The sequence below is a fragment of the Bubalus bubalis genome, chromosome 10, assembly GCF_019923935.1.
Source record: "Bubalus bubalis isolate 160015118507 breed Murrah chromosome 10, NDDB_SH_1, whole genome shotgun sequence".
NCBI classification, from domain to species: domain Eukaryota; kingdom Metazoa; phylum Chordata; class Mammalia; order Artiodactyla; family Bovidae; genus Bubalus; species Bubalus bubalis.
The window spans coordinates 97,508,105-97,652,283 of record NC_059166.1 but is presented as its reverse complement, the minus strand read 5'-3'; the positions used below and the strand labels follow the sequence as shown (position 1 = coordinate 97,652,283).

The window sequence follows — 144,179 nt, the reverse complement described above, 5'->3', positions numbered from 1 at the left end:
ATATGGAACCAATGTGTTTTTCCATGTCTAGTTCTAACTGTTGCTTCCTGACCTGCATATAGGTTTCTCAAGAGGCAGGTCAGGTGGTCTGGTATTTCCATCTCCTTCAGAATTTTCCACAGTTTACTGTGATCCACACAGTCAAAGGCTTTGGCATAGTCAATAAAGCAGAAATAGATCTTTTTCTGGAACTCTCTTGCTTTTTCCATGATCCAGCGGATGTTAGCAATTTGATCTCTGGTTCCTCTGCCTTTTCTAAAACCAGCTTGAACATCTGGAAGTTCACGGTTCATGTATTGCTGAAGCCTGGCTTGGAGAATTTTGAGTATTCCTTTACTGGCCTGTGAGATGAGTGCAATTGTGTGGTAGTTTGAGCATTCTTTGGCATTGCCTTTCTTTGGGATTGGGATGAAAATTGACCTTTTCCAGTCCTGTGGCCACTGCTGAGTTTTCCAAATTTGCTGGCATATTGAGTGCAGCACTTTTACACTGTCATCTTCAGGATTTGGAATAGCTCAACTGGAATTCCATCACCTCCACTAGCTTTGTTCATAGTGAGGCTTTCTAAGGCCCACTTGACCTCACATTCCAGGATGTCTGGCTCTAGGTCAGTGTTCACACCATCGTGATTATCCTGGTCATGAAAATCTTTTTTGCACAGTTCTTCTGTGTATTCTTGCCATCTCTTCTTAATATCTTCTGCTTCTGTTAGGTCCATACCATTTCTGTCTTTTATCGAGCCCCTCTTTGCATTAAATGTTCCCTTGGTATGTCTAATTTTCTTGAAGAGATCTCTGGTCTTTCCCATTCTGTTGTTTTCCTCTATTTCTTTGCATTGATCGCTGAGGAAGGCTTTCTTATCTCTCCTTGCTATTCTTTAGAACTCTGCATTCAGATGCTTATATCGTTCTTTTTCTTGACCCATAAAATATGAATCTTTGATATATTTATCTGAAATCAACTTTGACTTTTGAAATATACATTAGAACATGTCTGCTTATCTCAGCTATAGTCAGCAGCTGAATGTCACCTCACTTGATCACACCAAACCAGATTAATCAGAGAGGGTGTATTCCCATGTAAAGATTCCTAATTTATCAAAATTCCTCTAGGCAGAAATTCTTTTACCCCACAGTTTGCTGCAGGTATTATATAATATGTAATTCAGTCGCTGAGTTGTGTCTGACTCATTGCCATCCCCTAGATTGCAGCACACCAGGTTTCCCTGTCCCTTCCCTTCATGAATCGCTGCCTTGTCATGGCAAAGAGGCTTGTGTAATTCAATGAAGCTATGAATGATGCCATGCAGCGCACCCAAGACGGATGGCTCATAGTGGAGAGTTCTGACAAAATGTGATCCACTGGAAAAGGGAATGGCAAACTACCCCAGTATACTTGTTGTGAGAGCCCCATGAACTGTATAAAAAGCAAAAACATATAATAATATACCAACCTATGAAACAAGCAGCACAAACATCTGAAATTGCAGCAAGCTCTGAATATACTAACACAATTTCAATTAACAAATCAGCTTGTTTTGGGAAAGAAAAACTTTAATAATGAATGAATCTTATTGACTAGATGCAAATAAAAATCTCAGTGTATTTTTATACATTGCTGCCTACACATGACCATGGCTAACATACAAAAAATTATTTTTACTTTTTAAGAAGAAAATGCTTGGAAATATGTAAAAAATAATTGAGAAGTAAAAATTATTTTTTAAGATAAAATGGTGAAATAAATATCAGGTTACTTTGTTTAATTCTCCTGTTTTAGGAATAATTTCTCATACTGTGATATCTTGGTGTGTGTATATTATATACAATATTTGGCTCTGTACCCTACTTTAGACTTTTTAATTAATACAGTACTTTTAGAGAAATTTTATGTTTATTAAAAAAAAAAAAAGAATAGAGAGTACACAAAGTTCCAAAATAATCCCTCAATCTCACACACACACACAGTTTATCTTATTAATATTTTGTATTAGTGTAGTATGTCTGCTATAATTGGTGAGCTGATATTTATACAGTATTATTAACTAAAGCCCATAGTTTACATTAGCGTTCACTCTGTGTTTTACATTCTACTGGTTATAACTGAAGTGACTACAATGATATCTATTCATCCTTACAATATTATGTAAAATAGTTTCACCATCCTTAAAATATCCTGTTCTCTGCCAATTAATCTATACATCCTTTTCCCCAAGCTCTTGGAAACTGCTGCCTTTTTTTTTTTTTTTTTCCTCACTGTCTTGATAGTTTTGCCTTTTCAATATTCCACATAGCTGAATCAGATAGCATGTAGCCTTTACAGATTGGCTTTTTTCATTTAGCAAACTGCATTTTATTTTCCTTTCTGACTTTTTGTGGCTTGATAGATGGTTCACTTCTTTTTAGTTGAATAATATTTTATTACATCAAAGAAGGAAATGGCAACTCACTCCAGTATTCCTGCCTGGAGATCTTCATGGATAAAGGGGTCTGGTGGGCTACAATCCATGGGATCACAAAGAGTCTGACATGACTGAGCAACTAACACTTGCTTATTTTTTTATATGGATGTACCACAATTTATCCACTCAGCAATAAAGGACATCTTGGTGGCTTCCAAACTTTGGCAATTAGGAATAAAACTGCTACAAACACTTGTGTGCAGGTGTTTATGTAGGCATTTGCTTTCAACTTATTAGAGTAGATACCAGAAGCAAAACTGCTGGATCATATAGGTTTCAGTTCAGTTCAGTTCAGTCACTCAGTCGTGTCTGACTCTTTGCAACCCCATGAATTGCAGCATGCCAGTCCTCCCTGTCCATCACCAACTCCCGGAGTTCACACAGACTCATGTCCATTGAGTTGGTGATGCCATCCATCCATCTCATCCGCTCTTGTCCCCTTCTCCTCCTGCCCCCAATCCCTCCCAGCATCAGAGTCTTTTTCAATGAGTCAACTCTTCGCATGAGGTGGCCAAAGTACTGGAGTTTCAGCTTTAGCATCATTCCTTCCAAAGAACACCCAGGGCTAATCTCCTTCAGAATGGACTGGTTGGATCTCCTTGCAGTCCAAGGGACTCTCAAGAGTCTTCTCCAACAATAGGTTTAGTTTTGTAATATTATGTCTATCACTGACCCTGTTTTTGATGCCAGTTGTATTGCTGTTCACACTGTTCACACTGTTCACTGAACCTGGGGTAGGCAAAGCATGAGATAATAGTCTGGAGGAAGATGCAAGGAGCTGCAGGGCATGCAAATGCATTTATTCTCTCTTGACTGGTGCAACAGCTGTAGCAGTAGACATGCTGTAGTCTCTCCTCTCAAGGCTGACCCAGCAGACACAGCTGTGACACAGCAATGATGCTGGTACTTTTTAGGTGGGGCTTATATATCTCTACAGCACAAAGTAGCTCATGACCAAGCAAGTACATCATGATGCACTTGTGCAGTGCTATAAATGATCTCAGCAGTTACATAGTCATTATTTCAAAACGTGGGGCAAGAGGGAGAGGTTGTGGGGAGATAGCGTCTGACCATGCCATCTTGGCTAATTTGCTCTCTCCCCACACTCCACCACTTCAGGGTCTCTCAACTCACATTCTATGTGCAGGCCATCTTCTGAGATACTTCCTTGGTGAGTAACAGTGACCCTTAGATTTACATCTTGCAACAGCAGTAGCTACAACAAAAAGCAGTTACATCCCTAATACATAGAAAAACCCAATGTTGGGTGTCACCTGGAACTCATATTGCTGTCCTCGCCCTCATGGGGCTAGAAAAGCCACCCACTGCATGCAAAGTGTCTTTTTCTTCCATGGCCAAGTCCAGTCCACCATCTGTCCTTGTGAATTGCAGGAAAGCCTTCACAGGGGCAACTCCACCCCTGTGGGGCTTTTATTAAAGACCCACAAAACCCCACACAGGTGCCAAGGCCACACCTTCAAGGAGGGGACTTTTTTTGCAGCATTCACAGCCCACCCACATGATTACACTTTTTGAAGTCTGAGGGCACAGTTTTTACAGTACACTCATTAAATGGCTCAGCCTTTACCGTACAATGTTCTACATAGGACACAGCCTTTACAGTATACTCAACACAAATCAGCCCACATTTGCATCTGCCTAACCCGGATGGTACCCCTGCCAACTCGGGACCCCTTCAGGGTCTTCACACTTTACAGCTGGCATTTCACATGCTGTCCCTCTACTTCTCTCAGTAAGGACCTAAAAAAACTCCCAGAGGCACTGGGTCTACCCCTGTGTCCAAGAGTTGCAAAAGTCAATCTGCCCTTGCTTTTGCTGAAATTGCTTACCCCGACAAACTTCATCTGAATATATGGCGATATATTGTGGACTCAGTCACATTGGGGGCCCCTCTAGGATGTCCCTCCTGGGCCATAGGCTGCTCATGCTTCAGTTTCTGACGCACAACAGGCCTCACTGCCAAGTGGAGACCCACAGTCTCATAATGTTCAACATCACCATCACTGTCAGAGATGCTGAGTTCTTCAGGGCCACAGGATTCTTGTCAATATATGTTGTTGTAGTTCTTTCAAGTGTCACTGTACTTTGTGCGCTGGTGTGGCATTGTGTAGGGCACAATCCATATTTGCCTTCAAGACAGTCAGGAAAATCCACCCTTCCACCCACCCCCACACCTCCATGCCAGCAGCAGTCCATGCCACCTTGTTCAGCAAATGGGAACTCGCAGCCTACAATGCCTTTTCAATGTTATCCAGTGAACTGCCCATTGCCTCCCTGTCTTCCACCAGAGCCCATGCAAAGAGGACTGCAGCCATGTGGTACGACATGTTATATGGTGACCACTGGCTTTCTCCATCCAGTGAAGCCTCAGGCTCCCCTACCTGCAGGGTATCCTGCCAACTAAGCCAGTTGTATCCCTGGCCTTGTTTGTGATACCAGTTGTCTTGCTGTTCACACTATTTGCTGAATCCAGGGTAGGAAAGGCATGAGCTAAGAGGCTAGAAGAAGATGCAAGGAGCCATAGGGATGACAAAAGCATTTATTATCTCCTGGCTGGTTCAGCAGCCATAGCAGTAGATACGCTATATTCTCTCCTCTTGTGGCTGACCCAACAGACACAGCCGTGACACAAAAGTAATGCTGCTACTTTATAGGTGGAACTTATACATCTCTACAGCACAAAGTAGCTCATGACCAAATGAGTACCTCATGACATGCATGCACAGTGGTATAAATGAGCTCAACTGTTACACAGTCTTTACTTACAAAACATGAGGCAGAAGTGAGAGGCTGTGGGGTGAGAGAGACTGACCATGCCACCTTGACTAATTTTTTCTCTCCCCACTCTATGTAAGGCTATGTTCAACTTCGTGCTGCTGCTAAGTCACTTCAGTCGTGTCCGACTCTGTGGGACCCCATAGACGGCAGCCCACCAGGCTCAGCCGTCCCTGGGATTCCCCAGGCAAGAAAACTGGAGTGGGTTGCCATTTCCTTCTCCAATGCATGAAAGTAAAAAGTTAAAGTGAAGTCGCTCAGTCGTGTCCAACTCTTAGCGACCCCATGGACTGCAGCCCACCAGGCTCCTCCATCCATGGGATTTTCCAGGCAAGAGTACTGGAGTGGGGTGCCATCGCCTTCTCCGTCAACTTTGTAAGTAACTGTCTTCTAAAGTGACCGTCCTATTTTGCATTTCCATCAGCAATGAGTGAGAGATCCTGTTGTTCCATCCTTTTACCAGCATTTGGTATTGTCTGTGTTCTGGATTTTAGCCATTGTAATAGGTATATTATGGTATCTTCCTGTTTTAATTTGCATTTCCCCAGTGACATGTTGTGTTGAAAATTTCTTCAGACATATGTCAGCCATGTATATATGTACTTTGGTGAGATGTCTGTTGAGACCTTTGGCACATTTTAAATTCAAATGCTTGGTTTTTCATTGTTAAACTCTAGGAGTTCTTTTATATTTGGATGCATCCTTTATCAGCTCTGTATTTTGCAAATACTTTGTCACACTCTGGCCTGTCTTTGCATTCTCCTAACAGTATCTTTTGCAGAGCAAAAGTTTTTGTTTTTTTTTTTTTTAAGTCCAACTTACTATCCTCCCCCCCCTCCCATGGGTTATCCTTTTGGTATTATATCTAAGATGTTGCCAAATCTGAGATCACCAAGACCTTTTTCTATGTTATCTTCTAAGAGTTTTATAGCTTTGTGTTTTACACTTAAGTCTTTAAACCATTTTGAGTTCATTTTTGAGAGAAAGATGAAGTTTGCGTCTAGATTCATTTTCACAAGTCAGTATCCACTTGTTCCATCATCATTTGTTGAAGAGATTTTCTTTTCTTAGTTGTACTGGGTTTATTCCTTGTCAAAGATCAGTTGGCTATATTCATGCGGATCTGTTTTTGGAATATGTACTCTGTTTCATTGGCTGGTAGCATATTTTAATTGTCAATTTTTAAACTTTATAGTTCATGGTATAACACTGTACAATTTTTTAAATTATTTTTAGAATATTATATGTATTCATATATGACTAGTCATAAATCAAGAACCTTATTTTATTTCTTTTTAATGAAACATTAATGGGTTTCTTAGGCAAATAATTTTGCTAAACACAAATAGATTTTATAGAAAATCTTGGAACTTGTCTAGTTCAGTGACATGTCTATAGGTTAAGATATTTACTTACAGATACATAGACACTACATACTATAAAGCACTATAAAATAATTTATAAAGTACTATAAAAATAATTCCAAATAATGACATAAAATTTTACTTACTAATAGGGCATCCCCAGTGGCTCAGTGGTAGAAAATTCGCCTGAAATGCAGGAGACATAGGTTTGATTCCTGGGTCGAGTATCCCCTGGAGGAGGAAACGGCAACTCACTCCAGTATTCTTGCCTGAAGAATCTCATGAACAGAGGAGCCTGGCGGGCTAAAGTCCATAGGGTCACAAAGAGTTGGACACGACGGAAGCAACTCAGCATAGCACAGTAATAACAATAAAGTCTTCAAAATATTATTAGGCATACAAAACTATTCTAAGATTTTTTTAATCCCTTAATAATGTTTTTTAGTCAATGAGTTTTCAATATTTAGAGTCACAGACATTTGACAATAAATAAAAAATCTCTCTTCCTATAAAAAACATTGAAATTCATTCAAATTTCTGTATACAATTTGATGAATTGATACTTCTTTTGAAATATATCCATGGATTCTAGGATCAGTAACAATCAGACCAAGAACTCATAAAGTATATTGTCAAAATGCAACAAAATATTAATAAGCATAAGTGATTTCTGGTTTTGGTAATCAACTGTTTAAGATTACTAAAATTCACCAAAGTCAAGGTAGTGTTTCTCAGATTCTTAAATACATAACGCACATTGTGGTTATTCAAAGGGGAATAAAGTCCATAGTACTTAAAACTAAATTGAAAATGAAATCATTTCCCCCCTTTTCTTTCTCTCCTCAGAGCATCTTGCAGAAATAGTGTTGCCGGGAATACTCTAGAAAGGACTGAGCTAGCCTAATGTTCTGAAATGTCTCTGATGAAGGGATTATGCGCAATTAGCAATCACCCTATTGGTCTTTCTTCTTCCTATGGTCCTTCAGCATTTTTAGAACTACTTTAAGTTTTAATGTATATTAGGGCAATGTGGCACTTAAATTTGATATCCAGGGTCCAGCATACCCTAGAGCTGGTGACCTTAGGAATCAGAGAGATTTCAGTCTCGACACAATACCACTCAGGTGGTCTAAAGTGTGCCCAATACCTTAAAACATTTACTTAGTGAGCTTTCATTACATCCTCAATTAAGTCTTATCTTATATAGGAAATCTCCTGATTCCCCAAATTGTACCTCTTCCAACAATCTTTGATTAATTTGCAGGTAATTCATTTTTCTCCTGTCCTCTGTTGGACTTTTATTATCTCTCTTATGTTGTCCCTTATAGTGTATTTTTTTTCTGTTCTTCTGCATAATATCAATTTAGAGACAAAATTAAGTTTTCATTCATTCAATTGTTCCTTGACCTTATGTCATTCAACATCAGTGTTTCAGCTCTGAGATTTTGAGCTCCTATGCAGAAAGTGTCATATCAGTTTAGCATGATTTTTAGAGCAGTCAATATTTCAACACACATATTTAAATAATTTATTATGTAAATTATTTAAAAATCAATGATGCATGTCAACTACCCCCCAAATATTGCATAAGGTATTAAAATTATTTAGATATCATTCAATATTTATGGCTAGAAATTATGCTAAGATGATTTTTAAATTCATGGAGTAGGCACTGATAAGTCTTATTTTGAGATAATTTGGGGAGAGGTTAGTGTTACATAAGGAATTATTTGAAAGCTAAGAGATAGTCCAGCCTTTTATTCGGTGGTAAAACGAAAAGGTGGAAAAAAAGTTTGTGAAACGAGTTTGAGGCTACTAGGAGAAATAAAGACACATTTTTTTCTTCCTTCCCCATATTACATCATTAGGAATCCATCAGTGTAGCTTAACATGTTTATCTTTTAAAATATATAGTGCCCAAAAGATTGAGAGATTTGTTTTTCATGTATTTAATATCTATCACTGTAGGCTTACTTGCTTATCTTATCCAATAGCCATATATTTCTTGATGTGCCTTTTGAATCTCTGAGTATAAGTAACTCAAAGCATGCACTGAATAAATGTTTAAGTGAATGAATGAATCCTTGTCAGCTAGCTGAAAGGAAGATTATCTGAAAAGTAGGATAATTTTGACTTGGATGATATGCCCTATCACAGTAGCTTGAACTATTCAACCACTCAGTAAGCTCAATAAATGTCATCTAGGCTATTTTGAGTCAGTATGAAAATCTCAAGTTGCTCATGTTTTATTAGTAAAGATAATTATGGACAGACTAAAATGTAATATATATGAGGGTCCAAAGAAAATAATGGAAAATTTGTGGGGAAAATAATTTTAATTATGTGCTTTTGGAGATTTCTGACAGCCTGTCAGTACATGAGAAGAGCAGGTGTTTTCACTGATTCTCTAGCTCTTGCCTGTAGTCATCTATCAAAATTTTAAAGTGAATTACATCATTTTAAGGTGCATTAAGAAAAAAAACCTCCCACCTGAATAATGATTAAATAATTAGAAAGAAATATATAATTGGGCAGATCTTGAAAGATATACTCTGAAATAGCTCTTAAAATTGCTTAAATTGCACAAAATAATATCTTTAAATGATAAATACTTTAAAAATGTCTTCTATATGTAAGAAAGTTTTTGGTGATTCCACTAAGGCATCTTATCAGTTCTCTCAGTTTGAACATATTCCAAAAAACAGTTTGGAAATTTAAATCCAGTAGATGAAAAATCAGTATATGAACACAGTTATAAAGGAGCAAAGCAATGCCTGTCCACAAAGTTCATCACCCTAAAATTATTCCTTTGTTGAAATCACTCAAAACATTAAGCTGTGGGTTATTAAGTATATTCTATTGGGTACTATATAAAACACATTATTATGGTAAGAATAGCACTACCCACAACATGCTAGTCTATAAATTCCAACCAAGTTTGCAAACTATCATATGACTTGGGAAACATGAATTCATGCTGAATGACTTATCTCCTTTTTACACTTCTGCCTCTGAAGGAGCAAGTGAAATATTTGACCATAAGTAAGCAAGTTCTGGATGACTTCACTGAATGAGATGTGCCAGATTTTCTCAGGAATAGAAATATAAAGAGAGATGATAATGTAACAAGAAAATAAATTCCCTGTAGAGATGGTTGTATTTTTGTTCTTATAATTTAAGGACAGCATTTTCCTTATTGCAGACTTTTATTGTACCTAGAGCTTTCATTCGGGTAATAATTTTTAAAGTATAGGAAGTAACTTTGGGACTTCCCTGGCAGCCCTTAAAATTCCACTTTCCAGTACAAGGGTGAGGATTCTACCCTTAGTCAGTGAGCTAAGATCTCGTATGTCTCACGGTCAAAAAACCAAAATATAAAGCAGAAGCAGTATTGTAACAAATTCAATTCAGACTTTAAAAGTGGTCCACATAAAAAACCACATAAATTAAGACTAACACAAATATGTTTATTGTTCAGTTCAGTTCAGTTCAGTCTCTCACTCATGTCTGACTCTTTACGACCCCATGAATTATAGCAAGCCAGGCCTCCCTGTCCATCACCAACTCCCGGAGTTCACTCAGACTCAAGTCCATTGAGTCAGTGATGCCATCCAGCCATCTCATCCTCTGTCGTCCCCTTCTCCTCCTGTCCCCAATCCCTCCCAGCATCAGAGTCTTTTCCAATGAGTCAACTCTTCGCATGAGGTGGCCAAAGTACTCAAGTTTCAGCTTTAGCATCATTCCTTCCAAAGATATCCCAGGGCTGATCTCCTTCAGAATGGACTGGTTGGAACTCCTCACAGTCCAAGGGACTCTCAAGAGTCTTCTCCAACACCACAGTTCAAAAGCATCAATTCTTCAGCACTCAGCCTTCTTCACAGTCCAACTCTCACATCCATACATGACCACTGGAAAAACCGTAGCCTTGACTAGACGGACCTTTTTTGGCAAAGTAATGTCTCTGCTTTTCAAAATGCTATCTAGGTTGGTCATAACTTTTCTTCCAAGGAGTAAGCATCTTTTAATTTCATGGCTGCAATCACCATCTGCAGTGATTTTGGAGCCCCAAAAAATAAAGTCTGACACTGCTTCCACTGCTTCTCCATCTATTTCCCATGAAGTGGTGGGACAAGATGCCATGATCTTGTTTTTCTGAATGTTGGGTTTTAAGCCAACTTTTTCACTCTCCTCTTTCACCTTCATCAAGAGGCTTTTCAGTTCCTCTTCACTTTCTTCCATAAGGGTGCTGTCATCTGCATATCTGAGGTTATTGAGATTTCTCCCGGCAATCTTGATTCCAGCTAGTGCTTCTTCCAGCCCAGCGTTTCTCATAATGTACTCTGCGTATAAGTTAAATAAGCAAGGTGACAATATACAGCCTTGACGTACTCCTTTTCCTATTTGGAACCAGTCTGTTGTTCCATATCCAGTTCTAAATGTTGCTTCCTGACCTGAATATAGGTTTCTCAAGAGGCAGGTCAGGTGGTCTGGTATTCCCATCTCTTTCAGAATTTTCCACAGTTTATTGTGATCCACACAGTCAAAAGCTTTGGCATGGTTAATAATGCAGAAATAGATGTTTTTCTGGAACTCTCTTGCTTTTTCCATGAGCCAGAGGATGTTGGCAATTTGATCTCTGCTTCCTCTGCCTTTTCTAAAACCAGCTTGAACATCAGGAAGTTCACAGTTCACTTATTGCTGAAGCCTGGCTTTGAGAATTTTGAGCATTATTTTACTAGTGTGTGAGATGAGTGCAATTGTGTCGTTTTGAGCATTCTTTGGCATTGCCTTTCTTTGGGATTGGAATGAAAACTGACCTTTTCCAGTCCTGTGGCCATGCTGAGTTTTCCAAATTTGCTGGTATATTGAGTGCAGCACTTTCACAGCATCATCTTTCAGGATTTGAAAGAGCTCAACTGGAATTCCATCATCTCCACTAGCTTTGTTCAGAGTGATGCTTCCTAAGGCCCACTTGACTTCACATTCCAGGATGTCTGGCTCTAGGTGAGTGATCACACCATCGTGATTATTTGGTTCGTGAAGATCTTTTTTGTACAGTTCTTCTGTGTATTCTTGCCACTTCTTCTTAATATCTTCTGCTTCTGTTAGGTCCATACCATTTCTATCCTTTATCAAACCCATCTTTGCATGAAATGTTCCCTTGGTATCTCTAATTTTCTTGAAAAGATCTCTAGTCTTTCCCATTCTGTTGTTTTCCTCTATTTCTTTGCATTGATCGCTGAGGAAGTCTTTCTTTCATACCTGTATTCAAATGGGCCTGAATATTTCATATAAGCTCTTTTTTCCTTGTAATATAAAATATAATTTTTTATGGTTTGACTGCTTGTGTTAAACTTAATTACATGGTAAATATGTATAAAATTGATTCCAGAATCAACTGAATGGGCGTGTAAAGCACACCCTTGTTGCAGTGTTCATTTATGTCACAAATATTCACTAGTTTTTTAGCTCTTTTTTGTACCATCTTAATAGACATTTTGTAAAGGCTTTTTTTATTTTTTAATTTTCATTGTGCTGCGTTTTGCTTTATTTCATTTTTTTAAAAAAGTGTTCTTACAAAGCCTTACAAGCAGGAGTTAAAAAAAAAAAAAAAAAAATCCAGCCAAAATCATTGCCCATAAAAATCATTAGTAAAAAGTGGTACAATTCTGTATTTAACCTTTTTATAGCTTGTTTTAAGCTAAAAAAGTTAAAAAAAGCAACTCCCGCCCCCATTTTTCCTTTTCCTGTTTGTATCTTCTGCAACACCATCTGCTTTTTGCAATGTCCTAGCCGACCAAAAATTCACTGAGATTTTCTGTGTCACAGATTCCATATCTATAATGTCAGGTATATAGAAGACATTTAAGGCCAAGAAAACATTCATGTTCAGTACACATGTTCAGTCCAGGGTCATAAGCCTGGAACAATCTCTACTAAAGTCAAGGATGTAGTCATGTCTCAAAATATCTAGAGAACTTTACCTTTGGATTGCCTTCCAGATCATATTAAAAACACAAGAAACAGAATTTTATCACTTTAAATAGAATTTGTTTATAATTCTATTACATATTTTATATCACCTCAATATAAGAACTACTTTTGAAAAATGTTTGCTCGGTGGCAAAAAAAATAAATCCAGCCCCAAAGAAAGAGGAATTTCTGTCTAAAAGCAATTGATACATCTTTTTTTTTGTTGTTTTTTGTTTTTTTGTTTTTTAAAGCAATATCAGTGGCTTAAGTAGCTACATTGACAGTCTAATACCTTTCTTAATAAATAAATTCTAATTTATTTAAAGTAAATCACCTTAAAGATCACACTTAGATATTATATTTTGGAATGTAAAATAAAATCAAAGGGGAAAAGCCATATGTTTGGGAAATAAAAAAGGAAGTATAATAAATATGTAGTCAGATAATTTAGATTATTCTTTTGAAAAGTAATCTTTTGGAAAGATCTGGGAGGTAGCAGACTCTAGTGGCTGGGAGAATAGAGTGAGACCAGGATACCTGTGTTTTAATCTGGGCTCTGATAGATAGTAACTTTATAACTTTGGTCAAGTTACTCAATCAATATGCCCAGTTTCCTTATGTATACAATGGATATACCGATTTTGTTGTCAAAAAAATTAAATAAGTTAATAAGTAAAGTGTCTCTATGTTTTAATATAAGAGCAATTCCTAATATAAAAGTGATTCTTTTTATTTTCCATTATAGTTTACTGCAAGGTATTGAATACAGTCCTTTGTTGTTGTCGTTTAGTCGGTAAGTCGTGACCAACTCTTTGGCAGCCCAATGGACTGCAGCCAGCCAGGATCCTCTGCCCAGGATGTTTCCCTGGTGACAATACTGGAGTGAGTTGCTCTCTCCTTCCCCATTCAGGGATGGAAACCGTATCTCCTGAATTGCAGGAGGATTCTTTGTCACTGAGCCACCAGGGAAGCATGTTGTACAGTAAAACTTTGCTGTTGCTATATTTTATATATAGTAGTGTGCATCTGCTAATCCCATATTCCTAACTTATCTCTCCCTCCACTTCTCCTTTGGTAACTATAAGTTTGTTTTCTATGTCTGTGAATCTGTTTCTGCTTTGTAAATAAGTTCATTTGTACTTTTTTTCTAGATTCTACATATAAATGATATCATATAATATGTGTCTTTGTCTAACTTACTTCACTTAGTATAGTAATATCTAGATTCATCAAGACAGTTTTTACTACACTATAAGTAGTTAACAAATAAATAAAATAGACTGGAATTCCCAGTACGTAGGTCAGGAAGCAACACTTAGAACTGAACATGGAACAACAGACTGGTTCCAAATAGGAAAAGGAGTATGTCAAGGCTGTATATTGTCACCCTGCTTATTTAAATTATATACAGAGTATATCATGAGAAATGCTGGGCTGGAGGAAGCACAAGCTGGAATCAAGACTGGCGGAGAAATATTAATAACCTCAGATATGCAGATGACGCCACCCTTATGGCAGAAAGTGAAGAGGAAATAAAAAGCCTCTTGATGAAAGTGAAACAGGAGAATGAAAAAGTTGGCTTAAAGTTCAACATTCAGAAAACGAAGATCATGACATCTGGTCTCATCACTTCATGGCAAATAGAAGGGGAAACAGTGGAAACAGTGGCTGACTTTATTTTGGGGGGCTCCAAAATCACTGCAGATGGTGACTGCAGCCATGAAATTAAAAGACGCTTACTCCCTGAAAGGAAAGTTATGACTGAAAGGTTGTTGCTGAAAGAAAAGACGCCGGAATTCTTGGCCTCTGGAGGAGAATTCAATCCGGGGCCAGAGACGAGGCTTGATCGCTCAGAGCTTTTGCGTAATAAAGTTTTAGTAAAGTATAAAGGAGACAGAGAAAGCTTCTGACATAGGCATCAGAAGGGGGCAGAAAGAATACCCTCCTGCTAGTCTTCAGCTGGATGTTGTATAGTCACTAGCAGTCTCTTAATGAAAGGAATGTCAATACTCAGAATGGCACCAGGTCCCTCACCCTACGATGCATTTTGGGAAAATCTTGGCACCAGATGATTCATCCCGGGCCATAAAAAGACTAACCTGAATCTTGTAGAAGAACAGATTACCATACAAATAGTTTCATTTACATAGATTAGGGAAACAATTTCTGAGTATAATATACTGGTTTGTCAAATAGGCTCTGAGCCATTAGGTGGAACCAACTTGAAGACAGAGCTTGGGGTAAATGCATAGTACATTAACATAGCTTAAGACAAACATTTCCATAAGAAAAATGCATTGGTTATCTCAAGGTTTGAGAATAGTTAACTTCAGGTGAAAACAGGTGTCATTATGGCAACACAGAATTTTAAGAGAAACCTCCTTTTAAATTTGTATAGAGAATAAAAAAATATCCCTAGTTTGTTTCCTCCTGCTGTTTAAAAAAGATAAAAATGTCTGACCCTTGCAGGCTATTTTCTCCATTTGGAGATCCGTAGCCTTCCTGCCTGTTATCCTCTCATGAACAAACTAGACAACATATTAAAAAGCAGAGACATTACTTTGCCAACAAAGGTCCATCTTGTCAAGGCTATGGTTTTTCCAGTAGTCATGAATGGCTGAGAGTTGGAGTATAAAAAAAGCTGAGTGCCAAAGAATTGATGTTTTTGAACTGTGGTGTTGGAGAAGACTCTTGAGAGTCCCTTGGACTGCAAGGAGATCCAACCAGTCCATCCTAAAGGAAATCAGTCCTGGATGTCTATTGGAAAGACTGATGTTGAAGCTGAAACTCCAATGCTTTGGGCACCTGATGCGAAGAGCTGACTCATTGGAAAAGACCCTGATGCTGGGAAAGATTGAGGATGGGAGGAGAAGGGGGCAACAGAGGATGAGATGGTTGGATGGCATCACCAACTCAATGGGCATGGGTTTGGGTGGACTCCAGCAGTTGGTAATGGACAGGGAGGCCTGGGGTGCTGCGGTTCATGGGATCATGAAGAGTCAGACATGACTCAGCAACTGAACTGAACATAGCTCAGAAGCTGATGCTCATAGATAGATACATAGCTCCTCCATCTATCTACATGCCTGTTTATGAGAAGATTTGATTTGTTGAATCCTGTTCAAATAAACCATCTTAAAATTCTTAAAATGCTCCCTGAACTGAAATTAAAAAGCAAGGAATCAGGACACAGAAAATGAGGATTTTTTTTTTTTTTAATGTAAGAATTTCAGAAAGAGAATGAAGCCCATTATTCAGGAAAAGTATTTCTTACCACTCCTGAATAAATACAGGTGAACAACACCTAAAAAGAGAAAATAGATTAGGGCTTTATTTTTAGATTATAGATGAGAACTATAAAAAGTTCACAGGAAGACAACTGTATGAATTACCTTGAGTAAATGTGCATTGGTATCTTGAATGTTCAGTTCAGTTGCTCAGTCGTGTCCAACTCTTTGTGACCCCATGAATCGCAGCACCCCAGGCCTCCCTGTCCAACACCAACTACTGCAGTTCACTCAAACTCACGTCCATCAAGTCAGTGATGCCATCCAGAACTATCATCCTCTGTCGTCCACTTCTCCTCTTGCCTCCAGTCCCTCCCAGCATCAGAATCTTTTCCAATGAGTCAACTCTTTGCATGAGGTGGCCAAAGTGCTGGAGTTTCAGCTTTAGCATCATTCCTTCCAAGGAACACCCAAACTAATGTCCTTTAGAAAGGACTGGTTGGAACTCCTTGCAGTCCAAGGGACTCTCAAGTGTCTTCTCCAACACCACAGTTCAAAAGCATCAATTCTTCGGCACTCAGCTTTTTTCACAGTCCAACTCTCACATCCATACATGACCACTTCAAAAACCATAGCCTTAACTAGATGGACCTTTTTTGGCAAAGTAATGTCTCTGCTTTTTAATATGCTATCTAGGTTGGTCATAACTTTCCTTCAAAGGAGTAAGTGTCTTTTAATTTCATGGCTGCAATCACCATCTACAGTGATTTTTTAGGTCCAAAAAATATAGCCTGACATTGTTTCCACTGTTTCCCTATCTATTTCCCATGAAGTGATGGGACCAGATGCCATGATCTTCATTTTCTGAATGTTGAGCTTTAAGCCAACTTTTGCACTCTCCTCTTTCACTTTCATCAAGAGGCTTTTTAGTTCCTCTTCACTTTCCTCTTCACTTCACTATGTCATCTGCATACCTGAGGTTATTGGTATTTCTCCCGGAAATCCTGATTCCAGCTTGTGCTTCTTCCAGCCCAGCATTTCTCATGATGTACTCTGCATATAAGTTAAATAAGCAGGGTGGCAATAGACAGCCTTGACGTACTCCTTTTCCTATTTGGAGCCAGTCTGTTGTTCCATGTCCAGTTCTAACTGTTGCTTCCTGACCTGCATACAGGTTTCTCAAGAGGCAGGTCAGGTGCTCTGGTACTCTGATATCTTGAAAAATTTTCCACAGTTTATTGTGATCCACACAGTCAAAGGCTTTGGCATAGTCAATAATGCAAAAATAGATGTTTTTCTGGAACTCTCTTGCTTTTTCTATAATCCAGAGGATGTTGGCAATTTGATCTCTGGTTCCTCTTCCTTTTCTAAAACCAGCTTGAACATCTCGAAGTTCACTGTTCCCATATTGCTGAAGCCTGGTTTGGAGAATTTTGAGCATTACTTTAGTAGCATGTGAGATGAGTGCAATTGTGCAGTAGTTTGAGCATTCTTTGGCATTGCCTTTCTTTAGGATTGGAATGAAAACTGACCTTTTCATTCCACTGCTGAGTTTTCCAAATTTTCTGGCATACTGAGTGCAACACATTCACAGCATCATCTTTCAGGATTTGAAATAGCTCAACTGGAATTCCATCACCTCCACTAGCTTTGTTTGTAGTGATGCTTTCTAAAGCGCACTTGAATTCACATTCCAGGATGTCTGGCTCTAGGTGAGTGATCACACCATCGTGATTATCTGGGTCATGAAGATGTTTTTTGTACAGTCCTTCTCTGTATTCTTGCCACCTCTTCTTAATATATTCTGCTTCTGTTAGGTCCATACCATTTCTGTCCTTTATCAAGCCCATCTTTGCATGAAATATTCCCTTGGTATCTCTAATTTTCTTGAAGAGATCTCTGGTTTTTCCCATTCTGTTGTTTTCCTCTATTTCCTTGCAGTGATCACTGAGGAAGGCTTTCTTATCTCTTCTTGCTGTTCTTTGGAACTCTGCATTCAGATGCTTATATCTTTCCTTTTCTCCTTTGATTTTCACTTCTCTTCTTCTCACAGCTACTGTAAGGCCTCCCCAGACAACCATTTTGCTTTTTTGCATTTCTTTTCCTTGGGGATGGTCATAATCCCTGTCTCCTGTACAATGTCATGAACCTCAGTCCATTCTATCTATCAGATCTAGTCCCTTAAATCTATTTCTCACTTCCACTGTATAATCATAAGGAATTTGATTTAGGTCATACCTGAATCATCTAGTAATTTTCCCTACTTTCTTCAATTTAAGTCTGAATTTGGCTATAAAGACAGCTACACTAAAATTTGTAGGCATAAATACATTCAGGAAAATGAATCTTAATATAAATTTTAAGTTATAACACCTTGTATCATTTTCCTGTTAACTGTATCAGTATATTAAATGTTATGGCCATTAGGAATTGAGGTAATAATATCATTTATATTTATTATTATAAATTTTATTTATAATTGGCAATAACCACTAAACATCTGATTTATTATCTCTTATATTAATCCACACTTTTGGTTGCAAAATATGAGTCAATCCTGACTAACATAAGCAGAAGAGAAATTCGAAGATTGCATTATTGCATTTTGTGTAGCCCACAAAGTGACGGGGGAGCAAGTAGAAAACAGCTTACTCAACCAGACACTGAAGAATCAGAGTAGTGAAGGGAGGTGGGAAGCAGAAGGAGGGATGCTCACTGCCCCTGCTGCTCAATGGCTGTCATAAGACTTGCCAACCCTAGGTGGCACTGCCACTGCCAGAGATAAATTCTGAACCCCCTTTGCTTCTCGTGACATCTAATGAAGATTCAATGCCATATCTTGATCATGGACCCTGATCTAAATGTCAAGGTTTATGGAGAGCAAGTATCTGATCCCAAGAGCACCCATTGTGGAAGACAGAAAACAATACTTTATTCCATAAGCATATGTTTAAATTCAAGGTGACCCAAACCAGTAGTAGATCTCTACTACACCTGTCATACTGAGGTGGACTAAAGAGTATGTACTCTAAAGATAGATTGGGTTTGCATTCCAAATGGGGAATTCCTACCTGTGTGATACTTCACAGTGTACTAATATCTTAGGGCTATTATATTTGCACATTTAGACCTTCCCCCCCCCCGACCCCCATAAATGATACTGACACCATTTGGAAGTTTGTTGTGAGAATTAAATGAGATAATTTATCTAAAAGTGAGAGACTCATAGAAGCTACATAATGTATACTATTTAACACCCCTGATCCAAACTTTCTTTTGTTTTTACAAAAAAAAACAAAAACTTGATATTGAGATTTCTACATCTGCAACTGGTACAGAAACTTTCTGTACCAGTTTGGATGACATTAATAAGCCACATCAAGCTGATGTGGGTGGATATTCCTTCCTATTGGATAGAGAACAAAACCTTCAACAGGGAGCAGCTGGAGACCAACACTGGAGAGAGGAAAAGCAGAAAACTCTTTCAAGGCTTAGTCATTTAAATCACAGATGAAGTCAACATAATAGCTGAAAAAATGCAGAGAATTCAAAATGTGTAACTACAGAGGCAAGCTCACAGGGACTTTTCATTGTGATCAACAGAGGAAACAAACTAAATGAACACAATTTCATATATCCTGAAGAAAGAATAAAGAAAAGGATTTATAAGCAAATGGTTTATTTTACAGTATAAATTTATTAAAATTTTCTTTACATGTGAAGCCCTTATACAATAGAATACAAACATTAACTGCATGAAAAAGCAATAATAAGCAATAAAAACTATTAACTAGTAAATTTTCTTGAGATTTTACCATGGACACATTCAAATTAATCCAATTTAAAAAGACCTTTTTCCCCCCTGCCACTGAAAAGCTAAAGTAGAAAGCAAAGGGTAAAATCTTTAAAGAAGGTAATATTTTCCTCAAAAATTAAAATACTGGGCAAGAAAGAGTCATATGTCATATTATGTATGATAGAACTGGAAAATGAATTGAGACAACTTTTTGAGACTGTTTTTCAAATACCACTGATTCTAATGTACCAAAAATACAGTAAATTAAATTCTCAGCTGGTGCTACCATAGGCTAATACTGCTTTAAAGTTTTCATTTTAATGGTTCAAAGGATCACAAACTCTTCATCTGTCAACATAAAGTCAAGCTGCACACAGTGATGAATATCTGATATCTCACTGATATAAAAGTTTCATCTGAGGTTCTTTCTCCCTGGTTAATCAATGTGGTAGGGAATGGAGAGGACTCTGGAGGGAAACCTTCACTGTACATTACAGGAGGGGGTCATCTGTACTTCAGATAAATCAGACCCTGAGTGTTTTAAATTTTTTATTTATGAATATATGAATTTATGCATTTATTAATTCTTTATTTCCTCCTTTTTCTAGGAATAACATATTAGCCTTGCCTTATGGGGCAATGTGATTGATGATTTCATGGAAGACAGTCCGTTCTGCAACTGTGAAGATGTTTTAAAGATCAAATGGTTATCAGTTTCATATCTAAGACAGGTTTCATGGAAGTTCCAAGAAATAGATCATTTTATGTTTCAACTTGGGATAGGATGGAGGTTGTTTTTGTTTCTGTTTTTTCACACTTTAATTGAAGCAAAACTTCAAAATACTCAGACTTATAGAAGATTAGAGTTTGTGGCACATTTGAAACACCAGGAGTAATATTCCTAAGAGCATGATCAACCCCATTATTTGGTTTGAATGGAAACTTACACACTACATCTTAAAGGAGAATTTAACTGTGTGGTTATGTCTGTGCCTCTTAGACACCAAATTTGTCAGAAGAATGCTCAATAAATAGCGCCCAAACATATCAGTAGATTATTTTGTACTTCAAATCAGATACTTAATGATTCCCAAATTACATTCCAGGTTTCATTTTGTTGGAACTGAAAGTCAATGACATAGTTCACCTGACTTTCTATCACTTCTTCTCTGCAGCATCCTAAAGCTATCCAAATAGGATAAAAAATGACAAACACATGGATCTTGGAAACAGAGCTGCATATATATATCACTTTTTAGATATTTACCATCTTGAGCAGATATTAACTGAAACTTCATCAGATAAGATCTTATATAATGGAAGTAGATAAATCATGGAGAAGTTTAACAAAGGTAACATTTAGTAACAACATTTTCTATCAACTTCCTCTATATTTTCATCTTTATTGAAGTTAAACTTCAGCAAGAACATTTTCAATAACATTTTATGAAGCAATTTTAACATCGATGGCAAACATTATAATTGTGTGCAAAAAAATAATACAGATAAATCTCACTTATGAAAATAACACATCATGAGCAAGATTTATTTAAAGAAGGCATGTGAGGTGTATTAAAAATCATATGGACACTAATAAAATATATCATATTAGTAGAACAAAGGAAAAATTGCAAGAAATGTTCCCTTGATATCTCTAATTTTCTTGAACAGATCTCTAGTTTTTCCCATTCTATTGTTTTCCTCTATTTTGTTGCATTGATCACTGAGGAAGGCTTTCTTATCTCTCCTTACTATTCTTTGGAACTCTGCATTCAGATGGGTATATCTTTCATTTTCTCCTTTGCCTTTTGCTTCCTTTTTCTCAACTATTTGCAAGGCCTCCTCAGACAGCCATTTTGCCTTTGTACGTTTCTTTCTCTTGGAGATGATCTTGATGACTGCCTTCTGTACAATGTCACAAACCTCCATCCATAGTTCTTCAGGCATTCTGCCTATCAGATCTAATCTCTTGAATCTATTTGACACTTCCACTGCATAATGGTAAGGGATTTGATTTAGGTCATACCTGAATGGTCTAGTGGTTTTCCCTACTTTCTTCAATTAAAGTTGAATTTTGTTATAAGGAGTTCATGATCTGAGCCACAGTCAGCTCCCACTCTTGTTTCTGCTGACTGCATAGAGCTTCTCCATCTTTGGCTGCAAAGCATATAATCAATCTGATTTTGGTATTCACCATCTTCTGATGTCCATGGTTGTGTTGTTGTAAGAGGGTGTTTGCTAAGACCAGTGTGTTCTCTTGGCAAAACTCTTCTAGCTTTTGCACTGCTTCATTTGGTACTCCAAGGCCAAACTTGCCTGTTACTCCAGGTATTTCTTGACTTCCTACTTTTGCATTCCAATCACCTATGATGAAAAGAACATTTGTTGTTGTTGTTGTTGTTTCTAGAAGGTCTTGTAAGTCTTCATAGAACTGTTCAACTTCAGCTTTTTGGCATTAGTGGTTGGGGAATAGACTTGGATTACTGTGATATCGAATGGTTTGCCTTGGAAATGAACAGAGATCATCCTGTCATTTTTGACATTGCACCCAAGTACTGCATTTCAGACTCTTTTGTTGACTATGAGGGATACTACATTTCTTCCAAGGGATGCTTGCCCACAGTATTAGGTATAAAGTTCATCTGAATTAAACTGACCTATTCCAGTCCATTTTATTTCATTGATTCCTAGAATGTCGATGTTCACTCTTGCCATCTCCTGTTTGACCACTTCCAATTTACTTTGATTCATGGACCTAACATTTCAGGTTCCTATGCAATATTGTTCTTTATAGCATCAGACTTTACTTCCATCACTAGTCAAGTCCACAACTGGGTGTTGTTTTGACTTTGGCTCTATCACTTCATTCTTTCTTGTTATTTCTCCACTTTTCTCCAGTAGCATATTGGGCACCTACCACCCTGCGGAGTTCATCTTTCAGTGTCATATCTTTTTGCCTTTTCATACTGTTTATGAGATTCTCAAGCCAGAATACTGAAATGGTTTGCCATTCCCTTCTCCAGTGGACCACAGTTTGTCAGAACTCTCCACCAGTGACAGATTTTATTTCCCTGGGTTCCCAAATCACTGCCAATGGTGACTGCAGCCATGAAATTAAAAGATGCTTGCTCCTTGGAAGAAAAGCTATGACCAACCTAGACAGCATATTAAAAAGCAAAGACATTACTTTGCTGACAAAGGTCTGTATGAATGTGAGATTTGGACCATCAATAAAGCTGAGCACTGAAGAACTGATGCTTTTGAACTGTGGTGTTGGAGAAGGTGTTGGTGTTGAGAGTCCCTTGGACAGCAAGGATATCCAACCAGTCCATCCTAAAGGAAATCACCCATCATTATTCATTGGAAGGACTGATGCTGAGGCTGAAGCTCCAATATTTTGGCCACCTGATGCAAAGAACTGACTCATTATAAAAGACCCTGATGCTGAGAAAGATTGAAGACAGGACGAGAAGGGGACGAAAGAGGATGAGATGGTTGGATGACATCACTGACTCAGTGGATGTGAGTTTGAGTAAGCTCCAGAAAGCTTACTGGACTAGAAGATAAAGCTTCCCTGATGGACGGGTAAGCCTGGTGTGCTGCAGTCCATGGCATTGAAAAGAGTCGGACAATACTCAATGACTGAACTGAACTGAAGGAAAAATTGTATGACTATATTCAAAAGTACTCAAAAACATCTGAAAAAATTATCAGATCTTGATTTAAAAAAATACACATTAATGGATATTAAGATAACATGAAAAATAGATATATGTGCTTGTCTATAGAATATATTACACATGAGAATTTTTAAGGTCATTTCCACCAATACTATGAAAAACATAAGATAATTAGATAATTATAACTAGCCACATACTGGACATATCTGCATATGTGTTTAGATAAAGCAAATAGAATCATAAAATGAGAAAAGAAGCTAGATTATTTCTAAGTAAAATTTAACACTGGCTTTAAATTAACACTATAATTTAATAATAGAATATAAAAATGCCACAAATACTACTAAGTCTTATAACAAATAATAACCAGCTAGACCATACCACAGATATAAAGACACTGTATAAATAGCACACAATATTTAAAAATTCTAATATATAAACCTAAAAAGAAATGTAAAGCTATTTCTGAAACATAACTAGAAAAAGTAGATCTGAGCAAATTGGAAGACACACCAATCTCATGGATAAAAAAAATAAATATCCAAAATCTTACAGTTTTTTTTTTTTTTTATTAGAATGTTGATTTACAATGTTGTGATAGTTTCAGGATACAACAAAGAAAATCTGTTATATATATGAATATACCCACTTGTTTTTTAGATTCTTTTTCCATATAGATCTTTGTATTTAGTTGAGTTCCCTCTGCTCTGTAGTGATTGTCATACTGAGTTACATAAGCCAGACAAAGAAGGACAAATATCATATGATATTGCTTGTATTTGGAATCTAAAAAATGCCAAGTTAATTAAAAATTCAATACAATTTCTTTAAAAATAATATTTTTATTCATTAAGTAGAAAATGTTATTTAAAATTTTCTATGGAATAAAAGAATAAAAAGCAAAATATTTCTCAGTAGACATTGGTCCTAAGGAAAACAACATGTGTGTGTTTACGTGTATGTGGTAAACCAGTGACAGTGGAGCTAGTGTGTCAAATATTTAGACGGTTAGATGACACCACCAACTCAACGGACAGGAGTTTGAACAAGCTCCAGGGGATGGTGAATGACAGGGAAGCCTGGTGTGTTGCAGTCCATGGGATCTCAAAGAGTCGGACATGACTGAGTCACTGAACAAAAACCACAAAAGCTTCCATAATTAAATGAACATGGTACTGATATGTGCATGTGTACACAGACCAGTAAAACTGAATAGAAATTACAGAAATAAATGAATGTCTATAATGAAATTCAGTATATGATGAAAATGAAATCGTAAATCTGTAGAGAAAAAATAGACTAGCTATCAAATAATATATTTTAATAAAAAGATAAAATCAGATTTGTATTTACGGAAAATATATACATCCCTATATAAAAATAGTACTAATTGAAATAATAACAAGATAAGAAAAAAAAAAAAGACCCTATTGACTGTAGCCCACCAGGCTTCTCTGTCCATGTATATTCCCAGTCATTAAATTTGAGATGGTCAAATGTCAGATGTGTGTGGTACAATACTCATTTCACAGCAATATTGGTAAGATTCCTGCACAAGCAACCCCTCACAAACAAATTATATTTAAGCAGTCAGTGCTTATTTCCATAATAGAATAATACAAACAAGAACACAGTGCAAGAAGCCAACAGCTTAATAAGGTAGGACATTCTGTACAACAGCTAGCCTAACTTTTTCAGTGTCATGAAAACAAGTGAGAACAGACTGCCCTAGATTGAAACAAATTTTAGAGACAAGATAACAAAATTCAGTGAGTAAATCTTATTTCAATTCTGATTCAAATGGCCTATAATAAAAGACATTTTTGAAATAAGGGGTGCCTTAGTCTGTTTCAAATGCTATAAAAAACATGCCACAGACTGGCTAGTTTATAAACAACAGAAACTTATTTCTCACAGTTCTGTCTGACAATACAAGCAATGCTTCTCTTCAAAGAACTTGTATGTGACCAAAATAATAAGAATTTCAAGGAATTGTAAGTGCTAAGAAATAAATTGAATAAATATTATATAAAGCAAATAACATGGTGTAGGAAGCTAGTAGATTTCATCCAGGCTTGATCACTATAAGGAAGTTTAAGTTGAAGAAGATCTTAGAAGTGATAAGACAGTCAAGAGACAATTTGGTGAGAAAATATTCAAGAGACATCAACTAAAAAGAAAAAGGAAAGTTTATGAAATAGAAGTAAGTTTAGTCTTTTCTAGAACTATGCTGTCCGCTGGAAATAATAGAATATTCAAATAACAGAAATAATATGATGCATAATTTTAAATTTTCAAAAAGCCACATTTAAAAAGTAAAAATGAAGTTGTTAATTACATTATTTATTTCTGTTTCAGTTTATCTAATATAATCAAAATAATAGCATTATGAATATTAACAATGACAGAATTAATGAGATCTTTTACATTCATTTTTAAACCCCTTTTGAAATGTGCTGTGTATTTTACAGTTAGAGAATAAACACACATAGATTAGAATATGGAAAATATGGTATCCCATTTTAAGTGATCAATAGTCACATGTAACTAGTATCTGTCATACTGGATAATGCAGTTCTAGCGACTGAAGGGAGACCACTCTCTCTGAAGGCATCTGAGGGAAAGAACAGATCAAGGTGAACTGGAGGGAGAGACAATATACAGATCAAACAGTGCTTTCTAGACAGTGGCAGGGATTGTAGACTATATTTTAACTACAGTGGGAGTCACTGGAGGGTTTTTACTATATTGAGATGATGTGATCAGTGTTTGCTCTAGTCTTTTTGGGTTGCTATAGCAAAACACCACAAATTGGGTGGCTTCTAAACAAGAGAAATTTATTCTCACAGCCTGAGGCTGGGAGCCCACAAACATGATGACAGCAAGCTCGGGTGAGGTTCTCTTTCTGGTCTCAGATCTCGTTGCGTCCTCATGTGAAGGGAGATGGTGGGGGATCTGTGGGATCACTGGTTAGAAGAGCACTAATGACATCATAAGGCTCCACCCTCATGACCTAGTGACCTCCCAAATGCCCCACCTGCTACCATTGCCTTTGGGGGTTAGTATTTAACTTATGAAATTCGTGGGCATAAAAACATTCAAACCACAGCAGAGAATAAATTTGAGTAAGATCTAGACATTGTTTAGTAGGTTTACCAGCATTGTGGTTATACAAGAAAATGGTCATAGGCTTTTAAGACGTTGAAATGTCCATATGTCTCAAAGATATATTCTGAAATTAATAAAGTATAAGTACTGTGTCTTAGAAAAGTTTCCAAATACTTCAACAAAGAAAAGTGATTTATAAAATGAGTTTTGTATTAGAATGAGAATGCAATAGGTAGGTTGGTAGCCAGAGTGAGGAAAAAAGGACAAAATAGCATTGAAACATGTATATTACTATATGTGAAATAGATAACAAGTCCAAGTTTGATGCATGAGACAGGGCACTCAAAGCTGGTGCACTGGGACAACCCAGAAGGATGGGATGGGGAGGGCATATGGGAGAGGGGTTCAGGATGGGGGACACATGTACACCCATGGCTGATTCATGTCAATGTATAGCAAAAACCACCACAATATTGTAAAGTAATTAGCTTCCAATTAAAATAAATATTTTTTAATGTTAAAAACATGATAGTAATAACCACTTCATAGTATATAGAACATTGAGGACTGTAGTGAAAGTGAAAGTCGCTCAGTCATGTCCTACTGTTTATGACCCCATGGACTATACAGTCCGTGGAATTCTCCAGGCCAGACCACTGGAGTGGATAGCCTTTCTCTTCTCCAGGCGATCTTCCCAACACAGGGATTGAACCCAGGTCTCCTTCGTGGCATAAGGATTCTTTACCAACTGAGCCACGAGGGAAGCCCAAGAATACTGGAGCGGGTAGCCCATCCCTTCTCCAGCGGATCTCCCCCACCCAGGTATCAAACCAGGGTCTCCTGTATTGCAGGCGGATTCTTTTCCAACTGAACTATCAGGGAAGTCTTAAATTCTAAAAAAATATGCTAATATATAAATTCTATTAAATATGCCATAAAACATCTCTGTTTTATATATCTATGTTGTGTGTTTGGATGTGTGTGTGTGTGTGTGTGTGCATGCAGTCATGCCTAACTCTTTGTGGCCCCATGAACTGTAGGCTGCCAGGCTCCTTTGTCCATGCAATTTTCCAGGCATGAATGCCAGGAGCCAGCATATTGCATATTGAGTGCATATTGCATATTGAGTGCAGCACTTTCCACAGCATCATCTTTCAGGATCTGGAATAGCTGAACTGGAATTCTATCAGTGCTGGGAGCCAGCGTGAGGAGCTCCACCCATGACAAAGGTCATGAGGAAGGAGGCTCGGCATATTCAAAGGCGGGATCGAGCCTCAGGAGTCCCCCTGGAAATTCTCGAGCATCTACCCCCAAAACCAGAGTCTGCCTACTTTCTGCTTTGTGCTCTCACCTACACCTCTGACTTTATGGGGGGCTGTCCCCCACTACCTCTCTCTGAAAAAAAGAGTTAACTTACAGCTCCAATTAATAAAGTTCCTGGGTGTGATAGTGTGTCAACCTAAAAACTCCTTTGGAAGTCCTCTAGCCTGCCTGAATAGGTTTTTCCGGCCACATGTGATTGCTCAGAGCCTCCCAAATGTGAGAGGCAGGAGATGTTCTAAACTGTCTAAACACAGATTCCTTTGAGCAGTTAAAAGATTGATTAGAAATTGTATTGGTGAAGGGATTTTCACTTGTTGGCCAATGTTTGCTGCTAAGTTTCCATATCCCTTACCTGCTGTGTCCCTGGCAGTGTATTGATTAATATAATTGGTGTAAGTAGTAGCTTTAATGTTTGTAACCTGGGACCCTTGAGTTAATTCTTTTTCTCGTTGTAGCCCACCACACCTTTGCCCTATAGGAATGCAACTTTAATGCTTTTGGAGGGTGGCACCTGACTAATCACCTTTAGAGAAAAATAAGTTTTCTGAAGAAAGGGTCTTAAAATGTTAACAGGCCTCCGGGCCAGAAGATGATGCAAATCACCTAAACTTTTGCATATGATAAGTTTGCAGGAAGAAAGCCTGGCTTACTGTATGACTCTACCCCTTCCCCCATGCATAACTTAAGGTATAGAAACTACTTTGGAAAATAAAGTGCGGGCCTTGTTCACTGAAACTTGGTCTCCCCATGTCGTTCTTTCTCTTACCTTCTGGCTGAATTATTCAGCCTCTTTTCTTCACTGAATTTTCCTACTGAGTTATCCTTATTTCACCCCTCTTTATATCCTTAATTAACGTTTAATTAAGCAGTTGTTTCCTGATCCTCGCTGACGCCGTCCCTGCTTCAAATTCCCTGGATCCACCGGGGCTGGACCCCGGCACATGAATACTGGAGTTGGATCCCATTTCCTACTCCAAGGGATCTTCCCAACCAAGCCAGGGACTGAACATACAACTCTTGAGTCTACTGCATTTGCAGGCAGATTCTTTACTACTGTGCCTCCTAGAAAGCCCATATATCTATGCTGTGTGTGTGTGTGTGTGTGTGTGTGTGTGTGTGTGTGTGTGTATATATATATATATATATATATGTTGTTCAGTTGCTAGGTCATGTCCTACTCTTTGGCAACCCCGTGGACTGCAGCACACCAGGCCTTCTTGTCCTTCACCATCTCCCAAAGCTTGCTCAAAGTCATGTCGTTGAGTCAGTGTTGCTATCCAACTATATTGTTCTCGGTTGTCCCCTTCTCCTCCTGTCTTCAGTCTTTCCTGGCACCAGGGTCTTTTTTAATGAGTCAGCTCTTTGCATCAGGTGGCCAAAGTATTAGAGCTTCAGCTATAGCATCAGTACTTCAAATGAATATTCAGGACTGATTTCCTTAGGAATGACTGGTTTGATCTCCTTGAAATCAAAAGGACTCTCAAGAGTCTTCAACATCACAGTCTGAAAGCATCAATTCTTCAGTGTTCAGTCTTCTTTATGGTCCAACTCTCACATCCATACATGACTACTGACAAAAGCAAGCTTTGACTATACAGACCTTTGTCAACAAAGTGATGTCTCTGCCTTTAATACACTGTCTAGGTAAGTCATGCTTCCCTTATGGCTCAGACAGTAAGGCATCTGCCTGTAATGCAAGAGACCCAGGTTCAATTGCTGGGTCAGGAAGATCCCTTGGAGAAGGAAATGGCAACCCACTCCAGTATTCTTGCTTGGAAAAGTCCATGGATGGAGAAGCCTGGTAGGATAGAGTAGTCCATGGAGTTGCAAAGAGTCAGACATGACTGAGCCACTTCACTTTCTAGGTAAGGCATAGCTTTTCTTCCAGGGAGCAACTGTCTTTTAATTTCATGGCTGCAGTCATCATCTGCAGTGACTTTGGAGCACAATAGTTTAAAGTCTGTAATTGTATCCCCAATCTATTTGCGATTAAGTGATGGGATGAGATGCCATGATCTTAGTTTTTTAAATGTTGAGTTTTAAGCCAACTTTTTCACTCTCCTCTTTCACCTTTATCAGGAGGCTTTTTAGTTCCTCTTGGCTTTCTGCCACGAGAGTGATATCATATGCATATTTGAGGTTATTGATGTTTCTCCCGGCAATCTTGATTCCAGTTTTGTGCTTCATCCAGCCCAGCTTTTGCATGATATACTCTGCACATAAGTTAAATAATAAGGGTGACAACATACAGTCTTGACACACTCCTTTCCCAATTTGGAACCAGTCTGTTGTTCCACATTCAGTTCTAATTGCTCCTTCTTGTCCTGCATACAGGTTTCTCAGGAGGCAGGTCAGGTATTTCCATCTCTTTAAGAAGTGTCCACAGTTTCTTGTGATACACACAGTCGAAGATTTAGCATAGTCAATGAAGCAGAAGTAGAAGTTTTTCTGGACTCTTGATTTTTCTATGATCCCAATGGATTTTGGCAATTTGATTTCTGATTCCTCTGCCTTTTCTAAATCTGGCTTGAACATTTGGAAGTTCACAGTTCACATACTGTTGAAGCCTGGCTTGGAGAATTTTGAGAATTACTTTAATTGCATGTGAAATGAGTCCAATTGGGTGGTAGTTTGAACATTCTTTGGCATTGCCCTTCTTTGGGATTGGAATGAAAACTGACCTTTTCTAGTCCTGTGGCCACTGCTGAGTTTTCCAAATTTGCTGGCACATTAAGTGCAGCACTTTCACAGCATCATCTTTTAGGATTTGAAATAGCTCAACTGGAATTCTATCATCTCCACTAGCTTTGTTCTTAGTGATGCTTCCTAAGGCCCACTTGATTTCACATTCCAAGATGTCTGGTTCTAGGAAAATGATCACACCTCTGTGGTTATCTGGGTCATAATACTTTTTTTTTTTTTTTTTTTTGTATAGTTCTTCTGTGTATTCTTGCTACCTCTTCTTCATATCTTCTGCTTATGTTAGGTCAATACCATTTCTGTCCTTTATTGTGTCCATCTTTGCATGAGATGTTTCCTTGATATTGCTAATTGTCTTGAAGAGACATCTAGTCTTTCCCATTCTATTGTTTTTCTCTATTTCTTTGCCTTGTTCACCAGAAGGACAATGCAAGAAATCTCTATATACTAACCTGTATTTACATACATATAATATATTTATGATTCTATATACATTATATATCTATGTTATAAATATTTTGAGAAAATTTATTTATCCTTCCAGTAAATCTTAGTTTTCTGAATATTGAGTTTTAAGCCAACTTTTCAATCTCCTCTTTCACTTTCATCAAGAGACTCTTTAGTTCTTCTTCACTTTCTGCTATAAGGATGGTGTCATCTGCATATCTGAGGTTATTGATATTTCTCCTGTAATTCTTGATTCCAGCTTGTGTTTCATCCAGCCATCAGGAGAGAATATATGGGAATTTTATGTGCTAGTTTTGCAACTTTACGGTAAGACAGATTTTAGTTAAAAATAAAAAGTTTTCAAATGTTGTAGAAAAATATATAATAATATGTTAATATGCTCATGATATAAATTTTAAGTGAATTATACAGATTATAGAATATATGCGTATTTGTATGTATAGATTATACTGCTGTATATGCTTAAATAAGCAAATATGCATGTTATAAATCTAGAAATACACAAATCAATAAGTTTACAATGTATCTCTTGCTGGAATGGGAGTGTGAGTGATTATTTAAATCCTACCTTTGTCTGTATTTTCTAAGTTTTCTACAATAATTTTTCTTTTTAATAAGTAAAATTGTGACTGAAAAGTGAAATATCCCATTCATGAATTTAGTATAATCATTTGCTTTCAGCTCTGTTGCATTCCAAGTACATTTGTTTATATGCATAGTATTGAGAGCTAATACTAAAATCTACTAAATAGAGCTTTGTAATTTCACTTCAACTCACGTTTTATTTTTAAAAATTGAATAATTTCTTAAAATGATGAAAAATTTAAAAACATATGGATGTCTAAAGAAGATACAAGATTTGGTGTTCATTGAGATCTAAGAAATAGAAAAAGATCAAGATTCATGTTATTTTAATATTAATATAAAGTTATATAGTTGATTTTGCTCTAAAACTTGAAAGTCTAAATAATTCCCTTAATGATAACAATATGTTTTGAATCAAAGACTGATAAACAATAACATTTTTATACTACACATTCTTCTAAAATTAATTACTCAAAAATGAATAAAATTTATTCCCATTTACAAAGAACTCTAATAAAATATATTTGCATGTAAATGAAGAATTATAAATTAAGCAAGTGGTAGTAGGAAATGATTCATATTCTCAATGCTTTTGGGGAATCAGAGAGAATTTCACACAGACTATGACAACTGAGTACAGATGAAAGTTCTTAGGAAAGACAAATAGAATTGCATTCTAGGCAGAAAGCATTACATCCACAAGTTTACAGACAAAATCAAGTATAAGTCATTTAGGAATTCTTTCAGCTACAATAACTGAAAGCTTGACTAAAAGAAATTTAAATCATGCAGTCACACACTGTTTATATAAAGAAATATAAGCAGTTTTACAGTTGGTTCAGCAACTCCACAAATTTAGAGTGTTTAATTGGTATATTTCCTATGGTTTTCATGTTCCTCTCATGGTTGTAAGATGGTGATTCTAGCCCCAGACATCATACCCAGTTCTTCCTGTGAACCTTCATCTCTAAACTGGAAGAAAACATCTTTCCTATAAGTCTCAGTAAAGTTCCAATTAGGTATAAGGTGAATAAGGTGGATATTGTTATTTTTAGGTACAAAAGGAATATAAGAATAAATGTTCTTTTTCAATATCTAAGTAATGATAAGAGAAAGGAGAAAACAATCCATATCATTTCAGATAATATCCCAACAGTGCATTAAGGAAAATTAAATAAATTGGTATTGCTGGGCAATAAATTATGAAGAGGAAACTTTCAGAGGCTGATGCTGGAGAGTTCAATGAATTTCAGTGTTTGAGAAAAGTCTGGGATTTGCTAGACTACCCAGGTATAACACAGAGGAACTTAAAATTATATCATCCTGCCTCCTGAGATATCTGTATGCAGGTCATGAAGCAACAGTTAGAACTGGACATGAAACAACAGACTGGTTCCAAATCAGGAAAGGAGTATGTCAAGGCTGTATATGGTCACCCTGCTTATTTTAACTTATATGCAGAGTACACCATGCAAAATGCCAGGCTGGCTGAAGCACAAGCTGGAACCAAGATTGCTGGGAGAAATATCAATAACCTCAGATACACAAATGACATTATCCATATGGCAGAAAGCGAAGAAGAACTGAAGAGTCTCTTGATGAAAGTGAAAGAGGAGAGTGAACAAGTTGGCTTAAAACTCAACATTCAAAAAACTAAGATCATGGCATCCAGTCCCATCACTTCATGACAAATAGATGGGGAAACTATGGAAACAGTTAGAGACTTTATTTGGGGGGCTCCAAAATCACTGCAGAGCGTGGCTGCAGCCATGAAATTAAAAGACGCTTGCTCCTTGGAAAAAAATCTATGACCAATCTAGACAGCATATTAAAAAGCAGACATTACTTTGCCAACAAAGGTCCATCCAGCCAAATCTACAGTTTTTCCAGTAGTCATGTACAGATGTGAGAGTTGGATTCTAAAGAAACCTGGGTGTCAAAGAATTGATGCATTTGAACTGTGGTGTTGGAGAAAACTCTTGAGAGTCCCTTGGACTGCAAGGAGATTTAACCAGTCCATCCTAAAGGAAATCAGTCCTGAATATTCATTGGAAGGACTGATGCTGAAGTTGAAACTCCAATACTTTTGCCACCTGATGCAAAGAACTGACTCATTAGAAAAGACCCTGATGCTGAGAAAGATTGAAGGCAGGAGGAGAAGGGGGTGACAGAGAATAAGATGTTTGGATGGCATCACCAACTGGATGGACATGAGTTTGAGGAGGCTCTGGGAGTTGGCGATGGACAGGGAAGCCTGGTGTGCTGCAGTCCATGGGATTGCAAAGAGTCACACACAACTGAGTGACTGAACTGAACTGATATAAATACTGAAGTACTAGCATGAAGATTGAAAAGTCAGCAAACTTGTAGATACTTTAAATAATGGAGAGCTATTCTATGCTCATGTATAGGAAGACTTCACAATATCATTAAGACATCAATTCTTCCCAACTTGATTTAGAAATTCAGTACTATCTAAATCAAAATCCTGACAAATTTGTTCTGAAGTTAATATGGAAAGGCAGAAGGTCCAAAATAGCCAACATGATACTAAAGTACAGAAGTCTGATACTACCAGATTCCAAGACAATATAAAGCTACAGTAATGCAGACAATCACTGTGGTTATTAATGAAAGAACAAGCAAGTAGACCTATGGAACCCAATAGAGAGCCCAGAAATAGACCCGTACAAATGTGACCAACTGATTTTTGACAAGCAAAAGTAATGAAATAGAGAATGATAATCGTTTCAACAAATGTTGCTGGAAAAATTGGGCATCCACATGTAAAACATCAAGACACTGACCATATGTCTTTCATGATAACTCCAAATGGATCATAAAATCTACTGTAAAATGTGAAACTATAAACTTCTAGAAGATAACAGCTTTGCAACAGTGGCTTTGGCAATTGTTTTTAAACACACCAATAGCAAGATCCATAAAAGAAAGGTTTGATAAATGAAACTTCACTAAAACAAAAAATTCTACTCAGTAAAAGATACTGTTAAGAGAATGAAAAGACTAGTCACAAACTGCAAGTAAATAATTTGGAACATTTGGTTTATCTGATAAAGATCTTGTATCCAAATATTCAAAGAACAATTAAAACTCAACAATAAGGAAATAAACAAAAAGTGAAAAAATCTTACCAAAGAAGGTATACAGATAGTCAATTAACATATGAAATGATACTCAATATCATATCTCATTAGGGAATTGCAAATTAAAGCAACAAGGAGATATTAATCTATTAAAATGGTTATATGCAAAGCACTGACAACACCAGATGCTGATGAGGGTGTAGTATATTCATTGCTGGTGGACATTCAAAATGCGACAGCTACTTTAGAAGAGAGCTTGGTACTTTCTTAACAAACCAAACTTACTATTGCCATAGGATCTAAAAATCACTCTAAGTATTTGCTCAAACTAGTTGAAAACTTGAATTCACTTAAAGTTTGCACTCAAACATTTATAGCAGCTTCATTCATAATTGCCAAAACTTGGAAGCAACCAATACATCCTTCATTTGTGGATGGACAAACAAATAGTGGTACATCTGTAAAATGGAATATTATTCAGTAGTTTAAAAAAAAAAAAAAAAGAATGCAGTTATCAAGTTACAAAAATCTGTGCAGGAGCCTTAAAATGTGAATTGAAGAGTCAAAGGAGCCCATCTTATAAACCTACATACTGTATGATTTCAGCTCTATAGCATTCTAGAAAAAAATAAAACAATAAAGATAGAAAAAAAAAAAATCAGTGTTTGCCAGGAGCTGGGAGGGTAGGGAGGAAGGGGTAAATAGATAGCAAACAGAGGATTATTTAGGGCAGTGAAAATACTCATTAGGACACTGTAATGGATCAGATCAGTTCAGTCGCTCAGTAGTGTCAGACTCTTTGCGACCCCATGAATAGCAGCACTCCAGGCCTCCCTGTCCATCACCAACTCCTGGAGTTCACTCAGACTCACATCCACCGAGTCAGTGATGCCATCCAGCCATCTCATCCTCTGTCATCCACTTCTCCTCCTACCCCCAATCCCTCCCAGCATCCGAGTCTTTGCCAATGAGTCAACTCTTCGCATGAGGTGGCCAAAGTATTGGAGTTTCAGCTTTAGCATCATTCCTTCCAAAGAAATCCCAGGGCTGATCTCCTTTAGAATGGACTGGTTGTATCTCCTTGAAGTCCAAGGGACTCTCAAGAGTCTTCTCCAACACCACAGTTCAAAAGCATCAATTCTTCGGCGCTCAGCCTTCTTCACAGTCCAACTCTCACATCCATACATGACACAGGAAAAACCATAGCCTTGACTAGATGGACCTTTGTTGGCAAAGTAATGTCTCTGCTTTAGAATATGCTATCTAGGTTGGTCATAACTTTCCTTACAAGGAGTAAGCGTCTTTTAATTTCATGGCTTCAGTCACCATCTGCAGTGATTTTGGAGCCCCCAAAAATAAAGTCTGACACTCTTTCTACTGTTTCCCCATCTATTTCCCATGAAGTGATGGAACCGGATGCCATGATCTTCGTTTTCTGAATGTTGAGCTTTAAGCCAACTTTTTCACTCTTCACTTTCACCTTCATCAAGAGGCTTTTGAGTTCCTCTTCACTTTCTGCCATAAGGGTGGTGTCATCTGCATATCTGAGGTTATTGATATTTCTCCCAGCAATCTTGATTCCAGCTTGTGTTTCTTCCAGTCCAGCGTTTCTCATGATGTACTCTGCATATAAGTTAAATAAGTATGGTGACAATATACAGCCTTGATGTACTCCTTTTCCTATTTGGAAACAGTCTTCTGTTCCATGTCCAGTTCCAATTGTTGCTTCCTGAACTTCATACAAATTTCTCAAGAGGCTGATCAGGTGGTCTGATATTCCCATCTCTTTCAGAATTTTCCACGGTTTATTGTGATCCATACAGTCAAAGGCTTTGGCATAGTCAGTAAAGCAGAAATAGATGTTTTTCTGGAACTCTCTTGTTTTTTCCATGATCCAGCAGATGTTGGCAATTTGATCTCTGGTTCCTCTGCCTTTTCTAAAACCAGCTTGAACATCAGTGTAATGGATTCATTATGTAATCATGACATTTTTCATTTGTCAAAACCCAAGAAACTTTTCAACACAAAGAGTGTGCAGTAATGTAAACTATGGTGTTTAGTTAATAATTATATGTTAGTATTGGTTTATCAATTGTGCCAAATGTGCCACAACAAAGCAAGATGTAACCAAAAGAGGAAAATGAGACCTGGAGGACTATATGGGAACTCTGTACATTTTGCTCATTTTCTTTTGTGAATCTACTCCCTCCCACCCCAAAACAAAGCTTATTTGTTGAAAAAAGCAAGAACTTTGTCAAGGTTGAAGAACATGACAACAGTTGGGAACACTAATGTAAATATTAAATAATGTTCAGACTAGGATACAGGTAATAAAATTGGAAAAGGGGGAATGACTTGGGAGATTTTAAATCGGGAGTCAATGTCACTTAGGGTTAGACTGGATCATAGGTTTTGGGGAAAGCGTGGGAAAGGGAAGAATCTAGGGTAACTTTCACAATTTTGACTTGGGTGACTGGGAGATGTCAATCATTGTAGAGAAGAGTGGGTTATTGTACAGATGAATTTCTCATTTCATCTTTGACTTCTTGAGTTTTAATGACAGTGGCAATTTATAGTTTTCCTATAAAAATAATATGACTGAAAATTTTAAAATTAAAGACACTCTCTTGTTAAAACTTCGGAGATGCTATATTTTTAGAATAGACTTTCTTTCTTCACTAATCTATACTCTGTAAGTCAGTTTTAGAGTGGAGTGAGAAAAGATTTTAAAAGCAGCTTAGACCAAGCTAATGAAAGCAAAAGTTAGAGGGGACTGAATAAAAAGAGTCACATACTGTGAAAAATCAAGTACTAAGAATTATTTCCAAATTAATAGGCAGTATTATTTTGCATAACACCTACAGCAGAAGGAAGCTGACTTAGTTATGAAAACACTACAAATCCCTTAGCATGAGATGCTTCAATTGTTTCTGAAAAATATTTTGATTTCTTTGTGTAAGTGCTACTGCATATCATTGCCTCTAACTATAAACTTACAACACTCTGAAAATTGAGCTGGTAATTTAGATAGCATATCACAACAGGTACAGCAAAGCAGAAGAATATTAAATAGTTATGCAAATTGCTTATGAATATGAATAGCGTTTGAAGTTACAGATACTGTCATAACATCATAAAATTAAAAATAGGATTTTATTATAAAGACTCAAGTTCTGTAGAATAAATTAAAGGTGTCTCACTTTCTATAGGATTCTTAGTTTGATAAAAGACAGTATTCTCCTATGGAATTTTTTTTTTTTTTTTTTTAATGAGAAAATGAAGTATATGCTAAACATTGATAGGGTTGTCTGAGGTAGAATATAAAATACTTGTTTGGCTTAGTAGCAATAATATCTAACATTTTAATAATTATGTGTGTTTTCTCAGCAATAACTTTCATAGAAATGTGTCATAAGCTACTCAAATGGTAAGCCGAAATGTTAGTAACCTGTGGCTCAGAGAATTTAAGAAAATTGTTCTAATCCAAAACTACATTGAGTTCCAAGGCTGATGAGCAAAATCTAAGACATTGTACACCAGATAAGTTTCTTAGAGTTTTAAAGAGTTAACACATGCAGTGGTTATTTCGGCTTTCTTTATTTTTGTTTAACTCGATGCCAGGAAATCTCTCTAGTCATCTGGAAAAGGGCAAACCACTTTTGAGTCCCTAAATTTCCTTCTTTCTGAAGGGGGAGAATGGTCATCTTTGTGACTGAGAAGAGTTTCCCTAAGGATATAGATGGGGAAACAGTGTCACACTTTATTTTGGGGGGCTCCAAAATCACTGCAGATGGTGATTACAGCCATGAAATTAAAAGACACTTACTCCATTGAAGGAAAGTTATGACCAACTTAGATAGCATATTAAAAAGCAGAAACATTACTATGCCAATAAAGGTCCATCTAGTCAAGGTTATGGTTTTTCCAGTGATCATGTATGGATGTGAGAGTTGGACTGTGAAGAAAACTGAGTGCTAAAGAATTGAGGTTTTTGAACTGTGATGTTGGAGAATACTCTTGAGAGTCCCTTGGACTCCAAGGAGATCCAACCAGTCCATCCTAAAGGAGATTGGTCCTGGGTGTTCATTGGAAGGACTGATGCTGAAGCTGAAACTCCGGTACTTTGGCCACCTCATGCCAAGAGTTGACTCATTGGAAAAGACCCTGATGCTGGGAGGGATCGGGGCCAGGAGGAGAAGGGGAAAACAAAGGATGAGATGGCTGGATGGCATCACTGACTTGATGGACATGAGTCTGAGTGAACTCTGAGAGTTGGTGATGGACAGGGAGGCCTGGCATGCTGTGATTCACGGGGTCACAAAAGTCGGACACAACTGAGTGACTGAACTGAACTGAACTGAAGGATAAGTAAGTAGATCTGAAATCATGGGTTATGATACATTTTGATTGCAGAAAATGTCAAAGGAGAAGTGAGTACAGTTTTCAGAACATGCTGTGAATGAAATCTGGGCAGAGCATGCTAGAGATAGTCCACATCAAGCAGGATTATACAAATAAGACAAAGTTCTGTTTTTATAGGAATGTTTAGTGGTGTCAGCCTAGGATACCTCTGTCCCTTCACAAAAATAGGATTTTCAGCCAGCAAGTGATCAAAGGATCATATCATTCTTTAAGGTATTTGAGGTATTTAAAATGATTCATGATTATTTTATGAATTTATTGCTTTGCTATTAGGAAAATAATATATTCATAATCACATGTAATTCTAATTTAAATAGATGTGAATAGTTATGCAAACATCATTCAGCTAATCTCAGCATTATCCCCTTGAGCATTAATTAGATAAACCTTTGATGGTTCAGTTTTTCACTTTTTCTGATCTCACTTTATGTGTCTTCTATATATAGATTTTCCATTATTTTTATTGGAATTGCTACCTATATGGTAAAGAACCATAAATTGTCTTCCTCATGTTGAGACATTAAGCACTAGTGTCCACAGGTTTATTCACCATGTCATACCAGCTACACTCCTGGGATCATCCAACTCCTTTTGTGTCATCCTTTCTCAGGGCCATCACTCATCATGGCACTGTCAGGGTAGTGTGCTTCTTAAAGGAAATAAGTTGAGGCCGATTCACTACCAAAGTCTATTGTAGTTTCACAAGGCCTACAGAAAACAAAAATAACAGTAATGACAATAAAACTCCCTAAACACTTCAGAGCAATCAAGGCTCCGTGATCCTGTGACTTCTCCCACCTTCTGGGTTCCTGGCCAAAATATCAGACCCACAGTCTCACTGAGTCCACCAACCTTAGCTGCCTACAGTTCCAGGAGTATGTTTTGTTCTCTTGCTTCCTTGTGTTTTTGTTGTGTGTGTGGTTTGTGTTTGATTTTCCTCCAAAAAATTTTTCCTCTAATAAGAATGGCCTTTTATCCTTCATTCACAAACAAATTTTCTACTCAACTTTTGAGATTGAGGGCAACTGTCACTTTCTGTTGAAGTGTTTTACTCACCCCTTCCTTGTGCAATAGTTGCCTAGTAGTACTGCTTCCTCTGTTTATTAGCCTAAACATGCCTGGTTTCACCGGCTGGTCACAATGAAAACAGTAACAAAATAGAGCTTCATTCCTTGAGGTCACAGGATCTTGACATAGCTATTTTCAGGAAAAGACATTTTAAATCAGTATCAATACAAATTATTTATTATTTTGCTTTTATACTGGCAAGATGTATACAAAAGGCAGTTTAAAGCCACTTCTGCCAACCTGGTGTCCATGTGGGAGATGGTCAGATGCATGAATATGGCTAAGTTCAACAGGTCACAACAAAATGTCTTGCTTGAAAAGCAAAATGGCATGACAAATAAATTAAGGATATTTTTGTAGAAGTCAGATATTAGAGCCTATATAACTATACCTAAATAACTATAATGATAACCAGGACTTTTCAAGTATATCCCTGATGTGCTTTCTGATAATCTTAAATATTTTCCACACAAACAAGGACAAATTAGAATCACCAAAATTTATCAGGATGAAATAAAAGTAACCAAAACCTCGGAATAGTTAACTGAAAACAGGATACCATAGACACTGTTTCTCAAACATTTTTTTCAACATTATCACCCTCCTAAGGAGGTTTGTTAGACATTTTATTTAAATCCCCCTTACAAAATTTTAATATCACATATATACTGTATATCAGTTTATGCATTTTCTGTATATCTGTGCTTTATCCCTAAAAAGAATAAGGCATTTTTGCTTTCTCTAAGGGGGGTGGTATTACCTCCATTGAGAATGTAAGTTTAAGAAAAAGGTCATAAAGAATACTCAGCTTGTAACTTTGACCTAAGCATGAGTACCTTGTAAGTTTTTCCCCTTGTTCCCTTTAGCATAATGAAACAAACTGAAATTTTGTCCAATGTACAAAATTGCTCTACTGCAGGGTAGATACAAGCTCTAGATATGTTTCCCTGGAGAGTTTTTCTATATTGCTCTTTGATGAAAAAGAAGACTTCTCTGGAAAAAAAATGGACCAATGTGGGGCATGAGGCTTTCCACTAAACTCAAAAGGAAAGCTAGCTTAAGTGCCTGTTTCTTCATATATTTATATATATTGCAGGGGCTTTAGGGGTTTTCTTGGTGTCTCAGATGGTAAAGAATCAACCTACAATATGGGAGACCAGGGTTTGGTTCCTGGGTTGGGAAGATCCCCTGGAGAAGGGAATGGCTACCTACTCCAATTTCTTGCTTGTAGAATTTCATGGACAGAGGAGCCTGGCAGGCTACAGTCCATGGGGTCTCAAAGAGGAGGAAATGATTGAGTGACTTTCACTTTCAGGAGATTTAGACTCTTAATGGTGCCCCTTCAAAGTGATGCCTCACATTTGTCTGTCTTCAGGCAGGGAGATAAAGACAACATGGAATGAATATCCATGCCTACACTAGAAATATATAAAGGGAAGACATCCACACCAAACATTATATTGTTTGTATTTTTTTTTGTTGTTGTTGTTCAGTTGCTCAGTCATGTCCAACTCTTTGTGAACCCATGGACTACAGCATGCCAGGTATCCCTGTCCTTCATTATCTCCAAGATTGTTCAAACTCAAGTCCATTGAGTCGAGGATGCCACCAAGCCATCTCATCCTCTATTGTCCCATTGTCCTCCTGCCCTCAATCTTTCACAGCATCAGGGTCTTTTCCAATTAGTTGGCTCTTTGTATCAGGTGGCCAAATGATTTAGTGCCAACTAAAATTTGGCATTTGTCAACTGCCTCCACAATAATGAAATCACTGGCCACTCTAGTCACTGACCTTCAATACATCCTGAAAGAAATTCAGGTTGGCACTCAGGAGTGAAGCCCTCTGTGTTCTGGGATAAACAGGAAGAACAGACTTTCAGATAGGTATATATTTTTCCAGAGAAGATTTTATGAGCCAAATTTTCACATCTCTTTCTATCTAGAAAAGTGGTAAAATCATTAATGATGACACATGCTCCCCATGACTAGCAGCAAGCCTCTGCCAAAATGTGTGCTTGACTGCAAGTGCCCCCTTCACTAAAATCATATGTAGTATTGACCTTCTTCCTACATCTTCTGAGCAGTTCCTCAGATGTACCTGAGAGACTGTCTCCTGTGCTATAGTCCTCATTTTGCTCCAAATAATTCACAACTCTCACGTGGTGCATTCCCCACCACCACTGCTCCACCCGCCCCCCCCCCCAACACTCCTCAGCAGCAGACAGTAGATATGCGAGAACTGGCTAGTCTCTTTTTTAAAAATGTCTTTTTAAGTTTTCCTCATATTTTTAGGAATTCTAACCCTACCCCACTCTTACTGGCAGACAAAATAAGCAAAAACGAATGAATCCACCACAAGGAATCTGTGATTCATTCAATAATAAATATTTATTGAGTGATGCTCTGGGGATTGAAAGAGCATCCTAGAAATGTTCTTGTAAAAATTGAAAATAAGAATACTAACAATTTAAAAGTACAATGCCTGTTCAAAGAACATTTCTCTATCCAGGTACTGCCATTTCAATCACAAGGAGTCTTAATACCTCATTGCCAGTCTCCCAATAAGCAATTTATGTAATCCTTTGTAGATTGAGGTGAAATTATCATAGGTATATTTGAATGCTAATGATGATTATTCTATTGAATCATACAGAACTCAAAGGTGATTTTAGCTCCAGATCATGCTATGTATTTTGAACTAGAAACAAGTCACAAAAATTCGATAACTTTATTTTCCTTGAATTTTATTTTTTTTTCCATACATAAACTGGAGATCATCTTACCTATTGCATAATAACAATTTAAATAGCTGCTTATACTTGAAACAGCTTTTGAAATATTAACCATTTTGATAAGTCACCTAAGCAAATTTAGCAGTATTGTGCCTGCCAGTTGTGGTGGGACATATGAATAAAAATAACTAATCCCTATGTCAATTGTACTAAAACCTGCTAACTCTGAGAAGGATTGGAAAGGCAAATTCTATTAGAATATCTAGGGCATCTGCATTTCATGTCTGTGATTACTGGAAGGGATTTGGTTGATTTTTATGGAAAAAGTTATAATTAATTAACCAAAACTATTTCTCAAGAGCAATATTGAGAAGACTCATTAGATAAGACACTAGAGCAGGGAGAGATTGAAAGCAGGAGGAGAAGCAGACGACAAAAGATGAGATGATTGGATGGCATCACTGACTCAGTGGACATGAGTTTGAGCAGGCTTCAGGAGTTGGTGATGGACAGGGAAGCCTGGCGTGCTGCAGTCTATGGGGTCTCAAAGAGTTGAACATGACTGAGTGAGTGAGCTGAACTGAACTGATATTAAGAAGAGAGACACTTAAAATTTATTTATTAACATCTTAAAGAGGATGAATGTATTACTTTAGGTAGAAGACATATCATGACTGACCTGGCAAATATGGTGCAAAGAACCTGTTATGGTCAGTAACCCTTTCTAGCCAATGTGATGAGGTCATATCATCACAAGGCTGGGTCTTAGAGAATATTGTTCCTATACTTATGAACACAGTCATCAAACTGAACTTTTTTTTTTTTTTCCCCCCAGGATATTACTCAGTCTTGGGAGAAAGCTAAGATATGTGACTGAAAAGTTGCTAAAGTAGCAACTGCTAGAGTAACCTTGATAAAAGAACCTGAAAGCTGCTTGTAAATTATTAGGCACTTACTGAAGCCTGGAGAGGAAGAATAGTCTTATACACTGAAGGGAAGACTTCCCTAGGGCACACATGGGCAGAGTCCTCAGACTCCAGAAAATGTGCTCAAATACAATTTGGATAAGGCTGAGCTTTTTTAAGTGGAACACCACTCAAAGTTTAGTCCAGAGTATGATTTTCCCCAACTGCTTTTAGTTATTAAAAAATAAAGAGAATTTAGAAAGAAAGTAAGAGAATTTTGAGAGAGTAGAGAATTATAACCAGGATGGGGAGGCTATGCCTGCAATAGTTCTTCTAGCTAATATAAATTAAAATTAATGAAAAATAGCAACAACTTTACAACAAGATGTTTTGAAAGCACAGTAGTAGTATTCTGTAAAGATTTAAGAACCTGCTATTATGGATATGATACCATGATAGCACAGAAAATGGGGCTCTAAGTATAAATGCCATGATTCTGGAAGGTTTAGGGTGCATGTAGATGAATAGTAATCCGGGAGAATCATTCCAGTCTAAGTTTTATAGAGCTGAGAAAACCATTGAAACTATGGTAAATTGCAAAAGGAGCGATTCTTTATGCTTTGCTCAGAACTCACCAGGGTAAGCTCATGTCTATTTCTATGTCCAAAGTGAAGGCAGATGTAAACATGAAAGAATCCTGGAGAGTAGCTTGCAAGAGTTTCAGGGGAATAGTGATCAAATACATCAGAACAAAATATCAGAGTCACCTCCCTATACAGATCCTACATGCATCATGTCTATGGTTTTCATTTCAGAACCTGTTCCTATCTGGGTTGTGTGGTTTTCAAATTGAAATTTCCTTAAATGCTTGGGATGGCAAATAATAAGAGAAATCTTTGAGTTATAAGGATTGAATTTTACAAATCTTTGATGACTTAAACTCGCAGAGAAACAATTCCTGGTTTCTAAATATCAGTCAAAGGGAGATACCTCATATCTGGTTACCCTAATTATCCCTGTGTTCATTGGTTTCTTTGGGTAACCAGTGACTAGAGACACTAGTGGTCACTCTTCACTTATTATTTAGAGGGGAACCTACCAATCTCAAGTTAAATGTTTGCTGCAGGATCTCTACATCAAATCTCTGATCTTGGCTTATGATAAGCAAGCCTACAAAGAAAACTCCAAGCTGGGAGTAATTCTCTTTTCCTTTTTGAGGAAAAACATCCCAAGCAATCCAGAGATTTCTTCATTGTGTGTGTGTGTGTGTGTGTGTGTGTGTACGCACACATGTCCGTGTGTGTGCGTGTTTTTGGTTTTGGTTTTCTTGTTTGTTTGTAGCATCCTTTTCCTTCACTCTTTAATTAACAATACTTAGCATTGAAAATCCATATCCATATTAGAAACACTGAGTAAGACTTTCAACTTTCCTCTGTTTAGTACAGACATCATACCGCAAAGAGAGGTAATACATCCTTGTGTGTAGAACACAAACATAGAATTTCACACAAGTTCACACATCTTGAAAAACTATTCTAGTACACCCTTGTAACTAACTTATTGAAGTGTGGAATTTTATTTTTCAAGTTTACTAGGATACAGGGAACTAGTGAAGGTATTCTCAATGGAAGTCTTATATGGGACTCCAGATATGGTCTTATTTTTGCTCTGCAGATCTGACCTAAGTGAAATTACTCAGTTCCTAGGCCGCAGCTGCCATCTGTACACCAATCCTTGAAGATCTTTTTTCTCAATCCTGCGTGTAAATCTAGGACTCCAGGGTCATGTTTCCAACTACCCCCACATAGTTACATGCATACATACAAACCAAAGATATCTACAAATTGGCCTCAATTCCCTTATTTCTGTCTAGAAAAAAAAAAAAAAATGACTGTCGTACAGTTGACACTAATCAACATTTCTTGAACTCAACTGAATGAAACTACCAAAATATATCTTCAAAAACCTAAAGTACCACAGCTTACTAACTAAAGTGTAGCTTGTTGTTCAATCACTAAGTTGGTTCCAACTCTTTGTGACTCTGTGGACTGTAGCACACCAGGCTCTTCTGTCTTCCACTATGTCCCAGAGATTGCTTAAACTCATGTCCATTGAGTTTGTGAGGCTATCCACCCATCTCATTCTCTGTTGCTTCATTCTCCTTTTGCCTTCAGTCTTTCCCAGCATCAGGGTCTTTTCCAAAAAGTCTGCTCTTCATACGATGTGACCAAAGTATTGGAGCTTCAGTTCAGCAACAGTCCTTTCAGTGAGCATTCAGGGTTGATTTCCTTTAGGATTGACTGGCTTGGTCTCCTTACAGTCCTAGGGACTCTCAAGAGTCTTCTCTATCACCACCATTCAAAAGCATCAGTTCTTTAGTGCTCAACCTTCTTTGTGGTCCAACTCTCATGTCCATACATGACTATTGGAAAAACCGTAGCTTTGACTATATCGACCTTTGTTGGAAGTGTAACTAATGCAACTCAATTTATCTAGGATTCCATAATGTGAATTTGTTAGCAATAGTATTAGTCAAGAATAAGTAGGTATTGCTTTATTAAAGATTTCTATTTCAATAGTGCTTGCTGCTCTTATCTCTCAGCATCCTTCTACTCTCCTTTCTGGAATATTCCTTCCTTCTGGATCTTGGAACTTCCTAATGTCAATGCCTTTCTCCTTTTGCCTCACTGCCCAAATAAATTACATTATCAAGGTTATTATTATTATTATTTTACTAATGCTTCAGTAGGAGTATATGTTTAGAAAGACTTATATGAGTATCCTAGAAGAACAACTCAGGTAAGTATTTAGCCTCTAATGTAGTCTTGGAAATATGCCAGGAAAAATGCTCCTCCAGAAAAATAAACTGCAAATGTTTGTTATAAATTTTAATATTACTAAATATTGATATAAATGATATATTTCCACATGTTAGAGAAAAGTACACATCTTTACTAGCTATGATGAAATTTTAAGACTAGGTATCTATTTCATTATTTATAGGAAAATTATTTTTTGAGAAGCTTGGGATCCACAAATTAAAAGAATGATAGATGCAAAGAATAAAGATTTTCTTTATATTTTTAAAATATTCTTCTCATAAAACACTTTTTCTACTTACACTGGAGAAACCCCAACATTCTTTTTTTTTTTTTTTTCCTGATTATTGTGTGTGTGTTTTTTAATTATATTGGTTTTGCCATACATTGACATTAATCTGCCATGGCTGTACATGTGTTCCCCATCCTGAACCCCCCGCCCACCTCCCTCCCCATCCCATCCCTCTGGGTCATCCCAGTGCATCAGCCCCAAGCACCCTGTAATCATGCATCGAACCTGGACTGACGATTTGTTTCACATATGATAATATACATGTTTCAGTGCCATTCTCCCAAATCATCCCACCCTCGCCCTCTCCCAGAGTCCAAAAGACTGTTCTAAACATCTGTGTCTATTTTGCTGTCTCGTATACAGGATTATCATTACCATCTTTCTAAATTCTATATATATGTGGCATTATACTGTATTGGTGTTTTTCTTTCTGGCTTACTTCACTCTGTATAATAGGCTCCAGTTTCATTCACCTCATTAGAACTGATTCAAATGTATTCTTTTTAATGGCTCAGTAATATTGCATTGTGTATATGTACCACAGCTTTCTTATCCATTCATCTGCTGATGGTCATCTAGGTTGCTTCCATGTCCTGGCTATTATAAAGAGTGCTGTGATGAACACTGGGGTATGCATGTCTCTTTCAATTCTGGTTTCCTTGGTGTGTATGCCCGGAAGTGGGGTTGCTCGGTCGTATGGCAGTTCTGAAGTGAAGTGAACTCACTCAGTCATGTCCGACTCTTTGCAACCGCGTGGACTGTAGCCAGCCAGGCTCCTCTGTCCATGGGATTCTCCAGGCAAGAATACTGGAGTGGGTTGCCATTTCCTCCTCCAGGGGATCTTCGCAACCCAGGGATTGAACACTGGTCTCCCGCATGGCAGGCAGATGCTTTATCCTATGAGCCACCAGGGAATTCATGGCAGTTCTATTTCCAGTTTTTTAAGGAATCTCCACACTGTTCTCCATAGTGGCTGTACTAGTTTGCATTTCCACCAACAGCGTAAGAGGATTCCCTTTTATCCACACCCTCTCCAGCATTTATTTCTTGTAGACTTTTAGATAGCTGCCATTCTGACTGCTACCATTCTGAAATGGTACCTCAATAGCTAACACCTATCCTACTTAAACTCTTCCAGAAAATTGCAGAGGAAGGTAAACTTCCAAACTCATTCTATGAGGCCACCATCACCCTGATACCAAAACCTGACAAACATGCCAAAAAAAAGAAAACTATAGGCCAATATCACTGATGAACATAGATGCAAACATCCTTAACAAAATTCTAGCAATCAGAATCCAACAACACATTAAAAAGATCATGCATCATGACCAAGTGGGCTTTATCCCAGGGATGCAAGGATTCTTCAATATCTGCAAATCAATCAATGCAATACACCACATTAACAAATTGAAAAATAAAGGCCATATGATTATCTCAATAGATGCAGAGAAAGCCTTTGACAAAATTCAACATCCATTTATGATAAAAACTCTCCAGAAAGCAGGAATAGAAGGAATATACCTCAACATAATAAAAGCTATATATGACAAACCCACAGCAAACATTATCCTCAATGGTGAAAAATCGAAAGCATTTCCCCTAAAGTCAGGAACAAGACAAGGGTGCCGACTTTCACAACTACTATTCAACATAGTTTTGGAAGTTTTGCCCACAGCAATCAGAGCAGAAAGAGAAATAAAAGTAATCCAGATTGGAAAAGAGGAAGTAAAACTCTCACTGTTTGAAGATGACATGATCCTCTACACAGAAAACCCTAAAGACTCCACCAGAAAATTACTAGAGCTAATCAATGAATATAGTAAAGTTGCAGGATATAAAATCAACACACAGTAATACCTTGCATTCCTATACACTAACAATGAGAAAACAGAAAGAGAAATTAAGGAAACAATTCCATTCACCATTGCAATGAAAGGAATAAAATACTTAGGAATATATCTACCTAAAGAAACAAAAGACCTATATATAGAAAACTATAAAACACTGGTGAAAGAAATCAAAGAGGACACTAATAGATGGAGAAATATACCATGTTCATGGATCAGAAGAATCAATATAGTGAAAATGAATATACTACCCAAAGCAATCTACAGATTCGATGCAATCCCTATCAAGCTACCAACATTCTTAAGACATAAAACTAACTCTTCTTTTCATCAGTGGTTAAGGGTGTGAAACAAATCATAATGTTGTTTTTGATTTGCTGACTTTGTGGATCGAAATAAGAAAGGAGCACATGAATTTCTAAATGAAAAGAGGTGTTAGAATGAGAAATCAGACCTGGGACAAGATTCTATGTACTCAAAGCACTTTCAGATTCTTGGCTACAACTCTTTGTATATAGAGCCCATTATTCAGTAATTACTGAGATCAGGCCCAAGCTCTATTCTGTACAGATACAAGGAGTTCAAGTTCACTGAAGTTCAGAGCCATTGCTTGTTGCCATGTTTTTTATGTAAGAAATACAAAGAAGATAGTTGAAATCCCAAACCAAGTCATTCCAGTAATGAGACAGAACATATAAAATCTCCTCTGTCTTTTAGAGTCTGTTCCTTCTACATTCTCCAAACTCACTCCAGGAATTTTATAACATTAAGCAACTTTTTTGTTAGGTGACTATGACAAACTGAAAAAAAAATGAATTAAAGACATTAGAAGAATGTCTTTTACCCCTTTTTACCACTGTTGAATATGTTATTCTGCACTAAATAATAAAAAGAGGGGAGAGGATTTTAAAAAGTATTATGTACCTTACATTGTCTACAACAAGAATATCAAGCATAAATTGTATAAATTAACCATTTTGTGATCTGTTTGGGGAAATGATGCCAATTGTTGACAATAGTGACTCAAACAGGCACTTAATAGTCACCATTGTATTCTCTTGTTCAAAACACAGTGACAAGAAAGAAAATTGCTGCATTCACACACTTTCTTTGTTTTCTTTATGCCAGAGTAAACTTAGACTTCTTTCTCAATTTTTGCCCATGAAAATGGGTAAGATTTACCTCAAGTAGTTTTTGAAATTGTTTTCAACTATATCAATAAGCTTGTTTCTCCAGACAGCTGAGAATTTGACTTTCTGGAGGCTTGTATTTGAAATGAATTGGCTTAACAATGCCTGAGCTGAAAGATAATACAACAAACCAGATTTTTTTTCAAGTTAATACAAGAAAAAAACGATTGCTTCATCAGTGGCAGACAATAAACTGGACAATAGACAAAACACCATTATTCAACCATACTAACTCAAAAGATATATACTGAATAAAAAAGAGCCAAACCCAGGCAGGCAGGTAATAGCAATACAAGGATTCTTGACATAGTAGCTGAACTTCAGTGAAAATACTGACGTTTTCTTCAGCAAGTATAGAATCCTTTATTCAAGTCTCATGGGGAGGACCCATTGATTTATACGGCTGAGTTCAGATACAATTAAAGAAAAAGTTTTGAACATACCTTGTGTTAACAGATACTATAATTGTAACAAAAGCAATAAAATGTATTCCATTATGCCCTGATGATGTCACTGAAATAGCTTTTGCAATTTGTGTTATTAAAGGTAATGTATAGTCTTATTTTCTTATGGTGTCAGATCTGCTTCAGCATATGATGTGTTTACCACTTTATGTAACTTGAAATATACTTTAACTTTCACACAATCAGTTCAGTTCAGTTCAGTCGCTCAATTGTGTCCGACTCTTTGCGACCCCATGTATCACAGCACGCCAAGCCTCCCTGTCCATCACCAATTCCCGGAGTTCACTCAGACTCACGTCCATTGAGTTAGTGATGCCATCCAGCCTTCTCATCCTCTGTCGTCCCCTTCTCCTCCTGCCCCCAATCCCTCCCATCATCAGAGTCTTTTCCAATGAGTCAACTCTTCACATGAGGTAGCCAAAGTACTGGAGTTTCAGCTTCAGCATCATTCCTTCCAAAGAAATCCCAGGGCTGATCTCCTTTAGAATGGATAGGTTGGATCTCCTTGCAGTCCAAGGGACTCTCAAGAGTCTTCTCCAACACCACAGTTCAAAAGCATCAATTCTTCAGCGCTCAGCCTTCTTCACAGTCCAACACTCACATCCATACATAAACACAGGAAAAACCATAGCCTTGACTAGACGGACCTTTGTTGGCAAAGTAATGTCTCTGCGTTTGAATATACTATCTAGGTTGGTCATAACTTTCCTTCCAAGGAGTAAGCGTCTTTTAATTTCATGGCTGCAGTCACCATCTGCAGTGATTTTGGAGCCCCCAAAATAAAGTCTGACACTGTTTCCACTGTTTCCCCATCTATTTCCATGAAGTGATGGGACCAGATGCCATGATCTTCGTTTTCTGAATGTTGAGCTTTAAGCCAACTTTTTCACTCTCCTCTTTCACTTTCATCAAGAGGCTTTTTAGTTCCTCTTCACTTTCTGCCATAAGGGTGGTGTCACCTGAATATCTGAGGTTATTGATATTTCTCCCAGCAATCTTGATTCCAGCTTGTGTTTCCTCCAGCCCAGCGTTTCTCATGATGTACTCTGCATATAAGTTAAATAAGCAGGGTGACAATACACAGCCTTGACGAACTCCTTTTCCTATTTGGAACCAGTCTTTTGTTCCATACCCAGTTCTAACTGTTGCTTCCTGACCTGCATACAAATTTCTCAAGAGGCAGATCAGGTGGTCTGGTATTCTCATCTCTTTCAGAATTTTCCACAGTTTATTGTGATCCACACAGTCAAAGGCTTTGGCATAGTCAATAAAGCAGAAATAGATGTTTTTCTGGAACTCTCTTGCTTTTTCCATGATCCAGCGGATTTTGGCAATTTGATCTCTGGTTCCTCTGCCTTTTCTAAAACCAGCTTGAACATCAGGAAGTTCATGGTTCACATATTGCTGAAGCCTGGCTTGGAGAATTTTGAGCATTCCTTTACTGGCGTGTGAGATGAGTGCAATTGTGTGGTAGTTTGAGCATTCCTTGGCATTGCGTTTCTTTGGGATTGGAATGAAAACTGACCTTTTCCAGTCCTGTGGCCACTGCTGAGTTTTCCAAATTTTCTCCCTTTACATTTCTCATTGTCCCCTCACAGCCTGTTAGTGGCTTCCCTTATTCTACCTAATACCTTGGAGAGCAGCATGTGGTTGTGTATTAAAAGTTCACAAGTTGACAGCCTAGAGTTGCACCCCTTAACACAAGGGGCGAGGGTGTAGAGGGAGAATGAAGAAATCAACAACACCATCTAGAAGAAGCCACAGCCTTCTTAAATACATCCCCATAAAGACTCTAGGCTAAGCCAAAGGATTTCAAGGACTTCTGTTTAGGAACCTTTCTCTCATGTATGGGTTATATTGCTATTGTTTTGAGAGGTGGCCAAGGAACAGCTGTTTGGGATAAAACATGATGAACAGGCCTCATCGTTGCAGCCACAGGTGAGAATCAACATCCACACACAAGAGAGCACCCTCTGGTACGAGAAGGAAGCAGGAGTGGGATGACAGAAGGATGACAGAAGAAGGGGAAGGATGGCTCATGGATTTTCCCTATCTGGATCCTTACCTGTGGAATGCAAAAGAAACTGGCAAAAATGGATATTTCTGAAGAGGTAAGTCTATTCACACACATTAAAATGTTAAATTGACAAATAAAGACAGATGATTTCAGTGGCAATTTATACCAAAATTTCAAGAAAAACATAAATCGTGTTTTATTATTTTTCCATAAATAATAAAGAGCAAATCATTTATTACTTATTGATTGACTTATTAAACCAAGTATTCTTTTAGGGCTATTTTACCTTGGTACTAAAATAAATCATTGAAAATGGAGAAAAATGTTATAGGCTATTTTCCTTTGTGACAAAAGCTGAAAGCTAATACAAGTAATTTGAAACAGCCCTATTTTAAAAAATTTATTTATTTTGCTGGGCTGGAAGACTCACAAGCTAGAATCAATATTTGCAGGAGAAATATCAACAGTCTTAGACATGCTGATTATAATACCCTAATGGCAGAAAGTGAAGAGGAACTAAAGAGCCTCTTGATGAAGTTGAAATAGGAAAGTGAAAAAGCTGGTTTAAAATGCAACATTCAAAACACTAAGATCATGGAATCCTGTCTCATCACTTCTTGGCAAAGAGATGTGGAAAAAGTGGAAATAGTGACATATTCTATTTTGGGGGGTTTCAAAATCACTATGGACAGTGACTGAAGGCAAGAAATCAAAGATACTTCCTCCTTGATAGGAAAGCTATGACAAACCTAGACAGCATATTAAAAAACAGAGATATCACTTTGACAACAATGGTCCATCTATTCAAAGCTATGGTTTTTCCCAGTAGTCATATACCGATGTGAGAGTTGAACCATAAAGAAGGCTGAGCATGGAAGAATTCATGCTTTCAAACTTTTGTGCAGGAGAAGATTCTTGAGAGTCCCTTGGACTGCAAGGAGATCACTCAATCCTAAAGGAAATCAACCCTGAATATTCATTGGAAGGGCTCACGCTGAAGCTCCAATACTTTGGCCACTTGATGAGAGGAGCCAACTCATTGGAAAAGACTGTGATGCTGGGCAAGATGGAAGGCAAGAGGAGAAAGGGGCGACGGAGGATAAAATGGTTGAATGGCATCATCAACTCAATGGATGTGAGTTTAAGAAAACTGTGGGAGATACTGAAGGACAGGGAAGCCTGGGGTGCTGCAATCCATGGGGTCACAAAGACTTGGAAGTGACTTAGTGACTGAACAACAAAAAATTTTTAGTTGAAGGATAACTGCTTTACAACATTGTGTTGCTTTCTGTCATACATGACCATGAATCAGTCAGAGGTATACATATATCCCCACCCTTTTGAACCTCCCTTCCATCTCCCACCGCATCCCACCTCTCTAGGTTGTCACAGAGCCTCAGTTTGGGTTCCCTGAGTCTTCCAGCAAATTTCCATTGTCTATTTTTTTTACATATGATAGTATATATGTTTCCATGCTCCTCTCTCCATTCATCCCACCCTCTTCTTCCTCCCACCTGTGCCCATCAGCTTATTCTCTATTCTCTGTGTCTCACTTTGCTTCTCTACAAATTGGTTCATCAGTACCATCTTTCTAAATCCCATATATATGTGTTAATATATGATTTTTTTTTCTCTTTCTGGCTTGCCTCACTGTGTATAATAGGCTCTAGGTTCATCTACCTCGTGAGCACTGATTTAAATGTGTTCCTTTCGATGGCTCAGTAATATTCCATTGTATATGTGTACCACTGCTTCTTTATCCATTCATCTGTTGATGGACATCTAAGTTGCTTCCATGTTCTACTTATTGTAAATAGTGCTGCAAGCTCTATTTTTTAAAAATACCATAACCTGATCAAATAGGCAGATTTAAATTTTTAACAACTGCTGTGTGCATGCAAATTGTAATAATTGTTACTAGTTGCCAATATAGAGAAAGAGTAAAGAAGAGAGAATCCATAAATAGTAGGAAAATAAGAAAATGTAGAGGTTTTGTTTACTTTAGAGCAGAGTCAATCAAGGGATATGGAAATCCATGAAGAATTATATAATGCTAAATATAAAGATAGATATATATATATATATATAGCTGAAATGTAACATATATAATCTTTGAGAAAACTGCTATTACTTCTGCTCAGCTGGAATTCCATCACTTCCACAAACTTTGTTCATAGTAGTGCTTCCTGAGGCCCACTACAGGATGTCTGGTTCTAGGTGAGTGACCACACCATAGTGCTTAACTGGGTCATTAAGAACTTTTTTGTACAGTTCTTCTGTGTATTCTTGCCACCTTTTCTTAATCTCTTCTGCTTCTGTTAGCTCCTTGATGTTTTTGTTCTTTATTGTGCCTGTCTCTACATGAAATATTCCCTTGATAGCTCCAATTTTCTTAAAGAGATCTTTAGTCTTTTCCATTCAATTGTATTCCTATATTTCTTTTTTTTAACCTTTTTTTTTTTTTTACTTTACAATATTGTATTGGTTTTGCCATACATATATTTCTTTGGATTGTTCCCTTAAGAAGACTTTCTTATTTCTCACTGCTGTTCTCTGGAAATCTGCATTCAGTTAGTTATACCTTTCCCTTTCATCTCTTCTTTTCTCAGCTATTTGTAAGACCTCTCAGACAACTATTTTGCCTTCTTTCATTTCTTTTTCGTGGGGATGTGGTCACCACCTCCTGTACAATGTTATGAACTGTCATCCATAGCTCTTCAGGCACTCTGTCTACCAGATCTAGTCCCTTGAATTTAATTTATTAATCACTTCCATTGTATAATCAAAAGGGATTTGAATTATGTCATACTGAATGACCAAATGGTTTTTCCTACTTCCTTCAATTTAAGTCTGAATTTTGCAATAAGGAGCTGATGATCTGAGTCACAGTCAGCTTCAGGTCTTGTTTTTGCTGACTGTATAGAGCTTCTACATTTTCAGCTGCAAAGAATAGAATCAATCTGATTTTGGTACTGACCATCTGGTAGTGATCATCTGAGTTACTTCAAATCCTAAAAGATGATGCCATTAAAACGCTGTACTCATTATGGCAGGAACTTTGGAAAACTCGGCAGTGGCCATAGAACTGGAAAAGGTCCATTTTCATTCCAATCCTAAAGAAAGGCAATGCCAAAGGATGATCACATGACCATACAATTGCACTCATTTCACCTGCCACCAAGATTATGCTCATAATCCTTCAAGCTGAGTTTTAGCAGTACTTGAACCAAGAATTTCCAGATATACAAACTTGATTCAGAAATGGCAGAAGAACCAGAAATCAACTTACCAACATATGCTGGATCATAGAAAAAGCAAGGGAATTCCAGAAAAACATCTACTTCTGATTCATTTACTATGCTAAAGCATTTCACTGTGTGGATCACAACAAACTGTGGAATAGTCTTAAAGAGATGGGAATACCAGGTCACATTACCTGCCTTCTGAGAAACCTGTATGCAGGACAAGACATACAAAGCTGTATGCAACAGTTAGAACTGGACATGGAACAATGGACTGATTCAACATTGGTAAAGGAGTACATTAAGGCTGTATATTGTCACCCTGCTTATTTAACTTATATGCAGAATACATCATGCCAGGATGCAAATGCCAGCCTGGATGGATCACAAGCTGAAATCAAGATTGTCAGGAGAAATATCAGCAATCTCAGATATGCAGATGATACCACGTTAATGGCAGAAAGTGAAAAGAAACTAAAGAGCTTCTTGATGACGGTGAAAGAGGAGAGTGAAAAAGCTGGCTTAAAGCTCACATTTGAAAAAGTAAGATTATGACATCTGGTCCTATCAGTTCATGACAAATAGATGGGGAAAATGTGGAAACAGTATCAGATTTCATTTTATTGGTCTCCAAAATCAATGTGTGACCGCAGACATGGTATTAAAACATGCCTGCTCCTTGAAAGAATAGCTATGACAAACCTAGACAGTTTATTAAAAAGCAGAGGTATCACTTTGATGACAATGGTCTGTATAGTCAATGCCATGGTTTTTCCAGTAGTCATGTATGGATGTGAGATTTGGACCATAAAATGGCTGAGCACCAAATAATTGATGTTTCCAAACTGTGGTGCTTGAGAAGACTCTTGAAACTTCCTTGGGCAGCAAGGACTTCAAGCCAGTCAATCCTCAATGAAATAAATTCTGAATATTCATTAGAGGTTTGAATATTCATCAGAGGCTTTTATTCACCTGATTTGAACAGCCAACTAATTGGAAAGGGCCCTGATGTTGGAAAGATTGTTGGCAAGAGGAGAAGGGGGTGACAGAAGATTAGATGGTTGGGTGGCATCACTGACTCAATGGACATGAGTTTGAGCAAACTCAGGGAGATAATGAAGGACAGGGAAACCTGGAGTGCTGTGTCCAAGGGGTCACAAAGAGTTGGACACAAATTAGCAAGTGAACAACAAAAACAACATTAATACTGCTGCTGCTGCTGCTACTACTGTGCACACCAAGTCAACTTCTATAATTTTTGTATTAAAAATTTAATAAGAAATAAATGAAATAAAGAAATGAGACAGGAAAAATGGAGGGAGGAAGGAAAGAACTGAGATGGGGGAAAAGAAACAAAAATGATGTAGATTGGAAAGAAAGAAAGTAAAAGTGACAGATTCAATGGTCAACCTTTAGAATGAATTATCAAATAGCAAGATTGTTGATATATATTTGTGTTCAGTGGTCAATAGAATCCTTATACAACAGGAACAATACACTTGAAAATAAAATTTTATTTTATTCTCATGCCATCACAGTAGCAGAAATTAAGTCCAATATAAGAAAGATATGATTGTTATGAAAAAATGTAAATCTTGAACAAAATTAGTGACACAAATAAAAACCAAAGTAAACATTATGATTTATTTGAAAATATCTTCTGATTTACACATGAATTCAATTATATTACAACCAAAATTCCTCACCTCAATAATCAATAATTTGATAAATTAATCCTTAATTTACAAGAAAGTATAAGAGTGAAGATGAGTCAAGATAATTCTGAAGAAAAATTATAGGAGGGACTTAATCTACAAGACACTAAGCCTTCAGTTAAAGTACAGTCAGTTAAAAAATTATCAGTTAAAACAAACCATCATGAAACTCCAAAGAGAAATGTATATCCAACTCATGAGTGTTTCGGGATCTTGGTGTGTCACATCATTGAGGGTCTTCTGATTACACATTCACTTGATTGCAGCAGTTACACTTGCTTCTCTGTTCTGTGTATTTGACAGCTTGATAGGCTTGAAGGAACTCAGGTTCAATCCCTTTTGCAAGATTTTGAGTGGTTGTATGTTCATTTACAGGCAACATTTATAACAACTGGTTTTATTATTTTGGGAGAACAGCAAGAGACACTGAATGTCTGTCTATTCATTATGAGGAAGAGAGGCAAAGTGGTAATATTCTAATTGTATCTTTTTGCTTTCATTTATTGATTGGGATGTTTTATGGCTTGCTTCTTTTTATCTATACTTCTATAAAGTTTAGTAAATATAGGAAAGGTAGGATAAATGTTTAATTCTATTCTTTGATTTTCCCAACTCCCATTGTGATGAGTTAGCTCCAGCTCATTATTCAAAGTAACCAATTAATAATTAAAAGCACATAGATTTAGATAGTTATGTTGGCTTTAATCTTTACTACTGCAATTTTCCATTTTGAAGCTTACAATGTCACATCGTTGGCAAGTGGGAATCCCTTCAAATTGGCTCTTGTGTCCTTTTCTCAAGACCTTTGTTGACTTAAAAGCTTTATTATTCTGTGTAATATGTCAAGATGTTTCAGGATTATCTTGAACATTTCTGCAACAGATATTAATCAACAATTTTTCCAAAAAGATTTAATAATATATTTTCATAGAAAATGAAATTGCAGAACCACAATTTGGGCTCTATGAATGTTCATTGTCCTGTTGTGTATAGTTCTAAAAATTTTCAGTAGGCGAATCTAAGACTGTGTGTGTCTATTACTTGCTCAGTCATGTCCAACTCTTGGCTATCCCATGAGCTGTAGCCCACCAGGCTCCTCTGTCCATAGAATTCTCCAGACAAGACTACTAGAATGAGTTGCCATTTCCTTCTCCAGGGGGTTTTCTGCAGCCAAGGACTGAACTCATGTCTCCTGCACTGCAGTCAGATTCTCTACTGATTAAACCACCAGGGAAGCTCAATCTGATATTATACACATATAAAATATGTAGAGTATATTATAATATATAAAACATGTGTGTGTGTGTGTGTGTGTATTTTTCAATGAGTTTCAGGTTGGCATTCAAATACAAGAACATGTAGGTTTTACTTAACCTTTTCTATAATATATCTCTATCTCTTTCCACAAAGATTTCCACAGAAAATCCCCCAGAATTTCCAGTGGTAGAATATATTACAAAAAAAGAGAATATCTTGATTACTCACTTACTTAATCAGAATTTTTAATACCATATTTTGGAAGAAAAATAAAATACTAATACCACCACCACCACTTACAAAAGATAGTGTTTTGTTTTGTTTTGTTTTGTTTATTGCATGGGCTGTATTTATTCTAACTGCTTAATTTTTATGTATCTATGTATGGATTGTAATAAAGACTTCATATTTTGGGTCATATATTTTTCTCAATTTCATAATATTATCTCCTTTTTTAATGTGTCATTTCATTTACATATTCCATTTAATTCTCAACTCTAGTTTTTATGCTAGTGTCTCTCTATTAATTTTGCTCATCTGAAATTTTCTGTCTAGTATATTTTTAGAACAATCTTATGGAAACAATATTGCCTGATAATACTCAGGAATTATGCTGGATAACAGCTTGTACTGTTAATAATTGAATGTTGATTCCAATTCAATTGTTGCATGGAAGATAGATAGATATAGACAAAATGAGGCAACTTTCATTGAACAGTATCTATCTTTCTCACATGTGTTAGGGATTTACACTGTTTATTCTATATTATATTTAGAAATTTTTAAATGCTTTTGAAATGAGCTATGTAACTTTCAATATCTACTACTTGGTTAAATTATATTAAACATTACATCAATAAATGATGTAAATAGCACAACCTTTCTGGACCTGAGAAATCAAAAATACCATGGCCACAAACGTTTGCACATGATCTCTCATATGATCTACTCCTCTCCATTGTTCTCTTCCATTCCTTCTTCACTATTCCCATCGGCATTCCTATGTTCTTCTGCCCACTCTACCAGCACACATATCACTACCTTGCATTCCCACATGGAACTTTGTGAAAGATACTGTGTTAGGGGGCAACTCACTGTAAGTGCATCCATATCTTCACCCATGACTACAGCAGTCATTTTTCAGGGAAATACTAGAAGACAGCCAGGGAAGCGCAGAGCCTTGAATCTGCTGCTGCTCAGTAACCTAAAGCTTCATGACAGCCTCACATCCTATTTCCAGGTTAAGAGAACATCATAGGAACGTTATACAAACACCTTACCAGATTTCTAAGGTTAAGTTCAGTATTTAGATAGCTAATTAACAAAATCAAAGTAATTCGAGTTCACATATTCAAAACAAGTTGCAAAACACATCCTAGGAGACAGAATTGACTATGAGAACCTGAAATTTTCATTTTCTAACTTTCAAGGGCTAAAGTTATCAAGATTAACATTGCACTAAAAATGGTTTTGCATTTATACATGGTAGAATACCAAATTGTATAACCTGTTAACAGAGCAATAAGTATGCCTCTCTAAACATGTCCTTAGGTCACTGAAGTCATTAAAATGTGTTGACTAAGTATTAAAGCTAAAGTCTTCCTTGGTCTCTTTTATGACCTCATTGGATTTTTTTATATACCATTTATGTGCATTTTAAACATTCAACTGCATTCTAAAAAAGTAATTACTGTAAACATTTTCACCCCAGATTGTCACATCTCTACAATTCCCACTACCACAACTTAATACAAAGGCATTTTCATAACATTTTGATTTCACATACTTCATAGTGTAACTTCTATGAGTTGATAAACTTTATGCCCTATGATGGAAAATTTTGTGATAAAAGACATTAAGGTGTTAATACCATCCTGAAAATACATCCCAGTTATCTTCCCTATTATTCATAAAATCAGGGAAAATTAAAAGAACAGTTTTATTCAGGCAGTGAACATAAGGGAAACGAGCTCAAATTCACTATGAAATAGTCAAGGGTCACTCAGTAGCACTGATCTAGTCTATTGCTTCCATTGTTTCTAAGATAAGATGAGATGATAAAGATTTGTCTGGTGTTGGGGGCCGGCATGAGGCACTCCGCCCATGGCAAAGGTCATGAGGAAGGAGGCTCGACATACGCAAAGGCGGGATCGAGCCTCAGGAGTCCCCCTGGAAATCCTCGAGCATCTACCCCCATAACCAGAGCCTGCCTACTTTACTACTTTGTGCTCTCACCTACACCTCTGACTTTACGGGGGGCTGTCCCCCACCACCTCTTTCGGAGAAGGAGTTAACTTAAAGCTCCAGTTGATAAAAACCCCTGGGCGTGACAAGAGTGTTTTAACCTACAAACTCCTCTGAAGGTTCTCTAGCCTGCCTGACAGGCTTGTCCGGCCACATGTGATTGCTCACAGCCTCCCAACCATGAGAGGCACAAGATGCTTTAAACCTTCTAAAAACAGGTTCCTTAGAAAAGTTATAAAATTATTAGTATAAGTATAATGGGCTGATTAGAAATTGTATTGGTGAAGGGTTTTTCATTTGTTGAGCCAATGTTTACTGCTAAGTCTCCACATCCCCTGCCCTTATACACATTAATGAATATATAGAAGAAATAAGTATTAACCTTTGATATTAATCACGTTAGACCTTAGGCTAAGTAAATTCTTTCCTTAACTAAAACCCACTACACCCTCACCCTATAGGAATGTAACTTTATTTGGGTGGCGTCTGTTTTAAGAATAATCACCCCTGGAGAAATAAGTGTCCTGGTTGACTGACCGCTGTCACAAGGAGAGGGTCGTAAATTGTCAGCAGGCCCCCTGGCCAGAAGATGATGTAACACCCCTAAGACCTCAGTATACATTTGTATGAAGCACCTGACTTTGATAAAAGTCAGGACTGCTGACCCCATGTGACTTTTGCATAACATCTCAGTGTATAAAAGTAGACCATGGAAAATAAAGAATTGGGATCAGTTCCTCGAAAGACTGGTCTCCCCATGTCTCTCTCTCTCTCACTCTGGTTGAGTCTCCATCTGGAGCGCGGAACCCACCATGCTTACTAATTATGCCTGGGCTTCTAAGATCCGACCGGGGAGGCCTCAGTGTCTCCTCTCCTTCGGGAGAACGGAAGGACGCCTGCGGCCTACGTAAGTGGTGCAAGCTTCTTGTCTTGAAGTTTTATTGGTCCCCCGCGTAAACCAAGCTACTCAGCCTCTTTTCTCCACTGAATTTTCCTACTGAGCTATCCTTATTCTATTCCTTAATTAACGTTTAATTAAGCAGCTGTTCCCTGACCCTCGCCTAGCCGTCTCTCCTTCGAATACCCTGGATCAGCCGGGGCTGGTCCCCGGCAGTCTGGGGTAAAGTAAAACTCCAAATATGATAAGCTTTGTACTACTACCATTCTTAACTTTTCATTATATCCATGTGAAGAGGTGAAAGTTAATTTGCATTGATTTAAATAAATTACCACTCGACTATAACTTATTTTCTAAATATCCTATTCTCTCATGGAAACATGTTTACATAGACTTTATCTTGATATTCATTCCTTATACCTGTGACCATCAATATTAGCTATCCTGAGTACATTTATCCATACTGACCTCAACTCATTGATATTTGCCTTCTAATTAAATTCATAGAGTTTCTATATTAAAGAATTCAAGCAGAACATATTACTATTTTCATTAAATCCTGGCTGGAGATTGTGAAAGAGAAGCAGCACTTACCTAAAGGATATCCCATTCATACGTTTGCTGTAAACACATATTTTAATGCATAAAATTATTATTATCCTTCTAGGAACACACAAAATAAATTAAAGATATTAAAAAAATCACTGATATATCACAGTTCTTTTCTTTCTTTTCTTTATCTTACAGCCTGGGGATTCTAAAAAAAAAAAAGAAGAAGAAGAAGTTTGTAAAACAAAACTTTATTTCCCTGAATTTAAGGATATGCTGCACATTTATTGCTGGAATAAGCATTATTTTCTATATCTCTGATCTCATTTCACTTGGGCTTAAAATTTAAGCCATATCACTAGACAGATTTGTGAGTACAAACATATATTCATCTTCAAAGACCTTTTTTGGCCCGGTGGTGGGGGTTGGGGAATATTCTTTTAACTTATTCCACATTCTACCTTTAACCCTCAGTACTCTTTTGCTTTTTCATAATCCATAATAAAAAGCCCAAGAGTGCCCATGGAATGCATTGTTTATAAATAAAGTAATATAAAGACCTGATTATAAAGTGTAAAGTTATGACCAATCTAGACACCATATTAAAAAGCAGAGACATTATTTTGCCAATAAAATTCCGTCTAGGTTCTTGCCTGGAGAATCCCAGGGTCAGGGGAGCCTGGTGGGCTGCCATCTATGCGGTCGCACAGAGTCAGACACGACTGAAGCGACTTAGCAGCAGCAGCAGCAGTCAAGCCCATGGTTTTTCCAGCACTCATGTATGGCTGTGAGAGTTGGACTATATAGAAAGCTGAGCACCAAAGAATTGATGACTTTGAACTGTGGTGTTGGAGAAGATTCTGGAGAGCCTCTTGGACTGCAAGGAGATCCAACGTCCGTTGTAAAGGAGATCAGTCCTGAATATTCATTGGAAGATCTGATGCTGAAGGTGAAACTCCAGTACTCTGGCCTGATGCGAACTGACCATCTGAAAAGATCCTGATGCTGGGAAAAATTGAAAGTGGGAGAAGGGGATGACAGAGGATGAGATGGTTGGATGGCATCACCGACTAGATGGACATGAATTTGAGCAAGCTCTGGTAGTTGGTGATGGACAGGGAGGCCTGGCATGCTGCAGTCCATGGGGTCACATAGAGTCAGACACGACTGAACAACTGAACTGAACTGACTGATGAAGGGAAATGACTCCTTGTTCCTGATCTGTCATCAGTGCCCCTCCTGAAGGATGACAATTTTAGTCATTTCTCCTCTTCACTAACCCTGAAAACTTCAAATATTATACATTTTTCTGGATTAATGAACTGTGGACACTGCCAATTGAGTCTCCTTTGCAAAACATCATGAGTTTACTTTTTTTTTTTTTTACATAATACCTATGTTTTTCAGTACTTTTCACAAATTTTTATAGTTGCATCCTTTTCATTTCTTTTTTCAGTTAGCTTTGGAACTTTAAATATATGTAATCTCTATCACTGTTTCTTCTTTTTCACAGTATTTCCAAATGTTCTATGTGTACAACAGAGCTCGTATACTGCTACCCTTCCTCCATGTCTCCTGAATCAAGTTTCAAGTTGCAATTTTTAATATACAACACTTCTTTAATGATGTGTAGGACTTGCTAAAGATCAGAGGAGAAAAAGAACTGAGAGAACAACAGTTACAAACATTTGGACATTCATGGACTATTCTCTCACTACCCTCCAAACCTGTGATCAGTGAAAGAAAGCAGAGCAAAGAGAAATAAACAAGCAGAGAAATAGAAATATAAAAGCAGGACAAAGAGAAAATAATAATTTAAAAAGTGCAGAGACAGAAAAAAAGAATAAGAAGAAGAAGAAGAGAGAGGGAAATAAACATATAGAGAGAGTGCAAATGTCAGGCCAAGACAGGAAAGCAAGATGCCCAGAAAATCTGATAGCCATCTTCTAAAGCATGTGAGAATGTCACTCTTTGTAAATAGGTGCTTGAACTTTAAAATAAAAACATCTATCTAGAATATATGGTTATTAGATTTCAAACTTGATTAAATAAATGTTCTGATTCTACTCTGAATTAATTTGAAGAGAATGGTGAACTAAATTTAAATAAAGCAGTGAAAATTCCATGTACTACTTATAAAATTGACTCAACAACACTTACCCAATAATAAATGCCTGAAAAAAGAAATTTCTTGGGTGGAATTATCATTTAATATAGTTTACATAATGTTTTTATATATGAATATTGGCATATGCTTTTCTTAATACAAGAAATATAAAGAAACAAGAAAATATAATACATGGTCAACAGAAAAAATATGAAACAGAAACAGAACCAGAAATGGCCCAAATGCTAGCGTTATTAGGCTTGTGTATGCTGAAGTATCTGATGGAAAAGGCCAAAGAAAATGTGTTCATCTGAGTATTTTCAACAGAGAAATGGAAAATTTTTTAAAGAGTTAACTGAAAATGTCATACCTGGAAAAGAAAAAAAAAATCAGAGGTAAAGTCTAGTAATTGCCACTACAAAGATAAGAACCAATTTGAAGAATGCATAAGAGAAATTGTCCCAACTTGATTAAAAATATAAACACATGGTGATCTGCAGGACAATATCAAGAGATATAACATATGTTTTAATATGTTGAAATCCCAGAAGGAAAAGAAAAAACTAAAAAATAAAGAAGTAATGCTTAAAATTTTTTCAAAATGAAATAAATAGATCAACCACCAGAAACAAGAACCTCATCAAACCCTTATAATGAAAAAAAGGAAAAATATACATATACTCAGGCACATGAGGAAATTGCTAAAAAAAACAAGGTAAAAGAACAAATCTTAAAAAGCCACCATGGAAGAAAGAAAGTGAAAGTGAAGTGTCTGGACTCTCTGCGATCCCATGGACTGTAGCCTACTAGGCTCTTCTATTCATGGTATTTTCCAGGCAAGAATACTGGAGTGGGTTGCCATTTCCTTCTCCAGGAGATCTTCCCAACTCAGGGATTGAACCCAGGTCTCCTGCATTGTAGGCAGGAGCTTTACTATCTGAGCCACCAGGGAATTCTAATCAAAATCAAAGGCATTTTCAGATAAACAAAAGGTGTGATAATTTTTCTCTATCTTAAATTTCAAAACTTTTAATCAAACTTAAACTTCAACCTATGTTTTTAAAAAAATCAAAGTATATTATCAACCAAAACAGAAAAAAGAAAAAGAAAACATATAATAATAAAACTTCATCTTCAGGAATGAATGAAGAAACCATACATTTAAAAAGACATATAAAAACCAAACATTTAAAAAGAAATTAAATTAGACCTACTAAAACTTTCATGAAAAAACTGTTGATTCTTTAAAGAAAACTAAATATACTCTGAAAATTATAACATATCCATATATAAATTACATGGTATTAAAACAAAAGTCAGAGAGGGTAAGGAAAGCACGTTGTTGTAGAGTTCCTACATCACTGATGTAGTAGTAAGCAGGCTTTTCAACACAGAGTGTAATAAGATAAAGGTGAACATTATAATTCCTAAAAAAAATTCACAAAAATAATGTTGAGGCATACTAAATCATTTAAGAGGAAATAAAGCTGATTATATATGATTCACTGAAAAGTGGGCACAAAAGAAAATGTAAATCAACCAAAGAGAAAAATGTCACTAATGTTAGTTTTCACCTAAAACATGACAATAATTGTATTAAAAAATGAAAGTGCAGATTTTTCAGGCTGGATAAAAAAGAAAAATTTAACTATTTTTGATTTATAAGGCAAACATTGTATATTAAAATATACCTATGTATTTTTTTAAAAATGTTTAAAAAACATAACACATGAAATATATACATAAGAAAACATTTTTATATGCATATCAGACAAATTAGACATCAGGAAAAGAGTAATACCAGAAATAAAAAAGACATTTCATAATTATATAATAGTTTATCAAGAAGTTACAATTAAAGAAGTTATAAAATGGAAATTTATTCTATCTTTAGGTTATATTAGAACAAGTAAAAGTGTAAAGGCCATGACATTTTTCTGGATGAAAATGTTAGAAAACCCCAAAAAAAATTAAAACCAAAATAAGAAGACAGAAAATTTAAAAATAAAAACTAAACTATTTGGAGACCAAGATGGCAGAGGAATAGGTGGACGTGGAGAACATCTCTCTCCATGGATACATCAGAAATACACCTTCAGACACAGAAGTGTGTGCAAAACACCAGCTGAGAGCAGACAGGAGAACCTGACCAGTGGAAAAGAATATTTAGAACCACACAAAACTCGATAGGAAGAAGGAATTAGGAGGAGAAACAGGAGTGCTAGTAGGACTAGACCTGCTCGACAGGTGGGGGAACTGAAGCAGTGGTCTGATCCCCACATTAGGGCAATTGTCATAGGAGAACCATTTAAGGCTGAGAGTGAAACAGGTGATCTGTGGAAGCCTAAATGGAATGAGAATCAGACAGTCCTTACTGCTGCCATGCATAACCCCAAGAGCGACACATGTCACCTAGTAAGTTTTAGGGATTGTGGAGCAAACCTAGGGTGAGGGCTTCTGTTGACTGCGGAGAGATGGAGTGAGGGGATGTGAGGGAGGAGACTGTGGTGGGAAATGCCTGCAGAGGAAAGCCAGGCAGCCATGGAAGCAAGGCGATACTGCTGAGTCATGTGTAGGGGGTGGAGCCATCACCATAGCCTCTTTCTCCAGATGCCAGCATCGGCAGCTGAACAATAGAGAGGCTGGCCCATCAAATGCCTTAATGCACTGAAATTCAGAGAAGGACCCCACCCAGGGTGCCCCTTTAAGTGCCTGATGCTCTGATCTACTGAGTAGGACCCCAGGCAGGAGGGCGCCTCTGTGTGCCTGAAGTGCCAAACAACAGAGAAGGACCTCAGGCAAGGGAGCCCTCTAAGTGCCTGAATGGGCAGAAGTATGGAGAAAGACTGGCCAAAGAGGCCTTATTATCGCCAGCTACAAGAGGAGCAAAAACAAACAAATAAACAAAAAACTCTGATAGGGCCATAACTCCTGCAGCAGAGGCAGTCCGTGTCCCTGCATACTTGATGTCACAAGGGTCCCCACAAGCCAAGCAGCTGCGCCACCTTCACACTCAACCCTCAATGGGGCAGAGCTGCTGCAAGCAAAAGTCTTGTGTCTATGCACACGGGGTCACTTTGGTGGTGTCTGACTCTTTGCAACCTGTGGACTGTGGCCTTCTCTATCAGGGGGAATCTCCAGGAAAGAGTACTGGAGCGTATTGGTCAGTACTGTTTGTCATACCCTCCTAGAGCACTATATTTGCTGCTGCCCTAGCCACCAACTGCCCTGAGTACCTGGTGCTACCAGAACCTCTGCAACCCAAGCAGCTGCACCACCTCCATGCCTGGCCCTCACAGGGGCAAACCCAAGTCCTCCAGGGGAGCCTCAGGAACAAACCACAGTGGATGACCCACATGTATAGGTGGAAATAAAACCACAATTGAAACCCAGTGACAGTGTGGCTAAGGAAGAAGACCCAAAACCTTCCCACCAACTATGCAAGCCGCACATTATATCCACATGATCAACTATGCAGACTCTGTGTCTATGGAATATATAAAAGGACATTGAGAGCTCCCCACCAAAAAAAAAAAAAAAAAAAAAAAAAGCACTAGTTCTGATAGTTGTGGGCATTGGAGGCAAGAACACTGAGGAGTAGGACCAGATTAGAATCTGAGCTGCTCCCATGGAAGGGCCAGAGACCAGCGCAATGCTGGAGAGCATCCTGGGGAGGTGAGGTGGACTGTGACTACCCTCGAGGGAAAGGACTCTGACAGCAGTGACTCAAGAAAAACATTTATTATTCTTACGTTTTGACTTTTTCTATAAATTCTTTTGGATTTATTTTTTTCTTTTTTTCCTCCTATTTTCCCCCCTCTGTTGTAGTTGTCGAGTTTATTGGCACTATGAAATCTAATTAAGCTTTTGAGTTTTTTATTTATTTTATTTTCTCATTCACATTTTTCTATTGTGATTATAAATCTCTGCCTCTATGTTGGGCTTTTGCAGTTCTATAGAGTTTTGTTTCTTTTTTTCTTTCTTTCTTCCATTTTTATTTTCTTTTTTAATTTTAATTTTGTAAACCTCATTATTTTTCCTACATTTATTCTTTGTTTGGTTTTCCTACTGTTCTTTTGCCCTTTTATATACATTAATTTTTAATGTATATAAATCTTTTTTACCTACCTCTATTTAATTTTGCATATCTATTCTCTTTCTTTTCTTTCTTTCCTTTTCTCTCAACATATTTGTCAGTTTTGTTTCATTGCTCTATTCCCACTTGGCACCTTGTATTCTTTTTGTTTTCCAGTTTGTGCTTTAGTTAGTTTTGTTCTTAATTTGTGGATATAATTTTTTGTTTCCTTTGTTCACCAGGTCAATCTACTGTACTTTACTTTCGTTGGACTGTTTCAATTTTGCTTACGGGTGTATATGTATATGTGTATATTCAGTCACAGTATTTATGGGTGTTATAAACCTCTGCTCCTATGTTGGGCTTTTGCAGTTCTGTAGAGCTTTTTCTTTTTTTCTTTCTTTCTTTTTTTTTTTTTAATCTTTCTTTTTTGTTTTTGTTCTTTATTTTTTCCCTTTCTTTTTTTTCATTTTAAATTTTATTTTTTAAACCTATTATATTTTTCTACACTTATTCCTTTGTTTGCTTTTCCTACTGGTCTTTTCCCCTTGCAGTTAATTTTTAATGTATATAAATCTTAATCTAGCTTTATTTAACTTTGTGTATCTATTCTTTCTTTCTTTTCTTTCTTTCCTTTCCTCTCAGCATTGTTTTTAGCTTGGTTTTCATTGCTTAATTCCCCATTTGGCACCTTGCTTTCATTTTGTTTTCCATTTTGTGCTTTAGTTAGTTTTTGTCTTAACTGGTAGATATAATGTTTGGTTTCCTTTGTTTGCCAGGTAAATCTGTTGTACTTTATTTTTGTTGTATTGATTTTATTTTGCTTATGGGTGTATATATATGTGTGTGTATATATATATATTCAGTCACACTTTTTATTGGTCTTATAAACCTCTGCCTCTATGTTGGGCTTCTGCAGTTCTATGAAGTTTTCCTGTTTTGTTTTATTTTTTCTTATTATTTTTTATTTTTAATTTTTAGCCTATTATATTTTTTCTATATTTACTTCTTTGTTTGCCTTTCCTACTGGTCTTTTCCCCTTGCAGTTAATCTTTAATATATATAAATCTTATTCATCTACCTCTATTTAACTTTGCATATCTATTTTTTCTTTCTTTACTTTCTTTCCTTTCCTCTCAACATATTTGTTAGTTTTCTTTTCATTGCTTTATTCCCCACTTGGCACCTTGCTGTAGTTTTGTTTTTTTTTGTTGTGTTTTTTTTTTTTTTTTTTTTTTCCCAGTTTGTGCTTGTTAGTTTTTATCTTAACTGCTAAATATAATTTTTTATTTCCTGTGTTTGCTGGTCAATCTACTGTACTTTATTTTTGTTGGACTGTTTTCACTTTGCTAATGGGTGTATAGTGAAGTGAGTGAAGTTGCTCAGTCATGTCCAACTCTTTGCCATCCCATGGACTGTAGCCTCCCAGGCTCCTCCCTCCATGGGATTCTCCAGGCAAGAGTACTGGAGTGGGTTGCCATTTCCTTCTCCAGGGGATCTTCCTGACCCAGGGATTGAATCCAGGTCTCCCACATTCCAGGCAGATGCTTTAACCTATGTGTATATTCCATTATTTTAATTGTTATTTGCCTGATTTTGTAAGTGTCATTTGTCTGCAGTTCATCTTTGGTTTCTCATTTTTGAGTATGTGTTTCAATCTCACTTAATGCACTCGTGGAATATTTGTTCCTGACTAGAGATAAAGTCTTGAGCCTTTGGAGTGAGAGCACTGACTCCAAGACCCTAGAATACTAGATAATTAGCCCTCAAGTATATCAAATAGTGAGAACTCACACAAAGGAAGCCCAGTAAATAAAAGACCTGTCATCACCCAACCAACAGTAGCACTCTGTGCAAGACTCCCCATCTAAACAACAAACAAAACAAAACTACAAACCCAATCATCAGCAGACTGGATTACCACCTCACTCAGACTTTCCCATCAGAGGAAAAACAAAGAAGCAAGCAAACAAACAAAAACCTCAGCACAAATCTCACCCTATATGAAGCTTAAATAAACCATTGGGCCAACTACGGGATGCTAGAAATCAAAAGAAAGAATGAATTCAACCCTGAAATCTGGGAAAAGGAGACTTCAAACACAATAAGTTAGAAAGAAAAATGATGAAAAGACATAGAAATACTACACAAATGAAGGAAAGATGAGAAACATAGAAGTTGAAATAAATTAAGAGGAAATAGGCAAACTATCTGAAAAATAATACAGAATAATGATAGTAAAGATGACCAAAAACCTTGTAAACAGAATTGAGAAAATGCAAGAATCAATTAACAAAGACCTTGTAGAATTAAATAATAAACTTACAGAGACAAACAACACAATTACTGAAATTAAAAATACTCTAGAAGAAATTAATAGCAGAATATTTGAAGCAGAAGAATGTAAAAGCGGACACCCTTGTCTTGTTCTTGATCTCAGAATGCTTTCTGTTTTTCACCATTGAAAATAATGTTTGCTGTAGGCTTATCATATATGGCCTTTACTATGTTGAGGTGCATCCTAAAGAAGTTCAGTCCTGAGTGCTCATTGGAAGGACTGATGTTGAAGCTGAAACTCCAGTACTTTGGCCACCTGATGCAGACAGCTGACTCATTTGAAAATACCCGATTCTGGGAAAGGTTAAGGGCGGGAGAAGGAGGGGACAACAGAGGATGAGCTGGTTCGATGGCATCACTGACTCAGTGCACCTGAGTATCGCTGAATTTTGTTTGCTAAAATTTTGGTGAGGATTTTTGATTCTATGTTCATCAGTGATATTCACCTGTAGCATTCTTTTTTTGTGTTGTCTTTGTCTGGTTTTGGTATCAGGGTGATTGTGGCCTTGTAGAATGAGTTTGGAAGTGTTCCTTCCTCGGCAATTTTTTGAAAGAGTTTTAGAAGGAAAGGCCTTAGCTCTTCTCTAGATGTTTGATAGAATTCTCCTTTGAAGCTATCTGGTCCTGGGCTTTGGTTTTTTGGGAAGATTTTTAATCACAGCTTCAATTTCTGTGCTTGTAATTGGGTTGCTCATAATTTGTATGTCTTCATGTTTCAGTTTGGAAGATTGAACTTTTTAAGAATCTGTCCATTTCTTCCAGTTTTTTTTTTTTTTCTCAGTTTTGTTGCCACATAGTTGTTCATAATAATCTCTTATGATCCTTTGTATTTTGGCATTATCTGTTGTAACCTTTGCTTTTTCACTCCTAATTTTGTGATTTTGATTGTTCCCTTTTTTTCTTGATGATTCTGGTAAAGGTTTGTCAATTTTGTTTATCTCTCAAAGACCAGTTTTTAGTTTTATTAATCTTTACTATTGTTTCTTTCATTTTTCACTTATTTCTGCTCTGATCTTTATGATTTTTTTTCCTCCTACTAATTTTTTTTTCTTGTTCTTCTTTTGCCAGTTGTTTAGGGCCAAGATTAGATTGTATATTTGATACTTTTCTTGTTTCTTGAGGTAGGACTGCATTGCTATAAACTTCTCTCTTAGAACTGCTTTTGCTGCAGTTCTAAATCCCGTAGGTTTTGAGTTATCATGTTTTCATTGTCATTTGTTTCTATAAACTTTTTGATTTCCCTTTTGATTAGTTGTTTAGAAACACGTTGTTTAATCTCCATGTGTTTGTGTTTTTTACTGTTTTTTTTTTCTTTTTCTTGTAATTGATATCTAATTACATAGAGTTGTGGTTGGAGAAGATGCTTGATATGATTTCAATTTTTTTTTAAGTTTATGGAGGCTTGATTTGTGATCCAAGATGTGGTCTATTTGATTTTGGCCTCCTCAATAATCCCTTCCAAGAACTACTATTGATAGACATGACTTCTATATCACTCCACTCTCTCTTTAATTTTTTTATATTGTCCAGCCTTTTCTCTTCATTATGAAAACTATTTTCACTTCTTATTATCTTGATTTTGTATTATTATGTTGACCATTATGTTTTTAATTCACAGCTTCTTTTATATCATTTTCCTTTTATAGAAACCTATTATTATCTTGTGGTTAAAATATCTTCTTGATTTTCCCTGTGAACACTTACAGTAAATATTTTGGCTTCCTACTGACCCACTGTTCTTGCTATTTTGTTTGTTAGTTTTAACTTGATTGTTCTTTTTCATACAGCTTTTTCTTGTATATCTATCAGTCTTTAAGTTATTTTCATACTAAAGGAACAAGGACTACATGACTTTTTCTCATATCTTGGGTTAAGAGTACCCTTATTGCTCTGTTTTACTACTGGGTGTCTACCTGAAAAGAAATGTAACTGGAATTCTGAGTGGAATTGGTATTTTTCCAGTCAAATATAATTTATCATTGTGATAAATTATAAATTTATCATCACTTTTTGGAGAAGGCCCATCTGACCTGTTGTTAATGTCAGAATAAGGAAAGCCACTGGCTCATTAAATAGCAAGGTTAACTAAAGAACTCCAAGCAGTTTTGGTTTTGTTTTATTGGATATAGATATCAGGGGCTTCCCAGGTAGCACTAGTGGTAAAGAATCTGCCTGCCAATGCAAGGAATGTTAGAGAAGATGATTCAATCCCTAGGTCAGGAAGATCCCCTGGAGGAGGGCATGACAACTAATTCCAGTATTCTTGCCTGGAGAATCCCATGAACATGAATATAATATATGCATGTTAAAGATAAAGTTGAAAACCAAAGTAAAATCAATTGTAATTCATTACTCAAAACAAAAAAATTTAAAGTAATCAAGTGAAAACTAAAATAGACTTAATAAGAATGCATAGCATTCCTACTATAACCAAATAGAGACACACTAGAGAAAATAATTCAGTTCACAACAGATTGCTGTTGTTGTTCAGTTCTTCAGTAATATCTGATTCTTTCATCTCAAGAACTGCAGCATGTGAGCCTTCCCTGTATTTCAGTATCTCCCAGAATTCGACCAAACTCATGTCCATTGAGTTGGTGATGCCATCCAACCACTTAATCCTCTGTTGACCATTTCTCCTCCTTCCCTCACTCTTCCCAGCATCAAGTCTCTTCCAAGAATTCAGCTCTTCTCATCAGGATGCCAAAGTATTGAAACTTCAGCTTCAGCATCAGTCCTTGCAATGAATATTCAGTGTTGACTTCACTTAGGATTGATTGGTATGACTTTCTTTCTGTCAAAGGGACATTCACGAGTTTTCTCCAGCACCACAGTTCAAAAACATTAATTCTTTGGCCCTCAGCCTTAAGGTCCAACTCTCATATCCATACATGATTACAGGAAAAACACAACTTTGACTCTACAGACCTTTGAGGCAAGGTGATGTCTCTACTTTTTAATATGTTGTCTAGGTTTGTCATAACGTTCCTTCCAAGGAGCAAGTGTCTTTTAAGTTCACGTCCACAAGCACTGTCCAAAGTGATTTGGGGGCACCAAAAAATGAAGGCTATGGTGGTTATCATCTTTCCCCATGTCTTTTCTATGAAATGATGGAACTGAAAGCCATGATCTTAGTTTTTTGAACTTTAAGTTTAAACCGGCTCTTTTACTCTCCTCTTTCATCTTCATCAAGAAGCTTGCTAGTTTTTCTGCACTTCCTGCAATTTCAGTTCAGTTCAGTCACTCAGTCGTGTCTGACGCTTTGCAACCCCATGGACTGTAGCACACCAGGCCTCCAAGTCCATCACCAACTCCCGGAGTTTACTCAAACTCATGTCCACTGAGTCAGTGATGTCATCCAACCATCTCATCCTCGGTTGTGGCCTTCTCCTCGCACCTTAAATCTTTTCTAGAATCAGGGCCTTTTCAAATAAGCCCTCCCCCAGACTCATACTTTCGCATCAGTTGGCCAAAGTATTGGAGTTTCAGCTTCAGCATCAGTCCTTCCAATGAATATTCAGGACTGATTTCCTTTAGGATGGACTGGTTGGTTCTCCTTATTGTCCAAGGGAATCTCAAGAGTCTTCTCCAACATCACTTCTTCAGCACTCAGCTATCTTTATAATCCAACTCTCACATCCATACAGGACTACTGAGAAAACCATAGCTTTGAGTAGATGGGCCTTTGTTGGCAAAGTAATGTCTCTGTTTTTAATACGCTATCTAGGTTGGTCATAAATTTTCTTCCAAGGAGTAAGCATCTTTTAATTTCATGGCTGCAGTCACCAGCTGCAGTGATTTTGGAGCCCCAAAAAATAAAGTCTAATATTGTTTCCACCATTTCCCAATCTATTTCCCATGAAGTGATGGGACGAGATGCCGTGATCTTAGTTTTCTGAATGTTGAATTTTGAGCCAACATTTTCACTCTCCTCTTTCACTTTCATGAAAAGGCTCATTAGTTCTTCTTCACTTTCTGTCATAAGGGTGGTGTCTTTTGCATATCTGAAGTTATTGGTATTTCTCCAGGCAATGTTGATTCCAACTTGTGCTTCATCCAGTCCAGCATTTCTCATGATGTACTCTGCATATAAGTTAAATAAGCAGGGTGACAATATAGCCTTTTCATACTCCTTTCCCGATTTGGACCCAGTCTGCTATTCCAGGTCCATTTCTAACTGTTGCTTCTTGACCTGCATACAGATTTCTCAGGAGGCAGGTCAGGTGGTCTGGTATTCCCATCTCTTGAAGAATTTTCCACAGTTTGTTATGATCCATATGGTTAAAGGCTATGACATACTCAACAAAGCAGAAATAAATATTTTTCTGGAACTCTTTTGCTGTGTTGATGATCCAACGTATAGTGGCGATTTGATCTCTGGTACCTCTGCCTTTTCTAAAACCAGCTTGGACATCTGAAAGTTCACAGTTCATGTTCTGCTGAAGCGGGGCTTGAAGGATTTTGTGCATTACTTTGCTAGCGTGTGAGATGAGTGCAGTTGTGCAGTAGTTTGAGCATTCTTTGGCATTGCCTTTCTTTGGGATTGGAATAAAAACTGACCTTTCCCATCCCTGTGGCCACTGCTGAGTTTTCCAAAGTTGCTGGCATATTGAGTGCAGCACTTTCACAGCATCATCTTTCAGGATTTGAAATGACTGAACTGGAATTCCATCACCTCCACTAACTTTTTTCATAGTGATGCTTCCTAAGGCCCATTTGACTTCACAGGCCAGAATATCTGGCTCCAGGTTGAGTAATCACACCATCGTGATTATCTGGGTAGTGAAGATCTTTTTTGTAGAGTTCTGTGTATTCTTGCCACATCTTCTTAATATATTTTGCTTCTGTTAGGTCCATACTATTTCTGTCCTTTATTGTGCCCATCTTTACATGAAATGTTTCCTTGGTATCTCTAATTTTCTTCATGAGATCTCTAGTCTTTCCCATTCTATTGTTTCCTCTGTTTCTTTGCATTGATCACTGAGGAAGGCTTTCTTATCTCTCCTTACTATCTTTGGAAGTCTACATTCTAATGGATATATCTTTGCTTTTCTCCTTTGCCTTTTGTTTCTCCTCTTTTCACCTCTATTGTAAGGCCTCCTCAGACAATGATTTTGCATTTTTGCATTTCTTTTTCTTGGGGATTGTCTTGATCACCACCTCCTGTAAATGTCCCGAACCTCCATCCATAGTTCTTCAGGCACTCTATCAGATCTAATCCCTTGAATCTATCAGTCACTTCGACTGTATAATCATAAGGGATTTGATTTAGATCATACCTGAGTTGTCTATTGGTTTTCACCACTTTCTTGAATTTCAGTCTATATTTTGCAATAAGGAGCTGATGATCCGAGCCACAGTCAGCTCTGGGTCTTGTTCTGGCTGTATACAACTTCTCCATCTTCAACTGCAGAGAATAAAATAAATCTGATTTCAGATTGACAATCTGGAGATGCCCATGTGTAGTCATATCTTATGTTATTGGAAGAGAGTGTTTGCTATGACCAGTGTTTTTTTCTGACAAAACTTTGTTAGCCTTTGCCCTGCTTCATTTTGTACTCCAAGGCCAAACTCATCTGTTACTCCAGGTATCTTTTGACTTCCTACTTTTACTTTTAAATCTGATGAAAAAGACATCTGTGTGTGTGTGTGTGCATGTGTGTTAGTTCTAAAAGGTCTTGTAATTCTTCATAGAATCACTCAACTTCCTCCTCTTCAGCATTGGTTGATGGGGCATAGACTTGGATTACTATGATGTTGAATGATTTGCCTTGGAAATGAAAAAAATATCACTTTGTCATTTTTCAGACTGCACCCAAGTACTGCATTTTGGGCTCTTTTTTTGACTATGAGAGCTACTCCATTTCTTCTAAGGGAATTTTGCCCATAGTAGTAGATATAGTGGCCATCTGAATTTAATTTTCCCATTCCAGTAAATTTTAGTTCACTGATTCCTAAAATGTCAGTGTTTCCTCTTTCCATCTCCTGTTTGATCACTTACAACTTACCTTAATTTATGGACCAAACATTCCATGTTCCTATGCAATATTATCCTTTACAGTATAGCCCTTTACTCTCATCACTAGTGCTTAGTCACTCAGTCATGTCCAACTTCTGTGACCCCATGAACTGTAGGATCCACCAGGACCCCCTGCCCATGGAATTTTTCAGGCAAGAATACTGGAGTGGGTTGCAATTTCCTCCTCCATGGCATCTTCCCCACCCAGGGATCAAACACACATCTCCTGTATCTCCTGTATTGCGGTAGATTTGTTATCCTCTGAAACACAGAGAAAATACTAGACACATTTGCAGCTGGGTTTGGTTTCTGCTTTTGTTCAGCCTCTTAATTCTGTGTGAAGCTATTTCTCTGCTCTTCCCCAGTAGCATATTGGACACCTACCTACCTGGAGGGGTCATCTTCCAGTGTCATATGTTTCTGCTTTTTTATACATTTCTTGGAGTTCTCAAGTCAAGAAAACTGAAGTGGTCACAAATCCCTTCTCCAGTGGACCATCTTCTATGAGAACTCTCAACCATTACCCATCCATCTTGGGTGGCCCAGAATGTCAAGGCCCATAGTTTCATCAAGTTACACAAGGCTGTGATCCATGTCATCAGTTTGGTTAGTTTTCTGAGACTGTGTGTTTTGTTCTGGAGTTCATGGTATTGTAGTTCTGCTTCTTCTGTATGTCCTCTAATGGATGAGGTTAAGAGGTTTGTGCAAGCTTCCTGATGGAAGGGATCGGCTGTGGGGAAAACTGAGACTTGCTCTGGTGGGCAGGGTCATGCTCAGTAAACCTTTAATCTAATTTTCTGCTGTTGGATGGGGCTGTACTCACTCCCCATTAATTTTTTTGGCCTGAGATAGCCCAGTTCTCCAGTCTACAGGCTCTATGGTAGGGCTAATGGCTACCTACTGCAAGAGGACATATGCCAACACTCTGTGCATCCTGAACCTGCTGTGGTCAATGATGCTGTCCCTGCAGCAGGCCACTGCTGACCATGCCTCAGCAGAAGACACTTAAAAACTCACAGCAGATCAAACTCCATAAATAATCTAGCCATACTTTTACAAATGCATAGGACCTTTATGAAAAGAAACTATAATGATTAAATGCCCTAAAAACCATTGTTGTTTTCAGTCACTACATCATGTCTGATTCTGCGATCACATGAACTGCATCATACCAGGCTTCCTTGTTCTTCACTATTTCTCTGAGCTTGCTCTAAATCATATCCATTTAGGTGGTGATGCTATCAAACCATCTCATCCTCTGTCACTTTATTCTCCAGTGCTCAAACTTCCCCAGCATCAAGGTCTTTTACAATGAGTTAACTCTTTGCATCAGGTGGTCAAGGTTTTGGAGTTTCTGCTTCAGCATCAGTCCTTCTAGTGAATATTCAGGGTTGATTTCTGTTAGGAATGACTGGTTTGATCTCCTTGGTGTCCAAGGGACTGTAAAGAGTCTTTTCTAGCACCATAAATAAAACCTCAATTCATTGGCACTCAGTCTTCTTTATGGTCCAACTCTCATATCCGTACATGACTACAAGAAAAACCATAACTTTGTACGGACCCTTGTCAGAAAAAGTGATGTCTCTGCTTTTCAATACACTGTCTAGGCTTGTCACATAGCTTTACTTCCAAGGATCAAGCATCTTTTAATTTCATGGCTGCTGTCACCATTCACAGTGACTGCAAGAAATTAAAACCTGTCCCTGTTTCCCCTTCTATTTGCCATGAAGTGAGGGACCAGATATTATGATCCTAAGTTTTTGAATGTTCAGTCTTAAGCCAACTTTTTTCAAATTCATTTTTCAGCCTCATCAAGAGGTTCTTTAGTTCCTTTCTACTTTTCAGCCATCATCTGCATATCTGAGGTTGTTGATATTTCTCCCAGCTATCTTGATTCCATCTTGTGAGTCATCAGCCTTGCATTTCACATGATGTACTCTGCATATAAATTAAACTACCAAGGTGATAATATGCAGCCTTCACGTGCTTCTTTGCCAATTTTGAACCAGTACATTGTTCCATGTCTCGTTCTACTTGTTGCGTCTTGACCTGCATACGGGTTTCTCAGGAGAAGATAAGGTAGTCTGGTATTCTTATCTCTTTAAGAATATTATATAGTTTGTGTGATTCACACTGTCAAAGTCTTTAGCATAGTCAATGAAGCAGAAGTAGATGTATTTATGGAGATCCCTTGCTTTTTCCATGATTCAACAAATGTTGGTAATTTGATATTCAGCCATTAAAACTTGATGAATAGAGAATCTTTCCATATACTTTTTTTTTTTTTTGCAAAAAGTCAGAAAAAGTGTAAATAATATTGATAGTCACCACCTGTGTTTCATTTTGATTTCAGTGAGTCCATCTAAAATTTATTTTTCTTTTATGTTTGAGAGTATTTTCCATGAAAAAATAAAATCTCTTTAATAATGTTAAGGAATGTATTCTGGAACTTTACTTCTTTTAAAAATATTTGCTGGTGTTTAAAAAATTACTTGCTGGCATTCTTGTTGATTTACTTTTATTTTATAAATATGGCAGATTGTATTATGGTTCCCAGGTATATTCTCTACTTCCTATAAAAGCATTTATTTCAGTTCAGCACCACATGATAGCCAGTGTCTCTTTTGGGAGGGATACACTGTCCCCTTAATGATATTTGTATATTTGTAAAGCATTGGATCAATGGCATTTGGGAATGCATGAAATATACTGCTTAAGAGCAAAGCTTTTTTAAAAAATCACAAATTGTCATCGACTGTCTTGTACTTTTTGTGTTTTTTTCTTTTCTTTTCTTTTCTTTTTTTTTTTCCCCTCTGCCAAGAGAATATACCAAATAGAGATCCTCCTCCAAACTAGTCTCCAGGAAAATAAGACCCCAGGAGCATATCTGAACAACCTATGGTTGTTAAGATAAAACAAGAACATAACTGAGACATTTGTTGTCAGCATCAAAGAATTTGGAGTGGTTAGTCATCATAGCATTATGGCATTCAATTTTTATCTTAAACCTCTTAGAATCAGTGAAGATGAACATAAATTAGTACCTTATCTGAACAATGATCAGTATGATAGTCATCATTTCCTGAATCAAACTGTCTTCCCATGCCAAGTTTAAATGATAATCCAGCATGATAAAATATGCTTATAAGTCAATATTGTCACCTTCAGTTTTCTAGTACTAAGATTTATTTAGACTGCCTCCATCCCTAGAGATTTTTAATCTGGGTCTATTTTTTTATGCTTACAATTAATTGCCAGATTTTCCATATTCTTCTCTGTCCCATGGAAGTTCACACATCCTACTATCATTCACTAATTAAAAGTTAAAACTAGTCTTGAAAATTATTTTTGCTTTCATTATACTTATTTTTTCTTAAACTTTGGACAATTAAACGTTTGTATTCTTTGTAAAATGATAAACATGAACCAAGAACTTCCAGATGTACAAACTAGACATAGAAAAGGCAGAAGAACCAGAGATCAAATTGTCAACATTTATTGGATCATGGAGAAAGCAATGGAAGTCTAGAAAAATATCTACTTCTGCTTCATTGACTACACTAAAGCTCTTAAGTGTATGGATCACAACAAAATGTGGAAAATTCTAAAAGAGATGGGAATACCAGAGCACCTTAGGTGTCTCCTGAGAAACCTGTATGCAGATCAAGAAGCTATAATTAGAACCAAAAATGGAAAAACTGACTAATTCAAAATTGATAAAGGAGTATGAGAAGGCTGTATATTGTCACCCTGCTTATTTACATTGTGAAATGCTGAGCTGGAAGAATCACAGCTGCAGTCAAGATGGCTGGGAGAAATATCAACCACTGCAGATATTTAGATGATACCACTCTAATGACAGAAAGTTGAAGAGGAACTAAAGTGTCTCTTGCTGTAGGTGAAAGAGGAAAGCGAAAAAAGCTGGCTTGAAACTCAACAGTAAAAAAGCTGAGATCATCTCATCCAGTCCCATCACTTTATGGCAAATAATGGAGAGGGGGTGGCAGGAAATGGAAGCAATGGCAGATTTTATTTTCTTAGGTTCCAAAACACTTGCTCCTTGGAAGGAAAGTTATGTCAAACCTAGACAGCATTTTAAAAAGCAGAGACATCACTTTGCTGACAAAAGTCCATGTAGTCAAAGCCATGGTTTTTCCATTAGGCATGTATGGATAAGAGAGTTGGACCGTAAAAAAGGCTTAGTGCCAAAGAATTGATGCTTTTGAATTGTGATGCTGGATAAGACTCTTGAGAGTCCCTTGGACTGAAAGGACATTAAACTAGTCAATCTTAAAGGAAATCAACCCTAAATATTCATTAGAAGGAGTGATGCTGAAGCTCTAATACTAAGGTCACCTGATGCAAAGAGCTGATTCATTGGAAAAATTGAACGTAAAGGAGAAGAGAGTGGCAGAAATGAGATGGTTGGATGACATCACAGATTCAATGGACATGAACTTGGGTGAACTCCAGGAGATGGTAAGGGACGGGGAGGCCTGGTGTGCTGCCTGTGGTGTTGAAAAGAGTCTGACATGACTTAGTGACTGAGAAACAACAACATACTTATCTTATTCTCCTCATCTTATGTATTCCTTGTCATTTAACTTTCTTTTTCTACTATTTCCTTCAGGTGTTTCTCATGGCATAAAAATATGTCTGCTATTGTTTATTCTCCACTTCTCCTTATTTATTATTGTTTGGAGTGGTATACATTTCATTCATTCTTATAATTTTACCAAGTATATACGTGGTATGAAAAATGTTAACACATGTATTTAATTTTCTGCAATTACTAAAATTCGTTTCATAAGTTCTTTATTCTTTCTTTCAAGGCTCTTTAAATGATACATTTTCAATGCCAGATCCCCTGAAATTCCAAAACAGAACACTACTCCTCCCTCTTTGCTCTTTCAGAACTTTGCTCACCATGTTAGTATAGTAATCATTACATTATATTTTAGCTACATTTGGACATATTTACCTCTTTTCTAAACCTCATTTTACTTTGTAGCATTTTATTAATTCTTGAAAACCATCTAGCATATGGTAGGTGCTCAGTCCATTTTTGCTAAATTTAATTGGAATTCAAGAAATTGGCATCCATCATATTCATCCTCCCTAAATTATCAGGTATGATCTGGCTCCAATTGAAACTCAAATGAGTAGAAGGGGTAGAACCTTTTTTTTCAAATTTCTAAGACTTGTATCTTTTTCCTTTCATTAAAGTAAATATGTGAAATTCAATGCATGGGACAGGGTGCTCAGGGCTGGTGCACTGGGATGACCCAGAGGGATGGGATGGAGAGGGAGGTGTGAGGTGGGTTCAGGATGGGGAACACATGTACACACACCCATGGTTGATTCATTACAATGTATGGCAAAACCACTACAATATTGAAAAGTAATTAGCCTCCAACTAAAATGAATAAATTTATTAAAAAAATAAAGTAAATATGTGAATTAATATTTAAGAGCAATGTTTCCTTTTCCCTGGATTTCTAATTATATAAATGTAAAGCAGATATCCTGTACTAGAATGCAAACTGTTAGGAAGAGAAGAGGGAAATAATATTGTCCATAATCTTAAGAGTGTTTAGACTGCAAAAGACTTGTGTTTCTGATAATATGCTTCTAATATGTGTAGGTGGAGTAAGAATTGGAAAGTTCCAGCCAGGAACTGGAGACATTATTTGAGCCCTTTCTGGAAATGAAAGTAAGGGGGAGGTGAGCAAGTTGTCCTTGGTAAACAAGTCTCCAGACTTAATTAGAATGGATTACTATAAAGCACCTTATGCTATGTACTTTTGGAGTAGTCATATTGTATACATATTATGATTTTTCCCCTTTGTGCATTGTTATTCCTTACTGTTAATCCTATTTTTTATGTAAAACTTGGTTAAATGTTACTTGGCTTGGGAAATGAAAGAAATAAAAATATACAATAAGATACCTGGAAAATAGAGACAGTAGCAGCCATCTGGAAAAGACTATTTTAAGATATCATTGATTCATTAAATCAAAAATATTTATCAAACATCTAATATGAGCCAGACAATGGAGATAGGGCAGTGAATCAAACAGACATGATTCCTTTTTATAGTCTATTCAAGCAAATTAAACATATATTTTATGTTTTAAACATTTTAAACAGATGTTTAAATTAAAAACTAAATGTATTGCATCAATATTTAACTTTTTTTCTAATTTTGAAGATTTTATTTCACCAGTTGAACTCCTAGTCAAACATGCTGCTGTGCTGCTATTGGGATCTCTATAAATTTAATACAGAAATTGTCATAAAATATAGAATTGAATTTTAAAATAAGACAACTTGCCAAACTCTTGTAACCATAGATTCATCCTCCATTTAGAATAAATACCTATCAAGTAAATTGATTTACTTCTTTTTGGGATCAGCATTTATATTAAAAATATTCACATGATGGTTATAGCAAGCATCTGCTGATTTTACAGTTAACTATGATCATCTATCCAAGCCCTCAATTTGCCTCCCTTCAGAAATTAGGGAGATAGCCACTTACCAATACTCAGTAAATATTAAAACTAGCTTTTAAAATGAGAGAATAGAATTTAAAAGATAAATTTCTTTGAAGATAAGTGAGAAATTTCTCATGAATTTTATCGGACAAAGAAGGAGATAGAGAAAGAGGACAAAAGAGGGAGGTAGAATGAACAACATTAAATACAACTGCAAAAGTATAACTTGAAATCTAAGGAAAACATTGCAAATCAAAATAAATGGAAAATAAAGTTCACTGTTGTTTGGTATGCATTCCTCATGTATAAAATTCCCAAATGTGAAAGCTAGCATTACTAGTTTACCAAAAATGTACTAACCTCACACTTATGACTGCTCCTCTATTCCATGGGCAATACAAATGTAGTTCAATAGAATTACTCATTGCTATGTTTTTAATCTTAATCCCTGATAGACTATTTCTATCTTGAGCTCCATGTTTACCACTGTCTGACTCATCACCATGTTGAAACTTCAAGTTCTTTCCATCTTAATTAAAATGAAAGCAGTGAGGAAATTTTTATAAACTCCATGAAATTACTGATTCAACAACTGATATTTTTCCCCATGTAACAAAGATTAAAAAATGGAGATAATCTAGAGGGACAGAATGACTCAGGAGTGTACCTCTCACTTCTGTGTCAGTAGTTAAAATCCATTGCAAACCTGTAGTGACTAAATCTGCTTCCATCTGGTGTTTCACAGAAGCAGGTAAGAAAATGAGGGCAAGGGACTTTGTAAATTCTGATAATCCTCATTGACTGGTAAATACCCCTGGTGGCCCCTGAAAGGATGGGTGATGCAGGAGATATAAAAGGGAGACTGATGAGGAACAGAATAGCCTTCTTCCCGGGGCTCTTCCTTCCAGATAGGGAGGAATTCTTTCTATGTTTTGTTTTTTGTTTGTTTGTTTTTTTTAACCTGATATAGGAATTGTCTCTAATATTGTTTCTCATGGTTAAATGCTGTTTTGTTCTCTTAAGAAGGGAAAATATTTTAGAATTTCATTGATATACAGTTCAAATGATGAGAGTCAAGAAACACTTATGGATTTTAATTGTGTTTACATTATCCACAGTCAATAAAACAGAGACAACAGTGAAGTTAATGTGTGAATGCATTCTGTACATCTATAGTATCATTATAAATAGGGCATCTCTAAAATTAAATGTATAATTCAGAGTTGTCCTGCTACATTTATCAGTTTGGTTGCTCACTTGTCTCCAACCCTTTGTGAACCCATGGATTGCAGCATGCCAGGTTGCCTGTCCATTACCAAACTCATGTCAATCAAGTTGGTGGTGCCATCTAACCATCTCATCCTCTGTCATCCCCTTCTCCTCCCACTTTCGATCTTTCCCAGCATCAGGGTCTTTTTCAATGAGTCAGTTCCTTGTATCAAGTGGCCAAAGTATTGGAGCTTCAGCTTCAGCATTACTCGTTTCAATGAATATTCAGGACTTATTTCCTTTAGAATTTATTGGTTAAATCTCTTTGAAGTCCAAAGGACAAGCAAAAGTCTTCTCCAACACCACAGTTCAAAAGCATTAGTTCTTCAGCTCTCTGCCTTCTCTATGGTCCAACTCTCCACCATACATGACTACTGGAAGCACCAAACTTTTGACTATAAAGATCATTGTTGACAAAGTGATGTCTCTGCTTTTTAATATGCTGTCTAAGTTGGTCACAGCTTTTCTTCCAAGGAGCAAGAGTCATTTAATTACATGGCTGCAGTCACCATCTTCAGTGATTTGGGAGCCCGAGAAAATAAAGCCTGCCACTGTTTACATTGTTTCCTCCATCTATTGGCCACAAAGTGATGAGACCAGACACCACGATCTTAGCTTTTTGAATGTTGAGTTTTAAGCCAACTTTTTCTCTCTCTTCTTTCACTTTCATCAACAGGCTCTTCAGTTCCTCTTCATTTTCTGCCATAGGGTGGTGTCATCTGCACATATGAGGTTATTGATATTTCTCCCAGCAATCTTGATTCCAGCTTGTGCTTCATCCAACCTGACATTTCCCATGATGTACTCTGCATAGAAGTTAAATAAGTAAGGTGATGATATACATCCTTGTACTCCTTTCCCAATTTGGAACCAGTCTTGTTCCATGTCTGGTTCTAACTGTTGCTTCTTGACCTGCATACAGATCTCTCAGGAGGCAGGTCAGGTGGTCTGGTATTCCCATCTCTTGAAGAATTTTCCATAGTTTGTTGTGATCTACACAGTCAAGGCTTTGGTGTAGTCTATAAAGTAGAAACAGATGTTTTTTTTTCTGGAATTCTCTTGCTTTTTCGATGATCCAACAGATGTTGGCAATTTGATCTCTGGTTCCTCTGCCTTTACTAAATCCAGTTTAAACATCTGGAAGTTCACGGTTCATGTACTGTTGAAGCCTAGCTTTTAGAATTTTGAGCATTACTTTCCTAGCATGAGAGGTGAGTACAATTGTTTGATATTTGGGACATTCTTTGGCATTGCCTTTCTTTGGGATTAGAATGAAAACTGTCCTTTTCCAGTCCTGTGGCCACTGTTGAGTATTCCAAATTTTCTGGCATATCGAGTATAGCATTTTAACAGCATCATCTTTTAGGATCTGAAATAGCTCAACTGGAATTCCATCACCTCCACTGGCTTTGTTCATAGTGATGCTTCCTAAAGCCCACTTGACTTTGCATTCCAGAAGTCTAGCTCTAGGTGAGTGATCACACCATCTTGGTTTCTGGATCATGAAGATATTTTTTGTGTATTTCTTCTATGTATTCTTGCCTTCAGATTTTCATTTCCCTTAGTTATCTCATGATACTATTAATTCTATTAAACCAGGGACTAAAATATGATCTTTTCTCCAAAACATTCTCTTCTTCTTCTCACATTCATAGTTCCTAGGTCATTATTTTTTCACATTTTTTGTCACCTATGGGTTCATATCTAAATCTAATGCTTGGTATAGATAGATAAGATAGATATAGATATAAATAATTGCTTCAATCAGAAAATGTTTCTACATGCAAGTGCATTTCACCAGCATCCTATAGAAGTAACGTGGATATTTTCTTTCCAGCTTATCATTGTAATTCAGACAGTCTTGTTCTTAGTCTTTGTCTTAATCAGTAAACTTTATAGAAGTAGTCAAGTTCTCACTAAAGTTAATATTTTATCTACTCTGTTGCTAGGCTCTTTTCCTCTGACTGTCATGTGTGCCTTGGAGCTCCCACATCATATGCTCTACTCAGGGGAATCTCTCTTGTATGTTTCTCCAGACAGGCCCTGTGCTCTTACCCTCCCTTTGATTATGTACAACAACATACTCTTGGAGAGTATTTGACAAACTAATCTACTTCAAAATATTTTTGCCTTAGGATAGATATTAATTCTTGCCCATGTTCCCATTAAATACAATTTGACAGGCAATAAGACTATTCTTTAACATGTCTCTGGCTTTTTGCATGAAAAATATCAAGAAACAGATTTATAGAATAGAATGCCTTTTATATATTATTTAACAGTTATTTTTGCAAATAAGAAAGCAAAACATGGGACAGTCATTTGATTTTCCCAAGATAGACAATTAGCAGACACCGGAACGGGAATGTTTTTTCTTCTGGCCCTAGTGCATTATTTTGGTTGGTGTTTTTCACTATACAGCAACTCACATTGATCTGTGCAAACTTATAAGTGCTTAATTTAATTATTAATTGTTACTCATATTATTGCATATTTTCCACATACAGTGGAATAATGAGGTCTTACAGCAAGTGATCAATCTTTCCTCTAAAATGAAAGTAGATTGTGCAAAAATGTAAGTCTGAAAACTATTTTTTATGCTATTTTGCAAAGGAAATGGTAAAGTCAAAACATTTTAAAACATTTAATTCATATTACCAATTTTCTTTCTAATGTAGTATTATTAATATCTTCTGGCCTAATGATTTTATTAGAAAGTTATTCTTACCACAGCATGGTCAAAACTGAGCCCTAGTTTTTAATCTTTTCCAATTTATGAGATAACAATGAGGTATTATTTTAATAAACTAATACAATTTGTTAATAATATTAAGAAAACTTCTAAGGTTATGGTGAACAATATATGATAGCCACTAGCCATAAGATCATATAAATTTACATTATGTGAAGTTAAGAATTCAGTTATTCAGTAGCACTAGTCATACCTAAACCACTCAATAATCATGTGCCTACTGGATACTGTATCAGAGAAGGCTGATATAGAATATTTCCATCATCACAGAAAGCTCTATTAGACAATGGCATTATATATATATATATATATATATATATATATACACACACACACACACACATACATACACATATGTATATTCTTGAAAAGTTCTAATCTACCATTCTTTTGATCAACTCCTAATGGTAATATGTGTGTGTGTGTGTGTGCATGCACGCATGTGCAAATATGCTCTTAAATGGGTGGTTTCACATTATAAGAGTAATAGCAAATAAAAACAGATTTCCTAAATAAGACTCTATTTTAATTAAGATGTAAAAGTCCTATTTTAAAATATAAATTCCCACTGACTATTTTCACAAGATAATGTATAACATTTTGCTTCCTTTAAATGCAACTACATTTTAGTTTGTTGTGTTGGAAGGTCTCTGGTAGCTTTGGTTAGAAAATTATCCAGGAAATGCCTTCTAAATGTCATTAACTGCATGAAAATGACACTCATAATTTTGTGTTTAAAAAGCAAAACGTTTTTGGAGTCTTGATTTTTTCAACTACTATACAGTTTGTTGTTTTGATTATCCCATAGAGTTCCATTCTTTTCCTGCATGTCTCTTTTGCAGCCCGGATTTTATATTTAAATGCATAATATAATTTATAGGAATTTGAAAAGTTAGAAGCTCAAGGTAAAGTTGCAAAGAATGTTGTTTATAATTTAGTCCTGAAGCAAAGCCATGTTGCACATTTATATTATTTTACTCAGTAAAAATCTATGATTTTGTTTAAACAGAAGTGTAAATACACAAAAGTTTACTATCCTCCTTTGCAGACAATCTATTAAAAGCCTCTTTTTGACTTGCATAATTGATGCATGCTTAAGGCAGGTATACTTCCACAATGAAATCCTCCAGAGAGTAACAATAACAATTGCCTCAGGGTCTTCCTGGCTCCATTTCACCACTTCACCATCTGGGGAGACATATGAAGATCAGTTTAGCAGATTTTGGAAGTGACTATCATGGAGGTTATTCTTTTTAGCAGATGATTTTTTTTTTGTTTTGAAGCTTCCACATAAATGTAAAACAGAAAATATGTTCTCAGAAGAGACAAATATATATTTCAGTTTTCCTCGCCAACAGCTGAAATGACTACAAACTGAGCCTGAGGATATCCAGTCACAGTATGAAGGGTGAATTTTAAACTGAGTGTGCATTAATAGGATATATGGTTCTTCCCAATCTCCCCCAAAAATTATCTTCTTTCAAGAAAAAAATATATATAAGAACAAGCTGTAATGTGACTTGATAATTTAATTCTCCTTCAATGTGTCATTGAAACTTGTAACAAAGCAATACGATGTTTTAGAATGATTTAACGCATGAAGGTCCAACCTCAAGGGGATTCAACCAGTTAATCCTAAAGGAAATCAGTCCTGAATATTCATTGGAAGGACTGATGCTGAAGCTGAAATTCCAATACTTTGGCCACCTGATGAGAAGAATTGACTCATTTGAAAAGATCCTAATGCTGGAAAAGATTGAAGGTGGGAGGAGAAAGGAACAACGGATGATGAGATAACGGTTGGATGGTATCACCCACTCAATGGACATGAGTTTGAGTAAGCTCTGGAAGTTGGTGATGGACAGGGAAGCCTGGCGTGCTGCAGACCGTGGGGTCTCAAAGAGTCAGACACAACTGAGCAACTGAACTGAACTGAACTCATGAAGTAAAAAGTACTTCAAGATTCCAATAGGTTTTCAAAATTAGAAAAACATTCATTCTAAAACATTTTTAAGTTAATGTTCTTTATTAATATTTTCCTTGTGTTTGAAAGTAACATCATGTAATGTGCAGATGTCTCTAGCCTTTAAAATTCTAATACAGAACATGAACTTCATTGTTATATAGGTTAAACACTTCACTGCAGATAATTAATCACCACAGAATTATTACAATCTTCCCATGAATTTAAGTAGATTTTCAAAATATAAGAATATGGTAATTACTTTGATCTTATCCTTCTATATAGATTTTATTAGATAAAGCATAGTACTTCTCAAGTTTGACTCTGGCCATAGAAGAAAAAAATATATTTAAACAATATAGCAAAGTATACAATTGAAACTGTATTACATGTTTACAAAATATCCATGTATGCTGAATCACAGTTTCTGCAAGTTTCTTTTATTTTATTATTTTCTCTAAGCAGGGACTCTTGACTGGGGCATTTTATCCTCCATGGAACATTTGGCAATGTCTGGAGAAATATTTAGTTTTTACCTCTAGGAAGATGACTACAACCAGCATCTTTGGGTAGAGGCAAGAATGGGGCTAAAAATCCCCACAACGATTTATGTAGTCTATAGTATTGAGAATCTCCTCTCCAAAGCATATGTAAAGATCTACAAACTACCAAAATTTGATAAGCAAACACAATAAATCATGTACAGAAAAAATTTTTAGAACCTCAAAGTCTTAGGAAGATGGGCAATCTGCTCTGACTGGTTTATATATACACACACAACCATTACATGTATACAAGATACATATGTATGCATATGTGTTTATTTGTGTGTATATAGAGAGAGTTGAACACACATATTCCAACTGGTGCTCAAATGTTGTTTGTCTCTGAATAATGCTTTGGAAGAATTGTTCCTTTTTTCAGTTACTAAATTGCTGTCTAGTCTAGATTCTTTAAGTATTAAGTGATCAGAGCCACAATTTTGAGTAGGCATGGACTTTCTCCTCCTGGTTGTTACTGCAGCTATATAGGAATATGGTTTTTCTAGTGTGAGGCTTGTATTTAGAAAACCATATCTTTTTCTGACTGTCAGATCTCTGGTTTGTTGATATTCAGCCTCTAGAACAGATCCATCTTCTAAATTAGATGTTTTTCAACTTCAAGATGAAATATTCTGTTCAATCATTTATTTATTAAAATACAATTGTTGCTCTTGCTATAACTCAATATATGTTCAATATAATTATCTAAACTGTGACTAAGCGACTGAGCTTTCATAATTTTGGAGAGGGAGGGGAATTATGACCCCTATCTTCCTCTGTACTCAAATTCCTAAGTCTATATTGAAAAGAAGCAAAACTCCATAGCTCAGTTCCTACACCTGGAAGGATGTGAATATATCCTGAACACTAGCCAGCCAGTCAAACAAAATTTCCTAATTTATTTTGATTTCTATCTTGAAGATTCTCTGAAAACTCTTACTAATAGGTAGCACTTAGGCACCTGGTAAGAAATTTAAGGATACTCCTCTTCCATTTATAAGTGCAAAATAAATTACTGCTTATTTTCTTTTTTTTTTTTTTTTTTCAAATAATACCACTTTTAATGCTGCCCAGAAGTTAGGTTTGCAATTTCACAAACTCAAACAATCACAGTCATGCCCCAAAAGGCCTATTTTGGGTTCTCACTGGTGATGACTTCAAACAAGAACTGATTTGTCAGACTTATACCCAAACACACACAGCTATGCCTCACACATAAGAAAGTTTGGCTCCTAAACGAAGCAAGAAAACAACTCCAATTTCTATTCTCTATTTAACAGAAGGTTTCTGTTTAATTTGTTCTCTGCCTTATAAAGCCATAAAAATGAGCCTGACTTGCAGAATTCTATTTTTTTTTGTTCTTCAATTTTATTTTATTTTTAAACTTTACATAATTGTATTAGTTTTGCCAAATATCAAAATGAATCCGCCACAGGTATACATGTGCTCCCCAGCTGCTGAAGATCTCCTGCAGTATATGAAATAAAAAGGGGATTCATAGAGTATATCAGAAAACTTGACATTCATGTTGCAGAATGTGTGTGTGTGTGTGTGTGTGTGTGTGTTATTACTATGTCTAAAGTGTGGACCATATTCACTATGTATTATGCTATCGGTATAATCTATTTCAACAACTGTGAAGCCAATCTCCACTTAGCATCAACTTATATGACTGTCACTTGGAGTAAATTCACCTTCCCATGTTTGCTTGTTTTTTTTTTGTTTGTTTGTTTGTTTTTGACAAAGTCTCACTAACACAATAATCTGAGACACTAGATTTTATTCTACATAAACTTATTTAAATTGTGAGTTATCACTGAGAAAAAATCCAATCTTTGTCTTATAAAATAACCAAAATTTAGTCTAAAAGCAGAAGTGAAAAGCACTATTATAATTTTATTTTGGGGGAAACCAAAAAGTGTCATGTTTATTAAAATTATGGGCAAATACAAACACCAAAATTAAATTGCAAATGATTATTTTGATTATATCTTTATAGTATTTTCATTGTCATTAAAATGGAAATAAAAACTAAAAATATAAGGAATCATCAGAACTCACACACTTTGACATAGGCAACATTTAGAGAAGTAATACATTGGGCTTTACAGGGTGCTCAGGGGTAAAGAATCTGCTTGCCAGGGTTCAATCTCTGGGTTGGGAAGATCTCCTAGAGGAGGAAATGGCAACCAACTCCAGTATTCTTCCATGAAAAGCCCCATGGATGGAGGAACCTAGTGGGCTACTGTCCATGGGGGCCACAAAGAGTTGGACATGAGTGAGCATGTCCAGACATAGACTCTAGAGGCAGTCTTCAAAGGATACTGACCAAAGGATTGTAACTGGCAGAAGTGATCTCCAGTCTGGGTATTTCAGGGAAAAGTACATGCGTGATTAAATGGTGTAGAGGTGAAGAAAATCATCTTAATTTGTTGAAGTGTTACTAGGAGATTAAGTTCAAACAAAGACTGGCAAGAATTAGGAGTACTTTCACTGCTGAAGTTTGAAAGTCACTCAGTTGTGTCCGTCTCTTTGTGAACCCATGGACAAATCAGTCCATCGAATTCTCCAGGCCAGAATACTGGATTGGGTAGCCTTTCCCTTCTCCAGAGGATCTTCCTAACCCAGGGATCAAACCTAGGTCTCCGGCATTGCAGGCGGATTCTTTACCAACTGAGCCACAATGTTGAGATATTAGATAGATACATTAACAATGTCTAGATATTCTTATCAGGAAATTAACTTTTAAAAGATGACTTTTAGGAAAGTAAGTCAGGCAGCAGTACTTTTGGGTTCCTGAGCCCAATTCCAACATGTTCTGTAGAAGCTTCCCTTCACCAATAAGTAACTAAAGGACCTCAGTAGGGTGTGTAAGAATTCAACTCTATTCTGACACTAATTGGAAATAGCATCAGAGACAGGTGAAGGACTCAGTCTCCTGAAAACAACCTTCCACTTCAGATGCCAAGCACAAGTTCAGCACATGCTTTAACCAGACTTCTGACAGTCTGGTTAAAATCAGAAGCTCCCACAATTTTTTCCTTGGTTTTGATTAATTTACTCTATGAGCTTTGGAACTCAGGAAGCTGTTCAGGGTTATACACAGTGTATAACCCACATATTACAAAGAATATTACAGGATACAAATTAGTAACCAGATGAAAAGGTGAGGTCAGGAACAAAGAAGCTTCTGTCCTTGTGGAACTTGGAGCCTGGCATGTTGTCCATGGAAGAGTTCTGGTTCCCCATCCAGAAGTTCTCATGAACCTCCTTCTTTTGTATTTTTTAAGGAGACTTTATTACCTAGGCATGATTGATTAAATCATTGGCCATTGATGATTTATTCAATCTTTAGCCCCCTCCTCTTCTGGAGATATATATATATATATATATATATATATATATATAAATTAATATATATATTTAAATCACATTATTTGAGAAGTATAACAAATGTTGAGAAAGTATACATTGAATTTTAATAAACAAATAAAATAACAGTTGCCATTGTTAACAAGGAACGTTACATGAACCTGAACATAATCTTACTGGAAGATTTCAATACAACCCTGTTAAAATTTAAAAAAAAAAAAAATCTAGAAAGTATATGACAAATTATTTCAAGCTAATATGCAAGTTAATATAATTATACCATCAAGAAACATAAACATATTGACACATATATGCATATGTATATGTATTAAACAGTCTGCTGAAAATTTAAAAAAAAAATTCTTTCATTATGATAATGATGGTGATGTTTGCATAACTTTTATGAAAATTAAGCCTGGGCATTAAAGTGAAAGCAGAAATTGCCAGTCTTAAAATATAAGTTTGGCATAAATGTTATTTTTAGCTAGTTATTCAAAGAAAGTACAGATACAGAAAAAGCTTTCTAAACTAAGTAGAAGTTACCCTTTTGTGAGAAACATTTACATTTTTAAGGAAAATCTTCATTTATAATGGTGTTTCCTTCTATGTACCAGGAAGAGAAGAATTAATTTAACTGTCTAGAAATTCTTGTCAATGAAGGAAAGTACTTTAATCTGCATAAAAATCTTATTCTATTTACAGTGCTTTGCTTGGTAGCCTCCAGTAACTCCCCCCTTCCCCATACACACATCTATACCAAACGCATTCTTTTGTCTTTATCCGGAGATATTATTTAAGGTGATGGCTTGGGCCATGTCTGGGAGTTGTTCAGTTTTCCTGGACATTTCATATATATACAGAATATTTACATGCCATTAAAATTCTTCTTGACTGCTATATTTAAAATGGATAACCAACAAGGACCTACTATATATGACAAGGAACTCTTCTCAATATTATGTGACAGCCTGGATAGGAGGGTTGTTTGGGGCAGAATGAATACATATATATGTATTGCTGAGTCCCTCTGCAGTTTGCCTGAAACTATCACAACATTGTTAACTGGATATACTCCAATACAAAATAAAAAGTATAAATACAAAACAAACAAACAAGCTAAACATCTGTTTGCTATTCTACTCTTAATATATCTTTTTTATTATAGGGAGGGTGTCTCAGCCAAAAACCTAGAAAAGTAGGGGGAAAATTATGTTTCCTTCCTCACAATGTTAACAAAAACAAAACAAAGCACACACACACACACACACACACACACACACAAAAACCCTCAACAATTAGAAAATTTAAGAATGTTTGCAGGCTGAATGCTTGTAAACAATAAAATTAAATTTATTCAATAAAATTAAAAATAAAAAGATGAAAAAAGTTTTTAAATATGAGGGACTTATGAAATAAATTGCTAAAAAATTATACATCAAGGATAAAATTTAAAATAAAAGCATAATCTACTTAGAAAACAATGAAAATGTAACCAAAAGTGGGGTCTTTGCTCAAAAACCATTAAAGAGGTGAGGTGGGATGTTGGCAGTCAGAGAGCAGGGGAGCACCAGTGGTGGATAGACACCTATCCAAAACCTAATTCCCCAACTGATAATCAGTGGGCATTTATAGGTTGAGGGAGGGGACCTCCTGCAGACAAAACACAATCAGCTTTGTTTCTAACAGGAACAGAAGATATTAAGAAGAGGTGTCAAGAATACACATAAGAACTGTTCAAAAAAGGTCTCAATAACCCAGATAAACATGATGGTGTGATCACTCACCTAGAACCAGATATTCTGGAATGTGAAGTCAAGTGGGTCTTATGAAACATTACTACAAACAAAGCTCGTGGAAGTGACTGAATTGAAACTGAGCTATTTCAAATCCTAAAAGGTGATGCTATTACAGTGCTGCATTCAATATGGCAGCAAATTTGGAAAAGTCAGCAGTGGCCACAGGACTGTAAAAAGTCAGTTTTCATTCCAATCCCCAAAAAGGGAAATGACAAAGAATGTTCAAACTACTGCACAATTGCATTAATTTCTCATGCAAGCAAGGTAATGCTCACAAATCTTCAAGCTAGCCTTCAACAGTACATGAACTGAGAACTTCCAGATGTACAAGTTGGATATAGAAAAGGCAGAAGAGCCAGAGATCAAATTGCCAACATCCACTGGGTCATAGGAAAAGCAATTGAATTTCAGAAAATCATCTACTTCTGCTTTATTGACTATGCTAAATCATTCGACTGTGTAGATCACAACAAACTGTAAAATTCTTAAAGAGATGAGAATACCAGAACACCTTACCTGCCTTCTGAGAAATTTGTATGCAGGTCAAGAAGCAACAGTTACAACTAGACATGGAACAATGGACTGGCTCAAAATTGTGAAAGAAATATGTCAAAGCTGTATATTGTCAAGGTTTATTTAATCTATATGCAGAGTACATCATGTGAAATGTTGAGCTGGTTTAATCACAAGCTGGAGTCAAGATGGCCGGGAAAAATATCAACAGCCTCATATATGCAGATGTGAAGAGGAACTAAAGAGCCTCTTGATGAAGGTGAAAGAGGAAAGTGAAAAAGCTGGCTTAAAGCTCAACATTGAAAAACAGAGATCATGGTATCTTGTCCCATCACTTCATGGCAAATAGATGGGGGAAAAAATGGAAACAGTGAAAGACTTTAATTTCTCGGGCTCCAAAATCATCTTGCATGGTGACTATAGCCATGAAATTAAAAGACATTTGCTCCTTGAAAGAAAAGCTTTGACAAACCTAGACAGCGTATTAAAAAGCAGAGACATCACTTTGCCAACAAAGGTCCTTCAAGTCAAAGGTATGGTTTCTCCAGTAGTCACATATGGGTTTGAGAGTTGGACCATAAAGAAGGCTGAGGTGATGATGGAGCAAACTATTGAGAGTTCCTTCGACTGCAAGGAAACCAAATCAGTCAATTCTAAAGGAGATCAGCCCTGAAAATTCATTGGAAGGACTGATGCAAAAGCTGAAGCTCCAATACTTTGGTCACTTGATGTAAAGAGCTGATTGGGAAAAGATCCTGATGCTAAAAAATATTAAGGGCAGGAGGAGAAGGGGGCAAGACAGGATGAGATCATTGTATGGAATCATTTACTCAATGGACATAAGTTTGAACAAATTCTGGGAGATGGTGAGGGACAGGAAAGCCTGGCATGATGCAGTCCATGGAGTGTCAAAGAGTTGAACACTACTGAGCAGCTGAACAACAGCTCAGACACTCATCTAGAAACTGGTCATCAATGGTCTGATCAGTATCATCTTGATTGTTTTAGATAGGGTTAATCTTCAGCCCCTACCCATCATCACTTAACACCTTTTGTCTTTAGCTGGAGATGTTACTTAGGTAGTAGCTTGGGTCATTTGGCAGAGTTACTCAGTTTTCCTGGGCTTCTCCCATGTATATTGAAGGTTTACAAGCTGTTAAACTTACGTTTGCTTTTCTCCTGGTAATCTGGCTTTTTTATTCCTAAAGTGTCTCAGTCAAGAATCCAGAAGGGTAGAGTGTGTAAAAAAATTAATAATCAGAAATCTCAATTAGAGTTAGTTTCTCAGTCGGTTCTGACTCTTTGTAACCACATGGACTGTACCACACCAGGCTCCTTTGTCTACGGGATTCTCCAGGCAAGGATACTGGAGTAGGTTGCCATGACCTTGACCAGAGGATCTTTCTGACCTGAGGATTGAACTTGGGTTTCCTGTATTGTAGGCAGACTCTTTACCATCTGAGCCACCAGGGAAGGGTAGATCCAGGAAAGGGTAGTAATTAACTTCTATTCCATATTCCTGAGGGAAAACAACTGGTAAGCATTAATCTTTAGACTATACATCTGGTCTATTGTAAAATGGCCAGAGGTCATGAGAAAAGTTCATGGAATGTAGACTTAATGTCTAAGAAAACTAGGAATTTGAGGATTAAAAGAAGCCATAAAGATGTCAGGAGAAGGCAATGGCACCCCACTCCAGGACTCTTGCCTGGAAAATCCAATGGATGGAGGAGCCTGGTAAGCTGCAGTCCATGGGGTCGCTAAGAGTCGGACATGACTGAGCGACTTCACTTTCACTTTTCACTTTCATGCATTGGAGGAGGAAATCGCAACCCACTCCAGTGTTCTTGCCTGGAGAATCCCAGGGACGGGGGGCCCTGGTGGGCTGCCGTCTATGGGGTCGCACAGAGTCGGACACGACTGAAGCGCAAGTTATTCATTGTAACCTTTAAGCTGATTGGCTAGAAATGACATATATTAAAAGTAAGAACAAATCAAAAGTGTACAAATCAGTACTATGCTAAGTCACTTCAGTCGTGTCCAACTCTGTGTGACCCCATAGACGGCAGCCCACCAGGCTCCCCCGTCCCTGGGATTCTCCAGGCAAGAACACTGGAGTGGGCTGCCATTTCCTCCTCCAATGCATGAAAGTGAAAAGTGAAAGTGAAGTCGATCAGTCGTGTCCGACTCTTAGCGACCCCATGGATTGCAGCCTAACAGGCTCCTCCGTCCATGGGATTTTCCAAGCAAGAGTACTGGAGTGGGGTGCCTTTACTAGTAAGGCTATAAACTGCTGTAAGTCTCACTTTTAGGGCACTTCACCCACTCTGTGTCTATTCTGAGAGCTTTGTACTTTCCTTCTCTCTGAAATAAATCTTGATTGTTTGATACCTTGAGTGTTTAGATGTTTGCAAAGTTCATGCTTCAGCTCTGCAAACAAGAACTTGGATTCCTGTTTCATTTGCAATTCAGTTTATATTAATCCAGATTAAAAAAATATGAACTTAGCACAACTTGTTTCAGATAAAGATTATAGACAATAAAATCATAGAAACATTTTATTGATGAATTTGGAAATAAGCTCTTTTTTTAAGTTTTAGAAAATTAAATTCAGCTGAATACAAAAAAAAAAAAGATTGAATGCAGAATATTTTAGAAATACAAAGGAGAGAAGAACTGCTAAACCTAAAATATGACTTTTGGCATAAGGATTATTTTAGGTTGCTTATTTTTAAAAGTAGCAGACATAAGAGGAGTTGTGAAAGCCAAGTAGGAGTGATCCTTTTATAAAATACATTTGTATTTACAAGTATAATTTCCATTTTTAAGAGTGTCCCTCTCTCTCTGTACTAGGAAGAGAAAGATGACTCTAAATCTATAGAAACTCTTATCATCAGAGAAAGCAATGCCTTAAATCTGCTTAACAACCTCACCCTTGTTTACTCTGTGTTTCTTGGTTATCTCCTGTAACAGCCACTGTGCTCCTCCACCCTCACTTAACACCTTTGTCTTTAGCTGGAAATATTACTTAGGTGGTCAGTCAGTCAGTTCAGTTGCTCAGTCGTGTCCGACTCTTTGCGACCCCATGAATCGCAGCACGCCAGGCCTCGCTGTCCATCACCAACTCCCGGAGTTCACTCAGACTCACATCCATCAAGTCAGTGATGTCATCCAGACATCTCATCCTCTGTTGTCCCCTTCTCCTCCTGCCCCAAATCCCTCCCAGCATCAGAGTCTTTTCCAATGAGTCAACTCTTCGCATGAGTGGCCAAAGTACTGGAGTTTCAGCTTCAGCAACATTCCTTCCAAAGAACTCCCAGGGCTGATCTCCTTCAGAATGGATTGGTTGGATCTCCTTGCAGTCCAAGGGACTCTCAAGAGTCTTCTCCAACATCACAGTTCAAAATCATCAATTTTTCAGCTCTCAGCCTTCTTCACAGTCCAACTCTCACATGCATATATGACCACAGGAAAAACCATAGCCTTGACTAGACGGACCTTTGTCGGCAAAGTAGTCTCTGCTTTTCAATATGCTATCTAGGTTGGTCATAACTTTCCTTCCAAGGAGTAAGCATCTTTTAATTTCATGGCTGTAGTCACCATCTGCAGTGATTTGGGAACCCAAAAAATAGTCTGACACTGTTTCCACTGTTTTCTTATCTATTTCCCATGAAGTGATGGGACCAGAGGTCAGTAGTTTGGGTCATTTGGGTAGTTACTCAGTTTTCCTTGGTCTCTCCCATGTATACAGAAGGTTTACAAGCTACTAAACTTCTGTTTGCTTTTCTCCTGATAATCTGACTTTTTTATTCCAAGAGTGTCTCAGTCAAGAATCCATAAGGGTACAGTGTGTAAAAAAATTAATTAAACCTCAATTAGAGTTGGAAAAGCAGGAGAGGTAGTTCTCATGCACTATGATAATATCAGAGCCCAACAGGAAGAAGAAAGACTCCTTTCCTAAGGTCTCGGCCGATTAAAAACAAACAAACATGGACTGCTTTTTCACTGATGTCCTCCAAATTTCCTGTTCTCTCAGTGAAGCTGATCTTCTTCCTTTGTCATGTGAGAACTTGCACATGGGTGACCATGGTGGCAGACCTCAAATACCAACTACCACAATAAGGCCATCTTTCATGGGGGAATGTCTAACATGTATTTGTTTTAGGTCAACATTTTGGAGTCATTGTGGGGATCAGAAAGAAAGGTTCTGCCTCTAGTAAGCAAATAGGTGCCATATCTGAAACTGAGTCGATTGTCATTCACTTGAAGTGACAATAAAATATTTTTTAGTGATATAAAATTAGATATGAACAAATTTTTTTAATGATATATTCTTGGAATGAAGCACTCTCAAATTAATATATAAATTTGATTAAATTGTAATGGCTTTCCAATGGTGATGAAGATAATATAATAGCAAAGTCCATATGGATAGACAAACTACTGACAATAGCCAATAAATTTGGAACATTAAAAAAAAAACCAAAAAATGGAAGGAGAATTTATGAGTCAGGTAATAAAAGATATTATGAAATCTCTTTAAATGATTAAAACACAACCTTGGAAAGAGAAAATATATCAATGGATGCTGCTGCTGCTGCTGCTAAGTCGCTTCAGTCATGTCCGACTCTGTGCAACCCCATGGACTGCAGCCCACCAGGCTCCCCCGTCCCTGGTATTCTCCAGGTAAGAACACTGGAGTGGGTTGCCATTTCCTTCTCCAATGCATGAAAGTGAAAAGTGAAAGTAAAGTCGCTCAGTCGTGTCCGGCTCTTAGCGACCCCATGGACTGCAGCCTACCAGGCTCCTCCGTCCATGGGATTTTCCGGGCAACAGTACTGGAGTGGGGTGCCATTGCCTTGAGCTCTAAAACAATGTTTTCTTATATATGTATGTGTGTGTATGTGTGTGTTAGTAGCTTAGTCATGTCTGATTCTTTGTGACCCCATGGACTGTAGCCTGCCAGGCTCCTCTGTCCATGGGATTTTACAGGGAAGAATACTGGAGTAGGTTGCCATTTCCTTCTCCAAGGTATATGTTGTTGTACTATACAGCACTGAAATCAATTCATTTAATTGGGAAAAGGAAGGTTAATTTAATAGATGATGCCAGCACAAATAGCTAACCAACTAAGGATAGAACAAGACCAGAACCTTACCTTCACTATACATAAAAATCAGTTTTAAGTAGATTAAATGTTTAATTATACTTGTTGCCCTTGATAACTCGATATGTATTAAATCTGACTGATAGATCTGATAAAAATAAATTTAAAATGTGTAATATAATTTTGGAGAACACATAGATAAACTCTTAAGGTTCAGATGCTTCAATTTTAGTAAAGGGAAATTGAAGACACTCTTATGGAGAAGATTGTCATAGATGACTTTGCAAAAATGAAAACTTCTTGGGGAAACCACTAGACCATTCAGATATGACCTAAATCAAATCTCTTATGCCTGCACAGTGGAAGTGACAAATAGATTCAAGGGATTAGATCTGATAGAGTGCCTGAAGAACTATGGATGAAGGTTTGTAACACTGTACAGGAGGCAGTAATCAAAAACATCCCCAAGAAAAAGAAATGAGAAGAGGCAAAATGGTTGTCTGAAGAGGCCTTACAAATAGCTGAGAAAATAAGAGAAATAAAAGGCAAAGGAGAAAGGGAAAGATATATATACATCTGAATGCAGAGTTCCAAAGAATAGCAAGGGAGATAAGAAAGCCCTTCTAATTGATCAATGCAAAGAAATAGAGGAAAACAATAGAACGGGAAAGACTAGAGATTTCTTCAAGTAAATTAGAGATACCAAGGGAATATTTTACACAAATATGGGCACAATAACAGACAGAAATGGTGGTAGAAAACCACATAAGAGGTGGCAAAAAACCACAAAAGAACTATACAAAAAAAGATCTTAGTGATCCAGATAACCATGATGGTGTGATCATTCACCTGGAGCCAGACATCCTGGAGTGTGAAATCAAGTGGGCCTTAGGAAACATCACTATGAACAAAGCTGTGGTGGTGATGGAATTCCAGCTAAGCTATTTCAATTCTAAAAGATGATGCTGTAATGTGCTGCACTCAATATGCCAGCGAATTTGGATAACTCAGCAGTGACCACAGGACTGGAAAAGGTGTGGTTTTGTTCCAATCCCAAAGAAAAGCAGTGTCAAAGGATATGCAAACTATTGCACAATTCTCTCATCTCACAGTCTAGCAAAGTAATGTTAAAAATTCTTCAAGGTAGGCTTCAACAGTACATGAACCAAGAACTTCCAGATGTAAAGCTGCATTTTAAAAGGCAGAGGAACCAAAGATCGAATTGCCAACATCCGTCGAATGATAGAAAAAGCAAGAGGATTTCAAAAACCATCTACTTCTGTTTCATTGACTATATCAAAGCCTTTGATGGTGTGGATCACAACAAACTGGAAAATTCTTCAGACCACCTTGCTACTGCTACTGCTAAGTCGCTTCAGTCGTGTCCGACTCTGTACGACCCCATAGACGGCAGCCCACCAGGCTGCCCTGTCCCGAGGATTCTCCAGGCAAGAACACTGGAGTAGGTTGCCATTTCCTTCTCCAATGCATGAAAATGAAAAGTGAAAGTGAAGTTGTTCAGTCATGTCCGACTCTTAGCGACCCCATAGACTGCAGCCTACCAGGCTCCTCCACCCATGGGATTTTCCAAGCAAGAGTACTGGAGTGGGGTGCCATTGCCTTCTCCTCAAACCACCTTACCTGCCTCCTAAGAAAACTTTATGACTGTCAAGAAGCAACAGTTAGAACCGGATGTGGAACAACAGACTGGTTCCAAATTGGGAAAGGAATATGTCAAGGTTGTATATTGTCACTCTGCTTATTTAACTATATGCAGAGTTCATCATGGGAAATGCCGGGCTGGATGAAGCACAAGCTGGAATAAAGATTACCAGGAGAAATATCAATAACCTTAGTTATGCAGATGACACTACTCCAGTGGAAGAAAGCAAAGAGGAACTAAACAGCCTTTTTATGAAAGTGAAAGAGAAGAGTGAAAAACCTAGCTTAAAACTCAACATTCAAAAAACTAAGATCATGGCGTCCAGTTCCATCACTTCATGACAAATAGATGGGGAAACAATGGAAAGAGTGACAGACTTTATTTTCTTGGGCTCCAAAATCACTGCAGATGGTGAATGTGGCCGTGAAATTAAAAGATACTTGCTCCTTGGAAATAAAACTATGACAAACATATATCATATATTTTTCCCACAAAGATCCTTCTAGTCAAAGCTATGGTTTTCAGTAGTCATGTATGGATGTGAGAGTTGGACCATAGAGAAGGCTGAGCACCAAAGAATTGATGCTCTTAAACTGTAGTGTTGGAGAAGACTCTTGAGAGTCCCTTGGACTGCAAGGAGATCAAACCAGTCATTCTTAAAGGAAATCAGTCCTGAATATTCATTGGAAGGACTGATATTGAAGTTGATGCTCCAATACTTTGCCACCTTCTGTGAAGAGCCGACTCATTAGAAAAGACCCTGATGCTGGAAAAGAGTGAAGTCAGGAGGAGAAGGGGACGACCGAGGATGAGATGGTTGGATGGCATGACTGACTGGATGGACAAACTCCAGGAGCTGGTGATGGACAGAGAAGCCTGGTGTGCTGCAGTCCTTGGAGTCGCAAAGAGTCAGACACAACTGATCAATTGAACTAAGCTGAACTGATATAATAAATCACAAAACACAAAACAAATTCAACTTTCTTAAAAAAATATGATAAAATATAAACCATAAAACACTTGCATATAAGATATAATTATTAGTGTATATTTTAAAAATTATGTACATCTTTAGTATTCAGTAATATAATTAGCAAGAGAAAATAAGATAAAAATCAATGGCTTAAACAGGGTTTTTAAAAAAATGAATTGTGGGATATGGGCAGAAGATGTAATTAAAAAGACAGCTAAATGAGATTTGCATGGACAAGTAGAAGAATATTGTTTTCTCAAAATCATGGGTACATGTTGAAGATAAGGTAAAAAAAAGCAGATGCTTTTGGATAGCAAGGGAAGTAGAAAAGCAATGATTTTTATTTTATTATTATTTTTTTTTAGCAATGATTTTTAAAACTACAAATTTCTGGTCTCTGTTCCTAGGGTTTCAGATTCAGATGGTAGGGATGGGCTGATGCGCATCTCTAAAAATGCTTTTCAATTCTAGCTGTTTACTAGAGTCAGGTGAGGAAATTTTAAGAACACTAATGTCTGGGCACTATGTCAGACTCATCTCCACAGATAAATCAGAGTTTGCTTTTTGTTTTCAATCTTCCCATGTTATTCTGAGTACCAGAAATTGTGAATTCTCATAGTAAAGAAAACTTCATGTGGAATGGCACTGGTAATTGAACAAGGACCATCTGTAGGTATCTGCTGTAGGTATCTGCTAGAGATACACTGAAGTTCTTTAATAATTTCAGCATGATTTGAGACTCCTACTATCCATTGCAATATCATGTATAGGATTAGATCTTTAAAATAGCTACAGTCCATGGAACTTTCTGCATTGATGAAAGTCTTCCACATCTGTGCTCTGCAGTGCTATAGCCACTAGCCACATGAAGCTCTTAAGCACTTGAAATGTGACTAGTGCAAATGAGGAAGCTAATTTTTAATTTTACTTCATTTTAACTGATTTAGATAGCCATGCAAAGCTAGTAATTATATCAGACCGTGCAGATTTAAAATTTCAGCCAATAAATTAGCCACAATCTACCTTCCAAGGGAAGTATTTGAAAATAACCAGAAACCTAGTTGCCCTGATGTATTACTATCTAGACAGATAAAATACAGAAAATTTGTTTCACTGCAAATTAATGTCCAGAACAGAGACTAAATAATCTCCCTGACTTGAATTATTTGGTTGTTCTGATATGTGTGCACAGTAAAACTGTGGTGTCTTTGTTTTTCCTAGATTGACTTTTTCCCTCACCTGATTCTGAAAGAGCACCCTCCCTCCTCCAGCATGATTGCTAAGAGACAAGAAACTTTTCTAATCCAGTTCCTTTTTCTAATAGAATTTGAAACTGTGTTCCCTTCCTGCTTAACTGACTGAGATATTGTGGTTCTCAGATTTTGTTTTCTCCAACTGGATTTGAAAGAGTGCACAATTCTTATCTTCTTATGTAAGTTCCTACATTACTGAAACAAACTCCTAAGTAATTTCCCCCTAAATTAGAACCAGCATCTTTCATAACATTCATGGCTTAATTCCCTGAAATAGAGCAATACATGGGTGAATATTTCTCTACAACTAGTATTCTTGTAGAGATACAACTAATATTTCTAGAATGATACAATATAATGGCTATTCTAAATTTTTAAATAATATATTCAAATGTCACAAAATTAAATATTATAAAAATAAGTGATAATACAATGTTCCACTCCCACTGTTATGTCTGATACAACTAGTACAGCTCAACAAAATGAATTTTATTTGTATCATTCTTGAGTAGTAAATGTTTAATATCTAAATATACACAGAGGAAATTTTATTTGCTAATTGAACTTTATAGTTATCAGGATATATAGAAAAGTTTTCAAAATAGCAATACAACTTCAATTGGAATTATATTGACTATCTAGATAAACTTGGGGAAAACTGACCCTGTAATACTGTTGAAATTTCCAACATATAAATACAGGATCTTTCTACACTTCTGAAGATCTTATTTTAATTTCCCTTAATCATCTTTCATCATGTCCATTGTGGAGGTTTTCCACATCTTTGTTCAAGGTTTTTCCAATAAATTTATTATTTTAACACAATTACATGTTTTATTTGGGGCTTCCCTCAGAGCCCAGTCAGTAAAAAATTCACCTGCAATTCTTGAGGCCTGTTTTCAATTCCTGGGTTTGGACGATATCCTGGAGAAGGAAATGACAACCCACTCCAGTTTTCTTGCCTGGGAAATCCGATGGGCAGAGGAACCCAGTGTGCTACTACCCATGGGTTTGCAAGAATAGGATACAATTGAGCGACTAAACCACTACCATGATTTATTTACTTTTATTTTGTGGTAAATAATTGTAGGCCACGTAATCCGCTCACTGACCAAGTTGTAAGTGTACAGTGCAGTATTGTTAACTATACCTCTGTTGTGCAGCAGAGCTCTAGAAATTTTTCATCTTGCCTGAGTGAAAGCCTATGCCTGTTTGCACAGCAACGTCTGTTAGCCTGTCTCCACAAGCCCTAGCAACCACCATTCTACTTTTGTGTCTGTAATTTTGACTAATTTAGATATCTCATATAACTGGAATCATATTTGTCCCTCTGTAACTAGTTTACTTCATTTAGCATAATGTTCTAAAGATTCACCCATGTAGTAGCATATGGTAGGACTCCCTCATTTTTAAAGCCAAATAATATTCCATTTTATGTGTATTTTATCTATATAACATATTTTCTTTATTCATTCATAGGTTGATGTACATATAGGTTGTTTCCACCTCTCGGTTCTTGTAAACAATGATGTAATAAACATAGGGATCAAAATGTATCTTATTCTTTTAGATAAATACTCAGCAATGGAATTGCTGACTCTGTTTGATAGTTCTATTTTTAATTTTGTTGGGAATTTCCATCAGTTCAGTTCAGTTACTCAGTCGTGTCCAATTCTGAAACCCCATGGAGTGCAGCATGCCAGGCTTCCCTGTCTGTCACCAACTGCCAGAGCTTCCTCAAACTCATGTCCATTGAGTCGGTGATGCCATCCAACCATTTCATCCTCTGTCATCCCCTTCTCCTCCTGCCTTCACTCTTTCCCATCATCAGGGTCTTTTCCAACGAGTCAGTTCTTTGCATCAGGTGGCAAAGTATTGGAGCTTCAGCTTCAGCATCAGTATTTCCAATGAATATTCAGGACTGATTTCCTTTAGGATGGACTGCTTGAATCTCCTTGCAATCCAAGGGAATCTCAAGAGTCTTCTCCAACACCACAGTTCAAAAGCATCAATTCTTCAGTGCTCAGTTTTCTTTATGTTCCAAACTTCACATCCTTACATGACTACTGGAAAAACCATAGCTTTGGCTAGATGGACTTTTGTCAGCACATAATGTCTCTGCTTTTTAATATGTCCATAGTATTCTCTATAATAGCTTTACAATTTTACATTCCTATCCACAGTGCAGAAGTGTTCCAATTTCTCCACATCTTCACCAACATTTATCACTTGTCTTTTTTATGACAGCCATCCTAACAAGTGTGAATTTATATTTTGTTGTGGCTTTGATTTGCATTTTGGGATGGATAGTGATGCTGAGCATTTTTTGATAGGTCCATTGTTCATAAGACATTTGTAAATCTCCTTTGGAGAGATGTCTACTTAAGTCCTTAGCTCTTTTTTTTTTCAAATATTTATTTTTTTAATTGCTTTACGGAATTGTGTCATTTTCTGTCAATCCTCAACATATATCAGCCATAAGTATACATATATATCCTCCCTTTAGAATTTTCCTCCCACCTCTCTCTCCATCCCACCCTTCTAGGTTGATACAGAGCCCTTGTTTGAGTTTCCTGAGCCCTACAGTAAATTTGCAGCAGCAATGTAACTTTCCAAGTTACTCTTTCCATACGTCTCACCATTTTTTCCCTTCTCCTCATGTCCATAAGTCTGTTTCTCCATTGTTGCCCTGTAAACAAATTCTTCCATACCATTTTTCTAGAAAAGAGGTAAGTAAGGAATTACCTAGCTCTTTTTTAAATAGGCTTATTTGTTGCCATTATTGTTGTTTGTTAGAATTCCTAATATATTTTGTATATTAGCCAGTTATTAGAACTATGACTTGCAAACATTCTCTCACATTCCATAGGTTGCCTTTTCAATCTGCTTATTGTTTCCTTTGCTGTGTGAATCTTTTTCATTCTATGTGTTCCATTTTTTCTATATTTACTTTAGTTGATGGTATGTTTGATATCATACCCATGAAATAATTGCCAAAACAAATGTCATGAAAATATACCTCTACATTTTCTCCTCATGGTTTTATAACTTCAAGTCTTGTGTTTAAGTTTTTAATCCACTTGTGTCCATTTTTGTGTTTGGTATAAGGATCCAGTGTAATCCCTTTGAATTTGAGTATCTAGTTTTACTAACACATTGTTGAAGGTACAATCCTTTCATCTTTGTGTGGTTTTGGCACTCTTGTCAAAGATGATTTGCCCATATGTGGCAGAATTTATTTCTGGGTTTTATTACTGTTCCTTTGGTCTATGTGACTGTCTTTATTCTGAGATATATTGCCTTGTTTATTATAATATGATTGTATGTCTTCAGGTCAAGAAGAGTGAGGTCTCTCTTTATTCTTCATTTTCAAGATTGTTTTGTATATTTGGGGTCCTTTGTTTATTCCATATAAATATTTGATTTTTCCCATTGCTACAAAAATATCATTTGAATTTTGATAAGGACTGAGTGGAATCTGAAGGAATCTGAAGATTGATTTGGGTTTTAAAGACATCTTAATATTAAATTTTATAATCCTGGGACATGGAATATCTTTTCATTGATATCTGTCTCTTTTCTTCCAGCAGTTCTTTGCAGTTTTCAGTAAATAAGTCATTCATTATCTTGGTTAAGTTTATCCCCTAGTATTTTGTTTTGTTTTCTTTAGATGCCATTGTAAATAGGATAATTTCCCTATGACCTTTTCAGATTGTTTTTTGTTAGTGTATACAAAGACAACTGATATATTTATGTTGATTTTGTAATATGCAACTTCATTAAATTTGTTTTTTATTTCTAAAAAGTGTGTGTAGTGCAGCATTTTGTTTTCTATATATAAAGTTATGTCATCCACAATCAGAAATAATTTTACATCTTCCTTTCCAATTGGAGTGTCATCTTTTTTTTTTCTTTCTTGTCTAATTGTTTGTCTAGTACTTCCAGTACCATGTTGACTAGAAGTGATAAGAAAGGAATTCATCCCTTGTTTCAGGTCTTAGTTAAAAAGTTTTCATTTTTTTTTACCATTGAGTATGCAGACAGCTGTGGGCTTTTCATATAGGAACTTTATTATGAGTAAGTCTCCTTTAGACAGTATGTAGTTGGGTGTTGTTTATTTATTCATTGAGTAATTCCATAGCCCTTACATAGATAGTTTAATTCATTTACCTTCAATATAATTGCTAAAAGGTAAAGACATACTTTACTGTCTGAGCAATTAGAGAAGCCCAGTGCAAAGAAATGGATGAAAACAACAGAATGGGAAAAGCTAGAGATTTCTTCAAGAAAATTAGACACCAAAGGAACATTTTATTCAAAGATGGGTACAATAAAGGACAGAAATAACAAGAACCTAAGATAAGCAGAAGAGATTAAGAGTAGGCAGCAAGAATACACATAAGAACTGTACAAAAAAGGTCTTAATGACCCAGATAACCATGATGGTGTGATCACTCAACCGGGAGCCAGACATCCTGCAGTGTGAAGGCAAGTGGGCATTAGGAAGCATTACCATGAACAAAGCTAGTGGAGGTGATGGAATTCCAGCTAAGCTATTTCAAGTCCTGAAAGATGACAGTGTGAAAGTGCTGCACTCAATATGCGAGCAAATTTGGAAAACTCAGTAGTGACCACAGAGCTGGAAAATGTCAGTTTTCATTCCAATCCCAAAGAAGGGCAATACCAAATAATGTCCAAACTGCCACACAATTGCACTCATTTCACATACTAGCAAGGTAATGCCCCAAATCCTTCAAGCTAGGTTTCAACAATGTGCGAATGAAAAGCTTCCAAATGTTCAAACATGATTTAGAAAAGGCAGAGGAACCCAAAGATCAAATTGCCAACATCCTCTGGATCATAGAAAAAGCAAGAGGATTCCAGAAAAACATCTACTTCAGTTTCTTTGACTATACTAAGGTCTTTCACTGTATGGATCATAATAAGCTGTGGAAAATTCTTAAAGAGATGGGAATACCAGAGCACCTTACTTCTCTCCTGAGAAACCACTACACAGGTCAAGAAGCAACAATTAGAACAAAACATGGAACAAAGGATTGGTTCAAAATTGGAAAAGGAGCATGTCCAGGCTGTTTAGTATCACCTTGCTATTTAACTTCTATGTAGAATATATTATGCAAAATGCAAAGCTGGATGAATCACAAGCTGGTATCAAGATTGCTGGAAGAAATGTCAACAACCTCAGATATTCAGATGACACCACCCTTATGGCAGAAAGTGAAGAGGAACTAAAAAGCCTCTTGATGAAAATGAACTTCCAGATGTTCAAGTTGGTTTTAGAAAAGGCAGAGGAACCAGAGACCAAATTGCCAACATCTGTTAGATCATCAAAAAAGCAAGAGAGTTTCAGAAAAACATCTATTTCTGCTTTATTGACTATGCCAAAGCCTTTGACTGTGTGGATCACAATAAACCGTGGAGAATTCTGAAAGAGATGGGTAAGATCTGGTAAGACCACCTGACCTGCCTCTTGAGAAACCTGTATGCAGGTTAGGAAGCAACAGTTAGAACTGGACATGGAACAACAGACTCATTCCAAATAGGAAAAGGAGTACGTCAAGGCTGTATATTGTCACCCTGCTTATTTAACTTCTATGCAGAGTACATCATGAAAAACGCTGGGCTGGAAGAAGCACAAGCTGGACTCAAGATTGCCGGGAGAAACATCAATAACCTCAGATATGCAGATGACACCACCCTTATGGCAGAAAGTGAAGAAGAACTAAAAAGCCTCTTGATGAAAGTGAAAGAGGAGAGTGAAAAAGTTGGTTTAAAGCTCAACATTCAGAAAACTAAGATCATGGCATCTGGTCCCATCACTTCATGGGAAATAGATGGGGAAAAAGTGGAAACAGTGTCAGACTTTTATTTTGGGGGGCTCTAAAATCACTGCTGATGGTGATTGCAGCCATAAAATTAAAAGATGCTTACTCCTTGGAAGAGAAGTTATGACCAACCTAGATAGCATATTAAAAGGCAGAGATATTACTTTGCCAACAAAGCCCCATCTAGTCAAGGTTATGGTTTTTCCAGTGGTCATGTATGGATGTGAGAGTTGGACTGTGAAGAAAGCTGAGTGCCGAAGAATTGATGTTTTTGAACAGTGGTGTTGGAGAAGACTCTTGAGAGTCCCTTGGACTGTAAGGAGGTCCAACCAGTCCATCCTAAAGGAGATCAGTCCTGGGTGTTCATTGGAAGGAATGATGCTAAAGCTGAAACTCCAGTACTTTGGCCACCTCATGAGAAGAGTTTCCCATCTTATAGCTTTTTTGTCTTCCTTTTCCTTTCTTGCTGTGTTTCTTTCCTTTGTATTTATTTATTTATTTTTGTATTTGTGGTGACCTGCTTTAAGTTCTTTCTCTTTCATGCTGTATCTTTTATATGTATTTTCTTTATTTTGACCATGTATCTTACTTAAAGTTTATTATATTTATATCATTCTAATTTTATAGCATTCTATCTTTAATTGATAATTTTATTTCATTTGAACACTAAAATTCTATCCTTCTCTACACCTTGCTCACACACTTTGTGTTTTAATGTGAAATTTGCCTCATTTTATATCTGGTATTACCATATTTATTCTTTATATTCATATTATATTATAATAACATATTTTATATTATAGCTACTTTTAATATTTTTGTGTTTTAAATTCTGTTTTAGAGGGAAAGTTATTTATGTACCACTATTATAATATAGCTCTATTCCATATTTGTCTATATATTTATATGTACCAGCAAGCTTTGTACTTCTATATCATTTTGTTTTGCTAACTAGTGGCTTTTTATTTCAGCTTGAAAGACTCACTTTAACATTTCTTCTAAGGTACTTATAGTGGTGATGAACATCGACTTTTGTTAATGTAGGAAAGTATTTCTCCTTAGTTTTTTGAAGGACAGTTTTGCTGGATATACCATTCTTTTTTTTTTTTTTCTTTTTGGATATACCATTCTTTATTAGCAGTTGCTCTTTTTTTTTTTTTTTCTTTCAGCACAGATGTTCTATTTTGGTTGCTATAAGGCCTACATAAAACATCTTATAAATATTATGTTCTATTTTAAAGTGGTAACAACATAATTTGAATTGCATACAATGACTCCACACTATAACTTCTCCTCTTTCCACATTTTTATTATGTGTATTTGTCATAGTTTACATCTTTCATATATGATGTATCTACTAACACATTGTAGATATAGTTATTTTTAATATTTTGCCTTAAACTTTCATAGCAGAGTTAAAAGTGATATACATATGACCAGTATAGTATTAAAGTATACTGAATTTGATAATATTTTTATATTTACAATGAGTTTTATACTTTAATAAGTTTTCAAATTATTTCAAATTGAAAAACTCTTGTATTTTCTGTAAGGCATGTCTAATGGTTACAAACTGCTATCACTTCTTTTTTTCGTTTTACTTCAGAAGAGTGCTAAACTCTTCATTTCTGAGGAACATCTTTATGGGGCAAACTATTATTGGTTGGCAGGGTTCCACATGCCTGCCCCCCACCCCCAGCCAGCACTTTAAATATATTGAATATATTGTCTTACTCTTTCCTAGCCTCAAAAGTTTTCATTAAGAAATCTGCTAATAACCTTGCAGGAATCCTTTTTCTGTGAGGAATTATTTTATTTTGCTGCTTTTAAATATTATTTTCTGTCTTTGATTTTATGCAGGTTTAATGTATCATTAAAAGGATCTTTTTAGATTGAATATTTTGGAAGATATATGAACTTCATGAACTTAAACTTCTAAATCTCTTATGTTTGGGAATTTCTTAGCCATTATTTATTTAAATAAGCTTTCAGCCACTCTTTATCACTCTTTCCATTCTGGAGTTCCAACAGATGTATTGATAATTTTTTTCTTAATGATAATCCATCATTCACATAAGCTTTCTTCATTATTTTTTTCTGTTTTTTCCCCTTTCCTTTTCTTTATTTTTTTGATCCTCTGACTGAATAATATTAAATGACCTGTCTTTTAGTTCACTGTTTCTGTTTGTTTTGTTTGAGTCTGTTGTTGATGTTCTTTATTGAATTATCCAGTTTGATCATTTTGTTCTTCAGCACTATAACTTCTATTTGATGATTTTTTTGATGCTTTTGTCCATGGAGTCAAGACTAGAATGTGAGTCAACTTTAGAAGGCCTTGGTTTTGGATCTGTTTGTGGGTCTGGCACTTGGGTCCAAGGTGCTGGGCCTGGCACCTGAGTGCATGGGCAGGCCTGCATCCTACATCACTGGGAGCCAACTAGGTGCCAGACACTCTTGGGGGTAAACCTGGTTATAGAGTCTTTAGAGGCCAGCATGGCACTATGTTGGTCCAGTCTAGAGCCTGGAGTCTAACTTGATGCAGGTGTGGGCCATCTCTGGATTTATGAGAGCACACCTGGAGCCTGAGGCCACAGAGTGTGACCTGGCACTCGGACGACTCTGTGCTGGCTTTGTCGCTTACTTTACTCTCCATCCACAGGGAAATTGTCTCTGTCCATGCAAAAAATCAGGAGCAAGTGGTTAATATGAAGTTGTCTTTCCTGTCCTCTCCAATGTATCTTCTCTTATTTCTGGGCTTCTCCCTAAGTCCTTTACCTGGAATTCATAAGTCTTGTCAAGATATTTTTGTACATGGATAGTTGTTCAAATTGATGTTTTTAAAAGAGGATGAGCACTAGAAACTCTTATTCTACCATGTTGTTTACGTCACTTGTGTTTCCGTCTTTCATTTTTAAAACTACATAAAACACAGTATAAACATAATAAACCCATAGGTCACTGTTGTCTTAACCAATCAAAAAGTAATTGTTTTAATATTAATTCTATTCATCAGCCCTTCCAATCACAGCTATGTATTATATAACAGAGAAAATCCTATAATAATTTATCTGATCAGTTTTATTCTCTCTATATGGATGTTGGGGTGGGTGTGGGATTCTTCTTTTACGGGTTTGCAGTGAGTTTACTAGAATTAAATAACTTATTTTGAAAGAGAAAATTAACTGAAATATACTAAACAATTTTTCAAAGATTACATTAAAAATAATCTGAATCAACTTATAAGTTTATCATGACATCTGACCAACAGCCCATGATACAAATGTTCCAACTTTATATAAAACATTTTTATAGATAGCAAAGAAGATTTAAGTCACAATTGTTTAAAATTAAGATATTAATTTAGAATCATCCTCATATTGGTAGAATATTGGCTAATGACAGTTTACCTTGAACAACAGGGGTTTGAATTGTTTGGATCCATTATTTGTATAGATTTGTATAGATCATTTGATATCAGTGCTATACCATTTTATACCAGTGCTAATTCTACAGTACTGCTTGATATGCTCTTGGTTGAATCATAGATGTAAAAGCTCGCATATGGAGGAATCACATATATGGAGGGTTGAATGTAAGTTATATGAAGGTTTTCAATAATAGAGGGTCAGCACCCCACCCTTCATATTCCCTAAAGGCCAAATGTACAATGATTTGAAGTGAGAAAATCAATGGTTGGCCTGTTCCATATATACCAATTATTGATTTATTTCCTGTCAAAATTCAGCATCTGGCCTATAAAAATAAACTGGACTGCTAAGCACTACTTCACAACGAGCACACTGATAAACTTATCTACAGAGTGGGTGTGAGTGTTCAGTACTGTCTGCCTCTTTGTGATTTCATGGACTGTAGTCCACCAGGCTTCTCTGTCCCTGAAATTCTCCAGGCAAGAATACTGGAGTGGGTTGCTATTTCTTATTCTAGGGCATCTTCCTGGCCCAGGGATCAAACTGTGCCTCTTGCATCTCCTGCATTGGCAGATGGAATCTTTGCCACTGTGCCACCTGGGAAGCCTTATCAAAAGTGTACTGGGAGGATACAATAGAAGAGAGGGTGTTTTATTTCTCATTAAGTTGTGTTGTAGGTTTTTTTAAATTAATTTTCTACTCCTGCTACACAGTCAGTAGTGCAAGTATGTGTAGACATCTAGTGGTGACCTGCCCCAGGCACATGCCCAAAAGCACACAGTCCTGGGACAACTGTAGATGCCCACATCTGAATGCAGTGACCACCTTCCCAAGTCTTCCCAAAGCAGATACTGCCAGCTCCAGTCATCACATGTGAAACTGTGTCCCAGTTCATTCCAGGTAACTGTACACCAACATTGGCTTGCTTGTACCCTAGAGGGTTCTTTCCTGCTTGACTGAATGTAGTAGACAAGCTCTGACTCCTGCAACCTGGAAAAAACATCTGTCATTCAGTGGCTGTATCATACCTTCTCCAATGAGGTCCTTAGCCCAGCTTTGGAAATCTTCCTTATTTAAGTTTGTTCTTCCTCAGGTATGTACCCTCAGACATAGTGTGTATTTTAGATATGCATTTTTATATTTTAATAATTAATCTCCTTTCATAACATAATCATTCTTTGCATCCCTTGTAAATAACTCTGTAGTTTGTGTCCTGATTAGAGTTACACATTATGTACCTCATGTTAAAAGAAGAGGCTGACCCTTTCCAAAGAAGACTGACTTTTTGTTTTGTGTTATTTTTAACCAAACTGACTCACGTTCAAAACCATATAAAAATTAGAAATTAGACTACATCCTCACCATGCTGACACCATTTTTAATAAAGGAAAGTTTGTGTTATAAGAATAATCATTTCTTCATTGCACTATTGTTTTATATTTTTTTATTTAAATTCCCAGAGGAATGCGGTAGAAAATGAGACAAGTGAAGTGAAGTCACTCAGTCGTGTCCGACTCTTTGTGACCCCATGAACTGTAGCCCACCAGGCTCCTCCATCCATGGGATTCTCCAGGCAAGAACACTGGAGTGGATTGCCATTTCCTTCTCCAGGGAAATCTTCCCAACCCAGGGATCGAACCCAGGTCTCATGCATTGCAGGCAGACGCTTTAACCTCTGAGCTACCAGGGGAGCCCAGAAAATGCAACAAATTAAGTGTTAAAATATCATTATGTATTGTGTGAACTGAAATCCATCTTAATAAACAATTGTAAAATACTTAGACAATAAAGACAGTATATAGTGCAAGAAGGACATTTGTCCTAAGGATATATAATATAAAGCCAAATTGAGAACAAAGATTTTGGCTTAAGAGTTACTTAAACATTGATATGCCTTCAAGTTCCTCTTAGCTGGAGAATGCAATAAGAAAAGTATGTATTTGGAAGAAGGCATACAACCCGTTTCTGATTCTTGAATTCTTTATCTCTTGTGAAGGAAAAAGCTACTTTCTCCAAGAGTACAGGCAACTTTGGATTAGATTTATGAGACTTTAGGAAGATATTTCACAGACAACCTATGACACATGGATTTCTGTGGTAGAAGTGGTCATTGCTATATTTTAGTGTGACTTGCTTCATGTTTTGATCTACTCATTTGGACATACCCTTGATTTTCAGAGATACAAGAAGCAATGACCATCTATATCTGTAGGCCCCAGCTCTTTGGATGGAAATTTCTACTCATCAACTTAGATAGCTGTGCTTCCTACTTTGATCAATTATTGTTCTTAGAATCATATATTTTACTGTACATATAAATTCTGAGTAATAAACTTACAAATTTTAAATTAAATCATCTTCTCCAAAGTCTTAGGCATTCTAGACTTGTAAAATTATACTACATGTGTTTTCACTAATACTCACAAACTGGTAGAGCTTGTGTCAGGGTTGCCACAAATCTTCACTATGTAAAAATGCAATATCTGCAAAATGTAATAAAGTGGAATGCAGTAAAATGAGGCATGTCTGTACATTTAAGCTGGAAGTGACATCATTAAAAGTTCTAGACAGAAACTATAAAGTGCAGAAGAGTGTACAAGTCCTCTAAAACTGAAAAGTTTTCCCTCATCCATTTCCATCACATTTGAAAATGTGAAACTAATACCTTTTGAATATTAGACAGTGACGGAAGAAAAAAGTGTCACCTATCCAAGAGGGACGGCACTAGATCACTGACTGGCAAACTATGCCAAATGAGCTAAATCTGGCCTATTGCCCATATTTGTGAACAAAGTTTTATTAAAACAGAGTCATGTGCATTTACATGCTGTTTGCTTGTATGCATTTTGCCGTCAGTGAATTTTAGTGTCGGAGAAGACCATAAAGATCATTCATTTTTATTCTCCTATTTCGCAGATTAAGAATCTGAGGTTTAGAGGAGTTATGCAACCAGTTCAGTAGCCGTTTATATAAAAAGAACCATAAATAACCTACAGCTCTTTTCACTTTGTTGCTTCACCCATTCCTTTTTTTTCCAAGCACACCTGGAGGAAGGCTGGGGAACTACTAGCTTGAGCCACTGGTCTGGCTTGATAATGACATGTGTGACCCCAAAGAAAATAGAGAAAAGTCTCCATCTGTCTTTTTCCATGTTATTGTGACCAAGGGGGGGGCATATGTTGTATATAGGAGCCTCCAGCATCCATAGTCCCTGAATGTCTCCATGTAGTAGAACTCCAGCAAGCTGGATTATGGGAACATGGCATGAATTTGAAATGGACTGTACTTTGAAGAGTGGCCAAAGATGATGATTTAAAAGTCCCTGAACTTACCTCTTTCAATAGACACAATGAATCTATACCTTTGTAAATAGCAATTTGTCTCAAAGAATACCCAAATGTTGATTGTACAGGGAGTGCACATAGGATGGTCATATAGGAAATGACAGAAATGATGGAGAAACAGTATTCATAGTAACCCCATCCTCTATGTGGCAATCTGTAACAGGAGTATTGCTGAGGGGCCTGAGAACAGACTTGTCCACCCAGGTACACAGTGAAAAGTCAGTAGTTTAAGTGGCACCTAGGCTATATGGGAAGTAAATTTATTTATGAACTCTGGGAATTCTGCCAAACAGGCAGAGAATTGCTGGAGTTTTCTCCAGACTCAGAGGCACCATTGGTTGAGATCCTCTGGGACACCTCCTGGTCGTGCCTGCACCCCTTGCCAACCACATTACCAAGGTGGTTTTGGGCCAGGAACTGACCCAAATCAGGGATTGCTGTAGTTCCACCCAGTCTGCCAACATTTCCAAGTGCAAGCAGTCTACACATGACTACTCCTTCAAGACTATAAGTAGGTATTTTACCTAATTCATAACAAAAAGTTAAACAAATGAGGAAAGAGAGGAATATGATCCAAATGAAAAAAGAAAATAAAATTACAGGGAACAAACTTCAGTCAAGTGGAGATAAGTAATTTACCTGATAGAGTTCAAAGAAACAGTCATAAGGAAGCTCACAAATTGGAGAAGATAATGGAGAAACTAAGAGAGTTTCATCATAGAAACTATTTTAAAAAGTCATAAAATGCAATATATGATATAAAAAATATAATAGAAGGATTCACCTGCAGATCAGATGATACAGAGGAATGAATATGCAATCTGGAAGATAGACTAGTGGAAATCACCAAACAAGAACAGCAAAAAAAGAAGTTTTCAAAATAAAGAGAATGTAAGGGACTAAGCATGCAATTGCTATTAAAATTAGATAAATTTATCTAGATGGAAAAAATAAGGAAAATCATGCCTTAAATGACAACACTATATTAAATGGTTGCAATATTCAGACATATACAGAATATTCCATCCAAAAGCAACAGAATACACATTCTTTTCAAGTGCACAAGGAAAATTCTCCAGGGTAGACCACAAGTTGGGCCACAAAAAAATCTAAAGACTTGTAAGAAGATTGAAATAATATTAAGATTTTTTAGCATTGCAAAGGTATGAAATTAGAATTCAACTACATTAAGAAAACTAGAAAAATACTGAAACATAGAGATGTGAAGCAGTGTGCTGCTAAACAACCATTTATTAAAGAAATCTTAGAGGAAATTAAAAAAAAATCTGAGACAAATGAAAATGCAATACAACTGTTCAAGATCTATGGGACACAGAAAAAGCAGTGCTAAGTGGGAAGTTCATATCAATATAGGCTTACCTCAAGACTTAAGGAAACTCTCAAATAAGCAATTAAAATGTACACTTAAAAAAAAAAAAAACCTATAAGAAAAAGAAGCCAAAAGTTACCAGAAGGGAGGAAATAGTAAATATCAGAGTGGAAATAAATGAAATAGGGACTTAAAAAGTCATAGAAAAATTTGTGAGACTAAGAGTTGATTCATTAAAAAGATAAAATTGATTAATCTATACTGACTCATTAGTAAAAATAGACTCCAAATAAATAAAATTATGAAAGAGGAGACATTACAACCAACACAAAAGAAATACAAATGATCCTAAGGGACTTTATAGAAAAAATACATGTCAACATATTAGACAACCTAAAAAATTGGCAAATTCTTATAAACATACAATATGAAGAAATAGAAAACTTGAATAGACCTGTTACTTGTAACTAAATTGAATCAGTAATCTAAAATCTATCCAAAACAAAAGCCAAGGTTCATATAGCTTCAAAGGTAAATTCTTTCAACATCTCTCTATCTCAATATTTTTCCAAAAACTTGAAGAGAAGGAAACACTTCTGAATTTATTTTATCAAGTCAGCATGTCCTTGATACCAAAAAACAAAGGACATTATTAAAAAAAAAAAAAAAAAGTAAGTTACAGGTCAATATCCTAAATAACATATTCTAATAATCTTTGAGAAAATGTTACTGAACTGAATTCAATGACATATTAAAAGGATCATACAATATTATCAACTGGGTTTCACCCCAAGAATGCAAGAATAGATTAATCCCCATAAATCAATTGATGTGATACACTACATTAAGAAATTGAAGGATAAACATCATATAATCATCTCAATAGAGGCATGGAATTTTTTGACAAAATTAGACATTCATTTATGATAAAAATTGTCACCAGAGTGGCTATAGAGGGAAGATACTGCAGCATACTGCTGCTGCAGCTAAGTCACTTCAGTCGTGTCCGACTCTGTGCGACCCCATATACGGCAGCCCACCAGGCTCCCCTGTCCCTGGGATTCTCCAGGCAAGAACAGTGGAGTGGGTTGCCATTTCCTTCTCCAATGCATGAAAGTGAAAAGTGAAAGTGAAGTCGCTCAGTCGTGTCCAACTCTTAGCGACCCCATGGACTGCAGCCTACCAGGCTCCTCCAGTCCATGGGATTTTCCAGGCAAGAGTACTGGAGTGGGGTGCCATTGCCTTCTCCGATACTGCAACATAATAAAGACTATATATGACAAACCCTCAGTTAACATAATAATGATGAAATGCTGAAAGCCTTTCCTCTAAAGAGTAGGAACACAACAAAAATTCTCCCACTCTCACCCTTTTATTCAACATACTGTTGAAAGTTTTAACCAGAGCAATTATACAAAAAATAAAGTATATAAAATACATCTCAATTGGAAGGGAAAACATAAAACTGTCACTATTTGCGCAGGGCATGATACTATATTTCTCTCCCTATACATATAAAACACTAAAGTCTCCACCAAAAACCTACTTGAACTAATAAATTAATTCAATAAATTTGCAGGATGCAAAATTAATGTGCAGAAATTAGTTGCATTTCTAGACACTAACACAGAACTATCAGGAAAAAAAAGAAAGCAATAATATCTACCATTGCATCAAATATAATAAAATACATAGACATAAATTTAAGAACACAAAAGACTTGAACTCAGAAAACTATAAGACACTTTAATCAGAAAGAAATTGAAAAAGACACTAATAATTTGAAAGTTATTTTATGTTCATGGATTGGAAGAATTAAAGCATTAAAATGTACATATGACCTCAAACAACCTGTAGGTTCAATGCAATCTCCATCAAAATACCAATTTTTCATAGAACTAGTATCAATAATCCTAAAATTTGTATGGGAACACCAAAGACCTAAAGTAGCCAAAGCAAATTTGAGGAAAAAGAACAAAACTGAGATAACATGCTATCAGAATATAAAGGTATACTTTATATACAGAAAGTAATCAAAACAGTATGGCACTGAAAAAGACAAACAATCAAACACAGACATACAGATAAATGGAACAGAATAAAGAGTCCAAAAATAGGGGCTGGTGCACTGGGATGACCCAGAGGGATGGTATGGAGAGGGAAGAGGGGGGCAGGGAGGGATCAGGATGAGGAACATGTGTACACCCGTGGTGGATGTATGTTGATGTATGGCAAAACCAATACAATATTGTAAAGTAAATAATAATAATAATAATACTTTTTTTTTTAATAAATAAACCCATCCTCATGTGGTCATTCAATCTACAAGAGAAAATAATATACAGAAGGGAAAGGCAGTTTATTCAATAAATGGTGCTGGGAAAACTGGATAGTTATAGGCAAAACAATCAAACAGGACCACCTTGATTCACTGGATACAAAACTAAATTCAAAATAGATTAATAACATAGATCTTATGTACATGTAAGACCTGTAAGTTCTTAAAACTTAATAGAAGAAAACTCCTAGAATAAAACATGGAATATACTCTTTGATATTGGTCCTAGCATTATTTTTGGCTATGTCTCCTCAGGCAAGAAAAACAAAAGAAAAAAAAATAAGTGGGACTACATCAAACTAAAAAATTTTGCACAATGAAGAAAAGATATTAGCATAATTAAAGGACAACCTACTAGTGGAAAATATAAGCAAATTATATATAGGATAAGGAAGTGCTATCCAAAATATATAAACAAATCATACATCTCAATATGAAAAAAAAAATCTGATTAAAAAGTGGGCAAAGAGCCTGAATAGATTTTTTTCTCAAATGAGACGTAAGCAGATGAATATGTATATATATGAATATGTATATATGTGTGTGTGTGTGTGTATATATATATATATATACACATGTATGAGATATTATGGTCCACTGTAGAAGGGAATGACAAATCACTTCAGTATTCTTGCCTTGAGAAACCCATGAACAGTATGAAAAGGCAAAATGATAGGATACTGAAAGAGGAACTCCCCAGGTCAGTAGGGCCCAATATGCTACTGGAGATCAGTGGAGAAATAACTCCAGAAAGAATGAAGGGATGGAGCCAAAGCAAAAACAATATCCAGTTGTGGATGTGACTAGTGATAGAAGCAAGGTCCGATGCTGTAAAGAGCAATATTGCATATGAACCTGGAAAGTCAGGTCCATGAATCAAGGCAAATTGGAAGTGGTCAAACAAGAGATGGCAAGGGTGAACGTCTACATTCTAGGAATCAGAGAACTAAAATGGACTGGAATGGGTGAATTAACTCAGATGACCATTATATCTACTACTGCGGGCAGGAATCCCTCAGAAGAAATGGAGTAGCCATCATGGTCAACAAAAGAGTCTGAAACGCAGTACTTGGATGCAATCTCAAAAATGACAGAATGATCTCTGTTCGTTTCCAAGGCAAACCATTCAATATCACAGTAATCCATGTCTATGGCCCAAGCTGAAGTTGAACCGTTCTCTGAAGACCTACAAGACCTTTTAGAACTAACACCCAAAAAAGATGTCCTTTTCATTATAGGGGACTGGAATGCAAAAGTAGGAAGTCAATAAAGACCTGGAGGAATAGGCAAATTTGGCCTCAAAATACGGAATGAAGCAGGGCAAAGACTAATAGAATTTTGGCAAGAAAACGCATTGGTCATAGCAAACACCCTCTTCCAACAAACACAAGTGAAGACTCTACATATGGACATCACCAGATGGTCAACACCGAAATCAGATTGATTGTATTCTTTGCAGCCATAGATGGAGAAGCTCTATACAATCAACAAAAACAGACCAGGAGCTGACTGTGGCTCAGATCATGAACTCCTTATTGCCAAATTCAGACTGAAATGAAGAAAGTAGGGAAAACCACTAGACCATTCAGGTATGACCTAAATCAAATCCCTTATGATTTGGAAGTGAGAAATAGATTTAAGGGCCTAGATCTGATAGATAGAGTGCCTGATGAACTATGGACGGAGGTTTGTGACATTGTACAGGAGACACGGATCAAGACCATCCCCATGGAAAAGAAATGCAAAAAAGCAAATTGGCTGTCTGGGGAGGCCTTACAAATAGCTGTGAAAAGAAGAGAAGTGAAAAGCAAAGGAGAAAAGGAAAGATATAAATATCTGAATGCAGAGTTCCAAAGAATAGCAAGAAGAGATAAGAAAGCCTTCCTCAGCAATCAATGTAAAGAAATAGAGGAAAACAACAGAATGGAAAAGACTAGAGATCTTTTCAAGAAAATTAGAGATACCAAGGGAACATTTCATGCAAAGAGGGGCTCGATAAAGGACAGAAATGGTATGGACCTAACAGAAGCAGAAGATATAAAGAAGAGGTGGCAAGAATACACGGAAGAACTGTACAAAAAATATCTTCATGCCCCAGATAATCACGATGGTGTGATCACTCATCTAGAGCCAAACATCCTGGAATGTGAAGTCAAGTGGGCCTTAGAAAGCATCACTACGAACAAAGCTAGTGGAGATGATGGAATTCCAATTGAGCTATTTCAAATCCTAAAAGATGATGCTGTGAAAGTGCTGCACTCAATATGCCAGCAAATTTGGAAAACTCAGCAGTGTCCACAGGATTGGAAAAGGTCAGTTTTCATTCCAATCCCAAAGAAAGGCAATGCCAAAGAATGCTCAGACTACCGCACAATTGCACTCATCTCACATGCTAGTAAAGTAATGCTCAAAATTCTCCAAGCCAGGCTTCAGCAATATGTGAACTGTGAACTTCCTGATGTTCAAGCTGGTTTTAGAAAAGGCAGAGGAACCAGAGATCAAATTGTGAACATCCGCTGGATCATGGAAAAAGCAAGAGAGTTCCAAAAAATATCTATTTCTGCATTATTGACTATGCCAAAGCCTTTGACTGTGTGGATCACAATAAACTGTGGAAAATTCTGAAAGAGATGGGAATACCAGACCACCTGACCTGCCTCTTGGGAAATCTGTATGCAGGTCAGGAAGCAACAGTTAGAACTGGACATGGAACAGGCTGGCTCCAAATAGGAAAAGGAGTACATCAAGGCTGTATATTGTCACCCTGCTTATTTAACTTATATGCAGAGTACATCATGAGAAACGCTGGACTGGAAGAAACACAAGCTGGAGTCAAGATTGCCAGGAGAAATCTCAGTAACCTCAGATATGCAGATGACACCACCCTTATGGCAGAAAGTGAAGAGGAACTAAAATGCCTCTTGATGAAAGTGAAAGTGGTGAGTAAAAAAGTGGGCTTAAAGCTCAACATTAAGAAAACGAGGATCATGGCATCTGGTCCCAACACTTCATGGGAAATAGATGGAGAAACAGTGGAAAAAGTGTCAGACTTTATTTTTGGGGGCTCCAAAATCACTGCAGATGGTGACTGCAGCCATGAAATTGAAAGACGCTTACTCTTGGAAGGAAAGTTATGACCAACCTAGATAGCATATTCAAAAGCAGAGACATCACTTTGCCAACAAAAGTCCTTCTAGTCGAGGCTATGGTTTTTCTTGTGGTCATGTATGGATGTGAGAGTTGGACTGTGAAGAAGGCTGAGCACCGAAGAATTGATGCTTTTGAACTGTGGTATTGGAGAAGACTCTTGAGAGTCCCTTGGACTGCAGGGAGATCCAACCAGTCCATTCTGAAGGAGATCAGCCCTGGGATTTCTTTGGAAGGAATGATGCTAAAGCTGAAACTCCAGTACTTTGGCCACCTTATGAGAAGAGTTGACTCATTGGAAAATACCCTGATGCTGGGAGGGATTGGGGGCAGGAGGAGAAGGGGACAACAGAGGATGAGATGGCTGGGTGGCATCACTGACTCGATGGATGTGAGTCTGAGTGAACTCCAGGAGTTGATGATGGACAGGGAGGCATGGCGTGCTGCGATTCATGGGGTCGCAAAGAGTCGGACAGGACTGAGCAACTGAACTGATGGAGTATTATTGTTGTTCAGTTGCTCAGTCATATCCAACTCTTTGCGATCCCATGGGCTGCAGCATGCTAGGCTCCCCTGTCTCCCAGAGCTTTCTCAAACTCATGTCCAATGAGTCAGTGATGCCATCCAATCATCTCATCCTCTATCATCCCCTTCTCCTCCTGCCCTCAATCTTTCCCAGCATCATGGTCTTCTCTAATAAGTCGTCTCTTCGCATTAGTTGGTCAAAGTATTGGAGCTTCAGCTTCAGCATCAGTCCTACCAATTAATATTTAGGACTGATTTCCTGTAGGATTGACTGATTTGATCTTACAGTCCACAGGACTTTCAAGAATCTTCTTCAACACCACAGTTCAAAAGCATCAGTTCTTTTGAAATTGATTCTGAATCGGTTCTCAGCCTTCTTTATGGTCCAACTCTCACAACCATATATGGCTACTGGAAAAAATGTAGCTTTGGTTTCATGGACCTTTGTTGGCAAAGATTAATGTCTCTGCTTTTTAATACGCTGCCTAGGTTTGCCATAGCCTTTCTTCCAAGGAGTAAGTGTCTTTTAAATTCATGGGTTCAGTCACCATCAGCAGTGATTTTGGAGCCCAAGAAAATAAATTCCATCACTGTTTCCATTGTTTCTCCATCTGTTTGCTATGAAGTGATGAGACAAGATGCCATGATCTTCATTTTTTGAAAGTTGATTTTAAGGCAGTTTTTTCACTCTCCTCTTTCACCTTCATCAAGTGGCTCTTTACTTCCATTCTACTTTCTGGATACCATAAGGATGGTATCAGATATTGTTGATAATTCTCCTGGCAATCTTGAATCCAGAGCTTGTGTTTCATCCAGCCCAGCATTTCACATGATGCACTCCACATATTTGTTAAATAAGGAGAGTGGCAATATATAGCCTTGATGTACTCCTTCCCTATTTTGGAACCAATCCATTGTTCCATGCCCATTTCTAACTGTTGCTTCTCAACCTTCTTATAGATTTCTCAGGAGGCAGGTAAGGTGGTCTGATATCCCCATTTCTTTAAGAATTTTCCACAGTTTGTTGTGATCCACACAGTCAAAGACTTTATAATAGTCCATGAAGCAGAAGTAGATGTTTTTCTGGAGTGTTTTTTTCAGTTATCCAACAGATATTAGCAATTTACTCTCTGGTTCTTCTGCCTTTTCTATATCTTTCTTGAACATCTAGAAGTTCTCAGTTCACTACTGTTGAAGTCACTTGGAGAATTTTGAGCATTATTTGTCTAGTGTGTGAAATGAGTAAAATTGTGTGATAGTTTGCACATTCTTTGTCATTGCCTTTCTTTGGGATTGTAATGAAAACTGACCTTTTCCAGCCCTATGGCCACTGCAGGGTTTTCCAAATATGTGGGCATAATAAGTGTAGCACTTTAACAACAGTATGGGATATTACTTAGCTATAAAAATGATAAAATATATTTATGGAAATACGAATGGACCTATAGCATATAATGATAAGTGAGATAAATCAAACAAAATAAAGCAAATAATGCAACATTTCACTTACATGTAAAAACTAAAAACAAAATAACAAATACAGAACAGAGAACAAACAGGTGGCTGCCAGAAGAGAAGAGTGTGGGGGGATAGATGAAAAAGTGAGAAATTTTTCCAACTGTAAAATAAATAATCATGGGGATATAGTGTACACATAGAGACTATCGTTCATAATATTGTAACAACTATGTATTGTGATGGATGGCAACTGGTCTTATCACATTGATTCTGTTATAATGTATAAAAATGTCAAATCACTATGTTATATCAAAGCTAATATAAAATAGTAGTTAATTATAACTCAATAAAAAATTGAAAGACATTTTAGGGATATTTAAGATTACTAATATTTGGAAATTAACAGCATAGATAGAACAACTATCATTAGTACATTGTCATATACAAACACTCACCCTCTGAAAAAAAGAATTAGCTTATAAAAATGCCACCAAGATTTATGAAGTTTTCCTACCTCAAGTTTTGTCTTTCATGAACAAGTCTTTCCAGGACTATGAAACATAGATTGGTAAATATTTTCAAATATGAAATTAATTCTAACAATTTTAAATTAAAATGGCTGGTTATAATAGAATTCAGTGTAGCATTTTATTGCACATAAGACTCTGCCCTTTTTGATATTATTATATAGATTTAATATTGATCATAGCTTTACAATAGGTCTCTTCTGATGGCACATCTATTTAGTTTGGAGAGAATTTACATAGGTACTATTAAGTGAAGTGAAGTGAAAGCTGTTCAGTTGTGTCTGACTCTTTGCAATCCTGTGGACTGTAGTCTTTCATGGAATTCTCCAGGCAAGAATATTGGAGTGTCCATTCCCTTCTCCAGGGGATCATCCTGACCCAGTGATCAAACCAGGTCTCCTGCATCTCCTGCATTGGCAGGTGACATAAATAAAACTCTTGGGAAGGTGACAGCAAAATTTTGCTTGGAATTTACATTTACACCTGTTATCTTGGCATTATGCTTATAATATTTTCCATTCATTCTTAAGTGTTGGGAATTAGACAATGAATTATATGATCACTCTACAAACAACCAATTTGATAACATTTTATCCCAATATTATATGAATCAGAATAAGTGGTAAAACCATCTCTTAGCTCACCATCCCATTTGTGAAAGAATTTAAGGATAGATAGACATCAGGATGGGCATATTAGAAATCATCATCTCCAGAATTTCTATGGATAAGAAAATGTCTTACAGTGAAAGCATCTGGATTGATCATATCTACAGTTTCTCATTGATTATATTCTCATGATCTTATCAATTTCCACCTAATGCAAACATAACAGTCCCACAATGTAATAGAGAAGTCTTGGAAAGATTCTGCAAGAGTTGCCATCTACAATGAGGACTGATTTTTTGATAAATTTACTTTTAACACTTGCAACATAAATAGTGAGATGAACAGATGTATATAAATTAACTTGAATTTATATATTAGAAGCAAATTGTTAATACTTATCACAATTAGAAATCCACATTCCAGGAATATTAGGCAGCATTTTAATAAAACATCTACCATGGAAAGGAGAATTCCACGACCTTCATATATTATCATCTAGAGGTTCTCCATAAGTTTTTTTAGTTAAAATTAAAAATTATAGAGAGATATAAAGATACATAGACTGGTTCAAAGTGGTGGAGTGGAAGGACATGCATTCATCCCTCCTGTGAGAACACCAAAATCACAACCAGCTGTTGAACAACCATTAACAGGAGAATGCATGAGCCCACCAAAAAAGACAAAAAGGAGAGACTGCAATGGAAATGGTAGGGGCAAAATCATGATAAAATCAAATCCCATACTCACCATGTGGGTGACCCACTAGCTGGAGAATAGTACCAAAGAAGCTCCCCCAAATAAATAGTACCAAAAAAGCTTCACTATTGTGAAGGTTCTGAGCCCATAAGTCTTCCCAGCCTGGGGATCCAGCAAAGGGACTAAGAATCTTCAGTGAACCCGACTTTGAAGGCCAGCAAGATTTGATTACAGAACTTCCTCAGGACAGGGGGAAACACAGACTCCATTTGTGGAGGACACAAACAAAATCTTGTTGGTACCAGGACCCAGAGAAAAGGACAGTGACCCCACAGCAGACTAAACTAGACTTACCTGATAATGTTGGAAGGACTCCAGAAGCATGGGTCAGCAGTGTGGCTTGCTCTGTGGACAGGGACACTGGTGGTATCAGTACTGGTAGATGCCCCTAAGCATAGGCCTTCTTGGAATTGCCATTGGCCCTACCATTGAGCTGGATCACCTCAGGCCAATCAGCTAAGAGGGAGGGAGCACAACCCCACCCATCTCCAGACAATTGCATTAAATTTTACTGAACACAGTCCTACCTACTAGAGCAAGACTCAGTTTTTCCCACCACCAGTTTCTTCCTCCCATCCAGAAGCTTACACAAACCTCTTAGCTTCATCCACTGAGGGCATACAGAAGAAGCAAGAGCTACAATCCCATAGCACTAGAATGAAAATCACATCACAGAAAGTTAACCAGAATGAAGAGGCAGAGGGTTATGTCCCAAGTGAAGGGACAATAAAAAACCCCAAACAATCAAGTGAAGCGGAGATAGGCAACCTTCCAGAAAACATGTCAAAATAATGATAGTGAAGATAATCCAATATCTCTGAAAAAGAATGGAGAAGATGCAATAAAAGTTTGCTTTCCTGGTGGCTCAGACGATACATTGTCTGCCTGCAATGTGGGAGACCTGGGTTCGATCCCTGGGTCAGGAAGATCCCCTGGAGAAGGAAACGACAACCCACTCCAGTACTTTTGCCTGGAAAATTCCATGGACAGAGCAGCCTTGTAGGCTACAGTCCATGAGGTTGCAAAGAGTCAGACACAATTGAGCAACTTAACTTCACTTCTTCACATAAGGCCTAGAAGAAATAAAGAAAAAACAAACAGAAATTAATGATATACTAAAAGAAATCAATATCAAAATAACTGAGGAAAAGAATGGAAAAGTGATCTGGACGACATAGTTGTGGAAATCACTACTGCAAAACAAAATATAGGGAAAAAATGGGGAAAAAAATAAAGAAAGAAACATTGGGACAACATTAAATTCACCAACACTTGTATTTTGAGAGTCCCAGAATGAGAGGAACAAGATATCAAATTGCCAACATCCATTGGATCATTGAAAAAGCAAGAGAGTTCCAGAAAAACATCTAATTCTGCTTTATTGACTACACCAAAGCCTTTGATGGTGTGGATCACAATAAACTGTGGAAATTCTTAAAGAGATGGGAATACCAGACCACCTGACCTGCCTCCTGAGAAATCTGTATGCAAGTCAAGAAGCAACAGTTAGAACCGGACATGAAACAACAGACTGGTTCCAAATCAGGAGAGGACTACGTCAAAGTTGCATATTGTCACCCTGCTTATTTAACTTATATGCAGTATACATCATGAAAAATGCTGGGCTGGATGAACCACAAGCTGGAATTAAGATTGCTGGGTGAAATATCAATAACCTCAGATATGCAGATGACACCACCCTTATGGCAGAAAGCAAAGAAGAACTAAAGAGCCTCTTGATGAAAGTGAAAGAGGAGAGTGTAAAAGTTGGCTTAAAATTCAACATTCAGAAAACTAAGATCATGGCATCTGGTTCCATCTGCTGCTGCTGCTGCTGCTAAGTCGTTTCAGTCATTCCTGACTCTGTGTGACCCCATGGGCTGTAGCCCACCAGGATCCCCTGTCCACGGGAATCTCCAGGCAAGAATACTGAAGTGGGTTGCCATTTCCTTCTCCAGCGGTCCCATCACTTCATCGCAAATAGATGGGGAAACAGTGGACACAGTGACAGACTTTATTTTCTTGGGCTCCAAAATCAAAGAAGATGGTGATTGCAGTCATGAAATTAAAAGATGCTTGCTCCTTGGAAGAAAATCTATGACCAACCTAGACAGCACATTAAAAAGCAGAGACATTACTTTGCCAACAAATGTCTGTGTAGTCAAAGCTATGGTTTTTCCAGTAGTCATGTATGGATGTGAGAGTTGGACTATAAAGAAAGCTGAGAGGTGAAGAATTGATGTTTTTGAACTGTGGTGTTGGAGAAGAGTCTTGAGAATCCCTTGGACTGCAAGGAGATCCAACCAGTCCATCCTAAAGGAAATCAGTCTTGAATATTCATTGGAAGGACTGATGCTGAAGCTGAAACTGCAATACTTTGGCCATCTGATGTGAAGAACTGACTCATTGGAAAAGACCCAGATGCTGGGAAAAATTGAAAGCAGGAGGAAAAGGGGACAACAAAGGATGAGATGGTTGGATGGCATCACTGACTCTATATACATGAGTTTGAGTAAAACTCTGGAATTGGTGATGGACAGGGAAGCCTGGCATGCTGCTATCCATGGTGTCACAAGGAGTCAGACACAACTGAGCTGAACTGAACTGAAATGAACTGACAAGGAGAAGAGAGAGAGAAAGGACCTGAGAAAATATTTGAAGACATAGTAGCTTAAAACCTCCCTAAAAAGAAATAGGTTGATGAAATAGTCAAGAACATCCAGCAAGCTCAAAGAAGCTTCTAAAAGTCCCAGAAAGAATAAACCCAAGAAGAAACACTCCAAGACACATAGTAATCAAACTGGCAAAAATTAAAGACAAAGATAAAATATTCAAAGCAACAAGGGAGAAATGGGAAATAACATATAAGGGAACTCCCATAAGGTCATTAGCTGATTTCCCAACAAGTACTCTACAAACTGGAAAGGAATGGCATGATGTGTTTAAAATGATGAAAGGAAAGAAATTACAACCAAGAATATTCTACCTACCAAGACTCTCATTCAGATTTGATGGAAAAAATCAAATGCTATACAGACAAGCAAAAATTCAGCACCATCAAATCAGCTTTACAAGATATGCTAAAGGGATTTTTCTAGGCAGGAAGCAGAAGAAAAGGAAAGAAAAATCTAACATAAAATAAGCCAAAAAGAATTAAGAAAATGGCATTAGGATCATGCATATTGATAATTACCTTAAATGTAAATAGGTTAAGTGCACCAATACAGATTGGCTGGGCAGGTGAGAACTTGTACATATAGGCACCCCACTTACCACATCAGTCTACTTAATCCCTCAAACTCTATGTGAGTTCCTTTTATTGTTAGGATAATCATGTTTACATTAAGACTTTCAATTGTATCTTTTATTTTATGTCTCACTATTGATTGTGAAAACTGATAAACATATTTTACCATTGTGATTATATAACTATTTTTTAATATCTTTATATCATGATTGGCCAACAGAAAATAATAGAATTCTGTATCATGAAAATTACCATTTAATAGAAAAACTTGTAATCACTTTTAAAAATCTTGATGCACATTAGAATTATATTGGAATATTTTGAAAAACATAAATGCTCTGGTATTGTTTGTCCTCCAAATTATCTTTGATATTAATTTCTTATTTTGATATTCATTTCTCATTTTGATACTAAAATCTCATTTAAATGCTTTCTTCTCTGCAATCACTCTGAGGTTTTTCAGTCTTTTAAGTTTACTCAAGCTTTCAATGATTAAGTCAAAGATCTCTCTTGATTATTGTCACATTGCACTTAAAATATGTGGGTTATTTTCAGTACATTTTGATATTGATTTATAACATAATTCCATAGTGATAGGAGAGCAGACTTTATATAATTTCAAAATATTTAGACAGTGAATTTTTTGTACCTTGTTTTATGTTCCTGGATATGTTCCAGTGTCTATAGCTTTACAGTTTATGGGAACTTGAATAGAATTTATATTTTGCTGTTGTGTGAAAATTGTATAAATCTTAATTATCTTTAATTGGTCTGTAGCCTTTTTCAGATCTATTGTATCCTTCTACTTTTCTGTATATTCATTCTATTAATTTTTGAGAGTATAATATTGAAACTCCAACTAAAATCTTTATCAATTTAAAAATAATAATAGTAATATATAGTGGAACTATATATAACTTTGTTCTGTATTTTCAAAGTCTCTTGAAATGTGTTATTGTATCATAATAATTTAAAAAGTTTTAAATTAAAATTGATAGGAGAAAATTGATGAAGTATGTGGCAATATGTGTGGGTAATCTAGCTAGATGGTAGAGAAACTTCCAAGTTTGCCTAAATGTTATATTATAATCAGATGAACCCATGAACAAATGCCTTCCCAAGTGATTCTCTAGATTGTTACTCAACTTCTGTGTCCTGTATCTCATTTGGGGATTCATCATATGACATGGACCTTTAGCTCACACTGATATTAGATTTATCATATCTGACTGAAGCACACTTTGTATGTAATGAATTCACAAAAGAGATTGCATAATGATTATTCTGTCTACTTGTAAATAAACATTTGAAATAAATTCTAGCTATTTTATTTATCTTGTCTTGGCAACAAGATCTTTGGTAACAGGCTCATAGACGTCTACTATCTTTAGTTATTGGCCATCTTTCAGTTTCGTTCAGTTCAGTCGCTCAGCCGGGACTCAGTCAACTCAGTTCAGTCGACTCTTTGGAACTTCATGGACTGCAACACGTCAGGCTTACCTGTCCATCACCAACTCCCGGAGTTTGCTCAAACTCACTTCCGTCTAGTTGGTGATGCCATGCAACCATCTCATCCTCTGTTGTCCCCTTCTCCTCCTGCCTTCAATCTTTCAAAAAATCACGGTCTTTTTCAGTGAGTCAGTTCTTTGTATCAGGTGACCAAAGTACTGGAGCTTCAGCTTCAGCATCAGTCCTTCCAATGAATATTCAGGACTGATTTCCTTTAGGATGGACTGATTTGATCTCCTTGCAGTCCACAGGACTCTCAAGAGTTTTTGAGCCCATCTCATCCTCTGTCGTCCCCTTCTCCTCCTGCCCCCAATCCCTCCCAGCATCAGAGGCCTTTCCAATGAGTCAACTCTGCATGAGGTGGCCAAAGTACTGGAGTTTCAGCTTTAGCATCATTCCTTCCAAAGAAATACCAGGGCTGATCTCCTTCAGAATGGACTGGTTGGATCCCCTTGCAGTTCAAGGTACTCTCAAGAGTTTTCTCCAACACCACAGTTCAAAAACATCAATTCTTTGGTGCTCAGCTTTATTCACAGTCCAACTCTCACATCCATACATGACCACAGGAGAAACCATAGCCTTGACTAGACGGACCTTTGTTGGCAAAATAATGTCTCTACTTTTCAATATGCTATCTAGGTTGGTCATAACTTTTCTTCCAAGGAGTAAGCGTCTTTTAATTTCATGGCTGCAGTCACCATAGTTACTTTAAATATAAATGATCTAAACACACTAGTTAGAAGATAGAGAAATTTAGGCTGGATTTAAAAAGTAAAAGTAATACTGAAAGATCTACAAGAAACTCACTGTAAATATTGACTCAGATAATTTAAAAGTAAAGTAGATGGAGAAACATACGCAATTACCAACCAAATGAAATTTGGTATAACTATATTAATGTCAGACAAAGCTAGCTTTGTAATAAAGAAAATTACATGTGATGGAGGAATATCACATAATGATAAGTGTTCAATTTTGCAAGAAGATATAATTATCAAATCACACAGTTATATAAAGCCAATACTTTGGAGAAAATCATCATTTTTATGATATCCATAAAATTTTCCTATGAAATAATTGTTGATTGATTAATTTACTTAATATTTGTTTCAAGCATTTATGCACTTGGTAATATCACTAAACTTTGGGGAAAAGTGAAGTAAAGGAGAAAAAATAGGTAGAAAACAATATGTAACTTAGATGACATAATAAAACGTGTTAACTTCCTTTAGCAGTGTTTTGATTGTGTTGTATTACTATTACTTTCTCCAAGAGGTGTCATATCTGTTCTATTTGATAGTTTCCATGAAATTAAAAGATGCTTGCTCCTTAGAAGGAAAGCATATTAAAAAGCAGAGACATCACCCTGCTGACAAATGTCCATCGAGTCAAAGCTATGTTTTTTTTTTCCAGTAGTCATGTACAGATGTGAGAGTTGGATCATAAAGAAGGCTGAGTGCTAAAAAAAATTGATGCTTTTGAATTCTGGTTCTGGAGAAGACTCTTGAGAGTCCCTTGGACAGCAAGGAGATCAAATCAGTCCATCTTAAAGGAAATCAACACTGAATATTCATTGTAAGGACTGATACTGAAGCTGAAGCTCCAATATTTTGGCCATCTGATGCAGAGAGCCAGTTCATTGGAAAAGACCCTGATACTGGTGAAAATTGAAGGCAAAAAGGAGAAAAGGGTGGGAGAGGGTAAGATGGTTAGTTATAAAGCATGATTGACTCAATGTACATGAGTTTAAGTAAACTCCAGGAGATGGTGAAGTACAGAGAAGGCTGGCATGCTGCAGTCCATGGCATCCCAGAGTTGGATATGACTTAGTGACTGAATAACAATGGCCATTTAGGCATGAGTTAAGAAATTTTATAACTTCCAATTATTGAACCATGTGATACTATCTAGTTTCATCTTATTATATTTGAATTATCCTTAATCAAATTCAATTCAGTTACATTTTACTTTAATAATTTTAGATTTCAAACTAAATGCTACAGTTTAGAGATATCTTGTATATAATACAAGCATGTTTCCCATTTTCCCAGATGTCATTGACAGCCTCTAATGTGGTCCTCACTCATGTCCCTACCTGGTATTGATGACTGTGTACAATTCTTTCTAATTCAATATGGCCTGAATATCAGTTCAGTTCTGTTTAGTTGCTCAGTCATGTCCGACTCTTTGCAACCCCATGGACTGAAGCATGCCAGGTCTCCCCATCCATCACCAACTCCCTGAGTTTACTCAAACTCATGTCCATAGAGTCAGTGATGCCACCCAACCATCTCATTCTCTGTCATCCCCTTCTCCCCCAACCTTCAATCTTTCCCAGCATCAGGACTTTTTCCAATTAGTCAGTTCTTCATATCAGGTGGCCAAACTATTGGAGTTTCAGCTTCAGCATCAGTCCTTCCAATGAATATTCAGGACTGATTTCCTTTAGGATGGACTGGTTGGGTCTCCTTGCTGTCCAAGGGACTCTCAAGAGTTTTGTCCAACACCACAGTTCAAAAGCATCAATTCTTTGGTGCTCAGCTTCTGGAGAAGGGAATGACAAACCACTTTAGTATTCTTGCCTTGAGAACCCCATGAACAGTATGAAAAGGCCTGAATATAGTGACTCCTAAAAAAATAAGATGCATAAAAGTGATGGATTGTCACTTACGATAGAGATGAAGTTACAAAACTAATGTAGCATTTATCCTGGGTGCACTTTCTTACCCTCTTACTGGCTCACTCTGAAAGAAGCCAGCTAGCATGTCGGGAAAACATCCTCTCTACCAATTCACTCTTCAGATGAGACTAAAGTCCTTGCTGAAAGTTTGAATCCAACATCATGAAAAATCTTTAAATAGAGGTTTAAACTAAGTCCTACACCACAGAAACTGTGAGATAATGAATGTTTATTTTAAGTGGTCATATCTTATGTTATTTTGTTTTGCAGCAACAGATAATTCATATAATAAAATTTAGAATCCACAAGAGCAAGGAAAGGTTAAGCATTATTGCTACAAAGTTAATAATTTTACTTACCCTACCCAGCTGTGGAAAGGCTCTGTAAAAATGACCTTTAGCTTGGATTTTGTAGAAAGAGTAAAACTCTGGGTCTGATAATAAGAAATTTGATTTGGTAATATGTGCAACTAATAATTAACATAATGGGAAAAAAGTATATATAATAGTTCTTTTTATTATTTGAAGTTCATGGAGCACAAATGACTAGTGTATAGTAAAAAGTAAAAATTGAAATCCTCAGCAATGAATATAACTTGAAAATCCTCTCTGCATGTAAAATTCAGTTTGGTCTCAGGTGGCTGAAAACCAGATATTAACTGGAATCTATCTTCCCATTTAAATACTATTGAAAGCATCTTGTAGAACTTCAAAGTCATCTGTGTGCAAAGAGTTCATACATGCTAAGTCACTTTAGTCGTGTCTGACTCTTCGTGAGACCCTACATAGCCTGCCAGGCTACTCTGTCCATGATATTCTTCAGGAAAAATTATTAGAGTGGCTTGTCATGCTCTCCTCTAGAGGATCTTCTGACCCAGGGATCAAATCTGTGTCTTTTATGTCTCCTGCTTTAGCAGACTTTATATATATATATATTATATATATATAATATATATATGTATAGTCTCTCTATATATACAAAACTTATAATACAGATGATACACATATACTTCTAATATTTCTGACTTATAGAATCATTCATGGTTCCCATACATGATGCTATGGTAAATAGATAGTAATGTTCTCTTTTCTTCACCAACAGCAGCAAAACAAATTTACTTGGATTTAGTACCAAAAAGGAAAGTTGCACAGATAAATTTCCACTGATTATTGCTTTCTTTTTGAATTCCAAATATTTATTTCACCTTCTTGCACCATATGACTATTTACTACTTATATAGAAAAAAAATAAGGTAAGTTTTTATTTTCCTAAAAGAACAGAATGAAGGAAATAAAAGAGGCAAGAATGCGTCATCAGATATTTTGAGACACACCACTGTCGAGAATGAATACCAGTGAGAGACAATGGAATCTCTATTAAGTATCTACAGAATCTTTACCTATTACCCAGAACTAAGGTGAAATCTTTGAAAAATGTTTTACTTTTGTTTTAAATTCAAGGATAAATGAAACACACAGTGGTTAAAAAAAAAAAAGAAGAATGATTCTCTCTTGATATATCTAAAAAGCAGTGCAAAATTAGAACAAAGCCAAGTCCTAATGTGTGATTTCTCAAAAGACAACTCAGTTGTGAACAGAAAATCAGAGATGGACTGACTGGTAGCTAGAGTTTGGATCACAAATCTGTCTTGTATTTTTTCCAGGCTCCATAGTCCTGAGACAGAGGAATGTTGGAAAAATAAAAGTACCCTGGGTGGAGATGGGCTCTGAAAGTAAAAACAATGTGATTCAGTAAAATTGTTAATGATAAATTACTATAATAATGAACATTTTATTGACAAAAACACTTGCCTTTGTCAGCATGCAGTGGTGGTCAGAAGTGGCCACAGGACTGGAAAAGATCAATTTTAATTCCAATTCCAAAAAAGGGCAGTGCCAAAAAATGTTCAAACTACCCTACAATCATATTCATTTCCCATGCTAGTAAGGTTATGATCAAAATCATTCAAGCTAGGCTTTAGCAATATGTGACATGAGAATTTCTAAATGCACAAGCTGGATTTAGAAAAGGCAGAGGAACCAGAGATCAAATTGCCAACCTTCACTGGATCATAAAAAAGCAAGGGAATCCCAGAAAAAAAAAAAAATCTGCATCTGCTTCATTGACAGCATTAAAGCCTTTGACTGTGTGGATCACAACAAACTGTGGAAAATTCTTAAAGATGTGGGAATATGATACAACCTTTTCTGTCTCTTGAGAAACTTCTATGCAATTCAAGAAGCAATGGTAAGAACTTTACATGGAACAAATGACTCGTTCAAAATTGGTAGAGTATGGCAAGGCTATGTATTGTCACCCTGTTTATTTAACTTCTATGCAGAGTACCTCACATAAAATGCCAGGCTGGGTGACTCACAAGGTGGAATCACGTTTGCCAGGAGAAATATCAACAACCTCACATATTCAGAAGACACCACTCTAATGTCAGAAAGTGAAGAGGAACTAAAGAGCCTCTTGATGAGGGTGAAAGAGGAGAGCAAAAAAGCTGACTTAAAGTTCACCATTTAAAAACTAAGATCACTGCATCTGATCCCATCATTTCATGGCAAATAGGGAAAAAATGGAAACAGTTACACATTTTCTTTTCTTTTCTTTTACCTTCTCATTTTATTTATTTATTTATTTTAATTTTTTAACTTTATAATATTATATTGGTTTTGCCATATATCAACATGAATCCACCACAGGTATACAGGTGTTCCCCATCCTGAAGCCTCCTCCCTCCTCCCTCCCCATACCATCCCTCTGGGTCGTCCCAGTGCACCAGCCCCAAGCATCCAGTATCATGCATCGAACCTGGACTGGCGACTCATTTCATATATGATATTATACATATTTCAATGCCATTCTCCCAAATCATCCCACCCTCTCCCTCTCCCACAGAGTCCAAAAGACTGTTCTATACATCAGTGTCTCTTTTGCTGTCTCGTATACAGGGTTATTGTTACCATCTTTCTAAATTCCATATATATGCGTTAGTATACTGTATTAGTGTTTTTCTTTCTGGCTTACTTCACTCTGTATAATAGGTCCAGTTTCAACAAAATCACTGCAGATGGTGACTGCAGCCATGAAATTAAAAGATGCTTGCTCCTTGGAAGAAAAGTTATGACAAACATTGAGAGCATATTAAAAAGCAAAGACATCACTTTGCTGATCAGATCAGATCAGATCAGATCAGTCGCTCAGTGGTGTCCGACTCTTTGCGACCCCATGAATCGCAGCATGCCAGGCCTCCCTGTCCATCACCAACTCCCAGAGTTCACTCAGACTAATGGTCCATATAATCAAAGCTATGGTTTTTCCAGTAGTCATGTATGGATGTGAGAGCTGGACCATAAAGAAGGTTGAACACCAAAGAATTGATGCTTTCAAATTGTGGTGCTGGAGAAGACTCTTGAGAGTCTCTTGATAGTAAAGAGTTCAAATCAGTCATCCTACAGGAATTCAACTTCGAGTAGTCATTGAAAAGACTGATAATGAAGTTATAATACTGTGGCCACCTCGTGCAAACAGCCAACTCTTGGGAAAAGATCTTGATGCTAGGAAATATTGAAGGTCAAAGGAAAAGAGGGCAGCAGAGGATGAGATGTTTGGATAGTATCACTGACTCAATAGACATGAAGTTGAGCAAATTCCAGGAGATGGTGAAAGACAGAGAAGCCTGGCATGTTGCAGTCTGTGGGGCTGCAGAGTCAGACACGACTTAGTGACTGAACAACAGTAGTAATGGTCTACTAAGTTTAGAACTTAGTAGGAAGTATTCAGAGTCATGCTGGGAATAAAAGGTGTGAGTCTCCAATCTGGTCAGTGGAAACTAAAAGATTTATAAGATCAAGTATACAGAATTGCAGTAATAAATTAGCATCTAGAAGCAAAAACTACAAAATGAATTAACACCACAAGTGGCTTCTACCTGTCCTAGGCATTGATAGATTTGTTTAGAAATTGTGTTTCAAATATACTTAAACTCTTAATGCTTTTCTATTAATACTTCTTTTCTTATGAAAGGTCCCATTTGCCTGTGAACTGGAGCATCTCCTTAGCATCTGAGGCCCATCCTACAGCTGGACTTGAGTGGTTGTATTCGAGTCTTTGCCATATTGTGTCTGCCTCTGTCTCAAGCTCTTTGAGGAGCAAGGGCCATGTGGGTGGGGATGAATGGTGTGCTTTTTCTGGCCTCTGCCTTTCTCTCCTCTTTCAGCCTTTCTGTAGAGGGTCAAGTGTGGAGCAAACTCTCCCTACTCTTCATGTCCTCACTACTACAAGGCAGGGACCCTCCAGCCTCAGAGATGTGAGCTTCTGGTGTCTTGGCCTCAAATTTCCATCTTTGTTTTTCTTGTTGCCTATCCTGGTGCAAAAATTCTATATAAAATTCATTATTTAGAATGTATATATCCTGAAATAATTTATAGTTAAACCAAATACATTGTAGGGATTATTGATGCATTTAGGCAAGTACCCTGCTTCACAAAACCACTTTTAAAGAGAGTTTAGAATATCCTGTATTAGAAAATGTTGTAAGAATTTGCATTATTATATTTCCTAAACATAAACGATTGCATTTACTACATTAGAGATCTCTTTTTAAAGGCTACCATTTCCTGAAGACTTTCTATATATCAGAGGCTTCATAAATTTTTCCACTCCTAGAGGGCATAACACTGGTACAAGATTGCATGGACTAAAATAAATGTGCAATGTGTGAGTTGTGAAGTTGTATTTCAAGCTTACAGACGACTATAACCTGGGAGGCAACCTCTCAGATAGCTTTGCGGAACTGCTCCAGCAAGGCAGGGGAAGGTCATTGGTACACATGACTTTGGTGAAGGAGGGTACATGCAGTCAAAACACATTTTAGTTGAAGGTTGCTGCTAATTACAGGAACACATGTGTCCATTAACAGTTTTAGTGCTTTTCTAGACATGAGAAGATTCAAGAAACTGGGCTCATAAAACTTCCTAAAAATATCTAAGTATCTGAAAGTCTGTTCTGGTGATTTTTCCCAGAGTACAGAGTATCTCACTCTTGACCTCCACCCAGAACTCCTTTCAGGGGGTGTTGAAGGTCAGCGACTACACTGGCTGGTGACTTAATCCTTATAGAGCCAGATAGCAAGTGACAGTCTTTAGTTCACGTTAGTTTAAAATTAAAAGTATTTTCATTTTAAAGTTTAAAGAAACCCAGTGTGGTTATTAACTAAAAGTTTATTTGAAGAGGTAGGATTTAAACTCAGATCTCTTCTCTCTAAAGCCTGAAATACTTTCTAAATACCACTGAAAAGAAAAGAAAGTATAACAAAACAAAATATAATTTAGAGATTTAGTCCATTATGCCAGGATTTGCAATACTATGATTATGTTTTAACATATGAAGAAATTTAGAGAACACAGGACATGAGAGAGTGAAACTAAGTTATTTTAAGATTATCTGTGTTTAACTTAAGAAATTGAACCAATTGTTTTGAATTGGTCAAAAAGTAAAGCAAAAATAGACACATATTCCACTTTTACTTAAAGTAAAATTTTTTTAAACATACATTCCATTTTCGTGAAGAACTTTTTTGAACCATTTCTTCACAATTTTGTCCCACCACCTTCTGCCATTTTTCGGGAAACTTCATAATGCCACTCTCCCAAAACTTTCTTTAAACTTCTTAAGTAAAGAACTGTTCCAGGTGTCTTTTACAGTCTTCCAGGGAATTTAAATGTTTTCCATCAAGAGAATTTTGTAAAAACTAAAATAAACAGCCTTCTAGCACGGGTGCCGAGAGCGCGGGGCCAGATCCGGGAGGCGGCGGCTGCAGCGTTGCGGGCAGGCGGCAGCCGAGTCTCCATCCCCGCCCCTCGCCATCCCTGGGGCTCCGGATGCTCCAGGCCGAGCGGAAGCTGCGGCCTACGCCGGTGGCCGGATCCGCGTCTGCCTCAGCGTCCGGAGGACACGCTGGAGAGAGGAGGAGACAGAAGCACAGGCTGGTACACCTGTTCGCCGGAGGATGTGGTGGTGCAGTGGGAGCCATTCTGACATGTCCGCTGGAAGTTGTGAAAACGGCTGCAGTCATCTTCTGTGACACCTTGTATCTCTGCAGTTCAGCTGAGCACCACGGCCGGAGCCAGGGTCAATGGAGTAGTGTCTCCTGGACCTCTCCATTGCCTAAAGGTGATCTTGGAAAAAGAAGGGCCTCGGTTCCCTGTTTAAAAGATAAGGGCTCAATTTGGTGGCGGTGGCCCCTTCCAGAGCAATATAATTTGGTGCTTATTCAAACCGCAAGGAAGAGTTGAATTGTTTATTTGATCCTGATTCTTCCCAGGTACACATGATTTCAGCTGCAATGGCAGGCATTTATTGTACATTTCTCTCCAAGAAAAGAGTGAGATCATGTCATCTCATACTCCCCATCCGCAGGTCACTTCCTGGATGGACTAACTTAAACCTCGTTTTACCGCAATCACAACGACCAACACCATTTGGCTTATAAAAACTCGATTACAGCTTGATGCAAGGAACCGTAGGGAAAAGCGAATGGGTGTTTTCCAGTGTGTCCCTGAAGTGTATCAGACAGATGGACTTAGAGGATTTTATAGGAGAATGTCTGCTTCATATGCTGGTATATCAGAGACTGTTATCCATTTTGCCATTTATGAAAATATTAAGCAAAGCTACTAGAATATAAGATTGCTTCTACAATGGAAAATGAAGAAGAGTCTATAAAGAAGTGTCAGATTTTCTGGGAATGATGCTAGCTCAAAAACGTGTGCCACAAATATAGCATATCCACATGAAGTTGTGAGAACAAGACTGTGAAGAAGGAACAAAATATAGATCCTTTTTTCAGACATTATCTTTGCTTATTCAAGAAGAAGGCTCTGGGTCTCTTTACTGTGGTCTGAAAACTCATCTGATGAGACAGATTCCAAACACAGCCATTATGATGGCCACCTATGAGTTGGTGGTCTACCTGCTCAATGGACAGCACCACCAAACTGCTGTGCTATAAAGAGGGAAGACCAAAAGAGAAACTGGACCGTGAAGTACCAAAGCCAGCATGGTGGACAGAAGGAAAATAGTGTGGGAACATGGAACTATGCCTAAGTGGAAGTTTAGGTGTAGGAATTAAAGTAATCCTAACCACAATACTTAGTCTTTTTAGTAATGTGAAAAAAACAAACAAACATGGCTGCCTCCAAGACATAGCCTTTAGAAGCACTCTTTCCTCAAAACTGCCATATTCTCTATCATGTCCACAGGATACTATTGGCATTTTGTTGATTTACAGCAACCAGAGTACTGTGTTTATTCCATGAGCACTTTTCCAGTCTTCTGGACAAAGCCATCTGTAACTATATACTATACTAGAACTATCCAAAGAAAGTATTAACAGTCATAAATTTCTAACTTCTGGCTTCTGTATAGTTCCCATAAAATTGGAAACTAACAATACTAGTATTTACATTTCCTTGAGAGGATCTGGCACTGTATTTTAAAGTTAATTGTTTGGTGTTAGTAGCCACTGTTTTTCACAAATAAAGTAGTATCCAAATATTGTGCCTACTTTTAGCTTTAAAATGTTTTGGTTTCTACTCCTCACGGGTACTTTATGTTTGGCCCAATGTGAACACTAAAAAAAAAAAAAAGAATAAAATTGTTTAATGTATCAACTCAAATGGTAATAGTTTGGGACCAAATAAGCCTGTAAAATGTTGATTCTTGACCATTTCAATAACTTGAGCATATCCTCTTATCTTTTCTAACCTAATGATATGTGAATGAATGCAATGTCTTTTCAGTGACTTACTAATGAACATCATACCTAGGTATCATTTTCTTAAAGTGGAAAAAAAAAATGTTCCACTTCTGAATCTTTCTCTGGTATCTACCATTTTAAGAATTTGAACCTTTGGATTATTTCTGGAAGATCTGCAAACATTGCATTTATTTAGTAGAGAAAATGGTAATTTTCGGCTTTCCCCTTAAAAGCTGCTTTTCTTTTTAAGGCAACATTCTAAGTATCCGGGGCAGCATAAACATTCATAGAAGAAGGGCCTCTGTTATCTGATTGAGTGGGTAGGGATCCTAATTGACTTACAGTTTTATAAGTGAACAAACTACTTTGGATAAGAAATTTATTCCATCCTAATTTCTTGAATGGTAAATCATAAAAAAAGATGCAATTCAGATTAAGTGTGTTAACAGGAGATAGCTTTTACATTTTGCTGTTGAGTTCAACTGCACCTTTTAATACTGTAAGTGTATTGTATGTATGACCCTTATAAAGGTATTTGCTGTAAGTCTATAATATTAAAGACCTTTGCTTATGGATGTTGCTATACGTGTATATGAAGCTTATACCATTAAACTCAGGTATGGTACTCATTTCAGTATACAGGAACTGTACATTGTGTACAATGGCTTTATCTTAAGAACTCTTTATGAATGCACTTTGTGGCCTTTTGGGGGCTTGGGGGGCTGTGACTAGGAGAGAATTCCCATGTTAAATTATTTTTTTAAAACACTGGTTAATGTAATAGGCAGAAACAGTATTCATAACATTCTTTTCTGAGATTTAGCTGTATTGTTTGGGGGATCTTTAATACAAATGTTTCAAGTATTCTTATGTGTACTGCAGCGCCCCAACATAAAATTCATAGCATGTCATTGCAAGCTTGCTCTGCTGTCACCTTTGAAACACAGTGCCCCCTTGAATTCCTCTACCTTCTTAACTTCCTTGTAATTAACAGTAACTGGATGTTTTTGAGGTGCTTGGAATTACTATTCCAATCTATTTGGTGACCAAAGGCAAATTCAGTTTCATTACTTTTGGCATTATTCATATCTTTTATGGTGAATTTCAGCTTTGACATTTATTGTGAGAAACATGCCAAAAAGAAAACAGTAATGGAGTTTATAACTTAAATCTGTAGAGAAAGT

General features: G+C 36.9%; 1 pseudogene; it reads left to right on the top strand.

Moving 5' to 3' along the window:
* Positions 1-52,419: 52,419 nt before the first annotated feature.
* Positions 52,420-142,248, top strand: LOC102414417 (annotated as a pseudogene).
* Positions 142,249-144,179: the final 1,931 nt, after the last annotated feature.